A 144,179-nucleotide genomic window follows, 5' to 3' on the forward strand; every position below is an offset into this window, starting at 1 on the left:
CAAATTAAGTTGGAAATCACTTATAGACACCTCTGGTCCATAAAGGTTCTTGTGAATTTCATGCCCTAGCATAATATCCATATCACAGACTTTCATTTTCCTTCAGGTACTTACATATTTCTGTCACTGAATCTTTGTTAGATTTACATAATTACTGTTTGTGAGCATTGGGAAATCAAGGCCATAGGAACTGTCCTGCATTTGGAACACTTTAACATAATTGTTTTGGCAGGATCCAGGGAACATGCTTAAGTGTTGGAGTGATTGTTTCTACAAACTTCACATACTAGGAACAATAAGTTAGTAATGTAAAATGCAAATCCAGATACTGAGAGACCAAAGACTTAAAAATCAGTGGGTATTGTTTTAAAGTTTAAAGCCTGAACCAAAGCCAGCCAAATGGAGATATATCGAGCCTTAATGCCTTGCGGAGAAGAACTAGCCTCACTGCATTCTTTCCTGCCCACTAATTATACAGTTGCTAGGAAACCGGCACATATGACCAGGCCAGAACTGTTTATTGTCTTGGCGCCTAAAGTGGACCAATCATTTCAAAAGTCAGTTTCCGTTACCCAATCACGTAATGCCAAAGCATGTTAGTCCCTGCTTGCTCTGTACCTCTAGACCTCAGGGCCACATTCCTTTCTTGTTTTCACAGGAAGTTGGAGTCCAGTGTTCGAACGTGTATACAATTTAAAAAAATCTCATGTATTTACAGCGGAAGTCTATTCCTGGTCTTTTGGGGTTCACGAACTGGGTATAACAGTATGTAGAGAAGTGTGTGTGTGTCTGTGTCTGTGTATTGCAATTGTTGTTTAGGGTTTTTTCTTGAATTTTGTGATCAAAGTATTTTCACTTAACAAAATATCACATCAGGCCTTCCTATTGCAGCTTAAACCAGTCTAAGTCACAGATTTTCAGCCATACTTACATATACAAACAGTTTTGGCATGGAAATTGGCTTAAATCTAATAAAAATGTATTGGCTGCATCTAGGACAGTTGTACTACAATTGATTGAGTATGGACAACAGGATTGGATTGGTAATTGCATTTATTTGCTCTAAGCTTTATGACATTTCACAGCAGTGGCCATCATGTTGTCATGAGAAAGTAAAGAAAAACTATTGAATTTTCATTTCAGTCACTGGTATCTCTTTCTTGTGCAAATAGAATATAAGCTATAGCATTGCCTGTTAATTTTAGTATTGTTTGACTCTAACACATTGTCAATAGTCTATATTACATGATGAACCCTTTTCCAGAACACATTGGGGAAGGAGGTATGAACAAGAGTTCCTTCATTAGTGGGAGCGATTCAATTTGATGGTCTTCTGCTAGTGTGTAGAAGCTGGTGCTTTGGTGAAGAACATGAGAGACCAAAAAGATTAAAAATTAGGAGCTATTATTAATTAAGGCCTGAACTATGTGGGTGGAGAAGTCTAGTCATGCCCTGAGGGGAAGGACCACCTTATTGCATTCTTTCCCCCCCCACTAGAGATAACAGTTGCTAGGAAACTGGCCCATCCCCCTAGGGAGGGACACCAGGTCATTATGGTCTGGGAACCTTCCTCTAGCCAATCAATTCAAAATGTAGCATTTTGACCAATAGATACTTGTCAGGCAGGAATTGTCCCTGCTTTGGGCATGCTGGGAGGGACCAGAATCTATTTATCACCCAACTAACCTGGGCTCAGGGCGCTCAGCTCCCACCACTTAGGCAGTGGGGGTGTGTGGGCCCAAGCTGCAGCTTGTAATTTACAATAAAAAGAACATGTATTTACAGCGGAGTCTGTTTATTGCTGGTCTTTTGGGGTTCGTGAACTGGGCAGAACAAACAGACCAGTGAAAAATCACAAAATTCATTTGGAACGCTGAAAAAAAGTGAGTAAATTTGGAACTGGAGCCACAAGTGTTACAACAATTTAGTATCACCTGTGATAAACCAAGATATTATACAGTATGATTTTTTTTCTAGTAAAATAAAATCTGCTATGGATATCTTTCTGCTAAAGATCATATTGTTTACCAGAATTATAAAAAATATTGCCTGAAAATAAGAAATGCAAATTAAACTTACTGAGGACAGGAAATCCTTTAGGGTAGACAGTGTTCTGTCACTACACCCTTTCATTGTACACATCCAATAAATAAAGGTGACTTTGCCAAAGGGCAGTCTAGAGGCCGTGAAAAGAAGGTTAGACCTGTTCCCCATTCATCCATTGCTGGGATGAGTTCAAATTCCATACGTATTTCCCATTCCATAGACCACTGTAAGGGGCCTACGGCAATGAACTCAAATACCTCATCAAGAATGAGCGTTATCGAATAGACAGTTAAATGTACTAGTGATTCTCATTCAGCCTGCACTTGTCATTCTTATTGAGAGGGAGCAACTAAACAAAGCAACGGATTCATTCATTGTTTTAGTAACAGAATTTTGACATTTTATAAATACCATAACTACCAAATTCAAATATCAACAACCTTATACAATAGTAGGTTTCCATATGGACTTTTTCAAAAGACTTTAGTTTTACTTAACCTTAACTATTAACCTTCCTCTTCCCTGCTTTCCCATCCCCACATCACTTAATATGTCTTTCTCCGATTATTCCTATATCCCTAATATCATTCATGTTTTACTATCACTTCCTAGTCTTGCAATTTTGCCACTCATCTCATAGACCTTTTACTGTTTCATGAACTCTAAAGGTACTTCAGTTTAAACACTCATATCTAAAGATTCAAAAATAGGAGCTGGAGATATGACTTGGTGGTTCAGAGCATAGCCAGTTCTTCCAGATGACCTATATCTGACTCCCAACACCCCCTTCTGGCACCTTAAAACTGCTAAACTGCTTGTAACTCCAGCTCTAGTGGACTAAAACTCTTTTTAACCCCAATAAATAACTTCTCTCATGTGCAGATGCCTATAGCCAAACACACATATGAGCAAAATTAAAAATTATACATAAACACATATTTCAATGGTAGGATCCATACTTAAGAAAGAATATGTGTATTTGTAGGTGTGGATTACCTCACTAATAATGATTATTTTCAACTACATCTATTTCCCTGAAAACTTTTTTATCTCTAAAGCTGTCTAAAAGCACATCTATCTATCTATCTATCTATCTATCTATCTATCTATCTATCTATCTATCTGTCTATCTGTCTGTCTGTCTATCTATCTATAATACATATGATATATATCACACATATAAGTAACATTTTCATCATCCATTCATTAATTGATAAATATAAGCTATTTCTATTTCTTGTTTATTATGCACTGAACATCAATAAATATGGGTAAAGAATTACTATATATCTAGGATGATATATAGTCCTTTAGGCATATACCCAGTAGTTCTATAGCTGCGTCATAAAGTGGATCAATTTCAATATTTTTAAAACAACTTTTTATTTTTGTTTTATGTACATTGGTGTTTTGACTGCATGTCTATCTGTGAGAGGGTGTCCAATCCCCTGGAACAGGAATTACAGACAGTTGTGAGCTGCCATGTTGGTGCTAGGAATTAAACCTGGAAGAACAGTAGCACTCTTAACTGCTTAGCCACCACCCAATTTTAATATTTTTGAGGAATCTCTATATCAATTTCCATAGTGCCTACACTATATTACAGTCTCACTATTTTGCTATCTTGAAGAGAAGACCTCCCTTAAGTGTTGGAAACACCATTTCATGAACTGTATTCACAATGAATAAAAAAAGACTGAAGAAATAAAACAGCATTTATCCCTGACTCTTGATTGCAGAGGCAGTATGACTAGCCATTTCACAATCCCTGACACGATGAACTGTGTCTACTTGAAATGTAAGCCAGAAAAAGCCTCCTTAGAAAAATCACTCTTGTCAGGGAATTTGGACAAAAGTCATTACCCAGGAGTAGTTAGTCTTCACTGTCTTGAGGCATTTGCAAAAGGCTACCTTGGTACAGGAAGTTAACATTTCCTGTATTTGTCAGAAGTAGATGGGGGATTGATTCCACCTTTATCTGCACAACCTGAGTTCTTGTGCGTAACTGGCTCCAGGCTAACTCTGCAGCTACATCCTGTGTATCACCCATGTCTCTGATGAAAAGGCTCAGGGTTTTATGATCAAAGTTAAAAATAAGAGACTCTAGTTTCTCATAAATACTTAAGTTAAACTTTATGTCATGTCTCTACATGATATTCTCCAATTTCCAACAGTGACATATACCATGTTTCTGAAAAAAGATAAACTATGTTTGACTCAGTATCTTTCATTACAAAATTTACACCGCACAACATACTTAGTAGGCATGATTACCCACTAGCTTTAACAAAAATATATTTCTGGAATATATATATGTATTTGTAATACACTTATATTATCTCTGTGTAAACATATTAATTAAAGAATAAAAGGCCATAAATGTGAAAGGTAGTTTAAATTTGAGATGTGTATGGGAAGGGTGCAAGGAGGTAAGTGAAGAGGAAGTGATGTAATTTTCTATCTCCATTTCTATAGTCTGTTACTCACTCTGACCAAGTTGAAGATTGTGTTCTTTCTTAACTTTGTTGATTGCCATTATTTCTGTAAAATTTATTTCATTTCATAAACAGCCATATGTTCATTCTTGGGATTATTTCTGATTATTGCATTTTTTATTTATATGTAGTTATTACCTTTAATTGTGTTCATCATCTTGATTTTTAAGTGTTCATTTCCTATATACGTTATTATCCACTATTGAATTTCTGAATTAATTTTTGTATGAATTGAGAAATATAGATATTGATTTCTTGTTTTACATGAACATAAAAGTTTCAAAATAAACAGAAAAAAGTTTTGTTCACAGCATTTATTAAAAAAGGTATATTTTCTCTAATATGTGTTTTTATTGTTTTGTTAAATATTACATATACAGGTTAACATCTGGGTATTTTTTTTTTTTCAATGCAGTTTATTCAGGAACCTTGAACAATCATCTGACCCTGGGGAAAGCCAGCCCACAGCTTAAATAGCCTCTGGGTAGCCAACCCAGGCTTGCCACGTGGGCAATGCAGATAGGTCCACATACATGGAAGCAAGCCAGATCCTCAGCCTTAGCCAAATGTGGAATTGTTCGTGACAGAGAGCACTCACCATCGGGAAGGTGGAAGGCGGAAACCAGCTCCATCTTTAAGGCACAGCATTCCGCAGCTCTCTACAGTTCCCCCTTTTTGTTTTAGACGCATCAGGCAAGAGTAGAGGTCTGATCTCTAATATTAGAAATAAATTGGGACTTTGTACCGATGTTCATTTAGGTGTCATCCACCCAAAGAGCATCAGACCATCTGGGTATTTTTATTAATTTATCTTACTTAATATTTTTTTCTTTTTTAAAAGTTAGGTAAATTATTTCTTTATTCCCTTTACATTCCAATCATAATTCCTTTATTCTCCACCCATCCCTAACCTCCCTCTCTCTGTCCTCTATCCCACCTCTCCTATTCCTCAGAAAAGGGAGCCCTCTGACAAGCCCATCCCAACACATCAAGTCACATCAGGAATGAGTGCTTCCTCTTCCACTGTGGCCTGGCAAGGCAGCCCTGCCAGGAGAGTCCATTTCAGTCCCCTACTCCCCTTACTAGGAAACACACATGAAAACTGACTGAGCTCCCCATCAGGAGAGACAATGATAAGAGAGGGATTGAGAAGAGAATTAGAGATGGAAATCAGACCTGGGGAAAGAGGCAGGAAGAGGACAGATGGTGCAGAGAGAAGAGAAACTTTGGGTGGAGGCATTTCTATGAGAAGCTGGAGACCTATGACAGGGTTAGCCCCTGGGAGGATATGGAGGTGACTTTAGCTTAGACTCTCAGTAGTAGGGGTCTATGCATTATGTATGTGCCCGGTAAAAAAGAAAGAATTGGATTTCCTGGAGCTATAGGTGGTTATGAGATGTTTTGTGGGTCCTAGGAATTGAACCCCAGCTATCTGGAAAAGCTGCCAGTTCTCTTAACTGCTAAGACATCTTCCCAGCCACTCGTTTAATTTTTATTTATATTTAATTGTTATTAATTATTTATGCACTTGTTTGCATGTATGTGGGCAAGTGCATGGCACTCCACACTGGTGGAGATTAGAGTTTGTTGGAGTCACTTCTCTCTTTAAACCATGTGGGTCCTGGATCAACTCAAGTCATCAGGGTAGGTAACGAGTGCCTTTTCCCACTAAGTCACTTAATAGGGAAAGCCACCTACCATATTCCTGGAACATCTTTTTTCTGTTGTTTGTCATGTATTTGTTTTTTGTGTTACTACCATGCTGTTTTCATTATTACAGTTCACTACAAACACTGAAATCATACAAACACTGAAATATTGTGATAGTTCTAGACATCTTTCTTGTGCCTAATATTGTTACAGATTGCCAGGGACATTTTTTTTTTCACCATTTGAATTTTAGAATTATTTCACAGGATGTTTGAAGAACTCAGTGAAATTTTTCCACCATTACATGGGAACTGCCAGTCTTCTGCAACAGCGGTTACTTTGAAGAGATTCGTTCTTATAAGCCATAAGCATGTCATGAGAGTCTTTCCTTCTTCTAGTGTTTCCTCTATTACTTTTAATTTGTTCTACATTTTTTTGGCATAGAGCTCTTCTGCCTCCCTATGTATGTTTATTTCTAGTCATTTTTATTTTGGAGCTTTCCTGAAGAAGTTAAATTTTCTGATCAATTCAAATCAAGTGAGCTTTGCAAGATATGAAATATAGGTCAGTTTTGGGTGCTACTACATTGCTGCTTATTACATATAAGGTTTTTTTTTTGATCAAGACTTTAGTGCCATTAAAATATGTAAATTGGAATAATTGTTCTTTTAATTAATGTCCTCTTCATTATTTATTAAAAATGATTTTGTGCAATGTTTCTAGATCATGATTTCCTATGACCCAACTCCTTTTAAATCCTCACCCCAACTCTCTTTCTTTATTTCCCTTTTTAGAAAATAGTCAAACCAAAAAGACAAGAGAAAAGCACAAGAAATACATACACACAGTGACACACTCATACACACACAATATAGAACTGCAAAACTGGAAACTAAAATATACAAACAAAAGACCCATAAGGTAAAAAAAAAAAAATACCTCAACCAAGAAATATTAGACATGTTTACAAAAGTACTAAGAGTTCATTTTGTGTAACCATCTATTGTTAGACATGGGCCTTTCTGTAAGTGTGGTTAATATACCTAGTGAGACTCCACTAGAGAAGACTAATTTTTCTTTGCAACTGGATGTCCAATGAAGAAAGTTTCTTGTTTATGGGTGGGAGTCATGACTGCTTCCCCCTTCCAGTGGTGGAAGCTTGTCTGTCTTGAATATGGTAAGCCCTTTGCATACTGCAACAGGTTCTATGACTTTATATCTATCAGTTCTATTATGTCTGGAGGACATGATTTTCTTCACGTCATCCTCCACTCTTGCTGTTACAATCTTTCTGCCTCCTCTTCCACACAGCATCCTGATCCCCAAGGAGAGGGCTTTGATGAAGATAGCCCTCGTTGGAATGAGCTTATATATATATATATATATAAATGTGAATATATATATATTCACATTTCTAGGTAGGGGCAGCAGACAGAAATATATGGGAATGAAGGACCTGCATGACACTGCATCCATGGTCCATGATATTTAATAGGCCATGGATCCAGGGGAGAATCAAACACTATTGTTCTGCTAAAGGATCATAGCAATCAATAAAATGACTTCAAACAAGTCATTATAACAACTGCTATACCTATAGAATTGTTGTCTCACTCAGCCATCATCAGGGAAGTTTTCTCCTGCAGTAGATGAGAATCAATGGAGAGAACCACAACTGAACAGTTTGCAGCAAGTGAGAGACCTTGGAATACTCAGTCCAGAACTATTACCGGATGTAGAGAATGTACAGATCCAAACCACATGGAATACCAGCCCTAAGATGAGGAATTAGAGATGAATACCTATTCCCAACCAAGAAGCTATCTCAAATTATTAATATATACATTCTCATGTATATACTGACCACATCTCTACACTCTTGAAGGTTCTGATAAATTATGTTTTTAGCCATATTGGAACCTATATTTAAAGTTGTTTTTCTTAGTTAATTCAATGAACTTTTATATTCTGTCTCTGAAAATTTTCATAGTATTTTTGACTCTCTTGGAAATGAATTCTAGTTCTATAGAATGGAATGTTCAATACTCTAAAATAGATTATTTTTATCTTCTGCATTTAAGCTTTACTTTATGGCTTAAAATGAGATTTTTTTTTCAGTGTAGTATGTGTTTCTGAAGCAATAGTATTTGGTTTCTCTTTATCCATCCAACAAGCTACCCGGTACCTTTTATTGAAGAGTTAAGATCATTTATGGTTGTTATTGATTGAGACTTGCTACTTTCTGTAATTTTGTTGATTTTCTATTAGGTGAGATTACTGTTTGTTTGCTCATTTTTGTTTTTTTTACATTTTCACATTACAGATTTGTTGGTTTACTTGTTGAGCATGACTGATTATTTCTCAGTTCTCCCATGTTTATCTGTTCTTCACATGAAATTTATTTTTTCCTGGGTAGAGACGTAGCGTCTATCTTTCTTCCTGCTTATTTTAAGGCTTTTGTAAAATGCCTTCTGCAATACCAACTTACTGGTCATGAATTTTTAGTTTAAGCTTTTTTTTTTAGTGGAAATCTTTATTGTTTAATAGATCAACGTCTTCTACAGCTGGAATGTCATCATATTTCCATGCAGAGTCATGAACAGTGACAAAGCTAACCAGAGGCTGCCTCAAAGAAAACTAAGCTTTTATAGCTCACTTCCTTTGACAGGCAGAATATAAATAGATGCAATCTAGAATGCACAACAATTTAGTCAGTAAGGAATTTAAATTGGATCTTGAAGAATGTAGACGAATCTCAATGCAGAAAAGATGAGCTGAGATGCTGTGCAACTGTTTAAGGGTTCCTGGTGCTGCATCTCAACCACTAGCTGAATCTTGTGCTAATACCAAATAGAAATGCAGAAAACAGTAAGTTGACTTAGGGGCTGTGCATAGGAACCAAAAAGCAGGAAAATACTAACCACTGATGAGAGCATCCACCCAATTCTTTTAAGGTGTTCTATTTCCTTTTTAATATCAAAGAATACTTTTGCTTGATACATCTGTTTTCATTGTCAGTTATTTGCTTTCAGGTTTTTAAATATGTAATTCCAACCTTTTGTGATAGCAAGAATCTCTGCTGAGGAGGCCTAGAGAGTCATGCGGAGGTTCAAGCACCAGCACCAACCAAAGACCATCCATGGACTGGACCAAGGCCTCCTACACAGATGTATCCAATGGGCAGCTCATGTTTCATGAGGGCCATCTAGTAAGGGGCACAGGAGCAGTCTTTGACATGGACTCTGTTGCCTGCTTCGTGATTGCTTTCCTCTGGCAGGGCTGCCTTTAGGAACAAGGATTTCTTTTTTTCACACTCTGAGGCTATATTATATAGTAAGAAAGAAGTAATGATATATTTTTTATGTCATTCCTATGTCAGATGTGGCGTTGTTGAAGATCTTTTCCCATTCTGTAGGATGATGTTTTGTCCTTTTTATGTTTTCGTTGCCTTAGGGAGATTTTCAGTTTCATGAGATCTCATTTATTAATTGATGATCTTAGAATCTGAGTTGTTGGTGTCCTGTTCAGGAAATTGTCTCCTTACCAATGCACTGTAGACTATTTCCCACTTTCTCTTCTATCAAATTTAGTGTATCATGTTTTATGTTGAGGTTTCTGATGCACTTGGGCTTGATTTATGTGTAGGGTGATAGATATGGTTCTATTGTATTCTACTTTTTTATGTATCTACCTTTTTAATAAAGCTTAAAAATGGCTTCCAAATTAGTGTGTCTTTGAGTCTGTATCTGTTTATTTTGTGCATTTTCTTGGGCTTTTTCCCTTCTATTTCTTTGTTTTGTTTTATGGTAGAGTGGTTTCTGTTGTTTGTTTGTTTAATCTTACTATGTTTTATCATTTTCTCTTAAATGTTTGCTTGTTTTCTAATGTCAAGAAAAAGGATGTATCCAGATGTGAGGGAAAGAAGAAAGGAACTGGGAAGAGGAGAGGATGTTATTCAGGATATATTCTATGAAAGAAATAAAAAAAAAAGAATTACTATTTTTAGAGCTGGAGAGATGAACCAGTGGTTAAGAATATTAATTTCTTTTTGCAGAGGATCTAGGTTCAATATTAGTATTCACATGCTTGCCTCAGAAAACATTCATATTTCTAGTTCCAGGATAGGCCTATCTTTTAGAAAGATGGTGACAAATACGTAAGTATGTTGTCTTCTTATTTTGAATAGTTTTCGATTCTGAAAAAAAAAATCACACAGTTATTTCTTTACTGCTTTTTGACTGGTTTCTTCTACATTTAGGACTAGCCTCTACCTTGAAGTTACTGCAGTAATTTGCATATTTTGTAACACTCTCCCAACAAGTTCAGCTGAAATACCTATCAGCCAGCCATTTTGAAACTATTGCTTCGTTTGTGTAATGCCCATCATGTGTAATAGCCTGTTCAATTGATTTCTAGTGTTTCATTCTTTATCTTTTGATGCCAAGGCTAATATTTTCCTAATACCTTAACCATTTTTTTCAAACGTTATTGAAACTAATCAGAGAAACTTATGCACACCCTCATTGGAAAAGAAAGCTGTTATGTTCTTTTGAAATATCCTTTCTCCAAAGAGCATCAGACCCGTCCGATACCTTTTTCTCAGAGGCGGGACCTGGGGCATCAAACCGCATGCAATCAGACATGCTCTTCTCTGGGTCCAAAGCGGCTGACCCTGAGTGCAGTGCTTAGCCTCGCATTCTGAGCGTAACATTTTGGCTTTTTATGGTAGCCAACCATGCTTGGGGACTTTCCGCCTTCCACCTTCCCGATGGTGAGTGCTCTCTGTCACAAACAACTCCACATTTGGTTAAGGCTGAGGATCTGGCTTGCTTCCATGTATGTGGACCTATCTGCATTGCCCACGTGGCATGCTGAGGTTGGCTACCCAGAGGCTATTTAAAGTGGGCTGGCTTTCCCCAGGGTCAGATGATTGTTCAAGGTTCCTGAATAAACTGCATTGAAAAAAAAAAAAAAAGAGAAATATCCTTTCTCACTACTCTTTGCTAAATTTATATAATGCTTAAGACTCTTCTCTGAAAACTTCAATTTCAGTTATGTGTCATTTTTAAGCAGAGGTCTTTCTCCATCACATATGCGTGATTAACTGGAAGTTTAAATTTCATGCTTCATACAAAAACTGAAAAATTTATATTTTTGCATTTGAGCTGTGATTGTCAAATTTCCTCCCTGAGTAGTCATCTTATGTACTGAAAATATGAATATTGACAGGAAGATGGCTAAATGAAAAGCCATGAAGTTAGGTTTTTTGACTAACAGCAATTTAGATATAAAATATGTGTGGATTTCATCATACACACCTGCCTTTTGAAGAGAAAGGTCTGAAGCATAAGGGAAAAGTAAATGTTGGATACATTACAGATGAAATAGCAGCTTTATTTGTAATATCTAGACTCTGGAAATAGCCTAAATGTCTCTCCATGAAGGAATAGATACAGAAATTTTGGTACATGTAAACAATGGAATACTACTCAGCTGTTAAAAATAAAGAAATCAGGAAATTTGCAGACAAATGGGTGGAACTAGGAAAGATCACCTTGTGCAAGGGAACCCAGAAACAGAAAGACACACATGGCATATACTCACTTATAAGCAGATATTCATCATATAATATAGGATAGTCATACTAAAATCTACACATCTAAAGAAGCTAAACGACAAGGAGGACCTAAAGAGGATGCTTAAATATCATTCCGAATGGCAAACAGGGTAGACACCAGAAGTAGTGAAAGAAATGGAACAGGAGTCTACTATAGAGGTCCCTCTAAAGGGCTCCACCCAACATGGGACTGAAGCAGATGCTGAGACTCACAGCCAAACTTTGGGCAGAGCACAGTGAGTCTTTTGCAAGAGAGGGGAATAGAAGGACACAGAGGAGACTGGGGCCCTACAAGGAGACCAACAAAGCTAAAAATATCTGAGCTCAGATGGTCCTGCAGGAACTGATAGACTAACCAAGGACCATGCATGGAGAGGACCTAGAAACCCTGCTCAGATGTAGCCAACTGACAGCTCAGTCTCCATGTGATTTTCTGAGTAGGGGGAGCAGAGGCTGCCTTTGTCATGAACTCGGTTGCCTAATCTTTGATCACTAGCCACTGACAATGTGGCCTTACCAGGCCACAGAGGAGGAGGATCTAGGCAGTCATGATGAGACTTGATAAGCTATGGGCAGACGGGAGAGGATAAATACCCCTTTCAGTGGACTAGGGGAAGAAATAGAAGGGAAGAGGGAGGAAGGGGAGGAGTTGTTTATCTTCTTTAGGTGTATAGATTTCAGTATGTTTATCCTATCTTAATAGGGTTATATAAGTGAGTATATACCATGTGTGTCTTTCTGCTTTTGGGATACCTCACTCAGGATGATTATTTCTAGGTCCCACCATTTGCCTGCAAATTTCATGACTCCCTTGTTCCAAATCTTTGGCAACGTGCAGGGAATAAAATAAAAATAAAAATAAAAAGGCGGGGGGAGTTAATATGACCTGGGGAGGACTGGTGTTCCACAAGGACCAAATATATCTGGGCACATGGGTCTTTTATGAGACTGTTTCTCCAAACAAAGACCATGTATGGATGCAACCTAGAACCTCTGCTCAGATGTAGCCCTTGGTAGCTCAGTAATCAAGTGAGTACCTTAATAAGGGGAACAGGAACTGTCCCTGACAGGAACTCAATGGTGGGCTCTTTCACCTCCTCCACCCCACTCCCCCGAGGGAGGAGCAGTCCTGCTAGGCCACAGAGGAGGACTTGCAGCCAGTCCTCAAGACACCTGATAAATCAGTATCCCATGAAAGGGAGGAAGTTCTCCCATATCAGTGAACTTGGAAAGGGGCAGGGAGGAGATGAGGGTGGGAGGGTGAAATTGGGAGAGAAAGAGGGAGGGGGATACAGCAGGGATACAAAGATAACAAACTGTAACTAATATTAAAAAAAATTAGAAAAAAAGAACTCATGACAGAAATCTTGTATGAATATAAGCAGAAGGCATAGAGGGGCACTGCTTACTAGCTATTTTATCGTGCTGTTGGATAGAATCCCAGAACACATGCCCCAAAAAGGTATCAAAAATCACTAATCGAGAAGGTGCTCTAAAGACTTTCTTACAATCCAATAATACAGAGACATTTTCTCATTCTAAGTTCTTCACAGATTACTCTAGCTTGTGTCAAGTTAGCTCCAAACCAGGACACTTTATACCATACTTTATTACTGGGTAGATATTTATTATGCCAAGTTAAGCAAAGTATATCATTTTATCCATTCTAGTTGTATCTTTTGCATGCATATAAAAGGTCTTGGACATTTTCCCTTTTATTAAAAATTAAGAGAATATTTTTCTTACACAGTATATCCTGATTATAATTTCTCCTCCTTATATGCCACCCAGTTCTTTTCCACCTCCTTTCCAAGCCATTTCTTTGCTGTCTTTTATTAGAAAAGAACAGGCTTCCAGGTGATAAAAACAAAACTCTATAACAAAATAAAATATAATAATATAAAACCAAAATAATCATCAAAGTTGGACGAGGCAAACTAACAGAAAGAAAAGAGCACAAGAGAAAGTGCACCCTAAAGAGTCCCATAAAAATATTAACTGTAAGCTGTAATTTATACAAAGAGGACCTCCTGCTGAGAAGTGAAAGCCCTGTACTTGCTGCTTCAAGCTGTGTGAGTTCATGTGAGTTTTATTCAGTTGACTAAGAGGGTCTTGTTCTTCTGGTGTCCTCCATGACCTCTGGGTTTTACATTCTTTCTTCCTTCTCCTCCAAGTGGCATCCAAGCTCTGAAGGGATGGATAGATAGAGACCATTCCATTTAGGGCTATGTATTTCAAGGTCTCTCTCTGTGTGTCTGTCTGTCTGTCTCTGTCTTCCTTCCTTCCTTTCTTTCTTTTCCCCTTTCTCTAACCTCGTGTGTGTGTGTGTGTGTGTGTGTGTGTGTGTGTGTGCGCGCGCGCTGGTGTGTGCATGCTTGTAATATCTGAATGTTGGTCTCTTTATTTGTTCCCATCTACCTCAGGAGAAAATTTCTCTAATGAGGGCTGAATAAGGCAGTGATCTATGAGTATAGCAGAATATCACTAAAAGCAGTTGTACTTTTATCTTCTTATGTTAAAACTAGAAGTATTGGGTTTTATCCTAGGCCTCAGGCCATGATTCTTGGTCCTTGAAACAGAATTGGGTTTGGGTTCTCTCTGGTGGAGTGGGCCATAAGTCAAAATAGATGTTTGTTGCTACTCCCACAAGCTTTGCACCACCAGTGCTGTAAGTGGTAACCTTCACAATTAAACAAAACTGCCCAGTCTATATTTAATAGATGACAAAAATCCAAAATATATAAATAAATCAAGAAACTAGATATCAGAAAAACTCAAATAATACAATGTAAAATTTAAAATGAAAAATGTAGATATCAGAAAATATACAAATAATGCAATTTTAAATAATACAATTTAAAATTTAAATAGATTTTCAAGACACCTCTCAATAGAGGAAATTCAAGTAGCTGAAAAAATAGAGAAAAATTCAACATCTGTACTGATCATAGAAATACAAATCAAGACCATTGTGAGAACCGTGTCAGAATACCTGTCAGAATGTCTAAGTTCAGTAACGCAAGTGCCAGCGTATTCTGATAAGAATGCTAAACAAGGTAACCACTTAACCATTGCTGGTGGGAGTACAAATTTATACAGCCACTATGAAAATCAATATGGCAGTTAGTTCCTCAGCAAGATGGAGATCGATATACCTCAAAATTCAGCTATACCATTCTTTGGCATCTTAACACAAGGATACTTGCTCAAACATATTCATTGCTTCTCTATTCATAATACACAGAAACTGGAAACAACCTACATGGCTTTCAACAGAAGAATGGATAAAGAAAATGTGGTATATTTACAAATTGGAGTATTACTTAGCTGTAAAATAAATAATAATAATAATAATAATAATAATAATGACATCATAGAATTTGCTAGCAAATATGTAACTAGAAAAATTTATCCTGAGTGAGGTAACCCAGATAAAAGAAGATAAATATTGTATATATTCATTTATATGAGGATATTATCCATTAAATAGATGATTATCAATCTGCAATTCATCGACCAAGAGAGGTTAGGTAAATAGGAAGGAACGAGAGTGGAAACATGGATCTCCCTCTGAGGTGGAAATAGAATATAGGTAGACTTTATGGGAGAACTGCAGGTTGGGGTGGAGGATGGGAGCTAAAGATTAAGGTAGTGAGGGAGAGGGGAAATGAGTTTGAGGGAGGAATTGTGAGGAGAGGCATCTAGACTTGAGGGACATTTGAGGGGTACTATGGAAATCTAGTTCAGTGGAAACTTTATAAAATATGTTAAGCTGATCCTAGTTGTACAAAATAATGTAATGCAAGTACATATAATGAGTTTTGATCATCTTCAATCCCTGATGTTCATGTCCAGCCCTCCCGTTTATTTGTCATGATGTTTTATCACTACAATACAATAGTGACTAAGACTGAAGTTGGTACCAGGCAGTGGGGTATTGCTGTGACAGGCCTGGCCGTGATGTTAGTGAGACATCCTAATAGGAGTTTGGAAGATGTTAGTGCTCAGAGTAATGTGAACTATGGAGGGCCAGCTCAAGGGATTTCAAAGGGAACAATATTAGTTACTGGGCTAAAGATAGTTCTTGGGCTATTTTGGCAAAGTATTTAGCCAATTTCTGTTTTGTTTTGTTATGTTTTGTCTAAAATAAAAAATTGCCGGAGGCTAAATTAAAAGTAATCAGTTTCTTGAGGAAATTTCAAGACAGCCTAATTCTGATTCTGTCATGTGAACATCAGTAATCACTCTCATGCAGTCTACAGTGATATAGAGCACATGGGACAAAAAGAAATAAACAATCTAAAATTTAAAGAGAAAAATGAACACTAGGAAAAGTAATGTTAGAGCCAAAATTGTCCTAAGAGAGAGGAGCAACTGAGGAGTAGTCTGATCTAAGGAGGAATAAAGGTCAGGTGTAGTCATACCAAAAACACGCCCAGCTAATCTTCCAACTTGTGAAAAGCTTATCTAAAGGAATTTCCTGCTCCTAAAAAGCAATAACAATGGCAATATTCTCCAGATTTGTTTCAAGGTGGGCAGGCTCCTAGGATGGTGGACAGTTGAAATTTGTAGTGTTGTCTACAAGATTCTGGCTATAGATTTAAAAAGAATCTAATGCTATATCAATAAAGGGTTTGTGAAATCTTCCTCCGCCGTTATGGAGACCCACTGGATCCAGCCTTCCTGTGGTGGCAAAATCCCTCCATGGAAACTGTGATAGCCAGGCTTACTGATTAAAAAAAAAAATACTTGTATTTCAGTGGAGACCCCAAGATTGTGGAAGTGCAAGAGGCAGAGTAAATTATTCATAAGTCCTGAACAGAATTGTGTTAACCATGGCAAAATTAGATGTGAAATCTGGACATTTACTAAGCAGTTAAAAATTAAAGACAGAAAAATATTAATTAGTATGTGTGCCTGTATATAAATCAATATTTAATGTTAAGCACCACTTTTACCTAAATGTATTTTTTAAAATATCGCTTATCTAAAATTAGTAATAATTGACCTTCTTGGTGTTATCAGGGAGCTCTTGCCACCTCCAGGATCTTTTCTCTTTCTTCCCACTTTTCTATAAAACTCCCTAAGCATCACCCAATGTTTGGCTGTGAGTCTCAGCATCTTTTTTGAGGTGCTGCTGAGTAGTTTCTCAGAAGACAACTCTGTCAGGATCCTGTCTGCAAGTTTAACAGAGTATCTTTCATAGTGTCAGGGGCTGGCATTCTTCCATAGAGTAGGTCTTTGGTTGGCCCAGGCACTGGTTGAGCAGTCCCACAATCTCTTCTCTATCTGCTCTATATTTGCCTCTTAACATCTCATAGGCATGGTAAATTTGGGGTTAAAGCTTTTGTGGCTGGGTTGAAGTTCCCTTCCCTCTACTAGGAGGCTAATCTAGTTGGAAGGTATCCTCTTTACTCTCTATGGCCTTGGCTAGTAGGAGTTACTACTTGAATCCCCCTCATATCCTCCCAGAACCCAGAGGGGCTTGCTGAGACTGAAGCACCAACTAAGGACCATGCATGAACTGGACCTAGGCCCCCTACAAAAGATGTAGCAGATGGACAGCTTAGGCTTCATGTGGGTTCCCTAGTAAGGAAGTAGGGACTGCAGTGAACACAGACTCACTTGCCAATTCTTTTCTTCTTGCCTTACCAGGCTACAGGGGAAGAGGGCATGCTCAACCCTGATGCAACTTGATGAGATGGTGTACATAGGAAAAGGAGCTTCCCTTTTTGGAGGGGAAGGGAAAGGAATGGAGTGTAGGACTGGGAGGGGAGGAGGGATGCACTGCAATCAGGATATAAAGTGAATTAAAAAAATTAAAATAATCAAATAATTTGTTAAAGTTTTAATGATTTAATAGGAAGCGAAGGAAGTTAAAGGTTATCAGTCTTGAGTAGAGAATGATCAAAATTTGAGAACTAGCATTCTATCAATAATCATTTTATTTCTAAAAAGATAAACAAACATGCTAGCTTTCCTCTTTTTAGATATACTTTCCAATTGCCCTTTGCTTGACTGAGGCCTTATCTATTTTCTCCAACACTGACTGACCTAGAACAGGTAACATATAACATAACCACGCAATTTTAAACCAGGCCCATCCCTACCCCTGTTGAATAAGGTCTAGATTAAAGATGGTAAAAATGATTCCTAGCATATGGGTTCTAGGAAAAGCTACAATTGGTCCACTTTGATTCTAATAACTATATTAACAGAATATTAATTTACTGTGATTTTAAAATAAATTGCAGATTATCCCATTTGTTCCTCAAACATCTTAAAGCTATTAATATATTTAAATAAATAAACAAAAGACACTCAATTTTTTTTAAACTTTGGCATTTATTTTTTTAAAATACCCATTGTATTCAAACATACCTTCCCAATATATAAAATTAAGATTATCTTAAAAGATGCAGTATCATGAAGTATCTTCAATATTAACGGATCGGCAATCATTATTAACAAGTACCACACACCTCAAGAGATGGAGATAAATGTCAACTGTATGCATATCTACACGTAAGCAATAAGAAAATTTAGAAATGGCAAAAAAGCGTGACTCTTGATGAGGTGAGTTTAAGTCTTCAAGACCAGAATAGTCAGTGGATTCCACATTTTCTGTTCTTCCATAAATCTAGTAAGCAAAATGATAATCAGTCAGTTATTATTTATACAACTAGTGTTTGGTCTTTTTTTTTCCTTCTTAATGTTAAATCACATTTACAGAAATAATGAAAAATATCTACATAGTAGTGGACCTTAAAAAAATGGTAAGAGGTATAGGTGGTAAGTAATACCAAGGAAACAGCATCTTTAGGATATAAGTGGACTGAGATATATATATCTCAGTTGATATATATATATATATATATATATATATATATATATATATATCAACTCACAGAGACTTTGACAGCATTCACAAGTACTGCACAGGTTCTAAGCAGACAAAAATCTCAGCATTGAGAAGGGAAGGGAACACAGAGTCCTATCCCTAATAAAAAAAAGTTATTTGCAATTGATATCAGATGAAAAGAAGAAAAATCAATTTTCTCTAAAAGAGCAAAATTGGGAAAATCAATCAAACTCCAGGTCAGGCCTCATTCCAAAGAGTAACTGGCCAACATAAAACATACTCCATGAGTTGTATTTTTATGGGTTTTTTTTGGGGGGGTAAGGAGGGGCTAGTTTTCTTTGGGTGTTTTTGTCTTATTACTCTCCTGTTCTTAGTTTGCTTATCTGTTTTGGTTTTCATTTTTTCCTTTTTGTTGTCTTTCTTGTTTTATGAGGGAGAGAGAAAGGGAGAGAGAGAGAGTTGAGTACCTAAAGGTAGAATCTGGAGGAACTGCAGAAGGGAAGGAATATGATCAACATATACTGGATAAAATTTATTTGAAATATAAAGTAAGAAAATAAAATCCGTTATAACAAATAAAAATCAAACAATATGAATCATTGATCACAGTCTTGGATTTTCACAAGTCTAGCACATGATATCATAAATCTGTCAGCCATCAACAAGTAAAAGCAAGACCCCGTAGACATTTTTTCATACTTAATTGAATTCAAATGAAATTTGACTTTTTTTTATGACTCTGAAGATGGAATAGCAGGATTTGATACTTGAGCATAGACCTGTGTTTGGTCTTGATAATAAATATTGATTGGCTAGGGGTTATTTTGATAAAGGTTTCTAATGAAGTAGTCAGGAATATCTTACTCTGCCCAGAGCAACAGATATTCTTCAAAATACTTTGAAATGTTATACTTTAATCTCTATCCATTACTTCTTAGAATGTTTACAAGATTTGGTACCAAAATTTATTCTTTTAAAGTGAGGTGTTCAAAGAGCCAGTCATTGAGTTCCTGTTAGTAATAGTCCTTGTTCCCCTTACTATGGGAAACCAATTGATTACTGAGCTATCACGGGTAACATCTGAGCAGAGGTTCTAGGTTTTATCCTCTCATTGACCTCCCCACCTCCCAAGGGAGGAGCAGTACTGTTAGGCCACAGAGGAGGACTTTGCAGCCAGTCTTGAAAATACCTGACAAAAGGGAGTCATATGAAAGGGGAGGAGGCCCTCCCCTACTAGTGGACTTGGAAAGGGGCAGGGAGGAGATGAGGGAGGGAGGGTGGGAATGGGGAGGGAATGAGGGATACAGCTGGGATACAGAATTACAAAATGTAACTAATGAGAAAAATAAAATTATCGAAAAGAAAAGAAATAAATAAATCACAATGTTAAAAAAAATAAAAAAAAAATAAAGTGAGGTGTTTCAGATTTTAAAATCTGCCACCAAAGTCTGATCATTCATGAAGGAGAAGAGTAAGATGTAAGAGTAGTACTCACCGAGCTGAGTATATTCTTGCTGTCCTCAAAAAGTTCTGACATTTTCCCTTTGATGTCTTTGGCTAAAGATAGTGCATCATTAGGTATATCTGGAGTACTCCCAAGAATGGTCTGTAGCTTCTGCAGAGTCTTATTCCAAGCTTGAAGTCTACTGAGTATCAGATTTGGAAAGTACTCAAGCTAAGTACCCATGTTTCATCAGTTACGATAGGATAAAGGAAATAAGAAGGGATTAGTTAGTTTTGGTTTTCTCGGAGATAGGCTGCATTAAATATCCATTTGTTATTTATATGGTAAAGTAGAATGGTTTGGGGAATGAAAATAATATAAACTAATAAAGTAAAAATGACTTACCTGTAGGTTGACATTATAAAACGATTATGTACAAAACTATTATTTTCAATTACCCATTTTATTGATTTTTTTTGCTTTCCATATGAAATTCTGCTGCCTAGTTTTTCCATAAGTTCATCAACATCTCATTATTTTGTTTATCCAGGGGAACACAGTAATTAACTGGGACTATGTAGGTCTTTTGGTTCAGGAAAAGTAAATGCTCCCAGTGTATATGTCAAAACATTTAACTGAGAATCATTTATCAAATAAATAAACCACATTGTTCACAATCACTTATTTTGGGGTTATTTTATGATAATATGAAACTATATCATTAAAACAAGCCAATATTAATAAACATAGCTTCCCCGGTCTAGAGCACTCCCTCTCATTTGTTGGGACATATAAGAGAAGAACAGTGGAACAATGGAATGTCATTATCTTTAATCACAGCATGAATAGGAAGAACAATAGAAGTTTGGCTTTCTAGTATGTTTCAGCATCTTACATGAAACTCTTCACATCCTGACATATTTAGCTATTATAATGACAATAAAAAGTAGAGAGGAATCCACTGGACATTGTTATGAAAATAGGAAAAATGCATGGAAGAAAGGAGACAATCCAAAGGTGTAGGCAATGTTCTTGGTTGGTTGTAGCCCAGACACCCATTGTGATGGACAAGGCTGAAGGTCCAAGTTCCATAAAACTTTCCAACAGCTCAGTCTCTTTACCCCTGCTAGCCTTTGGGAACTGTAATTGCAGCAGTGTCAATAAAGCATTTTATAAAGTAGCTAGTCATGTAGTACATATCTAGAAACATTTCATTCCTCTACATTGTCTCATTTTCACAAGTTGCTTAAATCAACTCATTTGGTGACAGGTTTTAGAAAAGACTTATAAGGAAATATCCTAACAGTTATAAATTAGAGCCACAGTGACATGCAGACCTTCTTATTACAGCTAAAGGAATTTCTCATTGTGAGGAGCATTACATGGTATTAGTAGCACACCCTTCTTCAGGTGACTTCAGTTAAAACATAGAAGATAGCATAGAAGTCATGGAGAAATGAATAGACAAGTAAGAAGCAGAAGTGGAATCAGAAGAGTCTTGAAAATAAAGAAAACTGGAGAGATCCAAGATGGTGGTGCTAATGGCACACTGTGTCTGATCAGCAGGAAAACAGTAACTGCACAGCAACCAACAGAACAAAATGTTGGTGGGCATCAAACACTAATGACTGTGTTTCTCAGGTGAAAGTAAACCTTACAGTGAGGGAAACAATCAGGTCTAACCTCAGGTCACACAGCTAATTTCTGGGAAATTTCCTGGGTTCCCTTAGGCTCGTGGACTCTGTCACCTAACACAGCCCTGAACACTGTGCTCACTGTCCCAGACTGTACTGTGGGTCCCAAAACATGAGAGGCTGGGTTTCCCAGTCATAAAGAGACTCCAAGGTGAAGGAAACAATTGTGTCTGACTTCAGGTCAGTGAGCTAATCCCCGGAAAAGTTCCTGGGTTCCAGTAGGTGCAGAGTATCAAGTGCATAGCCACAAGCCTATGTGCTGTGCTCATCATCTCAAACTGCACTGTGTCCCAAAACACCAAAATCTGGATCTCCCAATCCAAAGGAGACCCATGGTGATGTATAATGGCAAACCTACAGAATCACACCTGACTTCTCAAAAGAGACTATGAAAGTCCAAAAGGACCTGGACAAATGTCATGATCCATAAGAGAACACAGATGTCAGCCCTGACGACTATACCCAGCAAAACTCAATCATCATAGATATAGATAACAAAATATTACACAACAAAAACAAATTTAAACAGTACCTATCCACAAATCTGATCATACAAAATACACTTGAAGGAAAAATCCAACCCAAGATGGCTAACTACACCCAGAAAAATTCAGGAAATAAATAACTTCATTATAGCAAAACTAAAAGTAGACAAGCACACAAATATACCATCACAACCAACTTCAACATAAAAGAAAATAACAGTCACTGGCTATTAATCTCAACATCAGTGGACTCAACTCTCCAATAAACAGACAAAGACCAATAGAGTGGATTAAAAAACAGGACCCAACATTCTTCTGCATACAAGAAACACACTTCAGCAACAAAGATAGACATTACCTGAGAGTAAAGGGCTGGAAGAAGTTTTTCCAAGCAAACAGAACCAAGGAACAAACAGGAGTATACACTCTAATATCTAATAAAATAGACTATTAACCAAGTTAATCAGAAGAGATGAGGAAGGACACTTCATACTCATCAAAAGAAAATTCCACAAAGATGACATCTCAATTCTGAACATCTATGCCCCAAATACAAGGGTACCCACATTTGTTAAAGAAACATTAATAAAGCTTAAACCACACATCCATCCCCACACATTAACAGTAGGAGACTTCAACATCCCATTCTCATCAAAGGACTAGCCAACAAAACAGAAGCTAAACAGAGAAATAATGACATTAACAGATGTCATGAATCAAATGAACCTAACAGACAACTACAGAAATTTCATGCAGATGCAAAAGAATATACCTTCTTCTTAACACCTCATGGAATCTTTCCCCAAATTGACCAAATAGTCACAAAGCAAGCCTCAACAGATAAAAAAAAAAAAAAAAAAAAAAGATTGTAATAACCCCTTGTATCATATCGGTCAATCATGGACTAAAGCTGGACCTTAACAACAACAGAAATAACAAAAAAGCCTAAACACATATGGAAACTGGACAACTCCCTACTCAATGACATCTGGGTCAGAGAAGAAATAACGAAAGAAATTAAGGACTTCCTAAAATTCAATGAAAATGAAGGCACACATGTCCAAATTTATGGGACACAATGAAAGCAGTGATAAGAGGAAAATTCATAGTAGTAAGTGCCTTCATAAAGAGATTGGAGACATCCCATACAAGCAGCATAATGGCAGACCTGAAAGCCCTAGGGAAAAAAAGAAGCACACACACCCAAGAGGAGTAGACAGCTGGAAATAATCAAAATCAGGGCTCAAATCAATAATTTAGAAACAAAGAGAACAATTCAAAGAATCAATGAAACCAAGAGGTGGTTCTTTGAAAAATAAATCAACAAGATAGACAAACCTTTAGCCAAACAGACTATAAGACAGAGATACTATCCAAACCAACAAAATTAGAAATCAAAAGGGAGATATAACAACAGACACCAAGGAAATCCAAACAATCATTAGGCCTTACTTTACAAGCCTGTATGCTACAAAATTTGAAAATCTCAATGAAATGGAAATTTTTTTGATAGAATCCACTTATCAATTTTAACTCAAAATCAGGTAAAAAAAAATTAAATAGTCATATATCTCCTAAGGAAATAGAAGAAATTATCAAAATTCTCCCAACAAAAAAGAAACCTGGACCTTATGGTTTTAGCACAGATTTCTATCAGACTTTCAAGAAAAACTAATACCAATTCTTCTCAATCCATTCCACAAAATAGAATCAGAAGCAACATTACTGAATTCATTCTGAGGTCACAGTCACCGTGATACCTAAACCCAGAAAGATCCAACAAAGAAAGAATTTCAGACCAATTTCCCTTGTGAGCAACATGTAAAAATACTCAATAAAATACTTGCAAACTGAATCCAAAACCAACAAATGCTGGAGAGAATGTAGAGAAAAGGGAACCCTCCTCCATTGCTGGTGGGGATGTAAACTTGTACAGCCACTTTGGAAAGCAGTCTGGCATTTTCTCACAAAACTGGGAATAGCGCTACCTCAAGACCCAGCTATACCATTCCTGAGCATATATCCAAAATATGTTCAACCATATCACAAGGGTATTTGCTCAACTATGTTCATAGCATCTTCAGTTGTACTGGCCAGGATCTGGAAACAACCTAGATGTCTCTCAACCAAAGAAGAGACACAGAAATTGTCATACATTTACACAGCGGAATACTGCCCAGGTATTAAAAATAAAGAAATCATGAAATGTCCAGGCAAATAGATGGAAATCGAAAAGATCATACTGAGTCAGGTAACCCAGAAGCAGAAAGACATATGTGGTATATACTCACTTATAAGCAGGTAAAAGCAGTATATTACAGGATAACTAAACTACAATCCACAGACCCGAAGAAGTTATTTAACAAAGAGGATTCTAGGAACCATGTTTAATTCTCATTCAAAAAAGCAAATAAAATAGACACTGAAAGTGGCTAAAGCTGGGGAACAGAGCAGAAGCCTACCATAGATGTCCTCTGAAAGGCAGTATTCTACAGGGAATCAAAGCCGATACTAAGACTCACAGCCAAACTTTGAGAAGAATGCAGGGAGTTGTAGGAAAGTGTAGGGAAATAGAAGGAGCCAGACTGGACAGGGAATCCATAAGACCAACAAAGCCAACACATCTGGGCCCAGGGAGCCTGCAGAGACTGATACACCAAGGACCATGAAAGGAGACAACCCAGATCCCCTGCTCATCTGTAGCCCCTAGGCATCAGTCTCCATGTGGGTTCCCTAATAAGGGCTTTCTCTGACTGCACCCTGTTGCCAGCTTTTGGATCACTTCTCCCTGGTGGGAGGGCCTTGCCAGGCCACAGAGGAAAAGGATGCAGGCAGTCCTAATGAGTTTTGATAGGCTGGGGTCAGATGGTAGGGATGGAGTGCTCCCCTTTTCTGAAGACTAGGAGAGGGGAATAGCATGGAAGTGGGAGGGAGGATGGGACTGGGAGGAGACAAGGGAGGGAGCTACAATAGGGATATAAAGTGAATAAAAATAAAATATAAAATACAAAATACAAAAAAGAATTAGTATCGTGAGTACACTGGGGAAAAAAAAGAGAATAAAAAAACCTGTGCATGATGGTCAATAAAGTAATATTTGCCACTGATGAGACTTTCACTGGTAACTTATCCAGACACAACTGTGTTTGCATTTATTAAGTGAAGTCTATTAGTAAGATATCCTTAAACTAAAACCCTCTTAACAGATAATTTAAGGTCCTGTTACAATATTACTGCACATTTGCTTATTTTTCACATGTATGTAACATGACTTTTCCTTTTTCCTTCTCACATCATTTTCCTGTATGTATGATTTCCACATCTTCTATAGTACTTAGAAAAAAAAAAGCCTGCAGCATGGAAAATCAAAGTTAGTCTACTGCTTCAGCTATTTATGTGAAAAAAAATCAACAAAAGACTCACAGAAATCTCTTGAGCTTCATCTATGTTTTCTGGAGTTTTCATGGAATATTTGTGGCAGCAGGTGAGAGTCTTTATTATAAACTCCTGATCCTCAATAAACTCATTCACCTGCATATATCAAAATTAATATTCAGGTTAACTGGATTCTGGAAATATAAGGCAATAATTTTAAACCAAAATATTAATATACTCATTAGATGTGTGCTTTGTAAAAATAAAGTCTTCATGACATCTAAAAATTAAAGACAACATAAACATTTTGCTTCTTTTCTTCTTTACTGGGTCTGGAATCTCATTTTATTTGTCATATAAATGTCCACTCCCAATCCTTTTCCTATTTACTTTTCTCTTATTTTTTCTTCTTTATTTTCCCTAAATCTTTCTATATTGAAGGCAAGCCTTAAAAATAACAAAACTAGACAATACAAATTTTCTTAGAGATTGTTTTGTAGAATCTGAGCCCAGTGTCATGGTGTATTGTATCCATATTTATTAATTTCTTCTTTCTTATTTATCCTAATTGATGTCCATCTTTAAGAATTATAAAATTGTATGTTTCCTTCCTGTTACAAGTGAACACCTACACCTGTACCATTCAATGAGAGTCAAAAATTCTGACTGTATTTGTGTCAAGTTTGACAAAAGTAGATATAACAAACTGACAATTTTAGGAAAGAGTAAGCAATAAAGTTAAAAAGCAACATAATATTACTGTCTACATATTGATCAATATATGTTTTTAAAATATTATACTTAAAATATACTATAAATAACTTATTATTTAAACTGATAACAAGCTAGTATGTAATGTTTAATAGATTACCAGGAATGTTAAGAATTTCAAAGATGGCAGAAAAGAATGAGGAATGAGAAACCAATTTGAAAAAAATATATATAATAATACATCTATGCCAAATGCAGAGCCACATTCTCTTGAGGCCCAGTGTTTTCCTGAAGCCTTATTTTTTTCTCCTTTATATTGACTGACTTCAACAGATAACATGCAGTCATCAGGAGGAGGAAACCTATTTTCACTTGTCTGCCATCCCCCCTACTAAATGAACTCCAGCACTGCACTGTTCTAAAAGGAATTCTCACGTTGGGGGTTCCTAAAAATAAATTAGTGTGTTTCTTCCCTCTTGTCGTGGTTTCCATTTGGATTGCTTCTATTTGCTACACCCAGCTGGCTACGATGCACTTCAACTTTCTTGGGTTTCTCTAGAGAACTAAGTGGAAGATGACAATATTTTTTTCTTTCTTAAAAGTTGGATTCGAATATCAGCGTACTTCCTTAGCCACAAAGGTTACACTTACAGTTCCCAATTATAATTTTTAATTAAAAATAAATACATTTACAGAAAATCAAACAAACCATTTGCAAGCTTTCCTACTCTCTCTCTTTTTTACTGCCAGAGGTTTGCTTGTATAATAAATATAAGAACGAAATATCATAATACACCTGTGGATGTGTCTTACTTGAAAATTGGTCTTTGATACTTTCTCTTGATAAATTCAAGTGATATCATTAACATGAAAGCTTTTGGGAAGAAGAGAATAGAAAAAAGTGTGGTACTTACAAATTGGTTATATGATTCTGATGATGAACTTAGCTGAATCAGGAGGAGCGACATGGCAAAAAAAATAGTGAGTAAAGAAACAACACAAATGCATATTTATGGCAAAAAAGAGACATTCTCTGTGTACCTACTTCAATAATGAACCAATGTCAGTTGTCTCCTTTTGACACTAATTGTCCTTGAACAGGTAACATACTGCCGTCAGGATCACCGAGCCTGTTTTCTTTTCTAAACAAGCCTTCCCAGTGAATAAAAGTGTGCACCCAAAACTTTTAAATATAATGTTTAGCATTTAGGAGTTATTGAGAAGCTAATATGTTGTTGTTTCTGTTTGCACGCCCCACCCCCCGAATTATCACAGTTTTGATCCATTTTATTCATCGAGACTCACTGCAATGTGCTTCTTTTCCATTGTGTGTCTCCAGTGTGCTAAGTGAAAAATGTCAAGAGATACTGGCTGCCCAGAAGCAAATACATGGAATCAGACTTATTCCCTGGCCACAACTATTAAAACACATAGCCAGGACAAAGATTTTTTTTTTAAGTAAATAACATTTTTTTTTAAGAGAAAGACCTAAAAATCATTCTAGTTCTAGTTCTTGAAAACCAAAAATTTCATGACCCTGCCCCATTCTTATTCTGCCTTTTGGTGGTTGGAACTGTCTTTTACCCATGAAGTGTATTACTTCAGACTTGGATTTGATTGTTTCCCATGCTAAGTTCAAGAAAAGTCGTTAACCTGGAAGGTTTGAGGGAAACAAAAATGGAAGGAAATGAGGCACTTACATATCTGTGGTACAATTTTTCAGTGAAGTCACCAACAGTCTGAAACAGGATGAGGAAAAGAACAGAAAAGCTACTGAGTTAAAAGAGAACATAAATGCATATTTATTCCAAAAAGAGACGTATTCTCCGGGTGTCCATTTCTGTAGAGAAGCCTTGTGTACTGTTTCCTCCTTGACATTGATTGATGTTGAGTGACATTAAATAGAAAACATACAGCCCTCAAAACCAGTCTTTCTTTCTTCTAGACCAGACTTAATGAACTCACACATTGTACCTCTTTAAACAAGGATTCTCAGCATTTAAACCATTGAAAGGCTGATATTTGGGGGAGTTTTATTTGTTTGTTTGTTCAGTATATTTCTCCTCCTCTATTGGATATACTGTTGCAGGGTAAGTAAAGGTTCTGACAGAGATGCAAGCAAGTTAAGGAAGTCACCTCTCTTACCCACTGTGTCTATTAGACTTTTATGCCATAAATGAAAATTTTAAAAAATTTAAATAAAAGTGGGAGAAAATTCCAAAGTTCATTGAATACTTCAAAATTTTTCTAATATTTCATAAAACTTACACCCTTCTCTTTACTTCACTTTTCAAGAGCTGATACTTTATTCTATTATTAGTGTAAATATTGTTTTTATTTCTCAGATGAGGAGATGAGATTAGAGCCATTCCCAAGCTTCATAATACATGGCTTAGCCTGATCCCAGAGCGTTTCTATCTAAATATCCCTAGACTTTGACCTGGAAGCTTCTAGCCTCCCTACACTATAAACTTCTGCAAGCCTGGACATTGAAGGCTTCCGTTTCCAGCCTCTGTCTGATGACCTAGGTCTAGAGTGTTTTCAGCCTCTGAGACTTACTGCTAAATAAACTCACCCTTTCCAGTTCTTTATGAACTCTGGATGGCTGATTCAACTCAGCTGTTCTGGCTTAAACTCCTCTCCAAGCTGACTGATTCAAACTGGCTTCATTATGCTTCTCACTGAATTGATCTACTTGAAACACCTGCCCCTAAACTCCATGAACTGAGGCTGCATGAACTGAACTGCACTGAACTGTACTGTACTCATGATCTCTACTGTACTATCTCCACAAACTTTCTGTCTCTCTCTCTTTCTCTCTCTCTCTCTGTCTCTCCTCTCCCCCTCCCTCTTTCTCTCTCTCTGCTGTTCTTAAGCAGCTTCTCTTTTCTCTCTGTTCTCCTGAGAGTTGGGCATATCCTATCTCTGACTCATACTGTCACTTCTTTTTCCGATTCCTCACTTTATCTGCCTCTCAATTATCTCTCATTATTTGGGGTTAAAGTTGTGTACTAAATTCCAGCCAGAGAGATTAAAGATGTTTACTAAGAATGTATTTGTATTCCAGCCAGATCACACAGCCCTTGGTCCCTGGAAGTGATCATTTGTCATGTTGTTTTTGGGTTCAAATTCCTCTACTTTAGATAGATGCATTATTAGAAATTTGGCTCATGATGGAGGTAAATCTGGCACAGGACAATCTTTGACAGGGAGGATGCTTTACAAAATAAGCCAGAGCTAAGAGAAGTACTTACATAAACCCTGCGCAGTTCCAAGTTGAGGACACCAATATTCTGAGACATATTCTGAGCATGATCAAACAGTTCGCTGAGGAGTTCTTGATAATCATCAGTATCATTGCTACTTAAAGGCACAGAGGCCACATTCTTCCATAAAAGGAGGCAGGACACCAGCAGCAGAAGTGCCCCTGCTAACAGAAATGGGGACCATTCAGATTCATTCCTCCAAAGCTCTCAGATCAACTCTATCACATCTGCCCAGTGCCTTTCCCTGGGTGATTTGATACTGTGTAGCAGTGGTAGTAAGAAGGCATCTTCTTCTACTGTGAAAATGTAACTAAATACTTAGGTTTTCACATTAGGTTTTAATGTGTGGCATTAGAACTTAGTGACTTCCCACAGTTTGGGATCGATATCAGAAATAATGCTGGAATTTTTATACAATTGGAAGTTAAATTAATTGTCTTTAATTTCAATGTTGTAAGAATTTATGCTGGCTTTCAATTATCACTTCCTCCAATATATAATTTTTTCTTTAATTTTTAGGATTAATATATTAACATTATTTACCCCTTCTCTTCCCTCCTATCAAACACTCCCTTATTCCTCTCCTGGATGTTTTTTGTTGTGTTTTGTTTTGTTTAATTCATGTCCTCTTTTTCTCATTGATTGTTGTTATGTACATATACGCACATGCATTCATCTTCTTAAATGTGTAAGTACAACCTATATAACGTTACCTTTATGTAAGATTTTTAGGGAAGACCATTTGCAATTAGATAAACAATTGTGTGCTTTCCCCTAAGAAAAACTAGTTTTTCCACTCCTGTCATGCCTTGGTTGCATGTAGTTATTAGTGTAGGGTTGAGGCCCTCTGGGATTTACCTCATCCATGCTGGCATGTTATTGTTTTTGTCTTTATTCACCTCTTGTTTAAGCAATCCTGCTGGTGAGACTTTATAGGTATAGCTTCTCTTAGCCCTAGGAGACATAGTCTCAGAGCAAACTCCCATTTTTTTTAAAAAAAAAAAAAAGAAACGCACACACACACACACACACACACACACACACACACACACACCTAAGACTCACAGATCACTGTGGAAGATAAGGAAGAGAAAATGAATGTTCCAAACAGTTTTAATATGTGCATTTTGACAAGGATAGCATGATACTTTTCATTTTATCTTCATGCCTCTAAAAGCAAACACATGAATGCCTGTTATGTAACACTGAGGATGAAGAGAGTCCCATTATGATAAGGAACATCTTTACTGGCTTTATTACCTTACAGAAATAATGCTATTCATTGGCCATTTCTATACAGTTGAACTTTTCAGTAACACTCTGTGTAATCTTATCCCATGTACTATAAAACTGTATTCTGGAGAGAAAAAGTTGATAGGATTAATTGATTTTCCCCTATATCCTACTATCAGCTGACATCTAACAGATTGTACACATTATGTACTTTGCATTTCGCATGGTGGTTTAGTGCAGCAGGTGATCTCAGTTATAAATGGTTTGCAGGGAACAAAACCATAGTCTTGTGCTCAGTGTTAGCAGAACTTGTTACTTGTAGACATCAAGCTTTATGTTTGAGCACTTGACCACACTTTATTTTATTTACCTGTCTTGCTCTATAAAAAAGTCTATTTTAAATGAGTTTCTTTTTGACCATGAGCAGTGTTGGTGTCATCATCAAACTATGTTTTATAGGTGGACAAAACAAGAAATCTAACATATTAATAATTAATGCTTCCAAGAAGTACCATGTAGATACTGAAATATTTATTTGCTTTTTTAGTGAAGAAATCTGAAAAGGCTCCTCTTGTCCAGAGCCTTTCATAAATACAATTGTGGGTGTTCAAAATAAAACTAGAATACTGAAAAGATTTATTTATAAGAAAAAAAACTATTTACAAATATTTAAGGGATACCGGGGCTGTCTCTGACATGAACTTAGTGGCAGGCTCTCTGATCACCTCCCCATGTTGGGTGCAGTCTTGCCAGGCCACAGAAGAAGTTGAGGCAATGAGTTCTGATGAGACCTGATAGGCTAGGGTCAAGATAGAAGGGATGGAAGTCCACCCCTATTAGTGGACTAGGGAAGAGGCATAAGGGGAGAAGACAGAGGGAGGGTGGGATTAGGAAGAGACAAAGAAGGGGGCCACAGCTGGGACACAAAGTGAATAAATTGTAATAAATAATAATAATAATAAATTAAAAATATTGTGAAGTACACATTACAACCATTATCTATTTTGAAGTAAAATGAAAATAATTCAGATAATTAAAACATTTTTTAAAATTACAATAATTACATCATTTCCTTCTTTCCTTTCTTGGCTCCAAAACATCCCATGTGCTCCTGAACCTTTCTCTCTCAAATTTTTGAACTTTTCTTTAGTTGTTACATGTATATACATACATACTCACATATATGCATGCACATACACAAAAATCATTCAGTATAATTTATTTATATGAATATATTTTTATGGCTCATGATTAATTTTGGCTAAAAATTGGTGTGTTCTTCTTTGGGAAGACCATTTCTTGTTGTACAACTAAATTTTCAAAAATCATGTTGCTTTCACAAATTTATTTTATGAACATTAGATACATATGTATACATTAAGTAAACATGTACAGTCTTTTCATTTATTATGTGAAAGAAGTTCACAGTTTAAGCTAAATTTGAGGAATTAATGGGATTGTTTATTTTTTTAACCTGAAATGTAATTAGTGTTTGTTACCAATTCATTTGCCTAAAATTTTCATCAAGAAAAGAAGGTAAATATTACATAGTTTCCTCTTTTGAAACATATTTTGCTTCAATGACAGCTCAAAATCTGTATGGATACTCATCTGCTACTATTGTGTACTAAGTCAAGTTCATTCAAGTTAAATATTTCACAGCAGAGATCTAGAAACCAGAAAATTCTGCATTCTTTCTTTTACAGTTAGTACAAATTCAATACGCAATCTCTTTTTATTTCATTTTAGTCAAGTGTCTCAATTTTTGCAATTAGACGTTTTGAGATTGACCGCTTCATGCTCAGGTCATCTGAGGCTGTGTAAGTAAAACACTATCTTAGTACAAGATACTGCTAGAGTTTTTTTTTTTTTTTCTATCTAGATAAATTAAGAAAATTCACCATGTCTCTAGGCATTTCTACATATCTCATGGATTGAAGACTCCTTTTAAGAACTTTTGATCCAAGAGTGAATGGTGTATTTGTTTTCTAGAGCTGTGATTAGAAAGTACTTCTCAGCTTTATTTGATTTTACCTACCTTAACCAGGCATGAACTGGTTACCAGTGCACTGCATATAGAGCAAAAATGACTCCAAAAATGTACGTTGTCTAAAGAATATTGAAAATCAAAGAACTGTCTTAGCTTACTTAGAAGAACATGAGGAAAGAGTGACTTACAAGAACATTGTTGAGAGAATGACGGTGGCATCTCTGAAAAGTCCTGGCAGGCCGTGGCTGCTTCACGCAGTTCTACCTCCAGCAAATATTTCACTTCTTATATAGGCCATGGAACTATCCCCAAGGCCACACACTGCTAGGAGGCAAGAAATAACATCATGAAGAAAGGTGAGGATCATACGACTCTTCAACCTCAGACTGTGCTAATAATCTCATGACCATGATGATTCAAGAGGTCAATATGTCCTTTTTAGCTCATTTCAAGAATATAACTAGGGCCCAAATTAAGTTGCAACTCACAATGTACATCTCTGCTCAATAAAAGCTATCATGAATCCCATGCTCTAGCAAAACGTCTGTGCCCCAGACTTAAATTTCTTCAGAATCTTGGTTAGGGTGACATACTTGTTTCACTTTTTCTGAACACTGTAACACAACGCCATAGGAACACACCTGAATTCTAAACAGTTTATCATTTATATTTTTTTTGCCAGGATCCAGGGACTATAAAAAAGTTTGTTGTTTCTACATTTGTTTCCACAGTTACAATAGGTCAGTAATGTAAGGATCAAATTCTGAGGTGTAGATGATTCTTTTATTTTTCCTGTAGCCAATGTACTTTTACTTCACAAAGCAATATACAAAGCCTTCATGTTGTAGCTTAGAATATCCTAAGCACAGATTTTTCAGGCATGCTTAAAAATATATAAACATAGGATCTGTCCATGGATCTAATCAGAATGTATTTGGCTGTCCCTATGACAGTTGTACTACAATTTATTGAGTATAAGCATCAGGGTTAGATTGTCAATTACATTGATTTGTTGTAAGCAAGCCCCTTTATGATACTTCACAGCAGTAGCCAGCTTGAATTCTGCCCATATCATCTGAATGTAAAGCGAGAGTGTAGAATGATCATTTTAGTAACAGTTAGATTTGTCTTTATTATGCAACAATAACATTGATGTACTATTTGTTGATCTGTTAAATTTGATATTGTTTGCATCTAACACAGAGTCAATAGCCTCTACTGCATTGAATAGACACTTTCTCAGAAATCATCATTGGAGTCTGGTCAGAACAAGGGTTTTTGAGTAGAGGAGGAGATGCAAATGATGGACTTCTGTTGTATAGAAGCTGCTGCTTTGATGAAGAACAGGCCAGTGAAAATCACAAACTTCATTTGGAGCACTGAGGAAAAGTGCGTAGATTTAGAAATAAGGACACAAATGTAAATATGATTTAGAATCTCTTTTTTTTTTAATGTAAAATTTTACATTTTTATTTAACCTTAGTGAAAGACAGATTTTTTTTTTTTCAATGCAGTTTATTCAGGAACATTGAACAATCCTCGGACCCCGGGGAAAGCCAGCCCACAGCTTAAATAGCCTCTGGGTAGCCAACCCAGGCGTGCCACGGGGGCAATGCAGATAGGTCCACATACATGGAAGCAAGCCAGATCCTCGGCCTTAGCCAAATGTGGAGTTGTTCATGACAGAGAGCACTCACCATCGGGAAGGTGGAAGGCGGAAACCCGCTCCATCTTTAAGGCATAGCATTCCGCAGCTCTCTACAGTTCCCCCTTTTTGTTTTAGACGCATCAGGCAAGAGTAGAGGTCTGATCTCTGATATTAGAAATAAATTGGGACTTTGTACAGATGTTCATTTAGGTGTCATCCACCCAAAGAGCATCAGACCGTCCGATACCTTTTTCTCAGAGGCGGGACCTGGGGCATCAACCCGCATGAAATCAGACATGCTCTTCTCTGGGTCCAAAGCGGCTGACCCTGAGTGCAGTGCTTAGCCTCGCATCCTGAGCGTATCATTTTAGCTTTTTATGGTATCCAACCATGCTTGGGGAGAATGTCCTGCTTCAATGGCTGTAAAGGCCTGAATGATCATGGCTGCATCACACTGTTGTGAGACTCTAATACTGGGCAGACTGCTCAAACCCTGAATAATCATTTAGCCAATGTAGCTCATGCCTTAGTTGTACATAAAGGAATTAATGCTCAACTAAAAGGAAGCTTGATGGTGTTCAATCAGAGGATTGACCTCTTGCAGGAGCAAATTGATACCCTATGGCAAATCGCTCAACCTGGCTGTCAATGAAAGTATGCTGGACTTTGTGTCACTAGCATACAACATGAGAATTTTTCCTGCGCTGCAAATCTGTCTAAACAATTGTCGAGCTATATTTTAGGTAATTGGACTGGAGAATTCGATACTATGATGGAGCAGCTGAGAGTGGCCATTGTCACAGTAAATTCTACCGGAGTGGACGCAGGACTAGCCACAGGATTATCACCATGGATTGCTGCAGCCATGAATCATCTGAAGGAATGGGCGGGCATGGGAGAGTTAGCAGGCCTTCTGGTGTTGGTCTCCTTGGTTTGCCTGTGGTATATATGCAAGATTTAGAATCTCTTATGTTGGAAAGTATTTTGCCCCTAGATATTACATAGTAAGTTGCTGGCTAGCCAAAGAAAATACAATAGGGAAACCTTCCAGCCAGAGATCATATTGCAGACCAGAATTAGAAAAATAATGCCTGAGCATAAAACATATATACAAATTAAACTTACATTTTAGAGATCAAGAAAATCTTTGGAGTAGACATTTTTCCTCTATCACTGGACCTTTCCATCATTCTGATTTAACCAACAAAGAAGACTTAACCTCTTGTTGAGGCTACAAGAAGCAAGGATTATTCTAAGGAATGATCCTGTTAAGAATAAGCTTGTTGCCCATTAACCCATGATTAGAATGAGCTTGAATTCCACCCATATTGCCCATTCCATGAGTCATTAGAAAAGCTCCAAGATAATAAAGCCAAATCTTCATTGAAAATAGAAGTAGCCTATAGAGAATTAAATGCACTCTTGATTCCCATTCAACCTGCTCTGCTGGTCATTCTTATGGAGGAGGAGCAAGAAAACAAAACAATAACTCCTTCATTGTTTTAGTCACAAATTGTTAAAATTTTATTAATACCCTTAATCATCAAATTCCAGTTTCAACCAGCTTCAACAATAGTAGGTTTCCAAATTTACTTCAAATGATTTTAGGAAACCCTCTTAGTTAGTAAACCCTCTTTTAACCCTTTTACTCTTACCCTCTACTCCCCACATCATTTAGTATATCGTTCCCTATTATTTCTCTTTTCTCGTAATAGCATCTATGGTTTACCGTCCATTCCTGTGCTTGAAACCTTGCTACTTATCCCATATTATAGTTTGATGAATTTTAATACACATGTGTGTATATGTAAAAATATTACCTGAAGAGCAAAAGACCCTAAATTTTCAGATGTACATAGGAAAGGTCAAGGGAGGTTAAGGAAGGGAAAGTGACATAATTCTCTATCTCCATATGAATATTCTGTTAGTTTCTGGAAAATCTTGGGAATATTTTTGGTTACTGACTCCCTTTTTATATAGCTCTTACTTTTATCTATGTTCAGTGTCAACCTTTTGTTCTTATACAGTCTGGTCTTACATAGATTATTATCAATATTGGATTTATGAATTATTTTTGTACAGTTTGAGAAATACATGTATAGATTCATTATTCTACATGTACATAACCATTTTCTCCACAGCATTGGTTGAATAACCTAATTTTTTCCACTATGCATATATATATTACCATACTAAATGTTGGATAATATTGTATCTGTGGATTTCCTTCTGCTTATTCTAGTTTTATCTATCTGTCTATCTATCTATCTATCTATCTATCTATCTATCTATCTATCTATCTCTATATGTGTTTTTCCATGCATACATTTCTGTGCACTATGTATATGCCTGATGCCAAAAGAAGGTATTGCATTACCTGGAAATGGACATATTACCAGGATTTGTTAAGTGCTGTGTTGGTTCTGAGAATTGAACCCCTAATCCCTAGAAAGGCAGCCAAGGTACTTAACTACTAAACCATCCCCATAGATACTGATTTTAATTTTTTACCTTTAATAATCAGTTTGTTTGTTGTTTATTTGTGGACACACCAGATAGGAGGAAGTCAGAAGAGAGTTTGTTGGGATCAGTTATCTCTTCAAGCCACATGGTTACTGGGCATTAACTCAGGTCATCAGGGTAGGTCACAAGTGCCTTTATCATTAAATCAACTCATTTACCCTATTTCTCTTTCTGGAACTTCTGTTCTCTTCCTTTTGTTTGTTCGTGAGTGTGTGTAGATGTGTGTGTATGTTTCACTACCATGCTGGGTTTGTTGCTTATGTTGGTGTTATTAAAGATCTCTAGAAAAAAAAAATGAAATCAGGTATTTTGATTCCTCTCTTCTTCTTTCTTCTGCTTAATATTGTTTTGGCTTGTCAGGGACATTTAGTATTCACTTTAATTTTAGAATCATTTCACAAGCTGTTAAAAGCACACAGTGGAATTTTTTCCACCATTTGTCCACCATGAGACCTGCCAGTCTTCTGCAGTAACACAATTATTCTCACCAGATTAATTCAGCCAAGCCATGAGCATGCCATGAGTGTCTTTCCATCTTCTGGTGTGTAATCCATTATTTTAAAATTGTTTAAAAAATTTCAATGTATGAGGATTAAGCATCTTCTCTAGGGTCCTCCTTGTTGTCTAGCTTCTTTAGGGCTATAGATTTTAGTATGTTTATCCTATATAATGTGGATAATATCCACTTATAAGTGAGTATATATCATTTGTGTCTTTCTGTTTCTGGGATACCTCACTCAGGATGATATTTTTTAGTTCCCAACATTTGCCTGCAAATTTCATGATAATCTTGTTTTAAATTACTGAGTACTATTCTATTGTGTAAATGTCCCAAAATTTCTGTTTCCATTCCTCCATTGATGGGCATCTAGATTGTTTCTAGCTTCTGGCTATTATGAATAAGGCTGCTATAAACATAGTTGAACAAATGTTCTTATTGAATGGTGGGGAATCTTTTGGGTATATGCCTAAGAGTGGGTATAGCTGGATCTTGAAGTAGATTTCTAATTTTCTGAGGAAGTGGCAGATTGATTTCCAAAGTGGTTATACAAAGTTACATTGCAACAAGCAATGGAGAAGGGTTCCCCTTTATCCACATCCTCTCCATCATGCATCATCCCTTGAGATTTTTATTTTAACCATTCTGATGGGTGTAAGGTGAAATCTCAGGGTCGTTTTAATTTGTGTTCTCCTGATGACTAAGGATGTTGAACATTTCTTTAAGTGTTTCTCTGCCTTTCGATATTCCTCTATTGAGAATTCTCTGTTTAGCTCTGTACTCATTTTTTAATTGGATTATTTGATTTGTTGCTGTTTAACTTAACAACCCAGATGCCCTTCAACTGAAGAATGGATACAGAAATTGTGGTACATCTACACAATGGACTATTACTCAGCAATAAAAAAAATGGAAATCATGAAATCTGTAGGTTAATGGTGTGAACTGGAAAAGATCTTCGTGAGTAAGGTATCCAAGAAACAGAAAGATACACATGCTATATATTCACTCATAAGTGGTTACTAGACATATAATATAGGATAAACATACTAAAATCTGTACACCTAAAGAAGCTAAACAAGAAGGAGGACTCTGGGTAAGATGATCAATCCTCACCCAGAAAGGCAAAGAGGATGGACATCAGAAGAAGGAGAAAACAGGGAACAGGACAGGAGCTTGCCACAGAGGGCCTCTGAAAGGCTCTGCCCTGCAGGGTATCAAAGCAGATGCTGAGACTCATGGCCAACCTTTGAGCAGAGTGCAGGGAATCGTATGAAAGAAGTGGGGAATAATAAGACCTAGAGAGAACAAGAGCTCCACAGTTGAGCAACAGAACCAAAAAATCTGGGCACAGGGGTCATTTCTGAGACTGATACTCCAACCAAGCACCATTGATGGAAATAACCTAGCACCCCTTCACAGATGTAGCCCATGGCAGTTCAGTGTCCAAGTGGATTCCATAGTAATGGGAACAGGGACTGTCTCTGACATGAACTGATTGGCCTGATCTTTGATCACCTCCCTCTGAGGGGGGAGCAGCCTTACCAGGCCACAGAGGAAGACAATGTAGCCAGTCCTGATGAGACCTGATAGACTAGGATCAGAAGGAATGGGAAGAAGACCTCCCTTATCAGTGGACTGGGAGAGGGGCATGGGTGGAGAAGGGGGAGGGAAAGTGGGATTGGGAAGGGAGGAGGGAGCTACAGGGGCAATACAAAGTGAATAAATTATAAGTAATAAAAATTAAAAAAAATATATAGATGGCAGCTTTACCAGGCCACAGAGGAAGAAAATGCAGCCAGTCCTGATGAAACTTGATAGGATAGGGTCAGAGGAAAGGGAGGAGGACCTCCCCTAGAGGTGGAATTGGGGAGTAGCATGGGAGGAGATGAGAGAGGGAGGGTGGAATTGGGAAGGGACTAGGGAGGTGGTTACAGCTGGAATAAAAAACAAATTGACTGTAATTAATTTTAAAAAGTAAATAAATTTTAATAAAAGAAAAAATGTAGATGATGGTCATTAAAAGTTCTAACTAGCAGTGCATCGCTTCTTTTTCATACAACATATTCTGATCATGGTTTTCTATATTTCAATTCTCTCTAAATCCTCCCAATTGCCTTTATTTTTCTTTCTTTTTAAAAACAATCAAAATGAAAGAAAATAGAGAAAATACACTAAAAACACACTTACAAAGGCATGTACAAAAGCAAAATCCATAAAACCAAAAAATCAGAATCTAAAACATAGAAGACTAAAGATTAGCATGGGTAAAAAAAAAAAAAAAAAAAAGAAGGCCAAACAAAGCAACATAAGACAAAATGTCTACAAAATGTCTTATTGAGCTAGTTTTCATTTGGTCTTTCACTGCTAGAGACAGAGTTTATCCTTAAGTGTGGTTAATACACCAGTGAGACTCCACTAGAGAAAACTACTTTTTATTTTGCAAATGGATGTCAACTGAAGATAATTTCTTATTTAGGAAGGAATCTCAAGTCTACTTCCTCCCTTTCTGTGCTGGGAGCATACCTGGCTTGAATGGATAAGAGCCCTTTGCATCCTGCTACAGTCTTCATGTGACTTGATGCGTGCGTCAGTCCTGATGAATCAGGAAGATTCTGCTTCCTTTGTGTCATCCATCCCCTCCAGCTCTTACAGTCTTTCTGCCTTCTCTTCTCACAGCTCCATGACACCTGACGGGGTTTTTCATAGTATTCCCAAACTCTCCCATGTTCTATATATGTTTCTATTATGTCTTCCATCTCTGACATGGCTAATTTTTTTCTTCATTGAACAGTTGGGACTACACTGACATTAATACAGTAATTTGGATGCTTTCACTCCATTCTTTAACAACTAAATCTGAAATCCCTGAAAGAAAAGTTCCATTAACTTCTCATTTGCTCTACACAATGATCACGATGTATAAATTCACATTTTATCAGATGTGTCAATTTTATTCATTGTTTCCTTTTGTTCTGATATCATTCTGTTGTTATTGTTGCAGCAACAGCGACATTTTCCCAAACATTCTCTTAGATTGAGAAGTATAAAAGAAAAAATATACTCATTCTCATTAGAGAGTAAGTCACTATTTGTTTTGAAACATCTTTTCCTATACCATTTTTGAGATTAGAAAGTATTTAGTTTGCAGTCATGTAAAATACCATTTTAGAAGCTGATGCCTAAAATTACTTATTTAATTAATTTTTATTTGATCAGCTGATGAGAAAAAGACATACAGACACAATAGCAGAGGCTTCTGAAAAGTTTGAGTTAGTTCATTTTATTTACTGTAACAAAAATACTTGAGGAAATCACCTTAAAGGGAGAAAAGTTTTGTTTTGGAGAATAGTGTATAAGGTTTTAACACACTTTTAAGGTTTTAACACTTTTTAATTCTACTCTCACTTAGGTAAGTGGTACTACAGTATATTATAGTAGTTATATTAGGTCTAAGAGGGGGTTCACTAAGTATTTGTATCCAGAAAAGGGAGAGTGGAGAGACAGACACACACACAGAGAGAGAGAGAGAGAGAGAGAGAGAGAGAGAGAGAGAGAGAGAGAGAAAGAGAGAGAGAGAGAGAGAGAGAAGCAGAAACAGAGACAAAGAAGAGACAGAGAAACATAGTATTTGACTACTTTCTACTAAGTTTCATCTCCTAAATTTCCACCAAATTACTATAGTGCTATAGAATTCAGAACAAGGATTCAAAACATGAACTTTTGGAAATAGTCCAGATCAAAACTGTGAAATAAAAACAAATATATTGCCCTACAACAGCAAACAGGGAAATACAAATCAAAATTAATCTGAGATTCCATTTTACACCCATTAGAATGACTAAGATCAAAAACTCAAGTCACAGCACATGTTGGCAAGGATGTGAAGAAAGGGGACCCACCTCCATTGCCTCTGGGACTGAAAACTTGTACAACCACTTTGGAAATGAATCTGGCACTTTCTCAAAAAGAACTGGGAATAGCACTACCTCAAGACCTAGCTACACCACTCCTGGACATATACTTGAAAGATGTTCAACCATAAAAGGTTCAACTATTTTCAAAGTAGCTTTATTTGTAATAGCCAGAATCTGGAAACAACCTATATGTCCCTCAACCAAAGAACTGATAAAAAAAAATTGTGGCACATTTACACAATGGAATACTACTCAGAATTTTTTTTTTTAAAAAAGGAAATCATAAAATTTGCAGACAAATGGATGGAACTAGAAAAGAAAATCCTGAGTTCGGTAACCGAGAACCAGGAAGACATATGTGTTATATACTTACTTATAAGCAAAAAATAGGCATATAATATAGGATAAAAATACTAAAGACACAAACCTAAAGAAGCTAAACTGCAAGGAGGGCCTTAGGAAGGATGCTTAATTTTCAGAAGGCAAACAGGATAGACACCAAAAGTGGTGGAAGAGAAAGGACAGAATAGGAGCCTACCACAGATGTCCTCATAGATCCCCAGTGGAGGATCAACAGAGAGCAGGGAGTATTTTGGAAGAAGTGGAAGAGGGAGATATAAGGGCATGGTGGGGACAGAAGCTCTGCAGGAGAACCCACAAAGCAAGAAATTCTGTTCCCAGGAGACCCCAAAGAGACTAATGCACCAACCAGGGACGATTCATTGAGAGGACCTAGACCCCCTGCTCAGATGTAAACTATAGGCAGCTCAGTCTCCGTGTGGGTTCCCTAGTAAGGGGAGTGAGGGCTGTCTCTGATATGAACTCAGTTGCCTGCTCTTTGATCACTTACCCCTGGCTATGTGGCCTTCTCAGGTCACAGAGGAAGAGGATGCAAGCAATCCAGATGAGACTTGATAGATTAGGGTCAGATAGTGTGGAGGAGGACTCTGCCTTTCAGTGGACTAGGGAAGGAAAGTGGGGGAAAAAAGTGGGGGGAAGGATAGGACCAGTAGGAAATGAAGGAGGGTAGGACCAGGAGGAGAGGAGGGAAAGGGCTACAATCAGGATATAAAGTGAATAAATTTAAAAAATGAAATATAAAAAAATCCCAGATTTTTTAAAATGGGATTTTAAAATTTTTTTAATTTTTTTTAAATGGGCCAGATAGGTATTATTCAAATTTACTGATGGAGACAAGTGACTTATTGGCTTTTTGTTGCTGAGTACAATAATTTTTTGCTCTGTTATAGTTCACACTTAGTAATTTCATTTGGCTCTACTTCCTGGGAAACACTTGGGTGTGTTATCTTCTTCATAGTGAGTAATTCCTATATTATCCTATATAGAGGTAGACTATTTTTTTTCTTTTTTTTTTTGTTAAATTTTTCATCAATTACACTTTATTCATTCTGCATCCCCCCATAAGCCCCTCCCTCCTCCCCTCCCAATCCCGCCCTCCCTCCTCCTTCTGCTTGCATGCCACTCCCCAAGTCCACTAATAGGGGAGGTTCTCCTCTCCTTCTGATCTTAGTCCGTCAGTTCACATCCAAAGTGGCTGTATTGTCCTCTACTATGGCCTGGTAAGGCTGCTCCCCCCCAGAGGGAGGTGATCAAAGAGCAGGCCAATCAGATTATGTCAGAGGCAGTCCCTCTTCACATTACTATGTAACCCAATTGGACTCTGAACTGCCCTGGGCTACATCTGTGCAGGGATTCTGGGTTATCTCCATGAATAGTCCTTGGTTGGAGTATGAGTCTCTGGGAAGTTCCCTGTGTTCAAATTTTCTTGTTCTGTTGCTCTCCTTGTGGAGACCCTGTCCTCTCCAGCTCTTACTATTTCCCAGTTCTTACCTAAAATTCCATTCACTCTGCCCAACACTTGCCCATCAGGCTCAGCATCTGCTTTGATAGTCTGTAGGGCAGAGGCTTTCAGAGGCCCTCTGTGGTAGGTTCCTAGGTTGTTTCCTGTTTTCTTCTTCTTCTGATGTCCATCCTTTTTGCCTTTCCAAATGGGGATTGGACATTTTAGTTAGGGTCCTCTCTCTTGCTTAGTTTCTTTAGATGCACAGGTTATAGTGGGTTTGTCTTATGTTGTATGTCTATATGAGTGAGTATATACCATGTGTGTCTTTTTGCTTCTGGGACAACTCACTCAGGATGATCCTTTCCAGATCCCACCATTTACCTGCAAATTTCATGATTTCCTTATTTTTCATTGCTGAGTAATATTCCATTGTGTAGATGTACCACAATTTCTGCATCCATTCTTCAATTGAGGGGCATCTGGGTTGTTTCCAGCTTCTGACTATTACAAATAAAGCTGCTACAAACATGGTTGAGCAAATGTCCTTTTTGTGTACTTGAGCCTCTTTTGGATATATGCCTAGGAGTGGTATGGCTGGATCATGGGGAAGCACTATTCCTAGTTGTCTGAGAAAACACCAGGTTGATTTCCAGAGTGGTTGTACAAGTTTACATTCCCACCAGCAGTGGAGGAGGGTTCCCCTTTCTCCACAACCTCTCCAGCATGTGTTGTCACTTGAGTTTTTGATCTTGGCCATTCTCATGGGCGTGAGGTGAAATCTCAGGGTTGTTTTGATTTGCATTTCCCTAATGGCTAGTGAGGTTGAGCATTTCTTTAAGTGCTTCTCTGCCATTCGGTATTCCTCTACAGAGAATTCTCTGTTTAGCTCTGTTCCCCATTTTTTAAGTGGATTACTTGGTTTGCTGCTTTCCAGCTTCTTTAGTTCTTTATATATACTGGATATGAGTCCTCTGTCAGATAAAGGGTTGGTGAAGATTCTTTCCCAATCTGTAGGCAGTCACTTTGTTTTGGTGATGGTCTCCTTTGCTTTGCAGAAGCTTTTCAGTTTCATGAGGTCCCATTTATTGACTGTTGCTCTTAGAGCCTGTGCTGTTGGTGTTCTGTTCAGGAAATTTTCTCCTGTACCAATGAGTTCTAGGGTATTCCCCATTTTTTTTTTTCTAGCCGATTTAATGTGTCAGGTTTTATGTTGAGGTCTTTGATCCACTTGGACTTCAGTTTTGTGCAGGGTGATAAGTATGGATCTATTTTCATTTTTCTACATGTAGACATCCAGTTGGACCAGCACCATTTGTTGAAGATGCTATCTTTTTTCCATTGTATGGTTTTGGCGCCTTTGTCAAAGATCAGGTGTCCATAAGTGTGTGGGTTTATTTCTGGGTCCTCTGTTCGGTTCCATTGATCCACTATTCTGTTATTATGCCAGTACCATGCAGTTTTTAAAACTGTTGCTCTATAGTACAACTTAAGATCAGGGATGGAGATACCTCCAGAAGATCTTTTATTGTAGAGGATTGTTTTAGCAATTCTGGGTTTCTTGTTACTCCATATGAAGTTGAGAATTTTTCTTTCCAGGTCTGTAAAGAATTGTGTTGGTAATTTGATGGGAATTGCATTGAATCTGTAGATTGCTTTTGGTAAAATGGCCATTTTTACTATGTTAATCCTGCCAACCCATGAACATGGGAGATCTTTCCATCTTCTCATATCTTCTTCTAATTCTTTCTTCAGAGACTTGAAATTTTTTTCATACAAGTCTTTGACTTCCTTGGTTAGGGTTACTCCGAGGTACCTTATGTCATTTGTGGCTATTGTGAAGGGTGTTGTTTCCCTAATTTCTTTCTCGGCCCTTTTGTCCTTTGTATTCATTGTTAGCCAGATAGAGCCAATTAATTGTGGTGATGATACTTGCTTTTTAGCCCAATGCTGGAATGCTAGTGAATTTAGGTATGCCCTGGTTACTCGCATGCCTCGCTGGGTGCCTGTGCCCATTGATGCCCCTCATGCTATGACTCTCTTCAGACAGAAAAGGGATCTTGGAACTACAGCCGCCACTGTTACTGCCATCTCATTGGCAGCTATTGGAGCTACCACCGTGGCATTAGCCATGAGTCATACAGTGCAGACTGCTCAGACCCTGAATAATCTTTTAGCCAATGTAGCTCATGCCTTAGATGTACAAAAAGAAATTAATGCTCAACTAAAAGGAGGCTTGATGGTGTTCAATCAGAGGATTGACCTGGTGCAGGAGCAAATTGATACCCAATGGCAAATCACTCAACCTGGCTGCCAATGAAAGTATGCTGGACTTTGTGTCACTAGCATACAACATGAGAATTTTTCCTGTGCTGCAAATCTGTCTAAACAATTGTCTAGCTATATTTTAGGTAATTGGACTGGAGAATTCGATACTACGATGGAGCAGCTGAGAGTGGCCATTATCACAGTAAATTCTACCAGAGTGGACGCAGGACTAGCCACAGGATTATCACCATGGATTGCTGCAGCCATGAATCATCTGAAGGAATGGGCCTTTACAGCCATTGAAGCAGATCACACAGACATTTGTTGAGAGGAAAATGATATCAATACACCCTTAATATAAAGTTAAAATCCCTAATGTTCTATTTATGCTGTTTGGCAAGCAGTGCTTGGTGGATGGGGCTCAGCTTGTTATTGTCTGAACCTAGGTTATGAGCTTTTCAACCATAAGATCCCCTTAAAAGGGGCTCAATTGCCAGGCTATATATGCTACTAGTGGCTGGGATTGTCTAGGATTCCCAGACAAAGAGACACATTTTGACAGACATGTGAAGAAATGATTAGGATGAAAAACATCAACAAAAACAACAGCAAAACAAACAACTGGATTGCTAAAAAGAAAATGAAAGATTAGAAAACCAGTGAAAGATATAATAGAAAGGCTATCATTCTGTTAGGATATCAAACTTCATAAATTACCTAAAACTACCTTAAATTTTAGACCTTAATAACAAATTTTATGACCTTTTCTACTATCCCACGTCATTTGTATCCTTTTTGCTGTCTAGAATGTTTAATTTAAATTGGAATTAAAATTCCACTCACTGGATTATTAAAGCTTTAAAGAAAAAAAGAAAAAAAACCAGAGCATTCTCCATGTGAAAATTCAAGAAAAAAATTCTACTATATTACAAAATTTTTGATGATTATTATTTAACCAAACAGCTTCTCTCTTTTTGTTTTCTTATTTTTTAATTTAATTTTATTTATTTATTATTATTAGTTACATTTTATTAACTCTGTATCCCAGCTGTATCTCTCTCCCTTATTCCCTCCCAATCCCACCATCCCTCCCTCATCTCCTCCCTGCCCCTTTCCAAGTCCACTGATTGGGGAGAACCTCCTCTCCTTTCATCTGACCCTCTTTTATCAGGTATCTTCAGTACTGGCTGCAAAGTCCTCTTCTGTAGCCTAGCAGTACTTCTCCTCCCTTGAGGGGTGGGGAGGTCAAAGAGCCTGCCATTGAGTTCCTGTCAGAAATAGTCCTTGTTCCCCTTACTATGGGAAACCAATTGGTTACTGAGCTACCATGGGCTACATCCGAGCAGAGGTTCTAGGTTATATCCATACATGGTCCTTGGTGGAGTGTCAGTCTCAGAAAAGACCCCTGTGCCCAGATATATTTGGTCCTTGTGGAGCTCCTATCCTTTTCATGTCATACTAACTCTCCTTCTTTCATATAATTCCTTGCATTCTGCTGAAGGTTTGGTTATGAGTCTTAGTATCTGCTTTGAAACACTGCTAGGTAGAGTCTTTCAGATGCCTTCTGTGGTAGACTCCTATCATACATCCAATGCAGATTCCATTTGTCTTTCTAAGTAAGGATTGATCATCTTACCCCTTGTCCACTTTCTTGTTTATCTTCTTTAGGTGTATAGATTTCATTATATTTATCATATCTTGTAGGTCTATATAAGTGAGTATATACCATGTATGTCTTTCTCCTTATGGGATACTTCACTCAGAATGATCTTTTCTAGATCCTACCATTTGCCTAAAAATTTCATGATTTCCTCCTTTTTGATTGCTGAGTAGTATTCCATTGTGTAAAAATACCACAATTTCTGTATCCATTCCTTCGTTGATGACATCTGGGTTGTTTCCAAATTATGGCTCTTACAAATATAGTTGCTACAAACATGGTTGAGCAAATGTCCTTGTGTACTTGAGCAAATTTCGGGTATATACCTAGCAGTGGTATAGCTGGGTCTTGAGGAAGCACTATTCTTACTTGTCTGAGAAAGTGGCTATTCTCAAGAGACAAGATGGCGGCGCCGGGAGCGCACTGTGTCTTAGAAGCGGGACAACACTCTCCGTACAGCAACCAGGAGACTGAACTCGGGGCCCTAAAACTACAGGGATCATGTTTCCCAGGTGAGGGGAGGCTCCCACAGCATGGGAATTGGTCGGGTCCACTCTCGGCTGCCCAGCCAGAACCCTGAAGAAGTCCGGGTAACTCGGGCTTTAGGTCTCCGGGCTGGAGCCACAAGCCTGCGTGTCCCAATCATTTTCCCAGGCTGATCGGTGGGCACAAGGGTGCCTGAGACTGGGAGTCCCAGTCACAAAAAAAACCCACGGGGAAGCAAAGTTGCAAGTCTGATCACGGGTCACCCAGTCTTTCTCTGGAAGGTCTCGCGGACCATGGGTACCCGCCACCATCACAACTGAGCTCCCACCACTCGGAGAGCTGCACGCCCAGCTCACCAGTACAGAGGAGCTACGAGCCCCAGTGCAACAGGGACTGGGAACCCCTGTCCAGAGAGGACCCCACAGGGAAGGAAGAAACCGTGCTGCTGGGGTCACCTAGGGAAAGTCTAGCAGACTCCAGATCACAAACAGGCGAGTATGCCCAGTCATCACAGATCTGGGCCCAAACAGGGAACACAGAGTGATTGGAAACTCAGCTCCTGCAGACTAGCAGGTGGGCGCACGCTCTGCCAGCCCAGAGGCCTGCTTTGTACCAACTACTCCTTACAGACAGAACTGTGTGCCCCAAGACACCAGAGTCTTAGAGTCACTGTCTGGAGAAACCCTCACAAGGAACAAGGAACGAAGCAAAGGGGACAGACTTAGGCAACCCAGTATATCTCTGGAAAAGGTCCCACAGACTGGCCCAACCCAGGGAACTGCTGTGCCCCAGATAGCCTGCTGTTACCAGGAGAGCGGTACCTACCCGCCATAGATTACCCCTTGGGTACTGGGGCACAGAGCCCCAACCTCAGACCTACAAAAGACCGGGAACCCTGAGATCAACCCCCAGATACTGCTCCAAGGGGCAACCAGTTATCCCTAACAAAACCTACCAAACCACGGGACACACAGGTTACAGCAGCTGATCACTAAATTTACAGCAAGAAACCCAGAAGGAGGGCAGCTGTCTCCAGGACTTCTCCCGGTGAGAGGAGAGCCCTCTTGACTAATCAGGACTACAGTTACCACCCAGGTCTCTATGCCTGAGGTGAGCTATAGCAACTCCTGAAAAACACCGGACATACAGTGACTATACCCAAAAAGCTGAGAAGGCTTCCTTCAGGAAAAACCATCTTCCAGCCAAACGGATTCTCTCCACTACAAGAGTCCAGGAGCAACCAGAAACTAACTTCAAACAACTAAGATAGCCCAATGGGTAGAGGATGGCATAAAAGTTCAACCAACAAAAGCCAGAGCAATATGACATCTCCAGAACCCAGTTATCCAGGGGCAAATAGCCCTAGACACCCCAGCATAATTGAAATTCAAGGAGATGACCTAATATCTATGCTCATGAAGAAGATAACAGAGGAAACAAATAAAATACGAAAAGAAATAGAGGAAGCTGCAGCCAAACAGTCTGTGGCCTTTTTTTTTTTTTCAATGCAGTTTATTCAGGAACCTTGAACAATCATCTGACCCTGGGGAAAGCCAGCCCACAGCTTAAATAGCCTCTGGGTAGCCAACCCCAGCGTGCCACGTGGGCAATGCAGATAGGTCCACATACATGGAAGCAAGCCAGATCCTCAGCCTTAGCCAAATGTGGAATTGTTCATGACAAAGAGCACTCACCATCGGGAAGGTGGAAGGCGGAAACCAGCTCCATCTTTAAGGCACGGCATTTCGCAGCTCTCTACAGTTCCCCCTTTTTGTTTTAGACGCATCAGGCAAGAGTAGAGGTCTGATCTCTGATATTAGAAATAAATTGGGACTTTGTACCAATGTTCATTTAGGTGTCATCCACCCAAAGAGCATCAGACCCATCCCATACCTTTTTCTCAGAGGCGGGACCTGGGGCATCGACCCACATGCAATCAGACATGCTCTTCTCTGGGTCCAAAGCTGCTGACCCTGAGTGCAGTGCTTAGCCTCGCATCCTGAGTGTAACATTTTAGCTTTTTATGGTAGCCAACCATGCTTGGGGAGACTGTCCTGCTTCAATGGCTGTAAAGGCCTGAATGGTCATGGCTGCATTACGCTGTTGTGAGACTCTAATCTTGCATATATACCACAGGCAAACCAAGGAGACCAACACCAGAAGGCCTGCTAACACTCCCATGCCCGCCCATTCCTTCAGATGATTCATGGCTGCAGCAATCACCTCTTATTTGTGATAGGAGGCTTTTAGCATTATTGTTACATTTAGTGCTAAATGAAAAATAAAAGATGACAAATTTTCTTTTTACATTTTGAGTAAACCTACCTCCTATTTCTTTAAAGAGACCTCCTATAGGCATGTATGTTCTCAAATGTATAAAATTAGAAACAGTTATCAAAAGAGTAGATCCCCAAGCATGGTTGGATACCATAAAAAGCTAAAATGTTACGCTCAGGATGCGAGGCTAAGCATTGCACTCAGGGTCAGCCGCTTTGGACCCAGAGAAGAGCATGTCTGATTGCATGCGGGTTGATGCCCCAGGTCCCGCCTCTGAGAAAAAGGTATCGGACAGGTCTGATGCTCTTTGGGTGGATGACACCTAAATGAACATCTGTACAAAGTCCCAATTTATTTCTAATATCAGAGATCAGACCTCTACTCTTGCCTGATGCGTCTAAAACAAAAAGGGGGAACTGTAGAGAGCTGCGAAATGCCGTGCCTTAAAGATGGAGCTGGTTTCCGCCTTCCACCTTCCCGATGGTGAGTGCTCTCTGTCATGAACAACTCCACATTTGGCTAAGGCCAAGGATCTGGCTTGCTTCCATGTATGTGGACCTATCTGCATTGCCCACGTGGCACGCCTGGGTTGGCTACCCAGAGGCTATTTAAGCTGTGGGCTGGCTTTCCCCGGGGTCCGAGGATTGTTCAATGTTCCTGAATAAACTGCATTGAAAAAAAAAAAAAAAAGAGTAGATCGTAGGGTTCATTTCCAAACCCTAAAGATGAATATGTGCTGTCACCAACAAATACACACAACAGGTATTTGAGATCAAGGCCAGTCTTATATGTGTCAATCCTCAAGCAGAAGGGCAATTTAAATAAAGCAACAAGGCAAGTGTCTTCATCAGCTTCCTGCAAGGATTTCAGAGCTGACCACTCAGCATAGCCCTCATTTTCAATTCCAGGATGAATCTAATGATCAAAATGATAGTCATTCATTTACTAGTTATACCATATTGTTTGTTTATCCTTTTCCCTTTAAATACTGAACTATATTTAGAAAAACATTAAGAATGTAAAACCACTTGGACACTTAACTGCTATTGGCTATGTCTGTGCAGAGGTTCTAGGTTATCTCCATGAATGGTCCTTGGTTGGAGTATCAGTCTCAGAAAAGACCTCTGTGCCCAAATTTGATGGTTCTGTTGCTCTCCCTGTGGAGCTCCTGTCCCCTCCAGGTCTTTCTATCTCCCCCTTTTGTCATAAAATTCCAAACATTCTACCCAAAGTTTGGCTATGAGTCTTAGCATCTGCTTCCATACCCTGCTGGGTAGTCTTTCTCAGGTCCTTTGTGGTAGGCTCTTGTCATGTTCCCTATGCACCCAGTCCTGATAAGACCTCATAGGCTATGGTCAGATAGAAGGGGAGGAGGTCCTCCTCTATCAGTGGTCTAGGGAAGGGGCTTAGGGGAAGAAGAGGGAGGGAGAGGGAGATTGGGAGGAGATGAGAGAGGGGTCACAGCCGGGATACAAGTTGAAATAATTGTATTAATAATAATAATAATAATAACAAATTCAAAAAATCATCTTTCTTTAAAGTTTGAGTTTAATGCTACAGTTTATGTGTATCTGTATATATTAATCTTTTGCTGTCTCATAGTCCAAATTGATTTTTTTAATCTAGTTATTGTAGAATTATGCTTTTTTTCCTGCTCTCAATGAATATATAGCACACATAGTATTCACACTTAATCATGAATTTTGACAAGAATTGTATCAGCTCTGACAAAAATTTTCTGACCACGTTCAGAAAATACTAAGACAGTAAAAACATTACAAAACACAAATGGTTAATTATTGCATATTATTTTATATATAATCCTTTACATATCATATTTAATTAATTATGTTATTAAAATACATATTATTTAAAAATTAGTAATCAGCTAATGTATAAAACTTTAATGGATTAGCAGGGATGTTAAGAGAATTTGAAAGAGTGTCAGTCATGAACAGAGAATGAGAAACTCACAACTAAAAAGACAGCATGAACAGGTATTTATTGCAAAGGCAGGACACATTCTGTTCATGTGCATTCTATGACTGAGGCCTTACCTGTTATGGTCCTTCACACTGACTGACCTTGAACAGATAGCATGCAGTGACAGGGAAGAAGAAGCCTAAATTTTCAGTTGCTGGCCAGCCAGCCGTCTTCCAGAATGAACTCCAACACTAGAGAGCTTTAAGCTATGGCTTATTCTTAGTATTGAGGGTTGTTGAGAGGAATTAGTTCCCCTCCATGACATAGTTTTCATTCAGTGTCCTTCTGTTTCCTACACACAACTAACTACAGTACAATTTTCCTTTACTGAATTCCTACAGTGTGGTTAGTGAAATATGTCTCCTGAGATGAGCTCCTTATAAGTAAAACCAGAAAATCATGTTTCTTCCTCCACCACAATTCTTTGCATCTTTATATCTCTTGTAAATATGTAAACAAAACTTTAAAAGCCTGTGTATTTAGAGAAAAGCAAGAAATCACAGTAAGCTCTGCTAATTATATTCCCTGAAGCTCTCCCGTTCTTTCTTTGTTTTGTTTGCTGCTGTTTTCTTAAAATGGTAGTGTAGTCTTTTACCTGTGGGAATGTATTATTTGGAATTTGGTTAATGGGATATTCTTATTTAAATCGTAACGAAGTCATTAACATGAAGTCTCTATGGGAAGGGGTGATGAAAATAAATGAGGTACTCACAAATTTAAAAATGTTAATTAATTAATAACCATAAAAAGAAACAGTCCAGCATCATAGTCTGGTGTTCCCAATTCCAGATTATTACCCTGATTAGTCATTCTTTGTTCAGCATTCAATAAAACTTCATCAATCTAAAGAAGAAAGAAAGATAGAAAAAAAGATAGAATTTTTTCAAAGAGAAGTCACTGACAACCTGAGACAGGAGGCAAGTGAAGGAAAAGTTGTAAATAAAAAGTAACATGAATGCATATTTATTATAACTTCAGAGACACATTTATTAAGTGGCTATTGTAATACTGAAACCATGTCTATTATCGCTTCCTCAACACTAATTGACTTTGATAGGTAACTACTGGTACCCAGAAGACTGAACCCAGCTTTCCCATTGGATGACTCATCCACTGAAATCTTTAAACAGTGACTCCTATATCTGGGTTTTTGTAAACCTACTACTTTTTTCTATTCTTGAATAAAAAAATAAAATAGATCCATTGTATTACTTCTACTAGGCTCAATGCAATGCATTGATCCTCAATTGGTTACAGGCAATGACAAAAACCAACCAACCAACCAAACAAACAAACAAACAAAGATGTATGCAAAACAGATGAGGGAATCAGAATTGTTTCCCAGCTGTATCTTTTAGGATTTTTTTTTTGTGACAATTGTGCTTTAAAAAAAAATCTTTCTGTAGAATGTGAGTCAAAATCTATTGTACGTGTGTATCTGTGTTACTTTACCTCTGGTTTCTATTGGCACAAATTGATATTCTTTTTTAATGGTTAAGTAGAAGCAATTTTAAAAACAATTGAATGCTTTGCAAATGGAATGAAGCTATTCCATTCTTCACGTTTCATTTTTCTGAAGCTATTTTTTTTTAAAAAAAAGTGTGATATTTTATTAGATTTGCTATAGTATAGTTACTGACAGGAAGGTTTCTTTTGGAAAGAACCTACAGTTAAGGGAGGTGCTTACAAACATCTTGAGCATGTCTCTGTGGAGCTTACTGATGTTGTAAGTCAGCAAGTCAGCAGGATCTAATGGGTCCTTGAGCTACACTTCACCAAGTCCAGCTCCACAGACATCCACAGTCAAAGAGGCAACATTCTCACATATAAGCAAATTTGATATATAAGTCAACAGTAGTGCTCCTGCTATATAGAAACAGGATGTTGAGATCTGCTTATCTGAGGTTAGCCATGGCACTTCTTCTTTATCAAGAGGAATTTTTGCAGTCAGCAGCACCTGCCACTCTATGGTCTGGTACTATACAGCTGTGGGAGTGAATAGTGTCTTCCACGGTGAGAATATAATTAAAGAAGATACACGTTTATACAGTTTGAAAAAAAAAGCAATAGTATTTCCCACATTTCCCGAGCCATATAAAAAAGCAAATAACCTAAGTTAATTGTAAATGAGTGGAGTGTTTTGGAATCATTCTTTGTAGATAACTTAATGTCTTGGGAATTTATGATGACTTTTGCTGGTTGCTTTCTCCAAGTTGTTCTGTATACAGTGAGTAAAATTTGCATCATAACAAAGTCAACTTACCTGTGTTTGCTTCATTTTCATGCCTAGTAATAAATGCATTATTGTCTATTGACTAATATTGAGTTTGAAGAAAATCCTACCATGAAAAGCATCCTGTAGGCTGCCTTTATTCACTCACTATAATAATTCTATACATTGACAATTTGCTATACATTTTTATGGGTTTTTCAATAACTCTGGATAGGCTGATCCTATGTAATATCATTAAACTATACTTAAAAGAAAATCCATAAAAGGTTAAGGATTTTCCTTTAAATCACTTCATCAATGAACCCCTAGAAATATTAATTCTATCCACTTCTCTTGATTTGTAAATCAACTTCCTATAAATTAGTATTCATACAATGATCATCATGGTTTCAACACCAATTTAACTTTTACTGATGAACAAATATACAAACCTAACTTACAAAAATTTTACACACCCAACAAAATGATCAAAAATGTGTGTTTCAAAATCAAATGTCCATTTACCTTTACTGGCACTAGTCTGAAAACACTTCTGTTCCATTGAACTTTAGATAAAACCAAATGGAAATGTACAAAAGAAATTTAGGGAACTAATAAGTTTCAAGAAAAACATATAGATTCAGATGCTCAAAATAAATGAAAAAAAAACACTATGTAGCATACAATATGACTATCAACATTTCAAATGCAAAACATAAATATTATTTTTAGAACATTTCTAGAATAGAAAGGAAATTTACAAAAAGCCATAGTCATCATGTTGCATGCCTCTAGATCACTTTTCCCTAGTGGGGCTTTGACAGGACTCAATGAAAGAGGATTTGCTTAGTTCTTCTGTGACTTGGGGTGCCAGAGTGGGTTAGTACTCCTTGGGGGCCTTCCCTTCTCTGAGAAGAAGGAGATGGTGGAGTGAGGGGAGGAGGATGTGAGGGTAGAACTGAGAGAAGATGAAGGAGGGGGCTGGGATCAAGCTGTAAAATGATTAAAGAAAGGAGAGAATAAGAGAGAGGGAGAGAGAGAGAGAGAGAAATGAATTCAATCCAAGAAAAAGATCTATCTGCTTTCCCATATATATATAAATTCCTTTTGTTTGTCATCTGAAGGACTTGAAGTTGAAGATTAATACACAACAATGAGTGAATTTGGCTTTTCACTTCATAAAAACAAATACATGAACCAGGCATGTTAGAGCACACTTCTAATCTCAGTATTCAAGAGACAAAAGGAGGTGGACCTGAGTGACTATAAAGTCAACTGGTTTTATGTAGTGAGTTCCAGACCAGTCAGTCATGTGGTAAGACTGTCTAAATATACACATACTTATAACTGATTCGTTTTATTTAAAAACATTATCAAAAATAAAAAGAAATGATAGTCTAATGTTCATATTTTCAAGAGTACTTTTCTTTAATTACATTGTCAACAATGTCCAGAGCCACATCTGTTAGAATTATCTATTATGTACCCATAATTAGCAATGTGATTAAGTCCATTATTCCATTTAAGCAGCTCATACAGACATAAAACCCAGAAAATGAGCTGGGTGTGGTGGTGTACACCTATAAACCCAGCATTCAGTGAGAGAGAGACAAGCCTATCAATGTGAGCTCAAGGACAGCCTGGTCTACAAATGGAGTTGAGGACAACAAAGTTACTTTTTTTCCTTCTCAAGTTGTTAGAAATTCAGCCTGCCGATTCTTATAATCTCATTCCTCTAAAATGAATAAGTGTTAACAACTTTTTATAATTTTTATTTTTATATTAATCTCAAGTTATTTACTTTGTATCCCAGCTGTAGCCCCCTCCCTCATCCCCTCCCATCCCCACCCTCCTTCCCTCATCTCCTCCCTGCCCCTTTCCAAGTCCACTAATAGGGGAGCTCCTCCCCCCCTTCCATCTGACCCTAGCTTATCAGGTATCTTCAGAACTGGCTGCAATATCCTCCTCTGTGATCTAGCAAGGCTGCTCCCCTAATTTTAACTCTAGAAGATATATCATCCATGTTCTGAAACTCTCCTGGACATTTAAGTTTTGTGTAGACACAACTCTTGTTTCCACCATTAGATGCTGGCAATAATCCTCTTTTCTACCTTAGGTCAATTAAGAAAATTCAAAACACCTTTAGACATATCTACCTGTCTAAGGGGGAAGACAGGTAGTTTAGATTCTCCTTTAAGAACCCTAAATTTTATTTTTAGAGTCTCCTTTAAGAACTCTAATTCAAAAATGTATGCTGTATTAGCTTTTTAGAGCAATGACTGGGGGGCTGGAGTGATGTCTCAGTGGTTAGGAACACTGTCTGCTCTTCCAAAAGAACCCAGGTTAAATTCCCAGTACCCACATGACAGCTCACAACTGTCTGTAGCCCCAATTCCAAGGGATCTGACATCTTCACATTAATGCACAAAAAATTAAATAAATTGTTTAAAAAAAAGAGCTGAGAGCAATGGTTGGAAAGCATTTCTTAGCTCTGTCTGGCTTTGTTTGTGTTGGTTAGGCAGGAGCAAATGCTCACTGGCTTAGATAGCACAAAAATGACAATAAAATGAAAATGTCCAAACAAGTGTGGTAAACGAATACAATATTTAAGCTCACTTAAAGGTACTTAGAGAAGGATTACTTGCAAAAGCATGGTTGGAAAACAGCAGCATCTGTGTAAAGTCTCATGACAGTTTGTCTACTGACTCAGGAATGCTGATTCACACTGCAGTCCTGCCTTCTCTGTACTTCACTACACCATTCTTCAGGCCACACCCTGTGTGGGTACTGGAGGAAGTAAACTCTGGATTCCCAGGATTTTTCCTTCTTGAGTATTGATAACACTTCATGATGACTAATGAAGCCATATAAGCATTAATTACCTAATTTATGTGCCTTGCCTAGGGAGATACTTACATTGTTTATCAGCAAAGCTCTCTCTATTCCATGACATGTAAAGGCAATTTCATGCTGTCAGAAAACAATGTTGTCCTGCATGGGCATTCTCTTCTTTAGGTTCTTTTCTGTTCCCATCACATCTTCTGAAATGTTCATGGGATCTTAAATGGGAGGGCATATGCTTTTCTTTTTTCTTTTTTTTTTTTTCTGAGCATTGGAACACAGTAAGACTGAGAAATTTATCCTTTGTTTTAGTCAATATTTGTGACATAATTTAAAGAGTTTGTTTGTATAAACTAGGCATGTAACAAGAGTGATATAGAGTGCAAATAAAGATGTTTAAGGGATTTCTTTTAGATGAGTAACTGACATTAACTTAACAAAATATCAAAAGACCTCCAATAGTTCCAAAACATCCATAGTCACATATTATAAGCCAGGTTACAGAAATAAACATAGGCTCTCTTCAAGGAAGTGGACCTAAATCTAATCCAACATGTTTAGCTGCACCTTTAACGGTTGTTGTGTAACTCTTGGTTGAACATGTGCATCTGGTTTACTTGGTAATTGCCTTCAGCTGGACTGAGAAGATGCCTTACTGACATCATGCAGCACTATGGGATCTTTCTTTCTCCTTAGTCCTAATGAGCTTCCTTCTAGTAATGTAAACACAACAAGGGACATAGCATTACATAGTTTCTTAGATTAAATTGAACATTGTGTATATCATATATATTGTCAATAGTCTGTATTACATTCATGGACACTTAGGCCTTATGGTTGAACAGCTCATAGGAAGCCTAGAAGACATAAGATCTGACTGAAGAATGATTCAATGATTGGAGGAAGAGGTACAGCTATGCTCTGTTACTGATGTGAAAAAATAATGTAGTCCTTTGGCAAATGTCCAACCAATGAAAATCAATCCTTGATAATCCCAAATACTCTTGGACCACTAAGCAGCAGTTGATGGACTTAGGAACAGAGATAAGATGATAAAAATGATGTAACTTCTCCTATATTGGAAAATATCCTGCCACAGATTAATACAGCACATGCTAGTGAAAAACATGTGTTAGGGATACTTTTCTGCTGAGGATATAGTGTATTATTACCAGGACTGAAGAATCCTGCCTTTGAGTATAAAATATAAGCTGAACTTCTTTACTTATAAGAAAGAAAATAATATAGGCTAAACATTTTCATCCACTGCTTGAAACTTTCAATAGACAATTCTATCAGTGAAAAAAACTCATTGGCCACAGAGCAGTCTAAAGGCCCTGAGAAACAGGAACTGTTCTGAGAAGGAAGCTGGTGTGGCACCAGAGGAAGGGGCTTGTTACCTACTGACCCCTGACTAAGTTGAGCATGTGAGTTCGTAAAGCATCCATTCATTTGTTCATTAAAAGGTACGCCAAATAAGGAAGCCAAGTGCCTCATTGAGACTCGTACTGTCTTACAGAGGCCTAAATATACAAGTGACTACAGTCATTATTCTAGACAGTCATATTTAGAAAAAAAAAAAAACAACTGAAATGAGCAACATAAGATTCAACTATTTCAGTAATAACTTAGCAGCTCTTAAAAATTCCTTATATGCTAAATGCCAATATCAGCTCACACTTGAGTGTGGGTATGATGAGCATTAAATGATAATGCTTATTCTTTGCAAACATTTTCTGTTGAGTCAAGCTACCATCTAATGTCTCACAGATGTGAACTAACAAAATTATCTATAAAATGAATAAATGTGGAAGACATTAATTAGAACAACACCACACATTTGGAGACTATGGTGCATCTCAAAACACAGGTTATGGAAGAGATACAGTTTCCTAGATTGCCTACTTTGGCTAAGTTAAGATTTATTGTTGATGCTAAGCCAAGAATCAAAGTGATTACAGTAGAACAAGATAATTTTATATAAAATAAAATAAGTTTTCCAAAATCATGATAGTTCCAATGACTTTGAATCTCTTTCTAGCTTCTTGAGGAGCTTCTACACTGATTTCCATAGTGGGTGCAACAGCTTTTATTTCTACCCCCTGACTCCCATGACTCATCCAAAATGTGAAAAGGCCATTGTATAAGCTGTGTCTCAGACTGGATAAAAAAGACCAAGGAAACAGAGAAACAGCGTTCACATCACTTATTTCTGGTTGTGGAAGAAGTTTGGCCATCCATCTCACCTTTCTTGCCAGGATGGACTGTGTCCCTTGATGTTTATTTAAGCCTCAATAAACTGAACCTCACCAAAGTTTATTTTCTTAGGTGATTACTTATAGTAGGGAGGAAATAATTTGTGCAAATGGTTTTCACCCCATAGTTATTAGTGTTCATCACCTTGAAAAGAGTGCACAGATCAGCTGAGTGGCCTTAGAGAAAGAGGCAGCATTCCTAGGGCCTACATGAATCCATACTAGATCCTTTGGATCCTTTGTGTATTTATTATACCTTACAGTTTAGGGTGTATATGGGATTCCAGAGTGTACAGATGAGTAGACCTCTGCTTCTTGTGACTTCCATTAGGTTCTTTTCCTGATGTTTGTTTGTTTCACCAGATTATGATGTGTTAGCTTTTTGTTTTATCTTATTGTGTTAAATTTATTTTATTTTATCAATATCTCTTAGAAGCCTATATATTTTTCTAATAAGAGACAGAAAGGGACAAGTTGAAGAAAGGAAGGGGGTGGGGAAGAAATGAAAAAAAAGTAGAGGGATGTGGATAATATCATGTAAGCAGGATATAGTATGTGAGGAAAAAATTATTTTAATAAAAGGAAAAAAATAATTAAAAAAGACCCTTCCAACAATCAGTCTTTTATTAGGAGTGAAGTTCTGTCTTTCCTTACTTCTGTGTTAAACCTGACAAAGTCAATGGAACAGACACAGAGAAGTGGGAAGGAGACAGCCTTTGCAGGAATGGATGAAATCAACCTTTCCTGCTATGTGGTCTGAGCTACAGGCGTATGGAGGCAACAAATTATACAATTTGAATAATAGATAATGCTTTATAATAATAATAATAGATGATTTGGAAACTATACTAAATGAGACTTCACAGGTATAGGGTGGAGAGAATAAGTTAAATATGCCTACCATGTTGCTTAAAGAGAAGAATTTGGAAAACAATGGTTGAAGATGATAAGACAAGAAATGAAAACCCATTGTATGTTTGTAACACTTAATTCATACATATTGTAATATTTAAATTTAAAAAGGTCTAAGCTGTTATTCATAGTGCAGCATCGTGGTAATTTTATTTTCTGGCATTGTACTGTGCGAGTTGGTTTAGAGGCATGGACAACTTTCTTAAGGTATCACAGCATTTCCAAATCTGTGATAGAATTCTTGCACTTTTACCAGTGATCTCACTCATTAATTCTAATAACTATCTACATTATCTTCCTATATCGATACGTTGCCTACTAATGAATGAAAGAAAACAACACATTTTCTTTCAATGCTCTGACATAGCTCATGTTTCTTTATATTAATGGACACATTATGCTTTAATGTAAAATTCAAAGGGTATAAAATTAAAAGAAGCTTCCAAAAGATGGATCAGATAACATCTCAAAATGTTGAGGAGTAGGAACATACACCATGAGCAAGTAGACATCTCAGGAAGTTGAAATAAAAATTAAGTGCTTCTAGCTTAATATGCAGGCAGTAGAAGAACATACAAGGGGCAAAAAATTAGTTTCCTCATTATCTGACTGCAAGGATGCAAGGAGTCCAAATCAGACCAGAACAGGTAGCTTTCTTTTTTTCCTTTTTTTTTTTTAAATTTCAAGATTAACCTATTGACCAGAGATGATACTTACTTATTATTGCTTTTTGTATCTCTTTGAACTTTTCCATTCTAAATATTGAATAACACTTGGAAAAAACTGAGGACAGTTATTTCACATGCTCAGTGTCCTTAGTAATCAGAGAAATGCAATTAAAAATGACCCTGAGATTTTACATTACTCCCATCAGAATGGCTAAGATCAAAAATGCAAGTGACAACACATGCTGGAGAGGATGTGGAAAAAGGGGAACCCTCCTCCATTGCTGGTGGGAGTGCAAACTTATACAACCACTTTGGAAATCTTCTTGTGCTTTCTCAGAAATTGGGAATAGTGCTACTTCAAGAAAGAGCTATACCACTCCTAGTCATATACCCAAAAAATGCTCCATCATGCAACAAGGATATTTGCTCAACTATGTTCATAGCAGCTTTATTCATAATACCAAAGCTATTAACAATCTAGATGTCCCTCAACCGAGGAATTGATAAAGAAATTTGTGGTGCATTTACACAATGGAATACTACTCAGTTATTAATAACAAGGAAATCATGAAATTTGCAGGCAAATGGATAGAACTAGAAAAGATCATCCTCAGTGAGGTAAGTTAATAAATTGTAATAAATAATAAATTAAAAAGAAGCAGTTTAGCCAGGAGTGATTTTTATAAGAATATGTAATCAGGATATATTGTTTGTTGGCATTTTACTTGGCCCAGGAAAGGTGCTGTACAAATAACTTTGAGGACTTGATATAAATTTGTGTCTATTTTTCTGACAGAGAGGCTTTAATAGAAGGCTAGATGCCTAACTTTTGTTCTCTCAAAGTACATTGTTTCAAAATTTATCCTTCACTACAGAAGTCACATCATTCATTAAAAAGAATATAGTGTAACAAGATTGCCCACCTCAGATATGATCCTTGTGATGTTATCTAGAAGATATTTATGGGCTTCAGTGATTCTGGCCCTTGATAGGATAGCATCAGGGACTCGTGGCATAGCACTGAGTTCTGTCACTAGGTGTTTCAGAGGTCTTTCCAAGCAAGCAAGGTGATGCGTGTCATATTCAAATAGTCTTTAAACTATATAACAGTTGTTGAACAATCAAATTAAGATCAATTAAATACGAAAGCATTAGTTATACATGATTTTTAATCAGAGGACATGAACTACCATACCTATTTGTTATTCTTACAGAGAAGTAGGGTTTTCTTGAGATGAAAATGATGTAGCAACATATAGCTTCCAAACCTAAATAGTTTATATAAATATCAATTTATAGTGAACTATATAATTGAACGTGTTCTGTTTTCTTTTTGCAATTCTACCATCTGTCTATTCTGTAAGACCTTACATATTTGAGTGTTTTGTTTGTCCATGAGTCACTAAGCCTTTCTTGGAACTGAGGAGGTGCCCATTGGACCTAAATTAAAAAGAGAGATTCTACTAATTTCAAATACAAATCATTTAACTCATATTTATGACACCAGAAAATTAGAATATTTTCAAGATATTCACTATTAATTTGAGGATAGTGATATAAATGTATCTTGAAGGCAACCTGTCATTAATAAATATGGTTTCTCAGTTTACAACACTCCTGCCCTTTCTCTGTCAGAACTGAACATCGTTGACAAGTATAGCTGAAGATCACTGGGGCCAATTGAAGATGTAGAAATCACAATTGAATTTTAACACTTCAGTATATGTCAGTATTGCATATGTACCTCGTGACTGATTTAAAGTGTTTGCTGTGTTAATGTCTGTTAACTAATCTAGTGATAAGGAGAATTCAGAGCAGAGTAGTATTCAATGGGCACCGTAATAGAAATATGAGAAGTATATGAAAGAAAGGAATAGATGAAAGTATGGCAATGCAGGTTGCTGGAACCATATGAATAAGAGTGATGGCTTAAGTTGGATGAGGCTCAGAACTCTATTATGATTGGGCTGGTTAATGATACAAATTCCACAAAACATTTTAGAGTATCTGTTCTGAGCTACAGCTTGGAAGGATTAATTGAAGCAATGCCAATGAACTACTTTGTGACATTCTTACATAAGAATAAGGCTCCAGACACAGTATGTCTTCCTCTTCCTCTTCTTTCACTTTATTATTTTTCTTTTTTTTAATTTTATTTTTCTTTTTAGTTACATTTGTTAACTCTGTGTCCCAGCTGTATCCCGCTCCCTCATTCCCTCCCCAACCCCACACTCCCTCCCTGGTATCCTCCCTGCCCCTTTCCAAGTCCACTGATAGGGGAGGACCTCCTCCCCTTTCATTTGACCCTGTTTTATCAGGTATCTTCAGGGCTGGCTGTAGAGTCCTCCTCTGTGGCCTAAGAGGACTGCTCCTCCCCCAGGGGAGAGGGGAGGTCAAGGAGCCTGACCTTGAGATCCTGTTAGAAATAGTCCTTGTTCCCCTTAGTTTGGAAAACTACTTGGTTACTGAGCTACCACTGGCCACATCCGAGCAGAAGTTCTAGGTTATAACCATAGATAGTCCTTGGTTGAGTGTCAGTCTCAGAAAAGACCCTGTGCCCGGATATATTTGGTCCTTGTAGAGCTCCTATCCTTTCTATATCATACTAACTTCCCTTTTTTCACATGATTCCCTGCACTCTGCCGAGGGTTTGGTTATGAGTCTTAGTGTCTGCTTTGAAACACTGCTAGGTAGAGTCTTTCAGATGCCTTTTGCAGTAGATTCCTGTCATACCTTCAATGCACATCCCATTTGTCTTTCTAAATGAGGACTGATCATCTTCGCCCATGTCCACTTTCTTGATTATCTTCTTTAGGTGTGTAGATTTCATTATGTTTATCATATCTTGTAGGTCTATATAAGCGAGTATATACCATGTTTGTCTTTCTCCTTCTGGGATACTTCACTCAGAATGATCTTTTCTACATCCCACCACTTGCCTGCAAATTTCATGATTTCCTCCTTTTTGATTGCTGAGTAGTATTCCATTGTGTAAAAATACCACAATTTCTGTATCCATTCCTCCGTTGATGGACATCTGGGTTGTTTCCAAGTTCTGGTTATTACAAATAAAGCTGCTACAAACATGGTTGAGCAAATGTCCTTGTTGTGTACTTGAGCAAATTTTGGGTATATACCTAGGAGTGGTATAGCTGGGTCTTGAGGTAGCACTACTCCTAATTGTCTGAGAAAGTTCCAGATTGACTTCCAAAGTGGTTGTACCAGTTTACATTCCCACCAGCAATGGAGGAGGGTTCCCCTTTCACCACAACCTCTCCAAGTGTTATCACTTGAGTTTTTCATCTTGGCCATTTTGATGGATGTAAGGTGAAATCTCAGGGTCGTTTTGATTTGCATTTCCCTAATGGCTAATGAGGTTGAGCATTTCTTTAAGTGTTTTTCTGCCATTCGATATTCCTCTGTCGAGAATTCTCTGTTTAGCTCTGTTCCCCATTTTTTAAGTGGATTACTTGGTTTGCTGCTTTTCAGCTTCTTTAGTTCTTTATATATACTGGATATGAGTCTTTTGTCAGATAAAGGGTTGGTGATGATTCTTTCCCAATCTGTAGGCAGTCGCTTTGTTTTGATGACTGTGTCCTTTGCTTTACAGAAGCTTTTCAATTTCATGAGGTCCCATTTATTGATTGTTGCTCTTAGAGCCTGTGCTGTTGTTGTTCTCTTCAGGAAATTGTCTCATGTGCCAATGAGTTCTAGGCTGTTCCCCACTTTTTTTTCCAACTGATTTAGAGTATCTGGTTTTATGTTGAGGTCCTTGATCCACTTTGACTTTAGTTTTGTGCAGGGTGATAAATATGGATCTATTTTCATTTTTCTGCATGTAGACATCCAGTTGGTCCAGCACCATTTGTTGAAGATGCAGTCTTTTTTGCATTGAATGGATTTGGCTTCTTTGTCAAATATCGAGTATTCATAGGTATGTGGGTTTATTTCTGGGTCTTCTATGAGGTTCCATTGATCCTCCTTTCTGTTTCTATGCCAATACCATGCAGTTTTTATTACTGTTGCCCTGTAGTACAGCTTGAGATCGGGGATGGAGATACCTCCAGACAATGTTTCACTTTATTATTTTTATGTGATATTTAAATAGTCTTTGTTTGTTTGTTTGTTTGTTTGTTTTCTAGACAGGGTTTCTCTATGTAACTTGGACTGTCCTGGACTTGCTTTCTTGACCAAGCTGGCCTTGAGCTCAAAGGGATCCATCTGCCTCTGCCTTCCAGAGTGTTGGGATTATGGGAGTGTGACACTAGTCCAGGTTTAAGTAATCTATTTGAGGGTAAGTTATCACCATGGGTTAGAAGGGAGAGATGGTAACAAAATTTAAGTAGAGCTGCTGTGACAATATAGAACTGAGGAAATTATTTCCTTCTGAGGAACAGTGATAGTATTTATAGGACTCCCTTGCCCAGGTACTTTCAGTTGAGACTCAGGAAAAAATTGTAAAGTTATGGAGTTTGCAACATGTAGGTAAAAAGCAGGTGTAGAACCAGGAGAATCCTTGGAATCAAAAAGTGTTAGTTTGGTCGTCACTGACGACAAGCATGCCAATGCGGATACATTATTAATTTATAGTAAAGATATCTGAGTTTACATGTCTTAGATGTATACATGAATGTGTTTTTAAAAATAGGTGGTCAGTTCAGTTCAAAGTTTTCTATGGAATAATAAGTCAATTCCCTGTGTCACAGCATTGCTAAAAGAAGATTCTTGAAATGTTCAGTTTATAAAAATGTACAATATTATTTATTATTTGATTTCCTTTATAATATATCAAGTGTACACAATGATTTTACTTCACTGCTCACTCTTAATGCTGTTCCTGCTCTTCTGATTACCCCCCTTTCAGTGCTTTCAGTGCTCACAGCATGGCAAAGCCAGAGGACTGTTCAGCTGTTTAGGTGAAAAGCTGAGGACTCACCGAGGTCTTTAGGGCTTCTTTTCTGGGTTCTGAAAAATGGATGTGGAACATCCATCTTCAACAACTTGAGCAATTTCCATTTACTCTTGTACAAATCTGATACCTGAAAATGTTCACAAATTAGATATAAATGAAATTGAAGAATTGAAAAAAATGAACCTATGACCAGAATATTGATGCATTGAATAGACATGTCATTTTTAGAGTCAAGTACTGTATGCGATCTAAAATTAAGAGAATGAGCATTTAACGTAATATTCCATTTGAATCAGTAACCTCATTTGATTTCTCACCTCAATTGTTAGTCTTCCACTCCCTTTTCCCACTCACTAGTCTCTTATTCTATCACTACTTCTAAATTTTACTAAATAAATTGAAGAAAACCTCAAAACATGACCAAAGTAAAATCATGGAACATTTCAAAGATTATTTTTCAGTATGATTCGAATCTAATGCCATAGGATTTACATGTATGTATCATTATTTGTTATTTTATTTTTTATTAGCTTAATTTTTTTCTTTTACCTAGGCATTGTAAAATTATTCCTTTTCTTCTAATTCCAGTGAATATATACACCAATAGCATTCAAAATCTTTCATAAATCCTGAATGAAATTGTGTAATTATAATAAAATTAGACATAAAAGGTGGCCATTTTAGGAGATACTAAGCAATGATGAAATTCAAAACAGAAGAGATTAATTAATATTTACATAATATTGACCAGATAGCCAAAATTTTTCTTGCCAAAATTCTTATAGATTTATGTCCTAAGTATAGCCATTAAAATATAAATTAGAGGATAATTTGAACAATCATTTTATTGTTTGCAAACTGTAATCCTGGAATCGGCCCCATTTTCATCCTGCTTCTAGTGGCTGCGGCTTTCTTTCACCTGAGCAGGTGTTTTTTTGTTGTTGTTTATTTGTTTGTTTGGGAGGTATTGCTTCTTGCAGCTTTCTCATTCAAGTTACAGTTCAACAGTAATCATGGATATATTGGGGGAAGAAGATAGAAGTTAGTGAGGCACTTAGATTTTTACTAAAACATGTCTGAAGAGAACTCGTTGATTTAAAACAAAACTAAGGAATGAAATAAAACTCTGAGTAAACAACATGACTATATTATATTTCAAATGCAGAGACAAATTTCTTGGGTAGCCCATATTATTAAAGCCTTGTCTATTGTATCCTTCTTGATTGACCTTGAAACAGATAACAGTCAGTCTGTTCCACTTCTAACAGAGGTCTCTCATTGAGTAAACTCATTAACTGGAAACCTTAAAAAAAATGACTTCCAGCCTGAGGCATTTCTGAGAAAGCAATGTATCTATTTCCCTTGTTGACATCTTGCAAGTTTAGATTAGTTCTATTCATTCCATTAAACTCCACATAACGCATTTTTTCTTTATGATGTCTGAAGTGTGCTAAGTGAAGATGCCACAGACACTGAACTGCTACAAACAAGGTAAGGAAGCCAGAGTTCTTCACCAGCAATATCGTTTAGATTTTTATGTCATGACTATAAATTTAAGAAAAGTGTTTTGTATGTATGTTTTTAGAATAGTTACATATAAGCAAATAATTAAAGCCTTTGCGTATTTTTGTAGGTATTTAGAATGTGAAACTGTTTCATCTTCCTTTTCTACTTTTGAGTACCATAGACTTTCTTTTATGTCTGAAAAACACATTAAGAATTTGTTGCATGATGCTTTTTTATCAAACTGTGCTGCAGTGCACTAACCAGCTGGCAAGTTTCCTTTGGGAAGAAACCATGGGTTACGGAGATACTTACAAATTCCATGCAGCAGTCTAGGGCAAGCTTAGTGATGTTGTCAGAAGGTGCATAATCAAAGAGGTCCTTGACGGTATCATCACTGAGGGCTCTCTCACTAGCATTCAGGTGCGCAGAGCCCTTCCTCTCCCACAGGAGGAGGTTTGCCACCAAGAGCGTCAGGAAAGGGGCTATACAGACACAGAAGCTACGTACACTTAGAGCTATTCATCTGAGGTTTTCACAGTAATAATATCCCTGCCCATGCTCCCCCTCTGTATGATCTGGCACTCTACAGCTGCGGTACTGAATAACATCAATCACTGGGAAAATGCAACTAAATAATTAATTAGAGCAAATACATAGTTTGAGAATTTGATGACTTCTCAGATCCTTGTAAAAATGCAGAAGCCATTATGAGAAAATAACAGATTATTTTGCCTTTCAGCACATGGACCCAGAAGCCCTATTAGTCTTGATATTTACCTACTTTCCTCATCTATAAAACAACAGCCTTTAAATTGTGATGTTTTAACTACGACCAATGTTGAGTTCATCACATTTCTATTCTTCAAAGACAAGCAAACACCCAGCATGTTAATATATCAATGATTTTCTTAAGAACATGAACCAGAATATTGAAATAAAAATGCAAAATACACCTACCTGTGGTAACATTAGTCAGAAAATTTTTCACTGTTCAAAATCTTTAATAAATACAATTTATGTGCAGATTTTAATATGATTATCCCATATTTTATGTCCATACATTTTATATCCATACAAGTGAGTACATACATTGTGTGTCTTTCTGATTCTGGGATACCTCACTCAGAATGATCTTTTCTAGTTCCCACCATTTACCTACAAATTTCATGATTTCCTTGTTTATAATTGCTGAGTGGTACAATAAAAGATCTTCTGAAGGTATCTCCATCCCTAATGTGAAGCTGTACTATAGAGCAATAGTAATAAAAACTGCATGGTACTGGCATCCTTTCCACATCATACTAACTCCCCTTCTTTCATATGATTCAATTGGCTTCCCATAGTAAGGGGAGCAAGGACTATTTCTAACAGGAACTCAATGGCAGGCTCTTTGACCTCCCCACCCCTCAAAGGAGGAGCAGTACTGTTAGGCCACAGAGGAGGACTTTGCAGCCAGTCCTGAAGATACCTGATAAAACAGGGTCAGAAGAAAGGGGAGGAGGTCCTCTCCAATCAGTGGACTTGGAAAGGGGCAGGGAAGAGATGAGGGAAGGAGGGTGGGATAAGGGAGGAAATGAGGGAGCGGGATACATGCAATCTAATTTACAGGAAAGAATTTGGTAAACAGTTACTTACAGGAGCATGGCTGAATCAAATAGAGTGGCATCTCTGAAGAGTCCCACCATGGCTTAGCTGTTGACTCGTGGAATAAGCATCACTGCAGTAATGCCTTCTACCTCTTCACGCTCTACCTCTTATGGAGTCCAGCACAATACCCTAAGGTCAGACCTGGTAGAAGGAAAAGGAAGTATTATTTATCATTATTTTTTTCCTCGCCAGGCCTAAGCAGCCAAGTTAAACCAGTGCCATGAGCACTAATATAAGTCTATGTGCCCCGTTTAACTTATTTTTAGATTGTGAATTAAATATAAATTAGGCTGAGAGTAACCACAGCTGTCTCTTCTTCATAAAGAATGATAGCAATTTTATGCTTTAGGTAAATAGCTATGTCATAGACCTTCAGTTTTTCCTATAGGTTATTATATATTTTGATCATTTCTTTTGAAATACTCACAGAAACTTGGATGAGGGCCATATATATTTTATTGTTTTTAGAGCATTAGAACACAGGTCTCAGTAAAAGAAACATATACTGAGCAGTTTTACCCTCATAAGTCTTTGACAACATCCAAGAAACATTGTACATTGTTTGCTTTTCCCTATCAGGCACATAAACATGGTAATTTAACACGCAAAGACAAATTTCTAGGAGCTTGTTTTTATAGAGATGTCATATTAACTTAACTGAACAGTATCAAAAGCCTCAATTTCTGAAGCTGAGAACTTCTCTTGTCACAGACTTTCAACCAGGCTTACAAACATCAGCTTGGTCCATGAAACTGGGCCTAAAGCTAGTTAGAACATATTTGATTTCAACTATAACAGTCATACTAATAGAGAGAGAAGCAAAATTACAGATGTTCATTAAAACCATTGATGACCCAGTGTACCCTGCTGCAAACAACTACAATTTTACTAGAACTCAGCATCATTTGAATCCTCAAAAAAAAAAAAAAAAAAAAGCCACTAGCTACAACGACAACAGCAACAAAAACACCTAATTCTCATAATAAATAATAAAATGGTATGAGTGCCTCTTGGAATTGCTTTATTTTATAAAGAGATGTTACTCCTCATCTATGTAAATTGTCACAGGAAATACCATAAATAGGTTGAGATGGCATGCAGTTGCTTTAGTTAATATTCTCTCTCAACTTGTTTGATCTAAAATCACATTGGAGACTGGGATTTTTAGATCAGGACTGTTCAAGGTGATAAAAGAAAGAACAAAAGAACCCTCAACAGGAGCTGATTGTCCTTTAATTAGAACAATGAAGGGGACACTGTCTCCATGGGGATACCAGTGGTAGCATGTGACACAGGTGCCTTGGGATTTTATGGGCGGTGAGTGTTCTTGTATGAAAGATTCTATCTGTAGCTCGTTTCTCCAGCAGTTTCAAGTTGCAGTTGCCAACGGGAGTTGTTTGGCCTTATCAGAGAGGTGGATATTCTACTCTGGAGAAGGGAGCGAAATTCTTTAGTAAACATCTCACCATCCACTGGGCTCCCTTGTCGGAAGTCTCTTAGATCATAGCAGCCTGCAGATGCTATCAACATGCCGTTAGCTTAGGAGGCCACACCACTTTGTTCGACTTCCTCGGGAGCTTCCTGGAGCATGGCAGGCAGCCCGTGTTAGTAGCTGGCAAAATTCCTTCTCACTGTAGGGTCTAACACCATTAGCACTTTAGTGATCCAAGTGGTGAAAAGGAGCCAACCTTGCTAGAGACTGCCAGGGACCAGCCTCGGCCAATTGTGGGTTTCCAGACTGGGAGGAAGGGGCTGGCAAGAAAGGAAATAACTTCACACACTGGGGCAGGTACAAGCTGATGACTCACTTCAAGAGACTGTTCTCAGGAGGCATTCTCTCTGGTGTCTGCTCAGGCTCTTTTTTCTTCTCTCTGGAGCAGATTGTCAATCCCACTCTTTCACTGTGAAATCATTTACTTTTTTTCTACGTGATCAAAAACTTTTTTGTGTTTCCAAAATAATGGATTTGGCTTTTCCTCAAAGACCCACCTATGAGAATAAACAACATAGCAAGCTGTACTCTACATGCATGGTACAGTGACTGTACCCAAGAACCCACAGAACAGACTATAATAAACTGTACTCTACATACACGGTACAGTGATTACATTGCAAGCAAGCACATTTAATCATTAACTCACTGCTTTTCTCAGACAAACCTCTACATCATAGGTCATCTGGGCAAAATCTTGCATTTACAATCAGTGGCATAAGAACAAAAAAGTGCTAAACAAACTGGACTGTTCTTAATTCTTAGCTGCTGTTTGCAGCTGAGCAGACTTTTTCTGAGCTCTTTCTAAATGTCTTTTATAATAGGAGTGATCTTTCAGAGGGTCTCTGGCCTCTTCCTTATAAACCATACATAGCTGCTGTGAACTCCTTTCCTTATCCCAAGGAGTCATGTCTATATAACCAAATCTTTCTAGAAAAGGGAATTAGTATGAATCCAATAGTTTCTCTAGGGTCTAATTCTTTTCTAATTGCAGCAATCTGGGGGCAAAGTGTAGAAACTCAAACAATTCCAGATATCCTTTGATATCCATAGGCTGATAAAAGTTTTTCAGGGAACAATTAGCACAAAATGCCTCTATAAATTCAATTCCTTATTCAGATAATTCAGGGTTCACTGCCTTTAGAGCCAAGAGGAATGCTTCTTCCATGGTGGTTGTTTCTGAGCATTTCCTTCTTTCCCAGTCCACCTGGAAATTTTACCTGTTGCATTAACGCTGGTTGAAGTAGAGGGAAAAGATGGACTCACAGTAAGAAACAAAGCAGGCAGACATACAGGGGAAAAAAGCCATTTGTGGAGGGATAATCCAGAACTGGTTTCTCCAGGGCTACAGTGCCCTAGCAGTAGGAACTGTGTCAAGCAGCTGCTTCTTCAACCATATAATACCAGACAGGTCACATTGTACAAATGGTAGGTTTTTAGTAAGAATGGAAGAGAGAGAAATGACAGCACCCTGTATGTTTGCCCCAAGGTTCCAGAGAGCCCCAGAGGCTAGGCTATGTGTGGCATGTTTATGGTCTCTGAAAGAAAGTTTCAAAAAACCATCGTGTGGAGTGATGGAGGTGGCACTTAAGTTGCGATATCACAATATTGTACATGTAAAATCCATTATATTGTTCACTGAGTAAATCTGAAGCATAGAATGATACCAGACAATGAGGATGGCTGTATGTGCTATAGACAATGTATTGGGAGGGTTTTTGTCGACTAAGGCACTTTAGAACCAGATTGATATCATAAGACTATCAGACAATCATAAGACAGAAAATTTCTTGACTGCTCTGAAGGGTGTCAGTATTTTCTCAGGCAGATAATCTCCAATATTCCTGCATTCCTCATATCTGGAATGTAAACTGTTCCTTTCTTATATAATATGTTGACACTATCTTTTTGGTTTTATTTGAAAGTATCTCACAGTTAAGAGATTGCTTCAAGCCTCAGAACAGTCACTGGACTTATGAGCGGGGCTCATATTGTAAAAGACCACAGTGATTCATAGATGTACTCAATACATTTTGCTTTAAGATAAGTTCATGAGCTTATGGGGAAAAGATGTACAAAGTAACTGCTTGGGGTATGATATGAGTCATGTTGTTTGTGACAGTTAAGATAAAATGCCAGCTTTATATGAGCAACAGTCTCCTAGCAGGCAAATACCTGAGGATTATACTGAGGGAGGGTCTGTTCTGGCTTATTGTGCATAGATCCACCATAACAGAGCAACGCCATTCCTAAAATGTGTCTAAGACTGAATTTGAAGGACAAAAGAAGTAAAAAGCAAACAATTATTAATCTTAGTCTCATTCCTGATTATAAAATCAGTGGAACAAGACACCTAATCTCCCCTGCCATGACTGACTGTATACTCATTCAATTTAAACCACAATAAACTATTACTCATTAGATCATTTGGAGGTAAATATTTGAGGAAAAAAATTCATGATTTTTTTTCTAGAAACAAGGTCACCAGTAACCCAGGTTGTTACTATTTTCTGTTACACATTTTGTTTTTGCAAGTTTTGAGGGCTATTGCTTATTTACCAATTTTCCTGGAAATAAGATCCTCAGCAATTTCGGGTGTGTCTGATGCTAATGCTTGGTGCATTGCTTTACCTGAAGAGTGGAAGTTGAAGCTTGGAAGATTTTCAACATTCCACAAGGAGACCAACAGAACCAAAAAAAAATCTGGGCAAAGTGGTCATTTTTGAGACTGATACTCCAACCAAGGGCCATACATCGAGATTCCCTAGAACCCCTGCAGACATTTAGCCCATGGCAGCTCAGTCTCCAAGCGGGTTTTCTAGTAATGGGAACAGGGACTGTCTCTGACATGAACTCAGTGGTTGGCTCTTTGATCACCTCCCCTGAGGAGGGCAGCCTTACCAGGCCACAGAGGAAGACAATGAAACCAGTTCTGATGACACCTGATAGGCTAGGGTTAGAAGGAAAGGTAGGAGGACCTCCTGTCACCGGCCTGCAGTGACACCTGAATACTACCTGAGTGAAGGCTGTGGGGAAAGAGACAGGGCAACACAAAGAAGGACACTAAGTCTTTAAGGTGTCCTTTACTGAATGTCAAGTTAACACTTAGATAGCAGGAAAGTACAGGCAGTTTCTCATGGAGGCAACATTACTTGGCCAAAACATACATTCGAGGGCTCACTCAAGGTTACACAGAACCTGATATCTGGTTACCATGGTTGCATGGAATTTATTTTCTAGTTCTCAGGGTCAGAGCCCTCTGCTGTAGAACTGCCAGGGTCAGTCTATGAGACATCGAACATTAGATTAGAGCCAGGGCCAAAAGGCCAAATTCCACTTCTCAGATGTGCACTCCAGTTTTACCATTAACTCCACATGGGCTGCCATAACCTCCTCTATCAGTGGACTTGGGGAGGAGCATGGGAGGAGATGAGAGGTAGGATTAGGAGGGTATGAGGGAGGGCTATAGCTGGGATACAAAATGAATAAACTATAATTAATAAAAGTATAAATAATTTTTTGAATCTTATTTTATTTTATTAATTGCACTTTATTAACTTTGTATCCCCCCATAAGCCCCTCCATCCTCCCCTCCCGGTCTCACCCTTCCTCCCCCTTCTTCACACATGCCCCTCCCCAAGTCCACTGATAGGGGAGGTCTTCCTTCTGATCTTAGTCTATCAGATCACACAGGAGTAGCTGCACTGTCATTTTCTGTGGCCTGGTAAGGCTGCTCCCCCCTCAGGGGGAGATGATCAAAGAGCAGGCCAATCAGATTATGTCAGAGGCAGTCCCTCTTCACATTACTATGGAACCCACTTGGACACTAAACTGCCAAGGACTACATCTGTGCAGGGGTTTTAGGTTATCTCCATGCATGGTACTTGGTTCAAGTATGAGTCTCTGGAAAGACCCCTGTGTTCAAATTTTCTGGTTCTGTTGGTCTCCTTGTGGGATTCCTGTCCTCTCCAGATCTTACTATTTCCCACTTCTTTCCTAAGATTCCCTGCACTCTGGCCATCAGTTGGCCATAAGTCTCAGCATCTGCTTTGATAGGCTGCAAGGAAGAGCCTTTCAGAGGCCCTCTGTGGCAGGTTCCTAACTTGTTTCCTGTTTTCTTCTTCTTCTGATGTCCATCCTCTTTGCCTTTCAGGATGGGGATTGAGCATTTTAGTCAGGGTCTTCTCTATTAATTAGTTTCTTTAGATGTACAGATTTTAGTAGGTTTAGCTTATGTTATATGTCTATATGAGTGAGTATATACCTTGTGTGTCTTTCTGCTTCTGGGACAGCTCACTCAGGATGATCCTTTCCAAGTCTGACCATTTACCTGAAAATTTCATGATTTCCTTATTTTTCATTGCAGAGTAATACTCCATTGTGTAGATGTACAATTTCTGCATCCATTCTTCAGTTGAGGGACATCTGGGCTGTTTCCAGCTTCTGGCTATTACAAATAAAGGTGTCACAAACATGGTTGAGCAAATGTCCTTATTGTGTACTTGATCCTCTTTTGGATATATGCCTAGAAGTGGTATGGCTGAATCTTGAGGAAGTACTATTCCTAGTTGTCTGAGAAAGTGCCAGATTGATCTCTAGAGTGGTTGTACGAGTTTACATTCCCACCAGCACTGGAGGAGGGTTCCCCTTTCTCCACAACCTCTCCAGCACGTGTTGTCACTTGAGTTTTTCATCTTCACCATTCTGAAGGTAAGGTAAAATCTCAGGGTCATTTTGATTTGCATTTCCCTAATGGCTAATGACATTGAGCACTTCTTTAAGTGTTTCTCTGTCATTCGATATTCCTCTACAGTGAGTTCTCTATTTAGCTCTGTTCCCCATTTTTTAAGTGGATTACTTGGTTTGCTGCTTTTCAGCTTCTTTAGTTCTTTATATATATTGGATATTAGCCCTCTGTCAGATATAGGGTTGGTGAATATTCTTTCCAAATCTGTAGGCAGTTGTTTTGTTTGATGACAGTGTCCTTTGCTTTACAGAAGCTTTTCAGTTTCATGAGGTCTCATGTATTGATTGTTGAGCTTAAAGCCTGTGGTGTTGGTGTTCTGTTCAGGCAGTTTTCTCCTGTACCAATGAGTTCTATGGTTTTCTCCACTTTTTTTTTCTGTTTTTTTTTTTTTTTCAATGCAGTTTATTCAGGGAACATTGAACAATCCTCGGACCCCGGGGGAAAGCCAGCCCACAGCTTAAATAGCCTCTGGGTAGCCAACCCAGGCGTGCCACAGGGGCAATGCAGATAGGTCCACATACATGGAAGCAAGCCAGATCCTCAGCCTTAGCCAAATGTGGAATTGTTAATGACAGAGAGCACTCACCATCGGGAAGGTGGAAGGCGGAAACCAGCTCCATCTTTAAGGCATAGCATTCCGCAGCTCTCTACAGTTCCCCCTTTTTGTTTTAGACGCATCAGGCAAGAGTAGAGGTCTGATCTCTGATATTAGAAATAATTTGGGACTTTGTACAGATGTTCATTTAGGTGTCATCCACCCAAAGAGCATCAGACCCGTCCGATACCTTTTTCTCAGAGGCGGGACCTGGGGCATCAACCCGCATGCAATCAGACATGCTCTCCTCTGGGTCCAAAGTGGATGGAGCAGCTGAGAGTGGCCATTGTCACAGTAAATTCTACCGGAGTGGACGCAGGACTAGCCACAGGATTATCAACATGGATTGCTGCAGCCATGAATCATCTGAAGGAATGGGTGGGCATGGGAGTGTTAGCAGGCCTTCTGGTGTTGGTCTCCTTGGTTTGCCTGTGGTATATATGCAAGATTAGAGTCTCACAACAGTGTGATGCAGCCATGATCATTCAGGCCTTTACAGCCATTGAAGCAGGACATTCTCCCCAAGCATGGTTGGATACCATAAAAAGCTAAAATGATACGCTCAGGATGCGAGGCTAAGCACTGCACTTTTTCTTCTAAGTGATTTAATGTGTCTGGTTTTATGTTGAGGACTTTGATCCATTTGGACTTTAGTTTTGTGCAGGGTGATAAGTATGGATCTATTTTCATTTTTCTACATGTAGACATCCAGTTAGACCAGCACCATTTGTTGAAGATACTATCTCTTTTCCATTATATGGTTTTGGCAACTTTGTCAAAGATCAGGTGTTTGGGTTTATTTCTGTGTCTTCTGTTCGGTTCCATTGGTCCACCATTCTGTTTCTATGCCAGTACCATGCAGTTTTTATTACTGTTGCTCTATAGTACAGCTTGAGATCAGGGATGGAGATACCTCAGATCTTTTATTGTAAGGATTGTTTTAGAAATTCTGGGTTTCTTGTTATTCCATATGAAGTTGAGAATTTTTCTTTCCAGGTCTGTAAGGAATTGTGTGGGTAATTTGATGGGAATTGCATTGAATCTTTAGATTGCTTTTGGTAAAATGGCCATTTTTACTATGTTAATCCTGCCAAGCCAGGAGCATGGGAGATCTTTCCATCTTCTGATATCTTCTTCAATTTCTTTTTTCAGAGACTTGAAATTTTTTTCATACAAGTCTTTGACTTTGTTGGTTAGGGTTACTCCAAGGTACTTTATGCCATTTGTAGCTATTGTGAAGGGTGTTGTTTTCTCTAATTTCTTTCTCAGCCCTATTGTCTTTTGTATACAGGAGGGCTACTGATATTTTTAGTTAATTTTTTATCCAGCCACGTTGCTAAAGGCGTTTTCAGCTGTAGGAGTTTCCTAGTAGAATTTTTGGGGTCACTCAGGTATAATATAATGTCATCTGCAAATAGCTATAATTTGACTTCTTCCTTTCCAATTTGTATCCCCTTGATCTCCTTCAACTGTCTTATTGCTCTAGCAAGGACTTCCAGAACTATGTTGAAGAGATATGGAGAGAGTGGGCAGCCTTGTCTTGTCCCTGATTTCAGTGGGATTGCTTTAAGTTTCTCTCCGTTCAGTTTGATGTTGGCTATAGGTTTGCTGTATATCACCTTTATTATGTTTAGATGTGTGCCTTGTATCCCTGATCTCTCCAATACTTTGAACATGAATGGATATTGGATTTTGTCAAATGCTTTTTCAGCATCTAGGGAGATTATCATGTGGGGTTTTTTTCTTTCAGTTTGTTGATATGGTGGATCACAATGATGGATTTCTGTATATTGAACCACCCCTGCATACCTGGGATGAAGCCTACTTGGTCACAGTGGATGATATCTTTGATGTGTTCTTGTATTCGGTTTGCAAGTATTTTGTTGAGTATTTTTCTATCAGTGTTCATAAGGGAGATTGGCCTGACATTCTCATTCTTTGTTTGGTCTTTTTGTGGTTTAGGTACCAAGGTGACTGTGGCTTCATAGAATAAGTCTGGTAATGTTCCTTCTGTTTCTATTTTGTGAAATAGTTTGAAGAGAATAGGAGTAGCTATTCTTTGAAGGTCTGTTAGAATTCGGCACTGAAACCATCTGGTCCTTGCCTTTTTTTTGGATGGGAGACTTTGATGACCCCTTCTATTTCCTTGGGGGATATAGGACTATTTAATTTATTTACCTGGTCCTGATTCAGCCTTTGTAAGTAGAATCAATCAAGAAAATTGTCCATTTCATTTAGATTTTCAAATTCTGTGGCATATAGACTTTTGCAGTAAGTCCTAATGATTGTTTGGATTTCCTCAGTGTCTGTAATTATGTCCCCCTTTTCATTTCTGATTTTTTTGATTTGGATAGTTTCTCTCTGTCTTTTAGTAGTTTGGCTAAGGGTTTGTCTATCTTGTTGATTTTCTCAAAGAACCAGCCCTTGGTTTTATTGATTCTTTGAATTGTTTTATTTGTTTTGAATTGATTGATTTCAGCCCTGAGTTTGATTATTTCTAGCTGTCTACTCCTCTTTAGTGTGTCTGCTTCTTCTTTTTCTAGGGTTTTTAAATGAGCCATTAAGTTGCTTGAATGAGCTGTCTCAAATTTCTTCTTAAGGGCACTTAGTGCTATGAACTTTCCTCTTAGCACTGCTTTCATTGTGTTCCACAAGTTTGGCTATATTGTGTCTTCATTTTCATTGAGTTCTAGGAAGACTTTAATTTCTTTCTGTATTTCTTCCCTGACCCAGGTGTCATTGAGTAGCGAATTGCACAGTTTCCATGTGTGTGTAGGCTCTTTGCTCTTTCTGTTGTTGTTGAGGTCCAGCTTTATTCCATGGTGATCAGACAGGATACAGGGATTATTTCAATCTTCTTGAATCTGTTGAGGCTTGCTTTGTGACTAACTATATGGTCTATTTTGGAGAAGGTTCTATGAGGTGCTGAGAAGAAGGTTAATTCTTTTGTGTTTGGGTACAAAGTTCTGTAAATGTCTCTTAGGTCCATTTGATTCATGAACTCTGTTAGAGACATTGTTTGTTTGTTTAATTTCTGTTTTGTTGACCTGTCCTTTGTTGAGAGTGGGATGTTGAAGTCTCCCACTATTAATGTGTGGAGATCTATGTGTGGTTTAAGTTTTATCAATGTTTCCTTTACAAATGTGGGTGCCCTTGTATTGGGGGCATAGATGTTCAGGATTGTGATGTCTTCCTCCTGGGATTTTCCCTTGATGAGTATCAAGTGTCCTTTTCTATCTCTTTTGATTAATTTTGGTTGAAAGTCTATTTTATCAGCTATTAGAATGGCTACTCCTACTTGCTTCTTGGGTCCATTTGCTTGGAAAGCTGTCTTCCAGCCCTTTACTCTCAGATAATGTCTATGTTTGTGATTTAGGTGTGTTTCTTGTATGCAAGTGATTTCTGCGTTTTGTTTATGCATTCATTCTGTTAGTCTGTGTCTTTTTATTGGAGAATTAAGTCCATTGATATTGAGAGATTAATGACCAGTGGATGTTAGATCCTTTGATTTTGATGTTGACTGTGGTTATACGGTTGTGTGCTTGGTTGCTTTTTGTTTTGCTGTAGTGAGGTTAATTATTTCCTGTGTTTTCTTGAAAGTAGCTAGTTTTCTTGGGTTGTATTTTCCCTTCTAGTGTCTTCTGTAACGCTGGATTTGTGTGTAGGTATTGTTGAAATATGTTTTTGTCATTGAATATCTTGTTTTCTCTGTCTACAAGGACTGAGAGTTTTGCTGGGTATAGTAGCCTGGGCTGATATCTGTGTTCTCTTAGGGTCTGCATGATATCCATCCAGGCCCTTCTGGTTTTCATAGTCTCTGTTGTAAAATCAGGTGTGACTCTAATGGGTTTGCCATTATATGCTACTTGGACTTTTTTCCCTTGTAGCTTTTAGTATTTTTTTCTTTGTTCTATATACTTACTGTTTTGATTATTATGTGGTGGGAGGATTTTCTTTTCTGGTCTAATTTATTGGGTGTTCTGTAGGTCTCTTGTATTCTTATTGGCCTCTCCTTTAAGTTGGGGAAAGTTTCTTCAATGATTTTGTTGAAAATATTTTCTGGCCCTTGGAGCAGGGAATCTTCTTTTTCCTCTATTCCTATTATTCTTAGGTTTTGTTTTTTTATGTTGTCGTGAATTTCTTGGATGGTCTGTGTCAGGAATTTTTTTAGATTTACCATTTTTAAAAAGAAACAGATTCATTAGTCAAGGAAATCTTAAATCTAAAAAATTCTTAACATAAAATACCCAGGAGATCTGAGACACTATGAAATGACCACATCTAATAATAATAGAAATAGAAGAAACAACATTCTAACTCAAAAATGAAAAAATATATTAAGCAAAATCATAGAAGAAAATTTTCTTAGCTTAAAGAAAGACATATCTACAAAAGTAAAAGAAGCTTATACAAAATTAAACAGATTTGTCAAGAAAAGAAAGTGCACATGCAACATAATAATCAAAACACTAAATATACAGAGAAACAATAAAAGTATTAAAAGCTGTAAGGGAAAAAAACCAAGTAACACATTAAAAAACACCTATTAGAATTACACCTGATTTCTCAGTGGAGACTAAAATCTAGAAGAGCATGAACAGACAAATGTCTTACATGCTGTAAGATACCAGAGATGCCATCCCAGACTACTTTACACAGAAAAACTTTCAATTATCATAAATGGAGGAAACAAGATATTTGATGACAAAGTCAAATGTAAACAGTATATATCCACAACTCCAGTCCTACTAAAAGTACTAGAAGGAAAACTTCCACCCAGAGGAGTTAACTACACCCATAAAAACAGGATCAATAAATAATCTCACACCAGCAAAAGCCAAAGAAGGGAAGCACACATACACTCACAAACACACTAACATTACCACCAACAACAACAAAATAACAGGAATTAGCAGTCATTGGTCAGTAATATCAATCAATATCAATGGACTCAGTTTTCCAATAGACATAGGCTAACAGATTGGATATCAAAACAGGATCCACCCTTCTTATGTATACAAGAAATGCGCATCAACATCAAAGACAGACATTACCTCAGAGTAAAGGATTGCAAAATGATTTTACAAGCAAATAAATCCAAGAAGCATGCTGGTGTAGTTATTCTAATGTATGTATATACACATATATGTATAGACATATGTATCAAAATAGACTTCAAACAAAAAAATAATCAATAGAGATGGAGAAAGACACTTCATATTATCAAATGAACATTCCACCAAGAAGCCTTTACATTTTTTTCATTTCTTATTAATTAATTCAATTTACATCTTCATCATAAGCCCCACCTTTCTCTCCTCCCAGTTCCACCCTCCATCCTGCAACCTCCCTCCTTTATTCCTCAGAATAAGAGAGCCCTTTTACTCAGACACCCCAGCTCATCTATTCACATGAAGACTGAGTTTGTCTTCCTCCTCTGTGGCCTGGTAGGGAAGGCCCATCAGGGGGAAGTGATCCAACAGCAGGCAACAAAGTCCATGTCAGAGATATCCCTTACTCCCCTAACTAGTGGGCCCACATGAAGCCTAAGATGTCCATTAGATACTTATAAGTAGAGGACCTAGGTCCAGATTATGCATTGTCCTTGGTTGACACTTAACATTCATAAACCCCTCTAGGGACTGATCAGTTGGCTCTGATGGTCTTCTGGTAGAGCTTTCATCATGTCTAGGATCATTTATTCTTATTCCCTTTTTTCCAGTAGACTCCTAAGCTTTGCCCAATGTTTGACTGTGAGTATCAGTATCTGTTTCCAGCCATTGATGTGTGAAGTCTCTAAGAGGACAATTCTGGTAGGCTCCTATCTGCAAGAATATCAGAGTATTGTTACTAGTGATAGAGGCTGGTTTTCTTCCATGGGGTGGGCCACACACCTATGCACACATAATTTTTGACAAAGAAGCAAAAAACCATACAATGGAAAAAAAGACAGCATCTTCAACAGATGGTGCTGGTCTAACTGGATGGCTACATGTAGAAAAATGCAAGTAGATCCAGATTTATCACCCTGCACAATAGTAAAGTCCAAGTGGATCAAAGACCTCAGCATAAAACCAAACACATTGAATCTTCTAGAGTAGGAAGTTGGTAAGAGCCTTGAACTCATTGGCACAGGAGACAACCTCCTGAACAGAAAACCAACAGCACAGGCTCTAAGATTTACAATTAATCAAAAGAACTTCCTTAAATGGATAAGCTCTGTAAAGCAAAGGACACTATCAATAGAACAAAAACAGAAGTCTACAGATTTGGAAAAGATCTTCAACAATCCTGCATCTGATAAAGAATATATAACAAACTAAAGAAATTAAACACCAAGAAACCAAATAATCCAATTGAAAAACAGGATACAGAGTCTTTACAATTCTGAACACCGATGCCCCACACACCCAAATTTGTAAAAAGAAACATTACTATAGTTTAAATCATACATTGAACCCTACACATTAGGCACCAATGGGCAGGTCATCCAGACAAAACTTAACAGAAAAATACTGGAGCTAACTGACATTACAAATCAAAGGGACCTAATAGACATCTATGAAACATTTAACCCAAACACAAAAGAATATACCTTTTTCTCAGAGCCTTATGAAACATTCTCCAAAACCAAACATATATTCTGTCACAAATTAACCAAAAATGAAATAAGTCCTGGTATCCTATCAGACAACCATTGATTAAAGCTGGGTATCAACTGAAAGCCTACAAATTCATGGAAACTAAATAACTACCTACTGAATGACTTCAGGGTCAAGGCAGAAATAAAGACTTCTTAGTTAAATTCAATGAAAATAAATGCGTAATATGCAGTTATCTTATGAAACACAATGTAAGCAGTGCTTACAGAAAAATTCATAGCACTGATTGCCTTCATAAAGAAATTGGACTCCAACCAAGTACCATGCATGGAGATAACCTAGAACACCTGCACAGATGTAGCCCATGGCAGTTCAGTATCCAAGTGGGTGTTCTAGTAATGGGAAGAGGGACTGCCTCTGATATAAACTGATTGGCCTGCTCTTTGATCACCTCCCCCTTAAGGGGGGAGCAGCCTTACAAAGCCACAGAAGATGACAATGCAGCCACTCCTGATGAAATTTGATAGACTAAGATCAGAAGGAGGGAGAAGGGGTCCTCCCCTATCAGTGGACTTGGGGAGGGGCATGCATAAAAAAGAGGGGAGGGAAGGTAAGATTAGGAGGGGAGAAGGAGGGGTTATGGGGGGGATACAAAGTGAATAAAGTGTAACTAATAAAATTTAAAAAATGGTATTTTCATTTTTCTCAATAAACTCTGTCTTTGAAGGCAAAAAAAAGAAATTGGAGAGATCTCATTCTAGCAACTTAACAACACAACTGAAAACTTTAGAACAAAAAGAAGCAAACATATTCAAGAGGAGTAGATTGCAGAAAATAACCAGAGGATTAAAATCAATAAAATAGAAACAGAAAAAATACAAAGCATCAACAAACCCAAGAGTTGGTTCTTTGATAAAATAAAAAATATTCACAAACTCTTCTCTAAACTAATTAAAAGGCAGAGAAAGAATATTCAAATTAACAAAATAAGAAACAAAACAAGGGATCGAACAACAGAGGAAATATGAAGAATTATTATGTCATACTTCACTTGTCTGTACTCCACAAATTTGAAAAATCTAAAAGCAATGGATAATTTTCTCTGTAGATACCACTTGCCAAAGTTAAATCAAGATCAGAATAACCATTAAAATTAACCTATAACCTCTAAGAAAATAGAAAATGTCATTAAAAGCCTCCCAAACAAAAAACTAAACAAACAAACAAAACAGGACCAGACTTTCAAAGAAGACTTAATACCAATATTCTTCAAATTATTCCACAAAATAGAAACAGAAGAAACATTGTTGAAATGATTTTGTGAGACTGTACTCATTCTCATATACAAACCACACAGAGATTCAATAAAGAAAAAATAACAGACCAATTTTCCTCATGAAATTTAATGCAATAATACTCCATAAAGTGAATACAAATGGAATCCAAGAACATATTAAATACATCATTCAGTATGATCAAGTAGGCTTCATTCCAGAGGTGCAGGGACAGTTCAGCATACAAAAACCTGCATATGTAATCCACTAAATAAACAAATTGAAAAAAAAATTGACATGGTTATCTCATTAGATGCTGAAAAATCCTTTGATAAAATCTAACACTCCTTCATGATAAAAGTCTTGGAGATATCAGTGATAAAGAACACATGCCTAAACATACTAAAGACAATTTACAACAAGCCTATAGCCAACATCAAATTAAATGGAGAAAAACCTCAAAACATTACTACTAATATCAGGAATAAGACAAGGCTGTCATCTTTCTCCATATCTATTTAACATAGTACTTGAAGGTCTAGCTAGAGCAATAAGACAAACAAAGAAGGAAAACAGAATACAAATTGGAAATTAAGGAGTCATATTATTGCTATTTGCAGATGACATGATAGTATACACAAGTGACCCCAAAAATTTTAGCAGGGAACTTCTATAGCTTGTATCCAGCAAGATGGCTGGATACAAAATCAGCCAAAAAAAAAAAATCAGTAACCTTCCTATATACAAATGACAAATGAGCTGAGAAAGAAATCAGGTTTAACTTAAACTATAAATAGTTTAAGTTAAAGTGGCCCATTAGGGCCTACAATGTTCCTCTCAATAGCCATAGGTCATCTAACAAAAGTCCTAATATGAGGCCTGAAACACCAACTTTTTGGTTGTTCTGGATTCTTCAAGTGACAATTACTATTGCCCTTGGTTGTCTTCTAGACAACCCATATAATATAATTTTATTTCCCATTATTTATCAACATTTTCCTGCAGGTCTGATTTCCATACTTATACTGCCTTTAACAATATACAGTACAGAAGATCCAGTGTAATCCTTCAAAAGATTTATGAAAATAATAATAATAATGTAGGGAATGACTCACATGAATCTCTGAGACTTGCTCCTTGTTTTCTGTAATTAGTAAAAGCAGTATGGGAGATATGATGGGTCACGTCAAAACTCTTGTTGGATAAACCTTTTGTTTAATTTTAAATACCGAAAACATCAAAATTACAGTGTTAAGAAAATCATCCTTTCACCTGTTTTTTTAAAACAACGAATAGCATCTTTTTTGTTCTCTAAACCAGAATTTATTGGAATCACACACATTGGAATTGTTTTAAAATTATTCATAGTATTAAAATAAAATAGCAGATACCAACCACTGACATGAAGGCTCCTTTTGTTAAAAAGCCAGGAGGCTTTGGAATACTTAAAAATTCAGTGACCATCCCTGCAGCTACAGAAGGAATGTACTGACACACACAGATGGCATGCTCAGAGGACTTAACCAGCAGCCATTCCTATTACACACCTGAACTCAGAAACTGAGTGTGTAACTGGGAAGAGGTGTGTAACTGGGAAGAAAAACTGCCTCTGGCATAAACTGATTGGTCTGCTCTTTGATCACCTCCCCCTGAGGGGGTGCAGCCTTACCAGGCCAAAGAAGATGACAATGCAGCCACTCTTGATGAGATATGATAGATAAGATCAGAAGGAGGGAGAGGGGGACCTCCCCTATCAGTGGACTTGGGGAGGGGCATGCTTGGAGAAGGGAGAGGGAAGGTAGTATTAGGAAGGGAGGAGGGAGGGGGTCTATGGGGGGATACAAAGTGAATAAAGTATAATTAATAAAAGTTAAAAAATAAGTAAATAAATAAATTTTTTAAAAAAGATATTATAAATTATTTGTGGGTATTTAGAAGGGTGTTTCAAATCCATGGCATACATTTCTTTCTTGTTGGGATATATATTCATATATGTATTCATGTATATATAAACAGACTAATCAGGATAAAATATATTATATCTAATAATATAAATATGTATGATTATATAATTATGATTATATGCATAGCTTTGATTATATATAATTATATATCTTGATTAGTCTATTTATATTTACTCTCTTTAGCTAGTATTTAATATATTATATCTTTTATATTATGTATATAAATATATGTATATTTTATATCATGTAAATGTATATTATATCCTGATTAGTTTGCTTAAATATATACTCACATATATATTTCCTTAATTGTTGAGGTACATACATATGAATTTATATCTCAACCATTAAAGAAAGCTAGGACATGGATTTGAAACAAAGACACGGTTAAACAGAGGTGGATTCACAGTGGAGAATTGTATGTAGAGAAAATATAATTATATCATAGTTTTAAAATTCTTTAAAAATTTTTAAATTTATATTATGTAGTTGATAAATTTTAAGTGAAATTTGTTAAGTGATATTTTTCCATTTCCATTTATTGTTCATGCGGAAGAACCTTTAAATAATACCTCCCCTAAATTGTGTTTATTATTTTGTAGGAAAGTTGGACATATGCAAGTTTTGCAAAGCAACAGTTTTCATCATCTACAAAATAATGTTTCATACATTTGTGTAAATAGCAAAGGGAATGTTTGTATCAACCTCTTTTACTAAAAGTTGCCTGTATCCTACCCTTTCAGTAATGGTTGCTTAACCTGAAGTCCTATTGCAACTGGCTCATGGTCTGTTGGCATCTGGAACCACTGGCTACATATCTAGTGACCGAGATGTCTTCCATGTAAGGAAAGCCCCTTTTTTTCTCTTCAAATCCAGGAAGATTGAAGAAAAACAAAACAAAATGAAACCAAGCAAAATAAACTCTAAGGTGATGATATGACAAAAGAGAGCATGATGAGCAGTCTGTTGATACTTCTCTGATTTTCTCATGGAGTATGAAAATGCCATGTGCAACAAGAACAGTTAGAAATAGTTCAATATGCAAGAAATTTAGGCATCCAAATATGTCAAAGCCTTAGCCAGCAAATCCAAGATTCTCAACGTGATTACACAGAATCTCACATCCTGATAATTTCAGTAGAAAATAGCTGTTCCCCACAGTAATTAGAACAGGATCTTTCCTAGGCAGAAAGATGATGGATAATTACCTCAGCAAATCTTTTTTGTATGGATATCTCTTGACAGGGGAAATATCAAACAATCAAGACCAAAATTTATTTTCTCTAAGGGTTGGCATTCTCGAATTATTTGAAGACTTGGTTTGGTAGAAAGAAAAGAAAATTGAATATCAGAATCCATGAAGTACAATGAATATGTCAGAGATATTCTTTTAAAATCTTAAATTTTATAAATCTTCATCAAACAACTAGAAAATATATGCACTAAAAATGCTGAAATGTAATTATTAATGCTTGACCATCTTTTCAGTGATCAGGTACTGAAGGAAGATGAAGAAACTGAGACCTACTCTGCTTGGTCTTGACTAGTACCCATAAGTGAGATAATGAAGATTTTATCTTTTTCCATTTTATAACCCAGCTAGTAATCCTAAATTTGATGTGTACCTCAATATCCAGAAGTACAGATTATTACAACAAAACCACTAGTAAGCCTAAGCCTTCTCCCATACCTTTTGCTCTTGAGGTGCTCTTTGGTGATATAGTGCTAAAAGGTTTCTTATATTTGTTACTGTGTTGAAATCATGTTTGGTGCAAAGAATCTCTTTAATAAAAAATGACAACAGAGGATTGAACATCTTCCTTATGGTCTTCCTTGTTGTTTAGCTTTTTTTGGGAGTATAAATTTTAGTATGTTTATCCTTTGTTATATGGTTAATAGCCACTTATAAGTGAGTATATACCGTGTATGTCTTAACAGCTTCTGGGTTACCTCACTCACTCAAGATGATCTTTTCTAATTTCCACTATTTGCCTGAGGAGAAGACAAGAAACAGGACACATTGGGCCTCTGAAAGACTTTACTGATTGAGGTATCAAGGCAGAGGTTGAGACTCATAGCCAAACTTTGGGCAGAGTGCAAGAAATCTTATGAGAGAAGTGGGAGATAGAAAGGCATGGAGGAGACAACAGAGACAACAGAACAACAACAACAAAATCTGGGCACAGGAGTCTTTTTTGAGGCTAATACTAAATTCCATACACCTAAAGAAACTAATCTAGAATGAGGACTCTGGCTAAGAAGCTCAGTCCCCATTAAGAAAGGCAAAGAGGATGGACATCAGAAGAGGGAGAAAACAGGGAACAGGACAGGGGCCTACCACAGAGAGCCTCTGAAAGGCTCTACCCAACAGGGTATCAGAGCAGATGCTGAGACTCATAGCCAAACTTTGGGCAGAGTTCAGGGAATCTTATGAAAGAATGGGGAGATAGTAAGATGTGCAGAGAACAGGAGCTTCACAAGGAGAGCAACAGAACCAAAAAAATCTGGGCACAGGGGTCTTTTTTGAGACTGATACTCCAATCAAGAACCATTCATGGGTGGAGAAAGAAGAGGGAGGGTGGGATTGGGAGGGGAGGAGGGAGGGAGCTAAGGTGGGATACAAAGTGAATAAATTGTAATTAATAAAAATAAAAAAGGAAAAAGTATTCTCTATATACATAGGAACCTTGTTCAGGAAAATTCATCTCTTAAAATTTGGGATGATTTCATCTGAATTATGTTCTTAGTTGGACTGTAACCATCTAAGCCTTTAAACTGAGAGAGAGTATCATGCCTGCAAAACATATACAAAAACAAAACAGTAACAATAACAAAAAACTATTAATCCCTTAGTGGTTATTTGAATGATGAATGCAGGAAAATGTAAACTTACTTTCATATAGTAAGTACTAATTTCCTTTAAATCAGGAGACTATGATAAAATAAGATGGCAGTTCATAACTAAATAATAACATCAAAATCTGTACTGATTACAATTTAACTTTATTCCATTAAATTCTTCATATTTGTACACAGTATATTGTACAGATTATGTTAGAAATTTGACAATGAATATTACTTCAATTTAAAAAAAATATTTTTTCAATCATAAGTTGATTTACCCAAAGTATGCTTAATCCTGCTACAGAGACACTCGTTCAACCATGTTCATTTCTGCTCTATGTATCATAGCAAAAAAATTGGAAACAAATTAAATGTCCTTTAATTTGGGTGGGTGGGTTAAAAATGTGGTCTACAATGGACTATTACTCAGTTGTTAAAAGATGGAACTTTCTGCTGATAAAAACCAGAAAAATATCATCCTGAGTTACTCAGAGCCCAAAAGACAAATATTGTGTGTATTTATCTATGTGTGGATGTTAGCTGTAATGTCATTGATAAACGAGCTACAGTGATATAAGTACAGAACTTGACAGGTAGTAAGAGACTAGGAGGGAGATACGGACCTTCTTAGGAAAGGGAAATCAAGTAGTTATGAATGGGGAATGGACAGGGTTGAGAAGGACTGAAAAGGACAATTGAAACTGAGAAGGGAGGGGAAAGGGCATGCAGTTTTTCTCTGTAGTAGGATTAAGCATACTTTGGGTAAATCAACCTATGATTTAATAGGTTTGTAATCCAGCTAGCTCCCAAGTAATTGAGACAGAGACCTCATGATTTTTCCAAAGAACCATGAAGCATAATAACTGGGCACATGTGATTTACATTAATCCTTTATGCTATTCTGGCTACTTCCTAGCCACCACCCCAAGTTGCTTGCAAAAACTGATCCTATCTGGGCTGTATCTGCTCCATCAGGCCATGTCCTTTCTTTCTATCTTCTTCCTTCATATTTTCCCTCTCCCCTTCGTTCTTCTCCTGCCTCACCGTCCCTACCTGAGATGGCAAACCTAGAAACTGAATCTCTTCCTACCTCCATTCTGCCTAGTAACCATCTATAGCCTTCCCTTATTAACCAAGAAGTGATAATTGGGGAGTGAAGTTTATACAGCTTTGTTCAATGTACATGATCATTCACTTGTTCAGACTGCAAGCAGATTTTGGGCCCCAGAATTTAGCATCTGAATACACAGAGCATCACACCAACCTCCAACAATACTAACTTAAAAGTACAGCAAAAATATTTAAGGAATATTCAACACTTGAAAACCAATACAATCATACACAAAGGGACTAAGAAATACAAATTACATTACCATCCCAACAAAGGCAAAAATATTTCACAAATTAATACATCTGAGAGAGGTGGAAAACATTGCATTTAAAGAAGAAGGAAAAGGCTAAAAATGATAAGCTTAAAGCAAATATAGTATGAGACATAGAACAATATAAGGTTCTTCTAAATTCAGGAAGAAAACAATGATGTCCACTCTCTCAACTTTAATTTAATATTCTACTTTTGGTCTATGCTAAAGGAATAGGATAAAATACATAAATCAAGAGGAAACAAAAGAAAGCAGTCATATTATCAGTACTAACTCTAATTTATCAGGTCTCCTGAACAGAACACAAACAGCACAGGCTCTAAGATCAACAATCAAAAAATGGGACCTCATGAAACTGAAAAGCTTCTGTAAAGCAAAAGACATTGTTGTCAGAACAAAACAACAGCCTACAGACTGGGAAAGGATCTTCACCAACCCTATATCTGACAGAGGACTAATATCTAGAATATATAAAGAACTAAAGAAGTTAAAAAGCAAAAAATAAATTAATCCAATTAAAAATGGGGTACAGAGCTAAACAGAGAATTCTCTGTAGAGGAATATAGAATGGCAGAGAAACACTTAAAGAAATGCTCAACATCTTTAGTCATAAGGGAAATGCAAATCAAAACGACCCTGAGATTTTCCTTTACATCCATCAGAATGGCTAAGATCAAAAATTCAAATGACAACACATGTTAGAGAGGTTGTGGAGAAAGGGGAACCCTCCTCCATTGTTGGTGGGAATGCAAACTTGTACAACCACTTTGGAAATCAATCTGGCGCTTTCTCAGACAATTAGGAATAGTGCTTCCACAAGATTCAGCTATACCTCTCGTAGGCATATATCCAAAAGATGCTCAAATACACAACGAGGACATTTGTCTGACCACATTCATAGCAGCTTTATTTGTAACAGCCAGAACCTGGAAACAACCCAGCTGTCCCTCAGTTGAGGAATGGATACAGAAATTGTGGTAGATTTACACTATGTAATACTACTCAGCAATTAAAAACAAAGAAATCATAAAATTTGCAGGAAAATGGTGGGAAGTAGAAAAAAATTATCCTGAATGAGGTATCCTAGAAGCAGAAAGACACACACAGTATATATTCATAAGTGGATGCTAGAACTATAAGGTAGGATAAGCATAACTTTTTCAATTTTTACTTTTATTTTTTTTGACATGTATTCATATGTTGTGAAGATCCCATGGTAATTCAGTCTAAATCCCCCATTTCTACCCCAGACAGGGACATTATAAAATAGTTCTCTGTATAACTTGCTACATTTAAAGGACTAGGATATACTTGTCCTAATTTGCTTTCTGTAGCTATAATAAACACCATGACCAAAAAGCAACTTGGAGTTTTGGACACAAAAGATTATTTCAACTTATCACTCCTTATCACTGAAGGAACCTAATGCAGAAACTCAAAGTAAAAATCTGGAAGCAGAAACTTAAGCAAAGACAGTGGAAGAATGTTCCTTACTGGCTTACTTCTAGGCTCTTGTTCAGCTACCTTTCTTATACAGCACAGGAATGGCACTACACATAGTGGTTTAAGTTTTCATCATCAATTATCAATCAAGAACATACCCAACATTCTTGAAGATATGATGTGTGTGGGGGCCACTCCTGAACTGGAGTTCCCTCCCATCAGGAATCTTTAGATTATGTCAAGTTGACAAAAACTGACCAGTCCATTCACAGTTTCAGACTCATTGATCTGATAGTGTATTGTGTGCATTTGTTTTGAAAACCACTAATTGAGTTGGCATATAGAGCTGTTATTATATTGAAGCATGTTCCCTCCAGTCCTACTCTCCCTGGGACTTTTATCACGAATACATGCTATATTTCACAAAACGTTTCTCAGTATCAATTGTGATAATGATTAGGTTTATTTTTTTTCCTTTAAGCCTATTTTTATGATTTGTTGACTTATGAAGATTGAGCTATTCCTGACTATCAGAGACAAAGCCAACTTGATCATGGTCATTTTAATTAATATGTGCCTATGTTCAGTTTGTAAGTATTTAATCAAGGGTTTTTGCATCTTTGCTCATCATGGACATTGGCTTCTAGTTTTGTATAGTTGTGGTGTCTTTAAACAGTTTGGCTATTAGAGTAATACTGGCTTCATAGAAGGAATTTGGGAATTGTACTTCTGTTTCATATTTAAAAATCATTTAAGACACATTGTTTGAAAGTCTAGCAGGATATTTCTGTGAACATATTTGGGCATAGACATTTCTAATTGAAACACTATTATAAATGTATTCATAAATGTATGTGTATGAATGCAGGCATATGTAACAATAATAATTAAAGAAAAATTGACCATTAATTTAAGAAAGAATTGGGGACTATGTGCATTGGAGGTCATGAATTTGAGAGGAATATGGAAGGAGTTGAAGGCAGGAGAAAGAGGGGTCAGTGAAAGTTTAATTTAGGACTCTCACAAGAAGACCAACAGAGACAACTAACCCAGTTCCATGGGGGCTTTCAGAGACTGAAACATCTACTAAGGAGCATGCATGATCTGGACCTCGGCCTCCTGCACACATGTAGCCAGTGGTTGGCTTGGTCTTCATATGGGTGCCTGGTGAGTGGAGGGGAAGAATTGTTTCTAACATCGACTTCATTGCCTGCTTCCTCCTGACAGGGCTGTCTTGCCTGGCCTCGAGGGATGAAGGTAAGAGCAGTCCTGATGTGATTTGATGTGCTGGGGGAGGTAGGGGATCCCCTTTCCTTGGGAGAAAGGGAAAAGAGAAGTGGAAAGGAAGGGAAGTGGGGGGACTGGGAGGAGTGGAAGGAGGAAGCACCCTTGGGATGCAAAGTATATAAACTAATAAAAATAAGATAAAATAAAAAGTTTTAAAAAATAATAAAAATCATATATAAAAGAGAAAATAAATAAAAATTTAAAAATGTAAAAAGTACTAATTAGAGTTTCTTAGCTCTAATAGGCTTTATTTATCCAGCTTAGGCACGGCATCAAGGTCCACCAAAAAGAAAATGGTACAAACCAGTACTTGAATATAATGCACTATCTGAGGTTACTCAGAGAAACTTAGGGGAAGATCAACCTACAGGAGCATAGTTGAGTAGAAGACAGCTGCATCTCTGATGAGTTCCCTCACATCTTGGCAAGTGCCTCATGAAAACTGCTTTACTTAAGTCCTGTCTTCGGGTAACTTTTCACCTTGATGTTGTCCAGACTTCACACCATATCCAAAGCCACATGATGTTGGGAAAGGTTGGGGGCAGAGGAGGAAGTAATGTCTGCAACTAAAGTAAAGATCTCATGACTCTTACCCTAGAGTGGTGTAACAGACTCTTATCCGGATGCCTGACCTGCTCACTTCTGTACTCTGCTACAGCCCCTGATAGGTCCAAGTGATACTGTGAATCACTACAACCTCTGTTCCTTGAAGACTGGTGTTACTTCCTTGCCCTAGGAAGTTAACTGTGTACCAGACTTCCTGACTTCCTCCAGATCCCTTAGTCATGAAATGTTATCTGAAATGTTATATCTGAGTTTTAAATGTAGCTCACATAATTATTTCACTGTTTTTTTTGAGCATTCAGACATAAGGCCATAACAACAATCACACATTCTGAGGGATTTAACATTCTGAGGTAGTCTTATCAATACCCATGAAACACTGTAAATTGTTTGCCACTACATATTAAGCACAAAAGAGCAAGCACTTAGGGTGAAAATAAAAACATTAAAAAAACTAATTTTTGTAGGCAGAGCAAATTAATTTAACCAAACAACCCTCCTATTGGCCTCTAGAACATTCCTAACCACAAATCATCAACCAGGCTTACTAGCAAACAAACATAGGTTCTGACCATGGCCATGGGATTAAATCTCACCCAAATATATGTGACTGCAGGTGTTACAGTTGTGTCAGTATGAATCTATACTTTCTATTTGACCTGGCAATTGTCCTAACTTAGTGTGAGCAGGCTCCTTGGGGAAACTGCACAGCAGAAGTCAGCAATCTAAACTATGTAAGTCAATCATCATTATGGGTTTTTCTACCTCATTCCGAGTCAGATTTCTCCTTTACATTCAATCAAAACATATGAGTGGTTATTTCCTTATTGATTACCGTTTGCCTCCAACACATTGGCAATAGTCTACATTGATGGATGGCCACTAAAGCTTCTCTCTCCAAGGAATCCTGTGGGAGGCTACTGGGAAACTAGACAGATCCTTGGTGGGCTGGAAAACAGGGGAAAGAAGCTTCATGTACAAGAAGGTACAGTTTATTTAAATATTTAAGAAGACTGACTTTCAGGCTCATCTCTCCCTCTCAGACACAGATTTGGTGGGCTTTTTTTTTTTTTTTACCTTGCAGAGAAAACTGTTCAGAGGTTTACTGTATTGAAAACCAAGTAGCTCACTGACTTTGTCTGGATTGCCATCTCCTGTGATATCCCAAACCAGTCAAGACTGAGAAAGAATGAGAACTCATTTGAGTTCCAAGCATAAAATCTTGACCATCTTAGCAGACTCAATATCCCTTCTGTTTCTTTCCTCATCAAGGAGAGTCTTCCTTATGTGCTTGCTCTGTCTGTGATACCTTGCCCTTTATTCAGTTTTATTCTGATAATTAGTGGAGGATATAAATCTTTTCTTGCAATCCAGGAGAATGTCATCCTGATAGCATCAATTTGAGGTCTCACCCTTCCAGATTTTCATAGTCAGTACCTACTTAGCCAAACCTAAGAGACATCAGAGACAGAACTACCTTTTGATTGTTTTTAAAATGCGGCCCATCAGCCAAGAATAGTATGACTAAATACTCATCCTAGTCTCTCTCTCTCTCTCTCTCTCTCTCTCTCTCTCTCTCTCTCTCTCCCTCTGTAATGGTCTAGCAAGAAAAATTTCCTGTAGATACCTTCGCTTCTAATTCTAATATCTGTGTATCTGAAGGCCAAATAATTCTTCCAGGAAGTTTTGCCTGAGACACCTTACTGATAGCCAGTCCTTACTGATAGCCAGTTCTAGAGGCTAATATTATTATCATTGGAGCCAATCACTGACAGTCTCCTCCAGGGAGGCTTTGGTAATTTTCCCCCAGAAAATATTGGATTTTATATTTTTATCTTCGTAATAATGCTGTTTTCCAATTATCAGTGTGGTTTCTTATCTCACTCTATCCTTCCCTATTTCATCTTGCCTGTTGGAATTTAAACAAAAGGGATCATTTACAAGGTAGTTAGGAATGCGCAAAAGTTTTCAAGCAATTAAAACTGAACCAGGGAATAGATAACTTAATAAAATGTATGTTATTATAGGGAAGGGTGGGAAGGACATCATTAACCTTGTTCGTACACTTGGAAATGTGTGTCAAGTATATTCTGGTTGGCTCTTCTGCATCTTCACCTTTGACGTGGGCCTCTTCAAGACAAGATGGACAATTATTTTCACTAGACTATTGAAGAACTGCTATTATCATTATATGTATCTATGCAAATGGTACACCAGGTGTTGGAATTGCTCAACAAAGGCATGCCAGTGTACGTCATCTTAGATTTCTCAGATCCCAGGCTTGGCCACTGTGTTTTACTACAGTCTCTTAATTAACTTCCCTAGGAAAACCTGATTGCTGTTGCCAACCACCCTCTTTTCTGTCTTCAGAAAACAGATAAAGTGGTAGCCACCCTAAAACTGCAAAAGTATTTAGGGTAACCTGAGAGAAGGAAATGTGGGACTAGGAGTCAGACATATTCTTGATAGGAATAAATATAGAAAAGAGGTTGAATATATATATGTGTGTGTGTGTGAAAATATATTTTTATCATTATTATTATTATTAATTATAATTTATTCACTTTGTATCTTGGCTGTAGCCCCTTCCTCATCCCCTTGCAGTCCTACCCTCCCTCCCTCTTCCCCTTTATGTCCATCACCTAGTCCACTGATAGGGAAGGTCCTCCTCTCCTACTATCTGATGCTAGCCTTTCAGGTCTCATCATGACTGTCTGAATCCTCTTTCTCTGTGGCCTAGTAAGGTCACCTTGCCAGGAAGAGGTGCACAAAGAGCAGGCAACCAAGTTCATGACAGAGACAGCCCCTGTTCCCCTTTCTAAGGTACCCACATGGACACTGAGCTGGCCATGGGCTACATTGGAGGAGGGGGTCTAGATAGTCTCTATGCATGGTCCTTGGTTGGAGTATCAGGCTTTGCCAAGACCCCTGCGTCCAGATTTTTGGCTCTGTTGCTCTCCTTGTGGATCTCTTGTCCCCTTCAGGTCTTTCTATCTCCCCCTTCATCCATAAGATTCTTTGCACTGTGACCAAAGTTTGGTTATGAATCTCAGCATCTGCTTCAATACTCTGCTAGGTAAAGTATTTCAGAGTGCCTCGGTGGGAGGCTCCTGTCCTGTTCCCTGTCTTCTCCCCAATTTTCAAGTTCTTCTGCCTCTCCAAGCAAAGATTTGGTCCAAGCCTTCCACCTGCTGCCACAGGGAACTGACCAAATCTCATACTACATGGCTTATGTAAAGAGAGCTAAGCTATGTCCCTGTTTTTGTCTAGATTATGCACACTCCAATAGATTAAAGGAACTAAACCCAAGAAAGAAGAGAAATTCATCCCACCCACAAACATATACAAGTCCCATTAGTGTACACCTACCATTATCATCTCGAACACATCTGAAGGATTGAGCAACAGTGGCTGGAGTTATGAAAAACTGCAATGGAGGTGAAACTACTGTGGTACTTTCTCCCTTCTGCACAACACTTTCAGCAGTGAAAAGATAAATACTAGCGACTTATTTCTGTGATGTACATAATGATGTACACCACAATTTGAAAGTATTGCCTGAGGTGTGAAATGAAAGTTAAATTTAGTTTGGAGGAAGTAAGAGCTATTGGGGTGAAAACTCTTAATCCAGGCCTGAACCTTTTAAGCAGACAGGTCTGACCAATGAAGATGCAGTGAACACTGGGAGCAATAGAGGTAAAGGGGACAATGAGCATTATAAAGATGACACACAGGGTGGTGGATGAGAATGGGGCTCTTCCTCACTGACCTTGACTGTAAGCTCCTCCCAAGATGTTCATTCCTTCACTAACTATTGTCACCCACAAAACATGAAGACAAATTCCTCACTGAGATAAGGATAGCTTTGCTATCGTTTATTTATTTTTGCTGTTTGTAAGACAAGGTTTTACTATGCAGTATTGGCTTGACTGGAACTTGCTAATAGACCAGACTGGCTTTGAGCTCATGGAGATTCACCTACCCCTGAGCCCTGGGAAGTGAGATTAAAGTCATAGGCCTTGTCAGGTGGTGGTGGAGAATGCCTTCAATTTCAGCACTTGGAAGGCAGAGGCAGGTAGACAAAAACACACAAACAAACAAACAAAAAAAAAAACACCACCAACAACAACATAAAATACCCCATAATGAGCCAGTGTGATCTATAAAGAATTCCAGGACAGCCAGGACAACACAGAGAAATCCTGCTCTAAAAAACAAGAATAACAAGTGATGGATCATCACAATTGGATGAGAATGCCAGTATCTTGTAGAGATCCAAAAGTTATAGTGTCTCCCATTTACTCGGCTCTGCTCAACATTGATATTTGGAAGAAACAAATTATATAAGCCATGGAAAAGTTGATTTTTTAAAATTAGATTTTATCATTCTTTACAATATCTTAGATTGAGAATGTCAATATCAACTCACTTTTGTAGCGGTTGTAGCTTCTCAATGAACTAACTCGTCTATCTTCAGCAAACTTTCATTCTGTCATGTTAACTTCTACTGTCTCACATATTCAGACAAGCAAAATCACCTACTACACAATACAAGTGTTAGAAGAGAATTTAAGAAGACACCAAGCATCAGTGTGGAAAGACAGACATACTAATCATGAGGTTATTGAAGAAATTCCAGAAGCAAGATTGTCTACCTTTGTATTTATAACTCATAACCAGTGATAAGGAAAGAACTGAAGAAACCTTGTGACAACAAGACTAACGTGGTTCCTTTGACAGTGAACTGGAGTTCAACACCGCGAACTGGCAGAGGAAAATCTATTAGAATCCACACATGGAGAAAGAACTACAGGAAACTAAGGACTAATGAGGGGATAAAACAGAAACAAAGAACCACTGCCAACAACAATAAAAAATCACCCTGTAGAGCCTCAGAATCAGTTAGCAAATACCAAATATATTAGATACATCTCTGAAATCATGTAAATGCAAGTAACACTAAATAAGTAGGTTATGTTTAGTTATAAGTATATTAATAAATAACAACTATGTTCATAGCAACTTTGTTCTTCTTTTTTAAGATATATCTACATGGATTTTTAAAAGATATATATATATATATATGTGCATTTCTATCTTTCTTTGTTTTTTTTCCCTTTCTTTATTATTTATTTATTACAATTTATTCCCTTTGTATCCTGGCTCTTTCCCCCCTCTTCATCTCCTCCCAGTCCCACGCTCCCTCCTTTTTCTTCCACTATTCCCCACTCTACTTCACTGACAGGGGAGGTTTTCCTTTCCTACTATCTGACCCTAGACTATCAGTTCTCATTTGGATTGCCTGCATTGACATCCTCCTCCAGGGGGCGCAGCCTTGCCAGCTTTGTCTTAACAGAAACTGGAAGCAACTTAACTGAAAACTGGATAGAGAAAACGTGGTACATTTACACAATAGAATACTACTCAGCCATTAAAAACAAGGAAATCTTGAAATTTTCAGGCAAATGGATGGAACTAGAAAATACCCTGAGTGAAGTAACTCAACCCCCCAAAGACATGTATAGTATGTACTCACCTGAAAGTGGTATCAGTCATAAAGTACAGGATAACCATCCTACAAACCATAAACCCAAAAGAAGCAAAGTTACAAGGAGGGCCCAAGGGAAGATGAATGAATCCCACTCAGGAGGGGAAATTACAATGGGTGTTGTAGGTGGATAGAGAAAGGGAAACTGGGTAGGAGAGGGTATGGGGAGCAGAGCATGGGTGGGAATTAAGAGTAGGTAAAGTGAAAAAGAGAAAGCTGGGGGAGAGAACAACAATTGGAAATGGGGGCATCTCTGGGATATGGGAGGCCCCAGGAAGTCTATGATGGTCACGCTAGCTGAGACTAATAGTAGTCAGATTTATGGAACCTGAAATAGTCACCTCCTATAGCCAGGCAGTACTTCCAATGGAAGGATAAGGACACAAACCCACCCACAAAGCCTTGACTAAAATATTTGTCCTGCCTACAAGATATGTAGGGACAAAGACAGAGCAAAAATTGAGGAAATGGTCAACCAAAGACTAGCCCTACATGAACTCCATCCCATAGGAGAGGAAAAAAAAAGATTCCAGACACTACTAATGTTACTCTGCTAAGCTTGTAGACAGGAGCCCAACCTAACTTCACTCAGCAGATGATGAAAACAGATGCAGAGGCCCATAGCCAACATTAGATGGGTCTCGAGGAATCCTGTGGAACACTTGGGGGGGAAATTGAGGAACCCAGAGGACTCCACAAGAAGATCTAGAGTCTACTAACATGGGGGCCTCACAGAGATTGAACCACCAACCACCTATATTAGTCCGTGTTCTTTAGAGGAACAGACTTGCAGAATATACATGTAATATATTATATATGAGATTTATTAAAATGGAGTACCGGCTCTCGTCCAGTTAGTCCAAGAATGGCTGCCTACCAATGGGAAATATAAGAATCCAGTTGAATACACAAGGCTGTATGTCTCAGCTGATCTTCAGTATATGCCAGAATCCTGAAAAAAATCATATTAGATTCCCAGTGAAGGAATGGACTTGCCAGCAAAAGTGAGAGCAAGTAAGCAAAGAGAGCAAGCTTTCTTATCCTGAGTCCTTTGTATAAATTGTCACCGGAAGGTATTCCCCTCACTAAAGGTATTCCCCTCACTTTCTACCTTAAAAGATTCAGTTTAGGTAGAGGAGGGGCAAGATGGCGGCGCCGGGAGGACTCTCATTCTGAGCAGCAGCACAGCAGGATCAGCACAGTGAACAGCAATCAGAACTCTCAGCCATAAAACACAGTCATTGTGTTTCCCAGGTGAGAGGATACCCCATGGTGGGGGATTCAATCAGCTTTTAACTCACCCGGCTAAACCACCTAAGAGATCCCGGTTCCGCCAGACTCTTGGCTGCCGGCCGCCAGCCCCAGCCCCAGCCCAGAGTCACAAGCCAGTGTCTCTGGTCACGGTCCCAGACTGAACCTTGGGCACCACACTATCAGAGACTGGAATTTTCAGTCGAGAGATAACCCCAGGGTACAGGAAACGATTGGGACCGGCCTTAGGTCACCCAGACATCCCCTGGAAAAGACTCGGGCGGGTTCCACGGGCACCCCAGGAGCCAGCCCGGAGCCAGAGCCGGGGACCCAGGTTCCGGCACAGAGCCCTGCCTGCCTGCACGCCTGATTCACCGCCGGAGATAGAAACGGCGGGTCTGATCTCAGAGCACTCAGCTCACCCCCAACCTGAAAAGGTCCCCGGAAAATTACCCAGCTTAGGGAGCCACTCAGACTCCCAAAAGCCGCAAAGGCAGACACAGGCAGTTTCTGCGCACCAGACAGCTGGCAGAGACTGAGCCGCCATCACACAGCTGTGCTCCAGGCACAGGCAAATTTCTGTGGCCAGCCAGCTGGCGGACACTGAGCAGTGTGCACCAGGGCAAAAAAAGACACTAGGAGTCCGTGTCTCCAGAGAATCCACGGGGAAGGAAGGAAACTGTACTGATCTAAATGACCCAATCCTTCCCTAGAAAAAGTCTAGCAGTCTAGTGGGGCCGAGGCGCCAGCACTCAGCTGTGCTCCAGACACAAGCACAAACAGTTGAGGCGCGCCTGATGTCCAACTGGGTCACAGCAGCTGATCATTAAATTTGCAACAAGAAACCCAGAAACAGGGCAGCTGCCCTCAGGACTTCCCTGGGTGAGAGGAGAACCCTCTCGACTAACAGACCACAGTTACCACTCAGGTCTATATCCCTGAGGTGAGCAACTCCTGAAAAAACACCAGCCATCCAGGGACTATACCCAAAAAGCTGAGAAGACATCCTTCAGGAAAAACCAGCTTTCTGCAAAGGGGATTCTCTCCACCACAGGATCCCCAGGAACCACCAGAAAATAACCCCAAACTCCTAAGATAACACAATGGGTAGAGGCCAGCGTAAAAGCTCAAGCAACAAAAGACAGAGCAATATGGCATCTCCAGAACCCAGTTACCCAGGGGCAAGTAGCCCTGGACACCCCACCATAACTGAAATCCAAGAAGATGACCTAACAAGTATGCTCATGAAGATGATAACAGAGGAAACAAATAAGATTCGTAAAGACATAGAGGAAGATAAACTCAAACAGAATATTGCCATCCGTAAAGAAATAGAGGAAGCTGCAGCCAAACAGTTTATGGCCTTTAGAAAGGAAATGCTTAAAACACTGAATGAAATGATAGAAACAGAGTTGAAGGAACTAAAAGAAAAACAGGAAAGTACAATCAGACAGGTGAAGGAAGTAAACAAAACAACTCAAGACCTGAAGATAGAATTGGAAAAATTAAAGAAAACACAAATGGAAGAAATAATGGAAAGGAAGAATCTAGGGAAGAAAACAGGAACTACAGAGGTAAGCATAACCAACAGACTACAAGAGATGGAAGAAAGAATCTCAGGTGTAGAAGATACAATGGAAGAAATCGATGTATCTGTCAAAGAAAATGTTAAATCCGAAAAATTCCTGACACAGACCGTCCAAGAAATGCAAGACAATAAATATGAAAAGACAAAACCTAAGAATAATAGGTATAGAGGAAAAAGAAGACTCCCTTCTCCAAGGCCCAGAAAATATTTTCAACAAAATCATTGAAGAAAATTTCCCCAAGCTAAAGGAGAGGCCAATTAGAATACATGAGGCCTACAGAACACACAACAAATTTGACCAGAAAAGAAAATCCTTCCGCCACATAATAATCAAAACAGCAAGTATACAGAACAAAGAAAAAATACTAAAAGCTGCAAGGGAAAAAGGCCAAGTAACATATAATGGCAAACCCATTAGAATCACACCTGACTTTTCAACAGAGACTATGAAAGCCAGAAGGGCCTGGACGGATATCATGCAGACCCTAAGAGAACACAGATGCCAGCCCAGGCTACTATACCCAGCAAAACTCTCAGTCCTCATAGATGGAGAAAACAAGATATTCAATGACAAAAACAAATTTCAACAATACCTACAAACAAATCCAGCATTACAGAAGACACTGGAAGGGAAAATACAACCCAAGAAAGCTAGCTACATTCAAGAAAACACAGGAAATAAATAACCTCACTTCAGTAAAACAAAAAGCAACCAAGCACACAACCTGATGACCACAGCCAACATCAAAATCAAGAGATCTAACAGCCACTGGTCATTAATCTCTCTCAACATCAATGGACTCAACTCTCCAATAAAAAGACACAGATTAACAGAATGGATACGTAAACAAAACCCAGCAATCTTTTGCATACAATAAACACACCTAAGACACAAAGATAGACATTACCTGAGGGTAAAGGGTTGGAAGACGACTTTCCAAGCAAACGGACCCAAGAAGCAAGCAGGAATAGCCATTCTAATATCTGATAAAATAGACTTTCAACCAAAATTAATCAAAAGAGATGGGGAAGGACACTTCATACTCATCAAGGGAAAATTCCACCAGGAAGACATCACAATCCTGAACATCTATGCCCCAAATACAAGGGCACCCACATTTGTAAAAGAAACATTGATAAAATTTAAAGCACATATAGATCCACACACATTAATAGTGGGAGACATCAACACCCCACTCTCAACAAAGGACAGGTCAACCAAACAGAAATTAAACAAAGAAACAATGTCTCTGACAGAGGTCATGAATCAAATGGACCTAACAGACATTTACAGAACTTTACACCCAAACACAAAAGAATTTACCTTCTTCTCAGCACCTCATGGAACCTTCTCCAAAATAGACTACATAGTGGGTCACAAAGCGAGCCTCAACAGATACAAGAAGATTGAAATAATCCCATGTATCTTGTCTGATCACCATGGAATAAAGCTGGACCTCAACAATAACAGAAATAACAAAAAGCCTACACGCACATGGAAACTGAACAACTTGTTACTAAATGACAGCTGGGTCAGGGAAGAAATAAAGAAAGAAATTAAAGTCTTTCTAGAAATCAATGAAAATGAAGACACAACATACCCGAACTTGTGGGACACAATGAAAGCAGTGCTAAGAGGAAAGTTCATAGCACTAAGTGCCTTCAAGAAGAAATTTGAGACAGCTCATTCAAGCACCCTAATGGCTCACTTAAAAACCCTAGAAAAAGAAGAAGCAGACACACCAAGAAGGAGTAGACGGCTGGAAATAATCAAACTCAGGGCTGAAATCAATCAATTGGAAACAAATAAAACAATTCAAAGAATCAATGAAACCAAGAGCTGGTTCTTTGAGAAAATCAACAAGATCGACAAACCCTTAGCCAGGCTAACTAAAAGGCAGAGAGACACCACCCAAATCAACAAAATCAGAAATGAAAAGGGGGATATAACTACAGACACTGAGGAAATCCAAACAATCATTAGGACTTACATCAAAAGTCTATATGCCACAAAATTTGAAAATCTAAATGAAATGGATAATTTTCTTGATCGATTTGACTTACCAAAGCTGAACCAGGACCAGGTAAATCAACTAAATAAACCTATATCCCCCAAAGAAATAGAAGCGGTCATCAAAAGTCTCCCATCCAAAAAAAGCCCAGGACCAGATGGCTTCAGCGCAGAATTCTACCAGACCTTCAAAGAAGAGCTAACACCAATTCTCTTCAAACTATTCCACAAAATAGAAACAGAAGGAATATTACCAAATTCATTCTATGAAGCCACAGTCACCTTGGTACCTAAACCTCACAAAGACTCAACAAAGAAAGAGAATTTCCGGCCAATCTCCCTTATGAACATTGATGCAAAAATACTTAATAAAATACTTGCAAACCGAATCCAAGAACACATCAAAGATATTATCCACTATGACCAAGTAGGCTTCATCCCAGGTATGCAGGGATGGTTCAATATACAGAAATCCATCAATGTGATCTACCATATTAACAAACTGAAAGAAAAAAACCACATGATAATCTCCCTAGATGCTGAAAAAGCCTTTGACAAAATCCAACATCCATTCATGTTCAAAGTATTGGAGAGATCAGGGATACAAGGCACATATCTAAACATAGTAAAGGCGATATACAGCAAGCCTATAGCCAACATCAAACTGAACGGAGAGAAACTTAAAGCAATCCCACTGAAATCAGGGACAAGACAAGGCTGCCCACTCTCTCCATATCTCTTCAACATAGTGTTGGAAGTCCTTGCTAGAGCAATAAGACAGTTGAAGGAGATCAAGGGGATACAAATTGGAAAGGAAGAAGTCAAATTATCACTATTTGCAGATGATATGATAGTATACGTGAGTGACCCCAAAAACTCTACCAGGGAACTCCTACAGCTGATAAACACCTTCAGCAAAGTGGCAAGATACAAAATTAACTCAAAAAAATCAGTAGCCCTCCTGTATACAAAAGACAAAAGGGCTGAGAAAGAAATTAAGGAAACAACACCCTTCACAATAGCCATAAATGACATAAGGTACCTCGGAGTAACCCTAACCAAGGAAGTCAAAGACTTGTATGAAAAAAATTTCAAATCTCTGAAGAAAGAATTAGAAGAAGATATGAGAAGATGGAAAGATCTCCCATGCTCATGGCTTGGTAGGATTAACATAGTAAAAATGGCCATCTTACCAAAAGCAATCTACAGATTCAATGCAATGCCCATCAAATTACCAACACAATTCTTTACAGACCTGGAAAGGAAAATTCTCAACTTCATATGGAATAACAAGAAACCCAGAATTGCTAAAACAATCCTCTACAATAAAAGATCTTCCGGAGGTATCTCCATCCCTGATCTTAAGTTGTACTATAGAGCAACAGTTTTAAAAACTGCATGGTACTGGCATAGAAACAGAATGGTGGATCAATGGAACCGAACAGAGGACCCAGAAATAAACCCACACACTTATGGACACCTGATCTTTGACAAAGACGCCAAAACCATACAATGGAAAAAAGATAGCATCTTCAACAAATGGTGCTGGTCTAACTGGATGTCTACATGTAGAAAAAATGAAAATAGATCCATACTTGTCACCCTGCACAAAACTGAAGTCCAAGTGGATCAAAGACCTCAACATAAAACCAGACACATTAAATCGGCTTGAAAAAAAAGTGGGAAATACCCTAGAACTCATTGGTACAGGGGGAAACTTCCTGAACAGAACACCAACAGCACAGGCTCTAAGAGCAACAACCAATAAATGGGACCTCATGAAACTGAAAAGCTTCTGTAAAGCAAAGGACACCGTCATCAAAACAAAGCGACCACCTACAGATTGGGAAAGAATCTTCACCAACCCTTTATCTGACAGAGGACTCATATCCAGTATATATAAAGAACTAAAGAAGCTGAAAAGCAGCAAACCAAGTAATCCACTTAAAAAATGGGGAACAGAGCTAAACAGAGAATTCTCTGTAGAGGAATACAGAATGGCAGAGAAGCACTTAAAGAAATGCTCAACCTCATTAGCCATTAGGCAAATGCAAATCAAAACAACCCTGAGATTTCACCTTACACCCATGAGAATGGCCAAGATCAAAAACTCAAGTGACAACACATGCTGGAGAGGTTGTGGAGAAAGGGGAACCCTTCTCCACTGCTGGTGGGAATGTAAACTTGTACAACCACTCTGGAAATCAATCTGGCGCTTTCTCAGACAACTAGGAATAGCGCTTCCTCAAGATCCAGCCATACCACTACTGGGCATATATCCAAAAGAGGCTCAAGTACACAAAAAGGACATTTGCTCAACCATGTTTGTAGCAGCTTTATTTGTAATAGCCAGAAGCTGGAAACAACCCAGATGCCCCTCAACTGAAGAATGGATGCAGAAATTGTGGTACATCTACACAATGGAATATTACTCAGCAATGAAAAATAAGGAAATCATGAAATTTGCAGGTAAATGGTGGGATCTGGAAAGGATCATCCTGAGTGAGTTGTCTCAGAAGCAAAAAGACACACATGGTATATACTCACTCATATAGACATACAACATAGGACAAACCCACTAAAACCTGTGCATCTAAAGAAACTAAGCAAGAGAGAGGACCCTAACTAAAACGTCCAATCCCCATCCAGAAAGGCAAAGAGGATGGACATCAGAAGAAGAAGAAAACAGGAAACAACCTAGGAATCTACCACAGAGGGCCTCTGAAAGCCTCTGCCCTTCAGACTATCAAAGCAGATGCTGAGCCGGAGGGGCAACTGTTGGGCAGGTAAACGGAATTTTAGGTAAGAACTGGGAAATAGTAAGAGCTGGAGAGGACAGGGTCTCCACAAGGAGAGCAACAGAACAAGAAAATTTGAACATAGGGAACTTCCCAGAGACTCATACTCCAACCAAGGACTATTCATGGAGATAACCTAGAACCCCTGCACAGATGTAGCCCAGGGCAGTTCAGAGTCCAATTGGGTTACATAGTAATGGGAAGAGGGACTGCCTCTGACATAATCTGATTGGCCTGCTCTTTGATCACCTCCCTCTGGGGGGAGCAGCCTTACCAGGCCACAGTAGAGGACAATGCAGCCACTTTTGATGTGAACTGACAGACTAAGATCAGAAAGGAGAGGAGAACCTCCCCTATCAGTGGACTTGGGGAGTGGCATGCAAGCAGAGGGAGGAGGGAGGGTGGGATTGGGATGGGAGGAGGGAGGGGCTTATGGGGGGATGCAGAATGAATAAAGTGTAATTGATGAAAAATTAAAAAAAAAGATTCAGTTTAAAAGTGGGTCTTTCCACATCAAATTATTTAATTAAGAAACCATTCCTAATAGATGTATTCAGATACTTGGCATTTAGTTAATTAAAGATGTAGTAGAGTTGACAACCAAGAACAGGCTTATTCCACCCCTCTTCCACTTGAACCTTGAGAATTTGAAGAAGAAGGTATGATAGAAGGACATAGCAATTACACGTGCATACATACATACATACATACATACTTATACATGCTGGCAAAGATATCTTAGAAGTCCACATGTTTTGAATTACGCATTTTGACACATTAGAAATATTTTTATTGATCTTCATCTACTATAGAAAGATGCTTCTTTGTTGAGGATTCAGAGCCCCACTAATATACAAATGTAAGGGAGAGTATCTGGAAAACAGTGTAATATTATGTCCATTTAATATGACAATATCAGTAGACTCTCCCATATGGCGTAGACCTTTGTAGCCATGATTTCTTGGCTCGGTTAACAATAGAAGGCATGATCCTGTTTTGTGAAACAATCCAATCAGAAAGCATTTGGCTTCTCCTGTAACTTTTACACAGCTGTTGTATCAATAGCATATGTTGGCAACCCAGTCATTATTGTAGCTCACAACGATCGTATCTGCAGGGATCGTATCTGGGTAAGACTCTTGATTGGTTTCCTTCCCCAGAAGCATGTATATCCTGCAACACTTTGAAAACTTGCTGGTAGAGTTAAAGCTTAGTGCCTGTTTGATTTTCCTCTCACCCATGACTTCGATAATGTGGGCTCTTCAGCAATAGGGTCTTACTGTCAAGTTCTGGAATGCAATGATAGCAAAGAGTTTTGTTTTGAGTATCTATTAACTAAGCTGACAAACATCCCAACAATAGGTAACTCACTCCTGGCTCTGTGCTTTGTGCTCAACAGCCTGTGATATCTGGAAGAGGCATTGCCCTCTGGTGTTAGGAGATTCCATTTAAATCACTTTCGTATGTATATGCTTATATGTTTAGAAGCTTCTATAATGATGGGTTTCAATATAACCCTTTCAATGTTTTTAGTGTTAATTATCCCCATAAAAGCTCCTTTACCCTGTCTTCCCACGCTACTAACCAGGTCTTGGTTTTGTTGATTGCCTGTACTGTCGCCTTTGCTTCTAAGTTAATGATTTCAGCCTTGAGTTTGATTATTCCCTGCAGTTGACTCCTCTCGGGTGAGTTTGTTTCCTTTTTCTCTAGAGCTTTCAGGTGAGTTGTTAATTGCTAATATTTGCTCTCCCCATTTCCTTTATGAAGGCACATAGCACTATGGACTTTCCTCTTAGCACTGCTTTCATTGTGTCCTATAAGTTTGGGTATGTTATGCCTTCATTTTCACTGAATTATAGAGAGTCTTTCATTTCTTTCTTTATTTCCTCCCTGACCCAGTAGTCATTAAGTTGAGAGTTGATCAGTTTCCATGAGTTTGTAGGCATTCTATTGTTTCTGTTGTTGAAGTCTAGCTTTAATCCATGGTGGTCTCATAGAATACAAAGTGTTATTTCAAATTTCTTGTATTTGTTATGTCTTGCTTAGTGTCCAAGGATGTGGTCAGTTTTAGAGAAGGTTCCATGAGGTGCTGAAAAGAAGGAATGTTCTTTTGTATTTTGATGGAACATTCTATAGATATCTGTTAGGTCCAATTGTCTCATGACTTTGGTTAGTTTCCTTACTTCTTTGTTTAGATTCTGTCTTAGTGATCTGTCCACTGGTGACAGAGGTATGTTGAAGTCTCCTGTTAACATGTGGGGTTTGATCTGTGATTTAAGCTTTAGTAATGTTTCTTTTACAAATGTGGGTGTCCTTGCATTTGGGACATATATTTTCAGAACTGAGACTTCATCTTTGTCTTTGATGAGTAGGAAGTGCCCTTCCCCATCTCCTTGATTAATTTTGGTTAAAGGTTAATTTTATTAGATATTACACTATCTACCCCATCTTGTTTCTTTCCATTTACTTGGAAAACCTTTTTCCAGTCTTATCCTGAGGTAATTTCTTTCATTATTACTCAGCTTTTGTTTGTTTGTTTCTTATTTGTTTACAACAGAAAGGTGGGTCCTGTTTACGCATCCATTCTGTTAGCCTGTGACTTTATTTTTGGGGAGTTGAGGCCATTGACATTGAGATATGGCCAGTTGTTGTTTTAAGGCTGTGGGGTTATTTGTTTCCTGTGCTTTCCCGTGTGTAGTGAGCCTCATGGTATTGGATTTTTTCCTTCTAGTATCTTCTGTAGGGCTGGGGGTGTGGCTAGGGTCAGCTTTTGGTTTTCTCATGGAATATCTTGTTTTCTCCATCTATGGTGACTGAAAGTTCTGCTGGGTATATAGTAGTGATGACATCTGTGCTCTCTTAGTGTCACCATGCTTTGGTGACGACAACCTGTCTATCATCCATATCAGTCGTCTGAGAAGGCTCAGGATTTTGTGTATAACATTTGTACTTCCCATCTCTCATTTCCCAGGAGCCCATAAGTTTGATTTCATTTCATGTCCTTGGGTGCTTTTCTCTAATTCTGGTACATGCAATGAATCCATATAGGATAACTACCTCAAGCTTAATATACTTCATGATATAAGATGTACAAGCAACACAGATTCAATGTTTCCTATGCCTGTACAAATTGATTTAGAGGTCCTAAATTATTTGACTCTTTTTTGTACAATACAACAAAGGAAATACTGAAACCATAGCTCAAGTTTCAGACTATACTGAGAATTTATCTTATATCTACACCTAATAACTGATTAACCAAAATGACTCCAAATGTTTACTGTACCCTACATGTTGAGATAGATGTTAACCACAAATCATTCAGATATGTCTGTAATTTAGCTATTGTGAATATTACAATAATAAAAATTGAGGTGGAAAAAAGAAACTTACCCAATATATGAATAGATGAATACAAGATAAGGCTACATAGAGCATCAAAGTGAATGTTTTCTTAAGCAAAATATTAATGCTTTTTCCACATAATCAAAACTCAACAATTATACCTCCCTTATAGATAGGCACCAATAGCACAAAACAATCCATGTCTAAACTAGAAGAGTTCACTGGAGACTCTTCAACTAAATAAACTGAATAACTAGACTATTATTGTCAAGAAAGAGAATAAATGATTAGAATACTTTTTCCAAATTAAAGTTTATTTTCTAAGCATATCTCAGGGTAATTGAATATTAGAGAGGTCCATATATATGAATTCTCTAAACTCTGAGAAAGATTAATTAATCAAAGTTGTTTCTGACTATATTAAGCCAAAACTTTCTTGGCACTAGGTTCCTATACTTGTTACGTCAATTTTCTATTTCCCCCAAAGACTTAGGGAACAAATTATAGAAGGAAGTCAATGATTGAATTTACCCCAGGGAAAAATACAGAAAGAAGGATATTATCCAACTTATTCCATTCTTCAATTCATGTTTCTATTCTATAATTCATGCAGAGTCATAGATATTATAGAGAATATTACAGAATTTCAGTGTCATATTCCTATGTGTAAGATGACTAGATACCGAAGTTAATTCCATTCTCTAGCACATGTACAGAGTATGGGGTATATGATACTTACCAACTGTTGATCTGGCAGATGTTGTGATGCCATGTCATTCCTTTGATAATTGGAGAGTTGTTTTATTGGAATTGTTGATCTTTGATTTATTATATGTCTAACAAATCTACTCTTTTTTTGTTAGTATAAACCTAGCATACTGATAAGTAAAGGGTGGAACAGCAATGTGCTTCTATATAGTGTGTCCTTTTCTGATGGGGGTTCAGCAAAGATCACATTTCCAGCATCAGACAGTTTACTGGATCTCAGTGCGGAGACTGTTATGTCATTTGGGTTAGTGAAGTGCTAAGCAATCAAGGTGTGATAAGAAAAGGCAGAAAAATGGGCCACTAAAAGGTAAACATGGCAGAGCTATGCTGATAACACAACTGATACATTGGCATAATGCTACGCCAGGAGCTGTGCTTCTGAGCCTATGGGAAGGCTGTCTATCTTGAACACTTCATTGATTTGATATGCAAATGATGGTCTCTTACTAATTTGTTGAATGGTGGAGTTTGGAAAATATAAGACCAATGAAAATCAATCCATGCTAAGACCAAAATACCTTTGGTAACACCAAAATCCATCAGCGCATCTGTTTGGCTACAGACACATGAAAGTGGGCATAATTAAGCATTTTTTAAATTCTTTATTAATTACACTTTATTCACTTTGTATCCCCCTGTGTTTCCCTCCCTCTTCCTATCCCAATCCCTCCCTTCCTCCACCATCTGCATGAATGCCCCTCCCCAAGTCCAGTGATAGGGGAGGTCTTCTTTTCCTTCCTTCTGATCCTAGTCAGTTAGGTCTCATCAGGAGTGGCTGCATTGTTTTCTTCTGTGGCCTGGTAATGCTGCTTCCCCCTCAGGGGGAGGTAATTTATTTTATTTTATTTTTTTCTTATTAGTAACATTTGATTAACTCTGTATCCCAGCTGTATCCTGCTCCCTCACTCCCTCCCAAACCCACCCTCCCTCCTTCATCTCCTCCCTACCCCCTTCCGAGTCCACAGAGAGGGGGTGTCCTCCTCTCCTTCCATCTGGTCTGAGCTTATCAGGTATCTTCAGGATGGTTGCAATGTCCTTATCTGTGACCTAAACAAGGTTCCTCTTCCTCAGGAGGGAGGGGAAGCTCATGAGTTCATGTCAGAAACAATTCCTGTCCCCCTTACTAGGGAACCCCCTTGGATACTGAGCCACCATGGGCTATGTCTGAGCAGGGGTTGAAGGTTATATACATGCATGGTCCTTGGTTGGATAAACAGTCTCATAGATGACCCCTGTGCTCAGATATATTTGGACTTTGTGGAGCTCCCTGTCCCCTCTAGGATATACTAATTCCTTCTTCCTTCATATGATTTTCTACACTCTGCTGAAGGTTCGGTTATGGGTCTCAGCATCTGCTTTGATACACTGGTATAGCTGGATCTTGAGGAAGTGCTATTCTTAGTTGTCTGAGGAAGCACCAGATTGCTTTCCAGAGTGGTTGTAGAAGTTTACATTCCTACCAGCAGTGGAGGAGGGTTCCCCTTTGTCCACAACCTCTGCAGCATGTGTTGTCGCTTGAGTTTTTGATCTTAGCCATTCTGATGGGTGTAAGGTGAAATCTTAGGATCGTTTTGATTTGCATTTCCCTTATGACTAAGGATGTTGAACATTTCTTTAAGTGTTTCTCTGCCATTCGATATTCCTCTATTGAGAATTCTCTGTTTAGCTCTGTACTCCATTTTTTTAAATTGGATTACTTGATTTGTTGCTGTTTAACTTCTTGAGTTCTTTATATACACTGGATATTAACCCTCTGTCAGATATAGGTTGGTGAAGATCCTTTACCAATCTTTAGGCAGTTGTTTTGTTCTGATGACAGTTTCCTTTGCTTTACAGAAGCTTTTCAGTTTCATGAGGTCCCATTTATTGATTGTTGCTCTTAGGGCCTGTGCTTTTGTTGTTCTGTTCAGGAAGTTGTCTCCTGTGCCAATGAGTTCAAGGCTCTTCCCCACTTTTTCTTCTAAGCAGTTTAGTGTGTCTGGTTTTATATTGAGGTCTTTGATCCACTTGGACTTTAGTTTTGTGCAGGGTGATAAGTATGGATGTATTGGGTGCTTTCCTGCTCCAAATAATACACTAAACAGTTTTCTTCAGTGAGAAATCAGTCATTAAGAATGGATGAGCTCCTGAGACACAGTGTTCACCAGAGTTGAGAGTATTGTCTGATGATGTGAAATGTGTATGGTAAATATATTTGGGAGAAAATGGGGGATATATGGAGGTAGAAAATGCAGCCCTGGGCTCTTTTAGCAGATGAGTCTGCATGATGGACAAGCAATGGCCCCAGGACATCCAAGAAACAAAGAAAACCAGGAAGATTGTGAAGAAGCAAGTGGGATGGCATGTCAGGTGGACCCAAATTGCCATTGTCATCCAGCATTTCTGAGAAGTTTTCCACATATCCACAACCCCCTGAGAGAGAACGAAGTCAAAGGTCATCCTCAGGATGACAGTATATTGCAGAAAGCTAAATATTTGGTGACTGAATTTCACCCTAGTATAACCAATATTTATCTTTCAGGGAATTATTTGGGATAACCATGGAAAAATTCTTATGTGAATAAAATGTTTTTACCTTCCAAAAATATCCAGGTAGATGTTGAGCACAACATCAACTATAATTGTCGGAACCAGTGGCAAAGTGTTTCATTATCCTTTCTTAACTTCTAGTGTTTTATAGATACTGGATCTACACATAAGAACAGAAAATAAGGCAGATGAGGTTTTTATAGGAACATACCTTTGCATGAGTGGAAAAGACAATCTACAAAGCACGAGGTTATTGAAGACATTCATTGTGTTAATGCTAATGTATTTACTGTTATATTACCAAGGTCAGACTCATAGGTAACAATAATCAAAATGTGAAAGTAAGCACACAGCAGCAAGGACACTAGCTTTGATACACGCTCTGAAACGTTTGCCATAACACTGTTAGAAAGGAATAGGAAGACCGCATACTCAGCAATTCTTGCCGAATAGCTTTATAATGGACATATATTCTATATCGCTTTGCTTGCCTGAATTTTACATCTTCATAACAACAAGTTCCTCACTCCCCCCCCCATCTTTCTCAACATTTAAATCAAATAAATAAAATTCCAAAGCAAGGCAATACTATGAAATGCAAGCTTTTAAAACACCATGACACCGGTATGAAAATTGATACGGACACAGCAAAAACAAAAAGTGTAGAACAATTTCATTCAGGTTAAAACAGAGACTAATATTTTTTTTTTCAATGCAGTTTATTCAGGAACATTGAACAATCCTCGGACCCCGGGGAAAGCCAGCCCACAGCTTAAATAGCCTCTGGGTAGCCAACCCAGGCGTGCCACAGGGGCAATTCAGATAGGTCCACATACATGGAAGCAAGCCAGATCCTCGGCCTTAGCCAAATGTGGAGTTGTTCATGACAGAGAGCACTCACCATCGGGAAGGTGGAAGGCGGAAACCAGCTCCATCTTTAAGGCATAGCATTCCGCAGCTCTCTACAGTTCCCCCAGAGACTAATATTTTAAGGTAGCTACTGTTCATATGAAATGAACAACAGAGTTGAAAGATCTCTGACCATGAGCAAATGAGTTTGAATCCAGTATCTTAACAGCTTATTTCATATCGCTGAATGGATTAATATAGTCCACTCACAGTAAGTGAATAGGCTCTAGAGAAAAAAATTATGTAATCTTGCCAATAGACACAGAACAGCTTGGAAATGTTAACATTCCTTCAGTAAAAATGAATGTCCAGAAAAACTAGAAACAGAATAATAATGGTATGTTTGTGAATTGGTCCTTCCATTTCCATTCATTTTTGTTTAAAGTATGTGAGATTATTTCTGTTTGGAGTGTGAACATTTAAGATAATTTTGCTTTCGTGTTTAGTTTCTTATAAGGCCTTCTGTGCATATTTTTTCTAATAATTATACTTTAATATTTATGTTTATCAAATAATTACATACTAATTTTCTTCTTTGAATGTTAACAAATACATGATACATTATTAATTTTATGTTTTCATGATATTTTTATTTTTAATGTAATTTTGATTATCATACAACATAATGTTTTTAGGAAAATATGTACTCTCTATATCTTATTGTACCTGGCTCTTACTCACTTTCACAATTTTTTTGCTTCTTCTGTCTCCTTCTTGTCCTTGTAGAAGACATTGTATATTTGTATATGATGTAATGTAAACTCACAAATGATGGAAAGCATAATATGTATATTTCTACAGTCCATAGATCTATGTTTGATTTTTTCTCATTATGAACATCTTTGGGGATTTCCCCAGCATCACATTCCATTCTCAACATTTTACCATATGTGCATATATTATTAATATGATCACCTATGAGCCCTGTTTAGTTGATTCTATGGGCTTTGATCTCCTGTTGTCTACAACCCCTCTGGCTCTTAAAATACTTCTTCTTTTCTCTCTTCTGCAGCATTCATTGAGCTCCACTTAATGTTTGGCTGTGGGTCTTCACATCAACAGAGATTCATTCTCAAAAGAGATGAGACCAGTATGGACCAAGATCATAGACCTGATCGGAGTTTTATTGCAAGAGTAAATCAAAGGAAGAGTGAGGTGGTACCTAGGGGTCTGAGGGAGAGAATTTTTCCCAAGATAGATGTCAGCATCGATATCTAAATGACATATGGGAAATCAAAAGTCTGAGCCACACCTCAAGCAGCTGCCAGAGTAGCACATTCCTGGAGACAGGGCCTCAGAACAGACTCATGTGGCTCAGGCCATGGCCCTGTCACCTCATCCAGAAGCTTCTGCAAAATTCCCATCCTCACCAGTGGTGACAGTAGTGGAAGTAGTAAATATGGTGGAGAGGAAGGATATCGAGGCCAGGTGTGGCACTGAGTGGCCTAGACACGAGCAAGCAGGCCACCTCTCTCCAGTCTGACTGGGCCCTTTCCTTGTACTGTGCAGCATTAACAGCAGTAGCAATACATCTTTCTGCTCTTGAAGCCACTCCTCATCAAACACTACCCTTGAATAATCACAAGACTTCACAGCCGGCAAATGACCTCAGATATTTCTTCAGACAAATGACGTTCTAGGGAAGCAGCTGATAGACCCTCGGGTCTGTTTCAGAGACAAATTTTCTCACAGCATCTTCAACAACCTAGTTTTACCCTGGCTTCTATAGGATTGCTCCTCCCTACTTCTGACTATTCCACCTCTATCTAGCCTACCACTACGTACTCACTAAATCCTGCAACCCAAAGCTACCTGCAGGCCCCTCAACAAATTGTTTTCTTACTATCCCTGTCCCACCCCTGCTCCCCAGAGAGTATCTTAACTCCTCCCAGAAACATCGCTCTCCCCCACCCCCAGCGGTGACCTATAGCCCTCAGCATTGTCAACAGCTGCCTCTCAACAGCTGCCTCTCAGCAGCCTACTTTATAGCCCATGATGTCTTCCCAGCAGCAGCTGAGTCACTCCTATCACATGCTTGGGGTCCGGCCACCTCAGAACCAGATGTTCCTCAGCAACCCGTGGAGACATACAAGGCCTGAGATTCAGTACTCTCGACTGCCCTCTTACCAAGTCCTAATGGAGAGCAACCCACAAAAATATCGTCAAGCCTTTTGAGCAGCCATTCTGGTCTTTTACAGCCAGCCTGTGGAAGAAGCCCTCCAAGCAAGGACTGTGCCCATGTTCAGAGTGATCCCACCAGCTCAACGGAATTATATGAGCCCTTCTCTATGGTTTCTACAACTCCCTGGCTCTGAATGGCATCGGATACCACAGTCCCCTTCACCCTGAAGCTCATCATAGATAGCACAGCAGTACACAAGAATGGCACCTTCTGGACCAGGAGTATTGATCATATAATTTATTGTGACTATAAACCACACTAACACACACACACACACGTCATCCATGGTACAGTGGAGTTACTGAAAACACTACATAGTGGACAAGCAGGGTGATAAACCCTGAGACTAGCACAATCCTGACAGTGACTCCAGGCCAAACACACAAGGGTGCACCATCCATGTCATATCTCAGTCTCCAATACCCTCTTCCGTCACTATCCTGCCTGCACTGGACTGTCTCCTGCCTTTTCTCATCCAGTTCCCTGAGCCTGGGGATCCTGCCAGGGCCTATTCCCTCTGAGGGGCAGTCATTTCAGCACAATCTCTTCATCGTCTCTCCCTTGCTCTATAGCCAGGAACTTTACACAGTGTGCCAGGGACATAGAGGATTGAAGCAAGGAAACAGGAGCAAGAGACACTCATCTGCCCTAACTGATCTGGGGACAGCAGGTGTTCCGCAGGAAGAGTACTGGAGGTGAAAGATCTTCCTGAAGGTGTCAACTGTACAGAGGCAGACAAATTCTTCACCAAGTTGGCCATGTGTGGCACCAAGGTTTATGGGTTTGTGTCACACTAACTACACACTATTTTATTGTACAGAAAGATATTTGCTGAGTATATTCCCTGTAACTTTTATTTAATCTATTACTTGATCGGGAAGTTACTTAAGGGTCATTTAAGTTTTGTTATTAACATAAAAAATTTGCAAAGACTTGACAGAGAATGGATTTACCTTATTCAAAGAATTTAAAGAAGACAAACTTTGTAACTAAGTAACTTGTCACTGCCAAACAATGGAAATTTGGTTCTGGGACAGTACATACTGAGTTTGAATCAGCTCACTTTTGAGATTTCCCTAAAATTACTCCTTTTCTGTTACAGTCTAGTACAAAGTCAATGGTATTCAGGAAAACTGAGTCCATGTTCAGTTGTTCATAAAATCAATTATTTTATCCCCTCTTCTCTTATTAGCATTTTCTTTTTTTTTTTAGTCACATTTTCTTGATGAAATGCCATTAATAAACCCCACCTTTTTTTTTTTTTCAATGCAGTTTATTCAGGAACATTGAACAATCCTCGGACCCCGGGGAAAGCCAGCCCACAGCTTAAATAGCCTCTGGGTAGCCAACCCAGGCGTGCCACGGGGGCAATGCAGATAGGTCCACATACATGGAAGCAAGCCAGATCCTCGGCCTTAGCCAAATGTGGAGTTGTTCGTGACAGAGAGCACTCACCATCGGGAAGGTGGAAGGCGGAAACCAGCTCCATCTTTAAGGCATAGCATTCCGCAGCTCTCTACAGTTCCCCCTTTTTGTTTTAGACGCATCAGGCAAGAGTAGAGGTCTGATCTCTGATATTAGAAATAAAAAGGTATCGGACGGTCTGATGCTCTTTGGGTGGATGACACCTAAATGAACATCTGTAAACCCCACCTTTTAGACTCCAATCCACTTTAATCTTTTTGCCTTCATTCATTTAGTTTTTCTGCCATAATTATGAACAATTTCTTGTTTCCCCATCCAATATGTAAATTCTACTATACTCTTCACCCTAGAAGCACTGAAAGGGTGGAGTGTTCCCTCTTCTTTGAAGTGTTTCTTCTTATGGTTGGCATCTTTACTCTCATGTGTACTGTATTTTTCCAATAATAGAAACAAAACAAGTTCTCCAGGAGTAACGTTATTTGAAATGCTCTTTGACTGACTATATGGCCCTCTACAAAGTGACCCCATGACCCAAAATTGCTCTCATTAACATTTTCATGTGGTATGGTGTTGAAAGTTCTTTTGCACTTTCATCTGCCACACCCCATATTGAACCATGGCCTGCTTATGCCTCTAAGGGTCCTATATGCTTTAAATCCTTCTTCATTGGAACACCCTCACTGAATTTCTTTTCAAGTCTTAGCATGGTATGTCAATTCATTTGTGGAAAGCACCTCTTAAAATATGACCAAAAATCTCGAACAAAAACGAGACATTTTAAACCTCTGTTTTGGACCTGTATTATTTTCATGATGAATGATTTTCTACATTATATCAATTTCAAGAGCTGGACTCTTTCTGTTTTAATGCTACTATTGTTATTACTACAGAGAGACAATTTCTTCAAATGGAAACTTATGTTGAAACCTGTTAGTGTTAAGTACACTTACTCATTCTCATTGAAGATTGAGTGTTTTTTTTTCTTGATCTATAGAATACCTGTAGGCACAATACATCTGAATTTTTTATTTCAATCATATGCTACTTTGAGACCTTTTACTGTCACACTTGAGAGAGTTCCCAGAAGTCTAAAATTCCTTCTTGTTATAAACCTATATAACACTGAACATTTCACAAAATTGAATCGTTATTTATGCACACACACACCCAGAAATTTCATTGCCTATGTTGGAAAGCGGCATAAATGAATGGAAAACGAATAGTGTAAAATGCTTTCATGTCTCTCTTTATTTCACAAAGGGGAACAATTACACTCAGGCATACCTTGAAAAGGATAAAATTATAAGAACCTTCAAAAGGATGGTTCGTCAAGGATCTTAAAATTTCACAGCGCTGCAGATCTCACCACCAATAAGCTCACATCTCAGGTACTTGAGATAAAGATCAACTGTATATGCATCAAGACGCAAACAGTAGAACAATTTATAAAGAGCAAAAAAGTGAAGTTCTTCATCAGCTGCCTGCAAAGACTCTAGATCATTCCAGACAGGATAATCCTTATTTTCCTCTCTTCCTGGATGAACCTAATGATCAAAAGGGGAGTCAGATACTTAATATTACTCCTAGTTGTATTTACTTTCCTTTTCCCCTCTAAATATTAAATTGTCTTTAGGGAAATGTTAGCAATGTAAAATGATGGCCAGAAGCATGGATAATCATAAATTTAACACAGAATACTACAAATCTATCATCTAAAAACTAGAATTGAGGCCCATGTATACATTTTCTTACAATAAAGTGATCTCAGTTGAAACATGATATTTCATGACTTTATAGAACGCTAGGAGATTATCACCTGAGTGTTGATTTGTGGTTAGCCAACGAACAATGAAAGAGCTGATGGCATTTTTCTTAGTTAGGAGGCAGATTGGCCAGGGGTGAATTTGATATGAGATAATGAAATAATCAGGAGTGTGTAACTTTGCTCAGGAAAGCTGCTCTCCCAATGACTGTGAAGAACACCTTCTTTTAATGTCAACATACCGGTAAGGCTATATGCAAGATGAAATGCCTGAGATTGTGTTCATGGGAAGGCGTTTTAAACTTTATCGTTCACTGCAGAAGTCACATCACTCATGAAGGAGTTAAGTAGGAGGCAAGAAGGCTTCTCACCTTGCTGAGTATCATCATGATACTCTTCAGAAGCTCCTTGTTTATGCTTTCAATGCCTTTGGCTTTTAATAAAATTGCATCAGGGGCACCTTTCATACCACGGAGTTTGGTCACTAGGTGATGTAGAGGATTATCCCAGGCATGCACAATGCGGAGGATTATATTCACAAATTCTTCAAGCTATTCACCATAAAAGAGCAACCATAGTAAGATAAATGAAATCAACAAGATGGGTTACATGTGGTTTTGAAATAAAAAGAATGAACTAACACAGCCAGTCTTGTAGACAAGTGGCATATTTATTGATAAATTGCAACCATTCATTTACATTCTGCCAGAATGAAAAAAAAAACTTACATAAATAACTACTCTCTGTATTGATGACAGTTTGTTGTCCCTAAGAAATTCTACTACCTGTTCTCCAGGCAAGATCTTACATATTTGGCTGTTCTGCTTGTCCACGGTCAACCAAGGCTTTGCTTGTGCCTCAGTATGTTCCCATAGGACATTACTTAGGAAAAAGAGATGCCTCCAGTATCATATATAAATCATTTAATTCAGATTCACCACTCTAATTAACTAGATTGATCACAATTATACTAGTTTATGATATTTAGGCTATTTTAGGGTAATAATAGAAAGAAGTGTTGAAAACAACTGGGTGTTGATAAATATGAGTTTCCTAGTCAATATGGCTGCTTGTCTCTAGCTGAACAACCTTTTTGTTGGCATGCACAAGGGAAGAACAATGGTACAACCTTGGCTTCAATGAGTGTATAGATGAAAATTGCAGTAGGATTTTGAAGTTCAAGTGTGTGCTCCCTTCAGGAAACATAGCATAAAATTAATTGCTTTCAAGTGCCTCTTGTGTTAGTATTTGCTACCTATCCTAGTGGTCATGAAAATGAAGAGAAGAAGGCAATGGGCATATGAATGGAAAGATGTAAAGAATAGGAAGGATAGAGGCAAGCAAATGCTGATGGCATATAGGTTGCTGGGAACATGGTAATGTGACTAAGAATGAGGGCTTGAGTTGGATAAATAGTAAAGATTCTCATTCCTACTAGTCATGGAAAAAGAAGAAATTGCATTAGTCATTTTAAATCCTCAGGGTTTTTTTTTTCCCAACTAGCTTTTTTGAGGCCTATTTGCCGCAACATATTTTTAAAAAGTACTCTATGAACTGCCTAGACATGGAGTAGTTTCCTAAAAACATCTGCAAACATTCTCTGTTCCTTTAACCCTTATTTATTCACTTGCTCTTCTTATTTTCAAAATGATGTCAAATTAATTCATCAGAAAATAAGTTGTGGCAGGAACTCAGAAGAGAGAAATCATAATAATTACAAATGCAGTTGCTATAATATATAGACCTCATCACAACTGAGGGCATAGGAACTTTGCATAGCATATATAGGACTAATTTGTACAGATAACTTCATTAAAAAGCTCAGTAGAAAGTACAAACATCATTAAGTAATAAATACATAAAAATCAGAACCAGGAGAGTTGTGAGACTCAAAAAGAGTCAGTGTACTGATCAGAAATGAGAAATGTCATCATTGAGGAGACATTAATAACACATAGTGAAGACAATTGTGTTTTCATATCTTAGGAATACACATAAATGTGTTTTTATCCAGGGATATCCAATTCAGCTAATAAGTAATAAATGCTTATCATGTAATAAAAGATAAAATCCCAGTGACAAGATATTTTTGTGTAGCCTTTGATAGTTTATGCTCCTCCTACAATATTACTCAGCATTTGCTTTAACTTATAATTTATCAACTACCTTACAAGAGTTTTTCCATTTATTGCTTGCTCACACCCCATTTCCCTGCAACTGTAATTTTAGTGTTTATAAGAACCTACAACATGGCAAAGGCAATGTGTTGCTTCAATTATTTAGATGAAAAATCTGGCCTGAAGACTTACTGAGATCTCTCGGGCTTCCTTCACAGTTTCTGGAGTGTTGAGGGAAAATGTGTGGCAGCTGTTGAGAGTCTTGATCATGTGCTTATTGTCCTTGAGGAAACCCAATACCTACAAATGTTAAAATAGAGACGGAGTTAGTGCAGCTTTAGGAACTGAGTAAGTGAATCCATGACGAGCATATGAATTAATTAAACAGATGAGTGAGTTTTACAAATGAGCAAAAAAGAAAATCTAATATGGAGAAATTTAAAGTGTTATTATCCAGTATATATAAAGAACTCAAGAAGTTAAAGAGCAACAAATCAAGTAACCCAATTAAATAAAATGGGGTACAGAGCTAAACAGAGAATTCTCAAAGAGGAATATTGAATTGCAGGGGTCTCTTCTGAGACTGATACTCTAACCAAGGGCCATTCATGGATACAACCTAGAACCCCTGCTCAGGTGTAACCCATGGCAACTCAGTATCTAAGTGGGCACCCTCGTAAGAGGAACAGGGACTGTCTCTGACATGAACTTAGTGGCTGGTTCTTTGACACCCCCCCCCAAAGGAGGGTCTTGCTCTGGGTCTTGCCACGCCACAGAGGAGGACAGTGCAGCCAGCTGATGAGACCTGATAAACTAGGGTCAGATGGAAGGGGAGGAGTACCTCCCCTATCATTGGACTTGGAGAGGGAAATGGGAGGAGATGAGGGAGGGAGGGCAGGATTGGGAGGGAATAAGGGAGAGGGCTACAGCTGGGATACAAAGTGAATAAACAGTAATTAATATAAAAGAATAAAAATTTAATTAAAAAAGAACAAAACTTTTTAAAATTTCAGGAATAAACAGATACTATAAACACTTATTTATTGCAAATATAGACATTCTTTTTTTTTAATTTTTCATCAATTACACTTTATTCATTCTGCATCCCCCCATAAGCCCCTCCCTCCTTCACTCCCGACCCCACCCTCCCTCCTCCCTCTGCATGCATGCCACTCCCCAAGTCCACTGATAGGGGAGGCTCTCCTCTCTTTTCTGATCTTAGTCCATCAGTTCACATCAAAAGTGGCTGCATTGTCCTCTACTATGGCCTGGTAAGGCTGCTCCCCCATAAAAGGGGAGGTGATCAAAGAGCAGGCCAATCAGATTATGTCAGAGGCAGTCCCTCTTCACATTACTATGTAACCCAATTGGACTCTGAACTGCCCTGGGCTACATCTGTGCCCAGGTTCTGGGTTATCTCTATGAATAGTCCTTGGTTGGAGTATGAGTCTCTGGGAAGTTCCCTGTGTTCAAATTTTCTTGTTCTGTTGCTCTCCTTGTGGAGACCCTGTCCTCTCCAGCTCTTACTATTTCCCAGTTCTTACCTAAAATTCCATTCACTCTGCCCAACAGTTGCCCATCAGGCTCAGCATCTGCTTTGATAGTCTGTAGGGCAGAGGCTTTCAGAAGCCCTCTGTGGTAGGTTCCTAGGTTGTTTCCTGTTTTCTTCTTCTTCTGATGTCCATCCTCTTTGCCTTTCCGGATGCCCATTTTGTACTGAATCATTACCTGTTTTCTCCTGTCATTAACTTGCGCTGAGCACATAATATATAATCACCAGTAGGAGAGACTCTAGATTCACTTCTAAACCATCCCTCCAATTGAAAAAACTCTTTCCTCTAAAGTGTATAAGCAATGCTCCCTTGCATTTGAGAGTTCCTAAGAGGCCATTAACTTAGTGCCCTCTCCTCGGTTGCAATGGGGTCCTGTTGAGATTTGTGCTTGTGTGCACACACATCACAATGCAGGAAGCCAACGTTTGTGGATAACACCAGCATGCTCAGTGAGGAGTGAGTGATGCAGGGGCTTGAATCCTAACAGGATGATTGGAAAACTAGAGTTCTACCCCATTATTAATTCTAACATTAAAATTTGCATGGCTTTGTAATATAAACACATAAAACCATTGCTTTAACTTTTCTCCTCAAATCAGAGATTTCCCAAAGTTTCCTCATTCTCATTCTCCTTTTAGTGAGTAGCGTTTTCTCTTACCTGTGGAGGCATAGTCTTGAAATTTGTTTTGGGGTCTTTGTCAAACCTTAGCATGAAGGGTTGTTTGTGTTGTTTGTGCGTGTGTGTGTTTGATTGCTTGATTGTTTGTTTTGTTTTGTTTTAAGGAAGATAAATATCAGTGAGATACTTACAAATTTTTGGAACATTTTGGAGGAGAAGCCATCTGAAAACTGAAACAGAGAGGTTAAAAGGAAAGTTGTAAGTAAGCGCAGAATGCGCACATGAATCCTGCAAATGCAGAGAGGTATTCTTTGATTCCATCATCTCCTCACTAGCACTGCCTGGCTTCAAAAAGATAACATACAGCCACTGGAAAAAGATAACCTGTGTCCCTTCTAAACCCACCCTCTTATTGAATAAGCATGCATTGGAAGTCCTTCATCCAATGACTCCTGGCATTTAGGAGTTTCTTAGAGGCTAAAAGCTTTTTGTTGTTTTTATTTTTCTCTAATTGTCATCATAAGAGTTTATATTTGTTCTATGTGTTCCATGCAGTTCACTAAACTATACTTCTCCTCTATTGGCTGTCTTCAGTGAATAATTGAGGATGCCAATGGAGATTGGCTTCCTGAAAACAAGGTAGAGAAATAAAATCTCTTATAAGACATAACTCTTGGGTTTTATGGCACTAATGTAAATTTAAGAATAATGTATTTTAAGAAAAACAGCATGTAACTAGAGGCAAAATTTGTAAGTCACTGGATTATTTGAAAATCTTTGTAATTTCACAAAAATTCCCTATTCTTCTTGTTCTATTTTTCAGAAGCTTCTTCTTTCCTGTGAAATAGGAATACTCTATTTCTTCTTTCCTGTGAAATAGGAATAATCTCTAATACTACAAGTTTCCTATGAAACTTGTAGTATTAGAGATATGGTTAAGGTGATTTCTAGCAATGACTGGAATACACTAGAATTATTAGATGGGGGGTTCTTTTTGTGAAGAAGCCAGAAGTAAATCAGGTACTTACAAATAACTTGCGCATTTCCATAGTGATATCATAGGTGGTCTGTGACAGTGTGAGGGCATGGTCAATCAGGTCCTTGAGTGACACCACACTCTGCTCAGCCTCATAGTCTTGTGTGGAAGTAGAAGTCACCGTCTCGCACTGGTGGAGGTTTGATACCAACAGCAGCAGGAGCATCCCTGCTATATGGAAACACAAGCTGCTCTGCATCTATCCATCTCAGGTTATCAACTGTAACTCTTTCTTGGCTATCAAGAAAAAATGTTATCTCTTCCAGTGCCTGCCACTGTGTAGTCTATCACTGTACAGTTCTGTGGTGGTGAGCAGACATGTTCTAGTGAAAAAAAATTAAGTAATTACATTTGCATGGGTATATAGTTTCTGGACTTGATGACATTCCCCATTTTTGCATTGTTATCAGAAAATATTCCGAAGTTTTCAAACATTTGGACCTTAAACTACTGTGTAGGTGTTTTTAAGTCATTCTCTGGAGACAGGTTAGTTTATTGGGAATTTATGCTGAAGTTAAGTAATCACCGTCTCCTAGACAGTCTTGTTACTGAGTAGATAATATTTGCGTTATTACAAGGAAAACACATTGCTATTTCAACTTCATGCCCGATAAAAAATAATAAATGCATGACCCCTGTCTCTAAATGCTGAAAATTAAGAGAATCCTGTAATGCAAAGGATTATGTAGGCTCACTTTTCTCACTTACAGTAATAAACCCATTCATGTGTCATTCTAGCAAAGCTCCAGATTGTTCTCTCTGTGAATGTGAGCTTTACAATAACCCTGTAGGTAGACTTCCAGGGTAATATCATTAAACTGTGTTGACAAGAGAGGAAGCTTACAGGGTTGACTGGTTTTCCTTGGGTCCTATTCTTAGCTGGTTCAGGAAGAAAAATGTCAACACTCCAGACTTTACACCCCACAAAGGCATGTCTTAAACATCTTGGGCTTTCATATAGATTAGGGTGACAAAGGCCACACCCATAATCTTGAATATCAGTGTCAACAGGCATTATTATTTGTAAAATCAAAATTTTACCTTTGAGCACATGATCATACACCCTTAAAGACTAGATGTTTTTTCCTGCTTTTCTTGCCCTATCAAATTCTCTTGTTTCTAAATAGTGATTGGTGTTGGTTTTTCATCGTGGATTTTATTTCACAGATGGATAGAAACAGAACTGTAGCATATCAGTAATTTACAACTCAGCAGGATGAACCAGCATTTTTTCATCATTAAAAATCCATTCACATTCAGTGATACAAATATGAAATTTTTGTCTGTTCCGTTAAACTTTTAATGAGTGCAACTGGAAATGTACAACATAAAATTGGAACAAAATTGCTAAAACAATTTTAGATCCACATCTTCTAGCCTTGTCTACTATATTTCTAGAATTGAACATAAGATTAAGTTCACTCAATTTGTGTAACTCATAGCAGAGACCCAGGAACCAGACATGCTACTTCTTTCTATAGTAGTTACAAATGGAACCCGTTGAATTCAGTGGTCTCATTACAGTCAAACATCTCAGTATCTGCAATTTTGACTCTTAGAGGTGAGCTCTCCTGCCTGTACATTGTTGAGCAGATGAATTGCTGCTTTCTAACATTAGACACAGGTACTATTCCCTTTTTCTGTGTAGGTGAACTAAGACAATGCAAAATGTCCCTAGACACTACAGTCAATCTCCAGGGTAAGAAGGCTTCCTTTTCGGAACAACTGAGGTAAGAGTATACTGAGCAGTTGCTTTCCAGAGCAATGATTAGAAAATACTGCTAGCCTTGTTGTCTCAGCTCATCCGGGTAGACTTTTGTGATTTAGGCTTAAATAAAGGTCAAGTCACTTCATGTGTAAGAATAATAACACCAAAGAGGCAAATTTCCAAACAAGCTTTGCAAAATAGTGCATTGTTTAAGCCCGCTAAGAAGAAATGAAGAAAGAATTACTTACAGAGGGATGGCCGAGTCAAAGACAGCAGCATCTTTGACGAGTCTATCCTCGGCTTGTCTGTTGATTCTGCAAACCCGCTTCACGGTAGTCCTGCTTTAAGTTAATTTCCCACCTCTACATATTGCAGTATCCCATGCCCAAGGCTGTAAATTGCCAGGAGGCAGGAGGAAGTACACACCTGCAGTCTCAGGAATGACTCCATATTTTTTCCCTCATAGATGATGTCAAAAGCACCATAACAATGGTGACTAAAGTATCTGCATTGTTCAGCTTACTTCAAGGCCAAGAATAAGTTCCAATTTAAATCATAAACAACCAGCGTCATCTCTGTCTCATGAAGATTGGTGGAAATGTCATTACCTAGAAAAATAGTCATGCCTCTCCTTTAGATGCTTATGCATTTGGCATAAGGTATTATTAGATATTTTCTGAATCTTGGAGAAATTAATGCACTTATTTCACTGTTTCTGAGCATGGAACACTTGGGACACTGCAACTGTTTGCCATTATATTCTAGCTCCATAAGAGTAAGACAAGGTACAAAATCAAATGTTTAGAAAGCTTTTACATAGGCAAATAACATTCAAATCACATCAAAGAATTTTCTGTTTGTGCCTAAGACATGGCTACTATAGACTTTGAATTGGGCATACTGTAACAATCAGGTTCTGTCCATGCAACTGAGCTACATCTAATCTAGATGTATTTGGTTATACCTATAAGAGTTGTGACACTTTTGGATGACTTGATAGATCTGGCTTGATTCAGTAATTAACTTAACTTGGGCTGAATTAAGACCTCTTAGTGATAGTTCTCAGCAGTAGCCACCTATCATCCTGCACTCTATAAGACAAGCAGGACGTTATCTTCTTCCTAATCAGACTTCTTATCATGAACCCAGAACATGTGATGTCTCATTCCGTAGTCTCTTACTCTGGTAGTGTTTACGTCTAACACACAGGTGGCCACTGGATACTCACGTCAAACAGCTCATAGGAAGACTCTGGGAAGCTATGAGGTTTGATGAAGCATTCATGCAAATGAACAAGAGGTAGACCTGTAGTTTCCTGACAGTGTGCAGGATTCCAGTGCTTTGGTGTCTCCCAGACCAATGAAAAGCAACTTGTGATAAATGCAACATGAATTTTGATCACTAAGCTTGTTTGCATATTCTAAGAAATGAGGCCATGGAGGTGACAATGATGTCAAACCTCGTATAGTAAGAAATTATCCTTCCCCATATATTATATAGTATACTTTTCTCAAGTAAAAGGAAATACACTATGGATGTATCTCTGCTTGGAATCATGGTGTATACCAGAAGTGGAGAGTCTCGCCTGGATATAAGACAAGTAAGTTGAACTTACTTACTTGGAGGAAAAGAGGAAAGCTTTTGTGGTGGAAAATTCTCAACTAACCTTGAACTCTTTCCACAGACAGATGTAACCAATGAAAAGGCAGTGGCCAAAGGGAGTTCTGGAGGCAAACAACCTGGATTGTTCTTAATAATATAGCAGGGGTGGCAGGTGTGAATTTGCCTTTTCTCCACTTACCTGGACTGGGCTTATCAGTTTGAGTTCCTCCCAAGTTACTTATTCTTTTGTCCACTGGAAGGTCCCCCAATTTCAGAAGCAAACTTCTCTGAGGAAAGACAATGTCTCATGGAGACAAAAAGGTGGTATTAACTCCCACTTCACTTTTCTCTACTCAAAATTGGTATTTGAAGGAAATAACTGGAATAAGTCATGGAGGACTCTGATTTTCTCTGATTTCTTTTATTTTAACTATTGTATGCTTGTGTGTGTCTAAGTGCGTGTTTGTTCAGAAGACAGAATAGGTTGTCTTATCTCCTAGAGCTGGTGCTATAGGCAGTTGTAAGCCACCAGCAAGATGTTGGAAATCAAACTAATTTTGTCTGCAAGAGAGGTATGCACTCTTAAGTCACTGAACCATCTCTCCAACCCCTACTCACATTTGTTTGCTCTGAGTGTTTGTTTGTTGGTAATGGTGGTTAGTTTTTTTTTAATGATTTGATTTATTTATTAGTGTTTTTCATTGAAATAGAATTATGTCACTCCTTCATTCATTTCCTCCCTCCAGCACCACCCAAACATCCTTCCTTGAACTCTTCAATGCCATCTTCATTCTCAAGTTGATAGTTTCCTATTATATTTGTTTCACACACATATATGTATGTATATGTATGAATATAGAGAAATGAAGTGATGAGTTTATTTCTGTTGTTTGTATGAACATAATTTTAATGTTGACCACTCTTCATTGAACAACCAGTATGTCTCATTCCAGCAGTCAGTAGGTGCCTGTGGTGCTTTGACTAGGGGTGGGATCCTGTGAACTTTTCCTCTTCCATATGAAAATATTCATTGATATTGCCATTCTCCTTTTGTTTATGCAGCCATTTCTAAGATACAGTGGTTGACAGCAGACTTTCTAATATCCCTGTTCTTTTAATTTTTCTATCCCCTCTTCTATGGTGTTTCCTGAGCCATCACACAGGTACTGTGATGAATATGTATCTATTTGAACTGGGGTCCTCATGTCTCTTTGACCTCTGTATTGTGTTCAGTTTTGGTTTCAGAGATAGTCTCCATTTGTTGAGAAGAGAAACTACCTTGATGAAGGGTGGTAGTTACACTTATCTGTATTTAAAAGAATAAGATTTAGAATGTAATGTGGAATTATGCTGGTCTAGGCTCCTAAAATAGATTTTTTTTTCTAAGACCCATGACATTACTAGCATGGAAAAGGTTGGGTTTTCAGTACAAGGGATGATTTTTTTCTCTTGTTGAGTGAACCTTAAGGCAAATTACTGAGTTGTCTGTTACCATGAGCATGTGTGTGTCTCTTATTGTACCTTTCTGCATATCTTACCTTGCTGGTGATTGTTACAGTTCATAGGTGCTGTAACAAGATAGGACTGTTTAATTGTTTTTTGTCTGTTGGCAGCTTGCATAATGTTTTCTGAAGTCATTGAAGCTAGAGCACACACACACACACACACACAAAAAAAAAACAGGCTTTAACATCAGGACCAACTTGAATCATCTTATTTGTGTGTCCTATGTGTTTGATGTCTTCACCAACAGAGGACATTTAACCTGTGAGAGACAAACAAGGGCTATAGTAATAATCTAGATTGCTTTGGGTGTCACTTGGACTTCCCTGACCAACCCTTCCACTGGGTTCTCATGTCTGACAGTGGGGACTTTGTTAGGCTATGATTGTTGTGGGAAACATTATCAGCCCAAGTACTTTAAGTTCTTTTAAGGTGTATATGTGTGGGGATGTGAGGTATGTATGTGTTTATGTACACATACACTTAAGTGTGTTGCATTTAATTTAGATGAACAAAAATGATCCCTTGAGACTTTGTTAAACAACTTTGGTGTTATTTGTCCCTCCTCTTCCTGTGCTGATTTCTTCCTCTCTGCAGTTAGATACCTCTCCTCATTCCTCACTTTATACCAGCTGTATCCTGCTATTTCTTTTCGAAGCCTTGCCTTTAACCACCCACACCTACCTATGGTCCTGTTATACTTCCCTGGCTCCTGTGATTACCCTGTCTTGTACACTCACATCAGAGGAACTGCAAATGAGAGAGTAAATATGGCATTTGTATTTCTGGATATGTGTTACTTCACTCAATATCAACTTGTCTAGGTCCATGCATTTCTCTGAAAATTTCATGTTTTCATATTCTTTTTAGCTGAATAATACTCCATTGTATATGCATGCCATGTTTTCATTATCCATTCATCAGTTAAAAGACACTTAGAATTTTTTTCTATTTCCAGGCTACTTTAAACAGTTTTTTGTCGTTGTTGCTTGTTTTAGTAATCCTCCTAGGTACTGATTTCCAATAGTAGCTTATATTTGTATGGAGACATTGTCACTGACTTTGAATGATTTAGCCATGCTAACAACTATCATCTCATAAATTCATACAATTAAAATTACTTATAAAAACAAATGGAAAGGATGAAAATTTAGGAAAACACAATTTATGAGATGGAAAATTCAGGAAGTTATTGAAATTAAAATCAAGAGTGTTTTCCTTTGAACTAAAATACATTTAATTAGCAATATCATATGGAGTACCAGAGGGACTACAGACAGAAAGATAAATATAAGTAAGATGACATTGTTTCTCCAGACTCTAATAGTTATGTTGACTTTGGCATGGGATTCTAAAGATTTAGTTGAACACTAGTTATTTGCTGTTTGGAATTCCATACATGTATATGTTTTTCCTATAATCCATTCCCTTCCAACTCTTCCTTTAACCCCACCACTATTATTCCTTCCCAACTTCATGCGCACTTTTATAAACTATCCTAGTACACCTAGTATTGCCAATATATGCAACAGAATAAGGACATCCACTGGCACATGGGCAATCTATATTTCTTATGGTATGGCATGATATCCCTTAATAAAGCTGAATCTTCTTCTCCAATCAGCATTTGATTGTAAATTCCTTAGCCACGGATGAGATTCCTTCATACCCATGTTGGAATTTTGGCTAAGTTGATCATGTGCAGATACTTTACATGCAGTGACGACTATGTGTGCTCAAATTCTCTGTTAGGTCTACAAAATTCTATTTTGTACCAGCACTCCTCTACTTCTGGTTCTTCTAGCCAATCTACCTCTCCTTGAACATAAGCAGAAAAAAGTGTATTAAGCAAGGCCCGTTTAAGGCTCCGTGCTCCATTCTCTGAATTTTGACCACTTGTGAGTCTCTGCATTAGTAACCATCTACTACAAGAAGATCCTTTACTGATGAGAGTTGATGCAAGAGCTAAGGTTGTTTAACACTATGTCCAGTAAGCAGGACCTTTGGGCCTATGGCCTGCTGAATAGTGGGTTTTTGACCCAGCTAACAGTACTAGACATTAGCTTTTTCTTTTGTAGCAGACCATCAATCCATTCAGAAAGTGGTCACATAATTTCTATATTTGTGGCACTATTGCAACAATGAGCTTATCTTTGCAGGCTAGAAGTTATTGTAGCTTACAGGTTCCAAGCTGGAAAAGGCTGCTGATTAGATTTCTCCACCAGTAACAAGTATAGTACTTTCTGATGCTATGAAAGCTATGCAGTAGAGTGGAAATACCTACTGCAAATCAAGCACGATTTCTCCATATTTTATTGCTAAAGTGTATGATGTCTTTAGCAATAGGCTCTTACAATCACGTTTTTGACAGTAACCAAAAATAATGATAATAACCTGTAATCTTTCAAAGAAGTCTCTTGGACCACATTGGACAATAGCTAAAGGGAGTCAAACACACCTGACATTGTAGTGCTCCCCACACAATGAGCAATACTCTACCACATTAACAGCTTCAGTGTCAGCATCTGTAAATCTCATCAGTGAGCTCCCCTCTCAACATTGTACTGTTCCAGAAACACTTGTGTTCATCTGACCCTCTGTCAAATTTTTCTAGAAATTCTGCTTCTAAGCCAACCTAAATGGCCATAAATTCTTCATTCTGTGTCTTATTGCATTTCATTTTCTTCTAAATCACCTCATTTCAATTACTTTCATACTACACAAGTCCATCTTAAACACCAGTCTCTGTTACACAGACTCACCAAGGCTCTCTTGTCTTTATAATGAAGCCAATACAAATGAGAGATTCTACAGAAATGCATACACTGTCCACTACACTTCTCAAGATATGAACATTTTAATGTTCTCAAATTTAGATGTTTTATTTTTTACCAGAAACGAAACAATTTGGAACTAATGCTGACATATGATTGAATATAGAGATAGACTTCTAAATCTTTACTTACCCAAAAACAGACTAGCGGTGAAGAAGTTAGCCATAAATGCAATTCAGTTATAGAAATTCTAAGATACTTACTTAAATTTTCATTTTACAGTTCAACAAAGGGTAAGATGATCAGTCCTCACTAAGAAATGCAAAAGGGACAGACAATGGAAGAAGAAGAAAACAGGAAAGAGGACAGGAGCCTACCACAGAGGACCTCTGAAAGACTCTACCCAGCAAGATATCAAAGCAGATGCTGAGAATTATAGCAAAAGTTTGAGCAGAGTAATCTTATGATTACTTATAATCTTATAAGTAATTATAAGATTATAATCTTATGCAGGGAATCTTATGAAAGAAGGGGGAGAAAAAAAGACCTAGAGGGGAGAGGAGCTCCAAAAGTAGACTAACAGAACCAAAAAAAATCTGGGCATACGGGTCTTTTCTGAGACTGACACTCTAATCAAGGACCATGCATGGAGATAACCTAGAACTCCTGCACAGATGTAGCCCATGGCAACTTAGTCTCCAAGTGTGCTCCCTAGTAATGGGAACAAGGGTTGTCTCTGACATGGACTGGCTCTTTTGATCACCTCCCCCTGATGGGGGAGCAGCCTTGCCAGGCCACAGAGGAAGACAATGCAGCCAATCCTGATGAAACCTGATAGGCTAGGGTCAGAGGGAAAGGCAGGAAGACCTCCCCTATCAGTGGACTTGGGGAGGGGCATGGGAGGAGATGAGAGAGGAATAGTGGAATTGGAAGGGGATGAGGAAGAGGGCTATAGCTGAGATACAAAGTGAATAAATTGTAATTAATTTTAAAAAAAGACAGTACCTTATCCATGGCTCAAGCCTCAGGCTGTCCAGTTGATGTATCTTCTATTCCCATTTATTTCATAGTTAACCTAAATGACTCTCAATGTTTCCTTTTACTGAAATGTAGATTTAAAGATTAAACCAAGAGATGAACAAATTAATATAAAACTAGACTGTATGGAATAGGAAATAAGAGAGTGTTCTGTCAAGCAAATTGAATAAAAAGGTATTCAACAAAAGTGCTATTTTTACAAATGTGTACTAAGAACACAAAGGAATACATATCTGGGATGTAAGTATCTATGAAGGACTCTACAATTCCTTAAATTGAATATTTAGACTGTTATTGATAAGCAATAAAGTGAATGATTAAGATGCTCTTTCAAAAGCCCCTTTTCTCTACAAGCTATTCTCTGTAAAATACATCATTTGAGTGTGATTGAACTGGGGCAAAACATTCCATCAGATGGAATTCCCTCCATTATAACTACAGTGAGTAGTCAATTAAAATTACCCTTCTGGGTATGTTAACATCTAGCTACTCCTAGGTACCTAAGTCAATAAGCCTGCTGCCTCAGGTTTTGACTTTGAGAAATGTAGGGAAATTTTTTTTTTAAAGATTTATTTATTATTATGTGTACAATGTTCTGTCTGTATATACACCTGCATGCCAGAAGAGGGCACCAGATCTCATTATAGATGGTTGTGAGCCACCATGTGGTTGCTGGGAATTGAACTCAGGACCTCTGGAAGAGCAGCCGGTGCTTCTAACCTCTGAGCCATCTCCCCAGCCCCCGGGAAATTTTGTTTAAAAAAAAATGGATTGACTTGATTTAGCCAGGACAAAATATAGAGGCAGGGAGAAAGTTATACAAGTTAATCCCTTCAACAATGCCTGTTATTCTCTTATAATTTATCTTAAACCACAGATATGCACTGTATCATTTATAGCCAAGAATGTTACAGAAATTCAGTGGTGCAGTCCTAGAAACAAGGAAACCAGTGACCCATGTTATCTGCTATATTGAGGGATATGAGATCTTCATCAATTATAGATCTTACAAATAAGAGTGCTTGGTCTATTCCTTTGATAGTTGGATATAGAGCACTTTTCAATATTCTTTTGAAGGTACTATGGATGCACAAGTCCCTGAGTGGTAGACAAACCTAAGTTAGTAATCATAAACCTAATAGACTGGTGAGTAAAAGGTGGAACTCCAGTGTTTCTCTTTAGAGTTTCTCCTTTCCATCCAGGGATTCAGCCTGGACCATATACACAGCATTTTGCTGGGCCTGTGATAGAGGCCACCTTGTAAATTGTGTATGAGAAGTTCTAAAGCACTCAAGAGGAGTTGGAAAAAAAACAGCATTAAGGGAGGTTGCTCACAAAAAATATATATATATGTCAAAAATTATGATGACACCCAAGTAGACATCACTGGAAATTTTTAAGGGTGTTCCTATGTTTGTACTATTGTGCCTTTGAGGAGCTTTAAGTTCCCAGCATGAAATCATTTACTGGAGAAGATGTAAAAGTGATGATCTTATGTCAATTTGTAGAAATCTGGTATTTTGGTGAATTCGAGACCAATGAGAATCAACCCACAATAGGCCTCAAACACATTTGAAGCATGGAGCAGCAGTGGAGGAATTTGGATACAAAGCAACATGAATGAAAATACCATTTTCTAAGTCAAGTATACATCCTAGCTCAGATAATATGCTGTGGGCTTTTCTCCAATAAAAGAATATATGACAGAGATGGATTTGCTCCTGATATATACCAGAGTTGGAGAGTTTTGCCTGATGGCACAAGGATAAGGAAAATATATTTGTTTGTCAGGAAATGACAGCCTTTAGGTCTGGAAAATTTTGGCTCTGGGCCCTTTCAGTAGACAGGGTTATGGGAGAGAAGTAGTGGCAGACAGATAGCCTAGAGGCCTTGAGAACAAGGAAGCATTCTGGAAAAAATTCCCAGGACACCAGGTGACAGGGAATTGTTCCTCTTCAACCCTGACTGGGCAGAGTAGTAACAGTTTCTCCCAAATTATAGCCTTTCATTGTCCATTGGGAGCAGCCCCATGTATGAATACCACAGGAGTCTCTGAGATAGACAGAATAGTACAGAGAGTTGCCAACGGACATGATTCTCACGAGCCTTGCTCTATTAATATTTATCTTTAAAGAAAATAATTGCAACAAGCCATCAAATCCTTTTTTTTCTTTTGTTTTTTTTTTTGAGGTTGTTCACATTTAATCATTTTTGAAAGTATAATGTAACTACACCATTTGTTCCCCACCTCCCTTTCCTACTTTTAAACTCTCCCATACATCACTGTCACACACTCCCTGATTTCTCTAAACTCCATAGCTTTTTTCGTTATAACAACACACACACACACACACACACACACACACTCACACCACACACACACAGGCACACAACCTACCCACTCCATATAATGTTACTTGTTGTTCGGCCTTCAGGGCTGAACCTTTGCTACCAGGTAACAAATGGGTGTGCTCTTCCCTGAGGAAGATTCTTTCTTTTCCTCTTGGGATTCCTTAATGGGTAGTAGTTTTTTGTCTATTGTTGGGACCTTTTGAGCTTTCTCCCTCATATATTAGTATGTCTATTGGTTTATTCCTTGGTCAGGTCATGCATAGGCACCCATATTGAAGAGAGTTCAGCGGTGTAGCCTCTCTGAAATTCCTAGCTGACACTGACTCACAGCAAACTTCCTAGTCCTTTCACTCTTGAAATTTTTCTGCTCTGTCGTCAACAATAATCCCTGAACCTTAGGTGTTATGGTTGTATCTGTTGAGACTGGACTCTGGAACTCTGTGTTTTGATCAGTTATACACATATTTTGCAATGTTTCTGTCTGTTACAAAGAGAAGTTTTTTTGATGAGGAGTGAGAATGATGGTTATGCGGGAGTTTAAGAATGTAAACATCAAAAAATAATAAAACAAACAAAAAAGAATATAAACATTGAGGATGAAGTTAGAGACTTGATTACGTTTAGCCCATCACCCTGATTGCCACATCATAGATCTTTGGAAAGAAATAATTGAAACAAACCATGAAAATAAACTTGTCTTTTTTAGTAGAAGTCAATAATTTTTTTTTCACATTTTGAATGCGAATATCCATTCAGAATTGTAATGATTGTAAAGGAACTCGATCTACTAATGTGTTTGCATTTACAGTCAGGCCAGCCTCATAGGTGATGATAAGCAAGAAGCAAAGTGACCACAGGAGACAAGTAAGTAGACAATGAATGTGAGATGAGAACGGTTTTCCAGACTACTCTGGTTGTTTTGGCATACAGGTGGTGTTCTCAATGTTTGATAGAATATTTTTACTTGATAATAGTGACACAATTTGCCCATCAATTCTCCCAGAATAATTTTTATAGAATAATTTTATAATATAGATATATTATGTGTTTATTAATTTATCACTGTAATTTTTAAGAATTTCATGAGTGTACTTTTTGCTTCATTTCTCCCTTCTCATCCATCTGACACTTCCTTAGTAATCTCTTTCTACATCTCAAATTCATAACTTCTTATGCTTAAGTCATACATATATGCATACAGATACACATACATACATGCAACCTATGGAATCTAATATTGTCTCTGTGTATATGTATTTGAGGATGAACACTTGGTATCAGAAAGCCAATTAGAGGACTCCTTCATGGCATATGTGCAACCTATGGAGTCTATTAGTGTTTTGTATATATATGTGTGTGTGTGATATGTATATGTATGTATATGTATATATGTATATGTACATACATATATGTATATACATATATACATATATGTACATATATATACACATATATACATCTACATATATTGGAGGATGAGGACTTAGTATCTGAAAGCCAATTAGAGGACTCCTTCATGACAAAGAATGGTTCTTCCTCTCTCAACAGTCATTAGTTACCTGTAACTCTTTACCTTATAGTGGGCCCTATGGAATTTCTTCTGTCCATATTGACATATCTACAGGTCCTCTCATTGCTCAAGTCTAGGCAATCATGTTGTTGAAGTTTCATAGGTGCATTTTCCATGTCATACAGAGAAGACAAGATCTAACATCAGGTAATCTACTCCTCTGGTTCCTCAGCCTTTTCAGCCCTTCTTCAGCAGTGGCCCCTGAGACTTGACTCTACTGGTTGTGTTGCACTTGTATCAGTCAGGACTTGAAACACCATGGTTAGTGTTACCTGCATTTTGATGAGTTGTGCATTTCTGGTAAGCATCTCCATCTCTTGCAAAAAAAAAAAAAAAAAAAAAAAAGCATCTTTGATTAAGAGCAAGAGGTACACCTATTTGTTGGGATAAAAATATAGATTTGAATGTATTTAGAAATTATAATGGTTTAGGAAAGTTGTAATAGCTTCTCTAAGTCCCATGGCCTCACCAGCCCTGGATATTTGGCTAGATTTACAGTATCAAGTGTGAGTACTCCTCAAGCAGGCCTTAGCTCCAGTAAGATAGGTGCTGCTCACTGGAAGATGTAAATGCCACTATCATACTTTTGTGGATATCTTGTCATAGTTGTTTTACATATATATTATAGCTGGGAAGGACCACTTACCACTCACAGCTAGCAGAGCAACATCCAGTACGATGAGATCTAGGCCTGAAAGAGGAGGTTTTTAGATCAGATACTCCTCAGTTCCTTCAAATCCATATCAATCAGTGTGTGGTGGCTTCGTAAATAGGTACTAGCCTTGATATTATGGAAGGCAACCAAGGGCAACAGAATTAGTTTATGTTGTTTTGGGAGTCTCTTGGACTCCGTTTGTAAAACTTAAAATAAGATTTTTTTCATGCATAGTTGATGTATATTTCCCACAGTCCTACTCATTATAAGAATTTTATTATGAAGATTATTTTGAATTTTACTAAATATTAATTATTATACAAAATAATGTTTTAAATATATTTTATCTACATATTTTATTGTACCTGGCTCTACTTCACTCCTGCATTATATTTGTTTATCTGTTTTGTCTGCTTCATCCTCAAAATAAATATAAATGATCATTCCTGATACAAGAGCTATTCTCATCAAGGTTTCCATATCACCCTAGATAAATGTCTGTGAAAAATGACCATTGACGTGTTACTAATGTCTTATAATAAAACTCAGCTTCCTTTGCAGATGATGTAAGGAATATGCATGTCATGAACATGAAAAGATAGTACATGAATTAATAGATATGTTGCCTCCATATTTTTTTTCATTTTAAACTTTTGTCCTTCCTATCAATATTGTATCAAATTTAAATATCTATCTTAAACCATCAATTTCATGGAACCTTGAGGGTGGGAGAGCATTAACTAGGACTTACTTGTAATTTTTCCTTTCTGTATTTTTTTTTTACTTATTTTCTTTCTACATTTGGTAGTGTCAATGACACTGACAATAGTATAGTAATTAGCATTTATGTAACTTTTTCAAATTAAAATTTCATTTTTTATATTAGTTGCAGTTTATTTACTTTGTATCCCAGCTGTAGCCCCCTCCCTCATTTCCTCTCAATCCCACCCTCCCTCCCTCATCTCCTCCCTGCCCCTCTCTAAGTCCAGTGATAGGTCTGGTCCTCCTCCCTTTCCATCTGACCCTAGCTTATCAGGTCTCTTCAGGACTGGCTGCAATGTCCTCCTCTGTGGCCTAGCAAGGCTTCTCCTCCTGTGGGGGAGAGAGAGAAGTCAGAGAGCCAGCCATTGGGTCAAGTCAGAGAGAGTCTCTGTTCCCCTTACTAGGGTACCCACTTGGATACTGAGCTGCCATGGGCTACAACTGAGCAGGGGTTCTAGGTTATATTCATGCATGGTCCTTAACATTTATGTAACTCTTACAAGGTCAGCTAGGGCTCATAAAAGACAGACACTTTTAAACATCTGTTTTGTTCTATATAGGGCCCATAGTGTGTGACTTGATATTTTAAAATCAATTTATTGGGTTGGTTTCCTTATTTAGACATGACCATTGTTATTTTAGCTACAGAAAAAAAAATGTCATCATATGGTGTCTTCTGTTGAAATCCATAGGAAAGCATATACATTCACAAAAAGAAGACAGTGTGTTTACTTTCTGAAATAGCATCTTAACCACCCTTTGCTGAACTGAAATTCAGATAATCAGAAGGATATATTTTAAAAATTTATTTGTTCAATTTACATCCCAGTCATAGTCTCCTCCCTCCTTTCCTGCTGGTGGCCCCACCCTCCTTCCTTCTTTCCCATATTCCCAGTCTCCTTTCCCTCAGAAAAAGGGATACCCCCACCTATCTATCCCAGTACATCAAGTCCTATGAGGACTGAGCACATACTCTTCCACAATGGCCTGGCCAGGCAGTACCTCCAGGGAGAAGTGATCAAAAAGCATGCAAGAGAGTCCTTGTCAGAGACAGCTTCCACTCCATTGCTAGATTACCCACATGATGACCAAGCTGCCCATCTTGTGCATATGTGTTGGGAGTCTAGGTCCAGACCAGACATCATCCTTGATTGGTGTTTCATATCTGCAAGCCACCCTGGGCTCAGATTAGTTGGTTCTGTTGATCATGTATAGGCCCTGTTTCTTCCTTCTCCTTCTCCTATGCTTCCACAAGGCTCTCTGCACTAAACCCACTTTGGCACCTCAGCATCTGTTTAGATCCACTGCTTGTTTGAGTCTTTGCTAGGCTCCTCTCTGCAAGCATAGCAGTATAAGGATATATTTTATAAAATCTATATTCTAGCAACTTAGAAAATATCAAATGTAATATATTTTGTGGTTAATATCAGCTAATAAGTATATATTCCATGCATATCTTTCTGATTATGGGTTACTTCACTCAGTATGATCTTTTCTAGTTCCATCCATTTGCCTGAAAATTTTATGATTTCCTTGTTATTAATTGGTGAGTAGTATTCCATTATGTAAATGTACCACAATTTCTGTATCCATTCTTCAGTTAAGAGACATCTAGGTTGTTTCCAGATTCTGGCTATTATAAATAAATCTGCTAGAACAAAGCTGAGCAATATGTCCATGTGGTATGGTAGACTATCTTTTGGGTCCATGTGGTATGGTAGACCATCTTTTGGGTACATACCCAAGAGTGCTATAGATAGGACTTGAGGTAGTACTATTCTCAATTTACAAAGAAAGCACCATATTGATTTCCAAAGTGGTTGTACAAGTTCGCACTCCCACCAGCAATGAAGGAGTGTTCTCCTTTCTCCACATCCTCACCAGCATATGCTATCAGTTGAGTTTTTAATCTTAGCTATTCTGATTGATGTAAGATGGAATCTCAGAGTCATTTTGATTTACATTTCCCTGATGTCTAAGGATGTTAAACATTTCTTTAAATATTTCTCTGCCATTCAATATTGCTCTTTTGAGAATTCTTTGTTTACTTCTGTACCTCATTTTAAAAATTGTTTATTTATTATTTATTACAATTTATTCCCTTTGTATCCCAGCTGTGGCCCCCTCCATTGTCTTTTCCAAATCACCTCCCTCCCTCCATCTTCTCCTGTGCCCCTCTCTTAGTCCACTGATAAGGGAGATCCTCCTCCCCTTCTATCTGACCCTAGCCTATCAGGTCTCATCAGGACTGGCTGCATTGTCCTCCTCTGTGGCCTGGCAAGGCTGCACCCCAGGGGAAGGTAATCACAGAGCCTGCCACTGACTTCATGCCAGAGAAAGTCCCTGTTCCCCTTACTAGGGTACCCACTTGGAAACTGAATCTATGGGCTACGTCTGAGCAGGGGTTGTAGGTCCTCTCCATGCATGGTCCTTGTTTGGAGTATCAGTCCCTGCAGGGCCCCCAGGACCCAATTTTTTTGGCTCTGTGGTCACCTTTTGGAGCACCTGTCCCCTCCAGGTCTTTCTTTCTCTTCTTTCATAAAATTCCATGCCCTCTGCCCAAAGTTCAGCTATGTGTCTCAGCCTCTGCTTCAGTACCTCGATTAGTAGAGTCTTTCAGGGGCCATCTGTGGTAGGCTCCTGTCCTGGTCCCTTTCTTCTTCTCCTTCTGATGTCTATCACATTTGCCCTTCTGAATGAGGATTGAACATCTTCCCTAGGGTCTTCCTTATTGTTTAGCTTCTTTAGGACTATAGATTATGGTATGTTTATGCTATGCTATGTGTCTAATAACCACTTATGAATGAATATATACCATGTGTGTCTTTCTGCTTCTGGATTACCTTACTCAGGATTGATCTTTTCTAGTTCCCACCATTTGAAATTTGCCTGCAAATTTTATTTTCTTGTTTTTAATAGCTAAGTAGTATTCAATTGTGTAAATGTACCACAATTTCTGTACCAAATTTTTAAATTGGATTATTCATTTTGCTGGAGTTTAATTTCTTGAGTTCTTTATATATTTTGGATATTAGCCCTCTGTTGTATATAGCGTTGGTGAAGATCTTTTCCCAGTCTGTAGGATGTCCTTTTGTTCTGTTGACAGTGTTTTTTTCTTTACAGAAACTTTTCTGTTTCTTGAGGTCCCATTTGTTAATTGTTGATTTTAGTTCACAGACCTAAAGGAGCTAAATAACAAAGACCCTAGGAAGGATGCTTAATTCTCATTTAGAAGGACAAATAGAATAGACACCTGAAGTAGCTGAAGAGAGGAAACACGATTGAAGCCTACTATAAATATCCTCTGAAAACTCCATCCAGCTGGGAATCAAAGCAGAAGCTAAGACTCACAGCCAAACTTTGGGCAGACCCCAGGGAGTTGTAGGAAAATTGGGGTATAGAAGGAAGCTGAGCAGACAGGAGCTCCATAAGAAAGCCAGCAGATCCATCAAATCTGCGCTATGGGGGCCTGCAGAGACTGATGCACTAACCCAGGATCCTGCATAAAAAAGACCTATTCCGCCCCCGCAAACCCACTCAGATGTAGTCAATAGGCAGTTCAGTCTCCATTTGTGTTCCCTAGCAAGAGGCTATCTCTTACATGGACTCTGTTGCCTACTCTTAGATCACTTCTTCATGTTGGGGGGAGGTATTGCCAGACCACAGAGGAAAAGGATGGAGCAGTCCTAAAGAGACTTGATAAGCTGCAGTCAGATGGTAAAGGAGGAAAGCTCCCCCTTTCTGAGAAATAGGAGAGGGGAATACGGAGGAATGGGGAGGGATGGTAGGACCAGGAAGAGAAAAGGAAAGGGTTACAATCAGAATATAAAGTGAATAAATTATATTAAAAAATAAACTTAAACAAAGAAAGACAAAAAAAATAAAATATAAAATGAGTTGATAATTTCTAGATGTATATCATGTACCAAAGTTTAATCAAGATGAAGTAAATAATTTAATTAGACCCCTACTATTCAATGAGAAGAAACACTAAGTAAAAATCTCCTAATTAAAAAATAACACAAAACTGGATGGATTCAATGCAGAATTTCACCAGCTCTTGAAAGACTTGCTAATTTAAATATTCTAAATGTCTCTCAAAATATCTTGTAAAACAGAAGTCTTAGATATAGCTATCAGAATAAGGAGGTGAATGGTATACAAATAAGAAAGGGAGAAGCCAAAATATTCTTATTTACAGGTGGTTTATTCCTATATATAATATATCCGAAAGACTCTAATATAAAACTCCTTCAACTGATAAGTAGATTCAGCAAAGTAGTAGGAATCAAAATTTATACACAATAACCAGTAGCTTTCTATATTTATTTGATAAGCATACAGAGAATGAAATCAGCTGAATAATACCATTTGCTCTATTTGAAAAAAAAAATATCTTAGAGGTTTTTTTTAAGCTGGAAGTTGTCTCTGACATAAAAACTTTAAGACATTAAAAAAGATGCCAGAAGATGGGAAGACCTCCTATTCCTACATATTTGTGAAATTAGTATTGTGAAAATGGCCACCCTACCAACAGCAATCTACAATCCCCATAAAAATTCAATACAATCCCCATATAATTACAATGTAATATTTCAGAAAAGATAAACTACATAATCTTAGATTTCCTGTGGAATCAGAATCAATTAACTCTTTATTTTAATTTTAAATTTTCATGTTATTGATATAAGTGCTTTGCCTGCACATATGTCCATGTAGCACATGCATGCATGATGCCTAAGGAAGTGGTAGGCTTCCATTCCCATGTGCTGGGAATGGAATCCAGGACCTTCACAGGAAAAAGTGCTTTTAACCACTGAGCCATGTCTCCAGCTATTACTTACTCATTTTACATCCAGATCATAGCCCCCTCCCTCCTCTCCTCCTAGTTGACCCTCCCTCCAAATTTCCCCTATCCCCACCTCTTGTACTCATCAGAGAAGGCAAGCATCCCCTACCTATCTACTCCAGCATACCAAGTTGCATTAGGACTGGACACATCCTCTACTCTTGTGGCCTGTCCAAGTGATCCCACTAGGACAAAGTGATCAAAAAACAGACAACAGAGTCTATTTGAGAGTCAGACCCCGTAACCCTTACTAGGGAACCCATATGAGGACCAAGCAGCCCATAGGCTACATCTCTGTAGACAGTTTAGGTCCAGTCCAGGCAGCATCCTCAGTTGGTGCTTCAGTCTTCACAGGCCTCTCTAGGCCATGATTATTTGGTAATCAATTAACTCTTATTTCAGGCTCAGTATCATAGCTTCTATCAGAAATTAGGATCTTATATAAAACTCTTACTTAAGATCAACATAGTTATTAAAATATTTCACTTTAAGTGTCTCCAGTGCCCCATTTAGTGATTGTGTGTGCATGTGTGTGTGTGTGTGATTTCATTTTCTGTCTTGATAGCAGTTCACAAATCCAAGTTACATGACAAGTCTCTGTCATATTCATCCAGCAATGGGTCTCTCATTATAAACACAATCTTTCATTGAATCCCAGAATATAAATAATATATTTTTTAAATAAATTTTTTTATTAATTACACTTTATTCACTTTGTATCCCCCCATAAGCCCCTCCCTCTTCCCCTCCCGGTCCCACCCTCCCTCCCCCTTCTTCATGCATGCCCCTCCCCAAGTCCACTGATAGGGGAGGTCTTCCTCTCCTTTCTTCTGATCTTAGTCTATCAG

General features: G+C 38.1%; 2 protein-coding genes across 2 annotated transcripts; both read right to left on the reverse strand.

Moving 5' to 3' along the window:
• Positions 1-18,232: 18,232 nt before the first annotated feature.
• On the reverse strand, positions 18,233-70,413 carry LOC110541616 (prolactin-7A2-like). Its single transcript, XM_060372524.1, has 8 exons — positions 70,350-70,413; positions 67,549-67,718; positions 65,755-65,857; positions 29,634-29,809; positions 28,080-28,118; positions 25,717-25,824; positions 20,166-20,345; positions 18,233-18,448 (listed from the first exon to the last, which is right to left on the reverse strand). The coding sequence occupies exons 1-8, from the start codon at positions 70,411-70,413 to the stop codon at positions 18,233-18,235; spliced, it is 1,056 nt and encodes a 351-aa protein (XP_060228507.1).
• A 48,355-nt stretch (positions 70,414-118,768) lies between these two features.
• LOC110564594 (prolactin-7C1-like) lies at positions 118,769-126,505 on the reverse strand. Its single transcript, XM_021662083.1, has 6 exons — positions 126,475-126,505; positions 124,511-124,689; positions 123,674-123,712; positions 121,503-121,610; positions 119,565-119,744; positions 118,769-118,975 (listed from the first exon to the last, which is right to left on the reverse strand). The coding sequence occupies exons 1-6, from the start codon at positions 126,503-126,505 to the stop codon at positions 118,769-118,771; spliced, it is 744 nt and encodes a 247-aa protein (XP_021517758.1).
• Positions 126,506-144,179: the final 17,674 nt, after the last annotated feature.

Source organism: Meriones unguiculatus, chromosome 19 (assembly GCF_030254825.1).
Source record: "Meriones unguiculatus strain TT.TT164.6M chromosome 19, Bangor_MerUng_6.1, whole genome shotgun sequence".
Lineage (NCBI taxonomy): Eukaryota > Metazoa > Chordata > Mammalia > Rodentia > Muridae > Meriones > Meriones unguiculatus.

Bases quoted from the DNA above. Each gene is read 5' to 3' on its own strand.
- LOC110541616 (XM_060372524.1), bottom strand. From the start codon at position 70,413: ATGTTGATAGCATCTGCAGGCTGCTATGATCTAAGAGACTTCCGACAA. The intron at 29,810-65,754 runs GTGAGTCCTCAG...CATTTCTGTTAG, and splicing joins AAGAAGCCCTAAAGACCTCG to CAGGGGCACTTCTGCTGCTG. The intron at 28,119-29,633 runs GTAAGTACTTCT...ATCCTGTTTCAG, and splicing joins TGGAACTGCGCAGGGTTTAT to ACTGTTGGTGACTTCACTGA.
- LOC110564594 (XM_021662083.1), bottom strand. From the start codon at position 126,505: ATGCTGCTGTCTTTGACTCGGCCATCCCTCT. The intron at 121,611-123,673 runs GTAAGTATCTCA...TAACATTTGTAG, and splicing joins CCAAAATGTTCCAAAAATTT to GTATTGGGTTTCCTCAAGGA. The intron at 119,745-121,502 runs GTAAGTCTTCAG...TATGGTGAATAG, and splicing joins AGGAAGCCCGAGAGATCTCA to CTTGAAGAATTTGTGAATAT.